Below are 134,333 nucleotides of genomic sequence, written 5' to 3' on the forward strand. Positions count from 1 at the left end.
GGGTTCCGGTGTCCCTGGAGACACCAGAGAATTCAAATGTGATGCTTCAGAAGCAAAGCAGTTATGGCAGTTGAGACGAAGCGGGTTCAGTTGAAGCAGCTTCAGCCAAAGCAGGTTCAGGAGAACGAGGATGATGGTAAGGTAAAGGGACCCCTGACCATTAGGTCCAGTCGTGGCCGACTCTGGGGTTGCGGCGCTCATCTCGCTTTACTGGCCAAGGGAGCCGGCGTACAGCTTCTCGGTCATGTGGCCAGCAGGACTAAGCCGCTTCTGGCGAACCAAAGCAGCGCACGGAAATGCCGTTTACCTTCCCGCCAGAGTGGTACCTATTTATCTACTTGCACTTTGATGTGCTTTCAAACTGCTAGGTGGGCAGGAGCAGGGACCGAGCAACGGGAGCTCACCCCGTCGCGGGGATTCGAACCGCCGACCTTCTGATCGGCAAGCCCTAGGCTCTATGGTTTAACCCACAGCGCCACCCACGTCCCTAGGACGATGGTATGCCTCATAAATACATCACCCCAGAAGTAGCATTTGAGGAAGGGCTAGCCCATCTCTCCCTGCCTTTATCTCTTTATCTCCTGATCCTTCTCCTCAGGTCCCTTCCGCTCCTTCATCTCCACGAACTCACAAACCTGGTAGCACGTAGCATCCTTAGGCAGCTACTAGGGTCCCCACTTGTGACATTATTTTGCCCCTCAGTCCTGGAGTGTTGGGGAGTTTGGAGCCATCGTTTTTAACTTTCCACACTCACTCTGGGGTGTGCTGAGAAATTGGTGCCGCCAGCAGGGCTAGGAAGCCCATAGTCCTTTTTGTCAGCGACATCCCAGCGGGTATATCATCTAGGGTCGCCATACTTCAAGAAGTAAAAATCAGGACACAAAAGTTGTTGTGCTTTTCTGGGGAAAGTTTAAAAAACCCCAGACATTTTTTTTATTTCCCCAAATTCCCCCATGGACGCTAATTCTGTCACTGGGATCCTGGACATGTCTGAGAGAGGCAGGTCCCTGCTCCAGAGATCATACAGTATTAATAATAAATTATTATTAGAGAAAAATAACTACCAAACTTTTAGAAGACACCTGATGGCAGCCCTGTTTAGGGAAGCTTTTAATGTTTACTAGGTTATTGTATTTTAGTGTTCTGTTGGAAGCCGCCCAGAGTGGCTGGGGAAACATAGCCAGATGGACGGGGTATAAATACTAAATTATTATTATTAATTTCAACATTGGGGAGATATGAAAAGAAAAGAGAGCCAAATGAATAATGATAGCTGAATGTGCGTTTCTCACCACTGACCCTGTCTCCCTCTCCCCCCCAATGCTAAGGAAGGACTTTTCTAGCATCCTTTGGCTCTAGATCCTGCCTTCCATGGCAAGTTTATCACTTTTTCTCCTGCTACCTACACCTTCCCTCTTTGTGGTCCTTTGCAGGCGATAATGTTTGGCCAGCGGGCACCGAAGACAACACTGCCCCCCCGTGGCTCCTCTGGTGAGAGAATAGCCTAATTGTACTTTCATTATTAAAAGGTAAAGGTACCCCTGCCCGTACGGGCCAGTCTTGCCAGACTCTAGGGTTGTGCGCTCATCTCACTCTAGAGGCTGGGAGCCAGCGCTGTCCGCAGACACTTCCGGGTCACGTGGCCAGCATGACAAGCTGCATCTGGCGAGCCAGCACAGCACACGGAAACGCCGTTTACCTTCCCGCTGGTAAGCAGTCCCTATTTATCTACTTGCACCCATGGGTGCTTTCGAACTGCTAGGTTGGCAGGCGCTGGGACCGAACGACGGGAGCGCACCCCGCTGCGGGGATTCGAACCGCCGACCATGCGATCGGCAAGTCCTAGGCGCTGAGGTTTTACCCACAGTGCCACCCGCGTCCCTTACTTTCATTATTAGCTGCTATTTATTTATTTAAAATGGTTTTAGACTGCTCTCTCATACAATAAAATAAAGGTGCTGTACAACAAAATATACAGTAAATCATAATACACCACACAAATATTAACAAGTTTAAACAACTGGACACAGCTGCTGCAGACCCCCCCACCAAGTGTCCCTATTTTCCAAGGACATCCCTGATTTAGAGAAGCCATCCCGGTTTTCTTATTTGATCTCTAAATGTCCCACTTTTCCCTAGGATGTCCCTGTATTCACTGGAGAAATGTTGAATGGTATGGTAGGATGTCCCTATTTTCATTGGAGATTTTTTTAAAATAATTTTTTTAAGTAGTTTTCATTTGCAGACCAATAATAGTCTCATGATAACAATACCAATATATAATACAATTATTAATACAAATCAGGGACGCGGGTGGCACTGTGGGTTAAACCACAGAGCCTAGGACTTGCTGATCTGAAGGTCGGCGGTTCAAATCCCTGTGACGGGGTGAGCTCCCGTCGCTCGGTCCCTGCTCCTGCCAACCTAGCAGTTCGAAAGCACGTCAAAGTGCAAGTAGATAAATAGGTACTGCTCCGGCAGGAAGGTAAACGGTGTTTCCGTGCGCTGCTCTGGTTTGCCAGAAGCGGCTTAGTCATGCTGGCCACATGACCCAGAAGCTGTCTGCGGACAAACGCCGGCTCCCTCGGCCAGTAAAGCGAGATGAGCGCCGCAACCCCAGAGTCAGTCACGACTGGACCTAATGGTCAAGGGTCCCTTTACCTTTACCTTTAATACCAATCATTCAAATATCCAATTATATAATTTAGATAAAGTGGGGCCCCATGTGCTAGATTTGATTTTTGATGGTTTTCTTTATTTCCATATTCCAAAATCTTATTCGTTTCAATTACATTCTGGTCATAATAATAATAATCCCTTATACAACAACTGCAATATTAATAAGGTCTATTTGTGTGTTGACACATTAAATGATTTATAATACTGCAAGTGAGGAACTCCAACTATATCCTTGTTCTTCCTTGGTGTAGCAATTATTCTGTCTGTTGTGTTTCTTCCTGTCCTTGTAAGATGTTATGTCTCCTCCCACACCCCGATTTTTGCTGTTATCAGTCGTACCTTGGGCGGAGCTTATATCCCATTGGGCGGAGCTTATATACCATTGGGCGGAGCTTATATCCCACTGCCACTTTATGCTGCTCCCCTTTCCGCAGCCACCACTGCTTCCATTTCTTTTCCAGTCATGCTAGTAACTAGTTCCATGCTTCTAAATGGAGCATAGCCACATTATGTATTACTGTTTTCTTTTGAGCCCTTGAATTTGTACAAAACCAGAAAACTGCACAAGCAGTTTTAAAAAAGATGCACAATTACTTTAATCTACGAAGCACCTGCTGAGAATTAGCCATTGTTTCCCTTTCTTTTCCACCTGTGCTCCTAACTATTTCTGGTGCTTTCTTTTCCTCCTTCAGATTAAAACTGTGTGCGGAAAAATGACATTTGTCGGTGTGCTTTAGTGCACTTCCTGGGTGAGGAAAATAAACGAAATAAATCGGAAAACTGCTGACTCTGACCTACCCTTGGGCTGCCCATTCCTCTGTGGCCACTATGGTGCCTCCAGGCCACCAGCTCCGACAGACACAGGTTTTTTTTAGCCAACCAACATCTCTTCTTTTGTCTTCTTCCAGTTTGAGACCATCCAGGGGGCAGAGCCCCCAAGAAAAGGAGTCGCCTTGTGGGGAGGCCTTGGGCTGCAGGTGAGTTGATCCTGAGTGGTACAGGGAGGGGAGAGAGGTTACTGGTTTCCATAGAAATACATCACCTGTCGTTTCCCTAGAAAAATGATGTTCCTAAGAGATTTGCCCTGTACAACAAACCAGGTGCTTGGGGTTTATTGACACCTGTGGCATTTGCCCGTTCACTTAGAAAATGTTTGAACAGGGGGGGAGAGATAGGGTTAAAAATATAGACCAGTAGGAAAGCCGGAGGCGGAGCCTACCTGTGTATAAAAGGGCTTAGCCCAAGGTTTGTTTGAGTTGATGGTGGGTAGTTGGTTGGGACGCAGGTGGCGCTGTGGGTTAAAGCCTCAGCGCCTAGGACTTGCCGATCGAAAGGTCGGCGGTTCGAATCCCTGCGGCGGGGTGCACTCCCGCTGCTTGGTCCCAGCGCCTGCCAACCTAGCAGTTCGAAAGCACCTCCAGGTGCAAGTAGATAAATAGGGACCGCTTACCAGCGGGAAGGTAAACGGCGTTTCCGTGTGCGGCTCTGGCTCTGGCCAGAGCAGCGATGTCACGCTGGCCACGTGACCCGGAAGTGTCTCTGGACAGCGCTGGCCCCTGGCCTCTTAAGTGAGATGGGCGCACAACCCCAGAGTCTGTCAAGACTGGCCCATACGGGCAGGGGTACCTTTACCTTTACCTAGTTGGTTGGTTTTAGTGGGTTTGCTGGTTGGGAAAGGCAGTTGGAGAAGCAGTTGGTAATTGAGAGACAGTTAGGGCAGTGGGTTCTTGAGTGAGGGGAGGTAGAAGAGATAGAGAGGGGAAAATAAGACTAAGAAAGTAAAGAGTAACAACGTTTGGAATGCCGGAAAAGTTTGTTTGTGTCAGAAATAAAATACACTCTTCTTTATTAATTGGGAACCTAACTGAGGCTGAAGTGATTTTACCGGGGAGGACCTGGTTGGTGGCAGCGGATTAGTGGCGTACGGGTCAATAGTCCGCAGGCCACCGAGAGGGATGTCTCAAGAAGTGGGGATCCTCTCTGGAGAGGCAGCAGGAGGTTCTGCTACTCTTCCTACCCCACCAGCAGCCAAGGCAGAAAGGAGGCTGGGGAATAATAATAATAATAATAATAATAATAATAATAATAATAATATATTATTTATACTCCGCCCATCTGGCTGAGTTTCCCCAGCCACTCTGGGCGGCTCCCAATCAAGTGTTAAAAACAATACACCACTAAATATTAAAAACTTCCCTAAACAGGGCTGCCTTCAGATCTCTTTTAAAGATAGGATAGCTGCTTATTTCCTTCACATCTGAAGGGAGGGTGTTCCACAGGGCGGGCGCCACTACCAAGAAGGCCCTCTGTCTGGTTCCCTGTAACCTCACTTCTTGCAATGAGAGAACTGCCAGAAGGCCCTCGGTGCTGGACCTCAGCGTCCGGGCAGAACGATGGGGGTGGAGACGCTCCTTCAGGTATACTGGACCGAGGCCGTTTAGGGCTTTAAAGGTCAGCACCAACACTTTGAATTGTGCTCGGAAACGTACTGGGACCCAATGTAGGTCTTTCAAGATCGGTGTTATATGGTCTCGGCGGCTGCCCCCAGTCACCAGTCTTGCTGCCGCATTCTGGATTAGTTGTAGTTTCCGAGTCACCTTCAAAGGTAGCCCCACGTAGAGCGCATTGCAGTAGTCCAAGCGGGAGATAACCAGAGCATGCACCACTCTGGCGAGACAGTCCGAGGGCAGGTAGGGTCTTAGCCTGCGTACCAGATGGAGCTGGCAGACAGCCGTCCAGGGAAACCCAGCCAGATGGGCAGAGTATAGATAACAAAAATAAAATGCCAGGAGAGTGTCAGGGGTGGATTTGGGAAGCAGGAAACAGACATAGGCAAGGTTAGGATCCAGGCATGCTTCGAGCTCCAGAGATTTTAGCCACAGAAATACTCAAAAGGTGTGTGTTTTTTTCTTTGTTCCTTCTGCTCTACACAGGAAATTGCACCAAGGAGCGAAGTGCATGGCCGGGACCTGCCAGCACCCTCTTTCTCCAGGCTCCGCTTATCCCTATCCCCCAAACCCAAAACATCCCTCCATGATCCCCCAAACCACCTGCCCGCCCCATCTCTCGGGTTCCTGTCCCCCACATCCCAAAAATATTCCTTCCCACCCGGCAAAAACCCATAATTCATACCCCACAAGTTTCCACCCTCCGCCCTTCTCAAGAACCCCACTGCTCCCCCCCTGACGACCGTCCCTTATAATTAAGCCCTCTCTCCCACTTAAACCCACCATTACCCTTTTGACCCCACCCTAAAACCTGCCTTCTTCCTCCTTGTCCCCCTCTCCCTCGATCCACACTGTTTCCGCCTCCCTTCTGCTCTCCCCCAAAAATATCCCCCTCCCCCATGAGTCCCCCTCATAAATTGTTCCATTCTTATGCTCCCTCTCCCTTCAGCCCACTCTGGAATATGCCCCTGTTATGTTAAGGAAAAATTTAGGTGTGAGGCTGCTCAGTCACCCAGCTCGTCGGGCAGAGCCCGTGGGTCCCTGCAGAATAAAGGAAGGAGTCCAGCTAACCAGAGCAAATAGCTGTAGACCAAAGTTTATTGCGCAATAGGTTCAAAGAGCAAATTTTGAACCCCGAGGATGGGGTGACAAAGACTTTTAAAACTTTCCCACCACATCCCAGAATATAGTTCGAAGGGGAGGGGTTAACCTTGGCAAACATGTCCAGACAAAACAAAATAAAAAAATTCCTTCCAGTAGCACCTTAAAGACCAACTAAGTTAGTTCTTGGTATGAGCTTTCGTGTGCATGCACACTTCTTCATGCATTCGTGCATGCACACGAAAGCTCATACCAAGAACTAACTGAGTTGGTCTTTAAGGTGCTACTGGAAGGAATTTTTTTATGGCAGACCAACATGGCTACCTATATGTCCAGACAGGTCCTTGGTACAAGATTAGCATAAGCAGACATGGCAGGGCAAGACTCAGGTATAAGATGAGCATAGACAAATATGTCTTAAGTACCCACCACCCAAAAGTACAATAGAAGTTCCTTTGCATGTCTGGAGCCTGAGGCGAGTCAGGTGATGAGATTTGGCTTCCTTTGGCTAACAGTGAGCCCAGCAATTGTCATCTCTGAGAACTTCCTGGAGTCCTTTTGCAAGGGGGAAATAGCTTTGGAATGGGGGGAACTGGGAAAGGAGATGATTTTATATTATTTTTAAAGCTAGGTGACTTCCCTGAGCTGTCAAGTTGGGATGATATATTCAGGCACAATATTTGTAATATTTAACTTTAAAGATGTGCTCCCCCTGTAATTTCCATAACAATTATGTACTGAGTAGTATATTTCAGCCTCCCTGCCCCCGAAACGCTCCCTAAATATGCACTTTCCCCCCTGAAACTTTCCCAAAATATGCCCCCTTGCCCCTGATACCCTCCCAGAATATGTCCCCTCCTCCCCTGAAACTCTCCCTAAATATAGCCCCCTTAATCCTTCCCTGAATATGCCCCTTCCCTCCCTGAAAGGTTCCCATTATATGCCCCCTTGGTCCCTGAGCCCTCCCTGTAAGATACCCTTTTTTGCCCCCATCCCAGCTCTGCCCTTGCCCTCTTTAACCTATACCCTGGAATACTGGGCTGAATATGATGATTAAAAACCCTTCCCCCCCCCCGAATATGCCCCCTTCCATTCTTTGTGCCCGCCCCCCATCATAAGAGAGCCAGGGTCAGAGAGGGGGGGAAAGGAAAATGGCCCTACCAATAAAATATCAAGTTATAGTATTCTGCCTTAGAATCCCACAAGAATGTAAATCGTGCCTTGGAGAATGCATCATTTGAGAATGTATTGTTTCGCAGTATCTAATGTGTCGTTTTGCTGTGCCTTTCTCTGTGACTTTAAAATTGTATTTCTGAATGTATCCTCACTGAAATATATTTTTCCATGAATGTATCTTTACTGAAATGTATTTTTCCATGAATGTATCTGTATTTCTGAATGTGTCCTTACTGAAATGTATCTTTCCATAAATGTATTTTTCCTCAAAATGCTGTACTATGCTGTACTTTTCTGAAGGGATCCAATTGTAGCTGCCAAAACACTCTCCACACTGCCATCTACTGGGCTGGGGACTTGTAGTTGAGAAACACTGTCCAAATGTTGGAACCCACGAAGTCTGGCATCTTCGTAGTACAGCTTTTGACGAATGCTGAAGGCGCACTCCTCTAACCTGGCCTTTGACACTTGGGTTGTACATTGTTAACGGAGAAATCTGAGGGCTCCCTTGGACAAAAAACAAGGACACCAGCCAGGAATACCAGAGCAAAAGAGCAGCCAGTAGGCTTGGACTTGATTGAAGACTGTCGCCACAGGACTCCCACCTGCCACCAGGTGGAACAAGATGGAAGCCCCAAACAAAAGAGAACCCAAACTTTTATTAGCTGCTCATCCCCATGTTACACCCCCCCCCAAACTACATCACAGTTACATCATGGTTGCATCATGAAAGGGGAGGTCTGGTGGCCGTAATCTGAGCATCCTGGACCCTGCCCCATGGTTCTCCTTGCCCTCCACCAAACACCCGTCAAGTGAAGCAAAAGAGATATTTACATTTTGCTGTTTCCCAGCCAAGTTAATCCCACCCTTTTGTCTTCATCTGGGTTTGTTCTTTCTGGAATGGCTACCTGTCTGGCACTCAGGTATCCGGACACCAGGGATTATCACTCAGGCAGAGGGGCTGCTGAGCAGCTGAGCTCACAGGTCTATATGAATTTCTGAAGTTTTCCCAGTGAGCCAGTACATAGATGCATTTATCAGTGAATTGTTACATTTGGTATCGTGCAGCAAAGGCCCTTGGAATAGATAGGAAGAAACTGTGATAGGGTGTTTTGTGGGGACAAATCACAAAAGTCCCAAAAGCGATTGTGCTGGTTTTGGTAGTGGGCTGCATGTGCATGATGATATCTGCTGGAGGGGCAACCCCCCAAAAAACCTATACATAAATTCCTGCAACAACATTTTTAGGACCTGCCTGGTTGTTGTTTCAGACTGTTTTTAACACTGTGCTTTAACTGTCTGGCCTTAGGGCAAAGGGATTATTATTAATTGTTGAGTCACTTTGAGTGAACGTCACCCTTGTTTCCAATCCAGGCTTCCCCAAACTTGGGCCTTCGGCTGTTTTTGGACTACAACTCCCATCATCCCTAGCTAGCAGGACCAGTGGTCAGGGATGATGGGAACTGTTGTCTAAAAAACAGCTGGGGACCTAAGTTTGAGAAACACTGCTTTAGTCAGAGCCCATTGGGACTGTTGCACCCAGGTCAGGGTAGTTTTGCTTGAGACATTCACTGATGGTTTTCCGGTAATTGCTTTTCTACATAAAAAGGCAACGATAATTTTAAGGGACAGACATTAGGCTAGAAGAAAAAGATTGAAACAAACTTCATCTCTATTAAGAGTGCATGCAGAGAATATAGCTCACATTTGTACCAATCAGGCTGCTTGGAATTATCAAAGGTTTTTGTTTCTGGCAATGATCTATTTGGCTAAGAAAAGTACTTTTAACCAGTGCTTTTCTTCCAGGAAACAAAAAAAGGTGCCAGTACTGAGTATCCCCCAAGAAAAAAAAACACTTTCTGGAGCTGCCCCTTTATAGTTTTGCTCTGTAAAATGTGTGTAAAATTGAATAGAAATAAATAGTTATCCATTAATATTTGACATTTTAAGATTCTTTGGGTTTCCGAAAGCAGTTTATGCACTTCTTCATCAAATGTAGACTTACCAAGCTAAATGTTGTCAAATCACAAAAAGGAGCAGTTTTGAATTCCTCACAGCCAATATTTTCAAGAACCCTCACTTAAGAAACTTGCAAAATTAAGTTTCGCCCCCTAAAATGACATGCCCTAATTATGCATTTAGAACCATGATAGAGTTTTTAAACGCTTCGAGAAAACCACGACCTTGGAGCCAAAGTGGGTTGCAAGGGATTCTGGGTAAAGTGGTACGCAGGATTATCAACCGTTCCTCATAAGGCTCGGTTTCCAGACCTATTATAATCTTGGGTACCACGCTACCCAGAATCCTTTGCAACCCACTTTGGTTCCAAAGTCAGTGGTTTTCTGGGTTAAGAACGGACAGTGTGGAAAATGTTCTTTGTTCTGCAGCAGGAAGGTTGGAAAACGCTGCAGGACTTTCATTTGCCTACTTGAAAGACAGGCTATAAAGGGAGAGGAAGGAAGCATTGAAACACTTAAAGGAGGGCAAGAAGGAACAGGTTCAAGACAGAGGAAATGTCAGGCCAAGAGCTGGGAGATGGAGGAGCCTGCCTAGGCAAACACTGGGAGAAGAATATCAAACCGCGCTTGGATAAGGAGCTATTTGTTGTTGTTGTTATTTAGTCGTTTAGTCGTGTCTGACTCTTTGTGACCCCCTGGACCAGAGCATGCCAGGCACTCCTGTCTTCCACTGCCTCCCGCAGTTTGGTCAAACTCATGCTGGTAGCTTCGAGAACACTGTCCAACCATCTTGTCCTCTGTCGTCCCCTTCTCCTTCTGCCCTCCATCAGGGTCTTTTCCAGGGAGTCTTCTCTTCTCATGAGGTGGCCAAAGTATTGGAGCCCCAGCTTCAGGATCTGTCCTTCCAGTGAGCACTCAGGGCTGATTTCCTTCAGAATGGATCGGTTTGATCTTCTTGCAGTCCATGGGATTCTCGAGAGTCTCCTACAGCACCAGAATTCAAAAGCATCAATTCTATTGGCTATGGCCAAAACCAGCAAAACTCTGCGAAGAGGGCCAGGGAGGGTTGGGCCCTACGGGCAAATGCCAGTGAAGTTGCAACCCTGCCCTTCCATAACAGGGGGCAGCTGCTTCCCTCTGCAATCCTGCAACCGTGGCAAGAAGGCGGGTTCGGATCGGTCCCTGTGTTCAAAAGGAATGTTTTTCCTTTTGGGGTGTTTGGGAGCAGGGTTCAGGGGCATAGCCAGGATTTTTGTTGGGGGGGGGGGCGCAGAGGTTTTTTTCTTTTTTAAAGGAAATTAAAGTTGTTGATCTTTCTTTAGGGTGGGGGCAAGTTCTGCTGTGGGGGCAGCACCTCAGATAATTGAATACTAAGTGGGGCTGCCCTTGAAGCTGACCCAGAAACTCCAGCTAGGTGCAGAATGCCGAGGTGAGACTCCTTACGGGGTCCTTGCCATGGGATCACATTCATCCAGTGCTTTACCAACTGCACTGGCTCCCGGTGGAGTACAGGGTCAGGTTTAAGGTGCTGGTTTTAACCTTTAAAACCCTATGCGGCCTAGGACCCTCGTACCTACGGGACCGCCTCTCCTGGTATGCCCCACGGAGGACCTTAAGGTCCACAAATGACAACACCTTTGAGGTCCCAAGTCGCAAGGTGGTTAGATTGGTCTCAACTAGGGCCAGGGCCTTTTCAGTACTGGCCCCGACTTGGTGGAACGCTCTGTCACAAGAGACCAGGGCCCTGCGGGACTTGACATCTTTCCACAGGGCCTGCAAGACAGAGCTGTTCTGCCTGGCCTTTGGTTTGGACTCAGTCTGACCCTTATGTTTCCCTCCCCTTATGGTTTTGATCTATCGACTACTTTTAAAATGAGGCTGAATTTTAAATGGCATTTTAACATGTATTTTAAATTGGTCCCCCCCCCCATTATGTTTTTACTGTAATTTTAATGGTGTTAGCTGCCCTGAGCCCGGCTCTGGCCGTGGAGGGCGGGGTATAAATAAAATTTATTACAGTGGTACCTCAGTTTAAGTACCTAATTCGTTCTGGAGGTCCGTTCTTAACCTGAAACTGTTCTTAACCCGAAGCACTGTAGCACCCTGCTTGTGGTTAACGGTTAGCTGGAATGAAATATTCAACGCAGCAATAGAGAAATTAAAATAATAATTTATTTGTCAGACAAATAAATGAGAGGCACAGTGGTATATGGTTACCAAGCTCTGGCCTGCCCTCCTGCCATTCTGGCCAGCACTTATATTTCCTTAACCCAGCCCCCTTGCTCCTCCTGTGGCTGCCTCTGTCCAATCAGCCTGGTTGAAATTCCTATTGGCTGTTTGCTAGAACCAATCACAAAAGATACACCCATTTCCTTTTGCCCTTTTATGGGAAACAAAAAGCTATATATTCTTCTATCTATAAATGACAAATAGGTAGTAATATATCTTACATGTGTCTCAACAAGGAACCTTAATTACCAGCTCACCTCTTGCCCTCCTTGCCCTATTGCCCTCCAAAACAAATGGTTAATCTTAAATTTTTATCTTAAACAGATGTCAAGGATCTTGAGTTCACATCATCATTGAAAGATCTCCTTTTGGAGGTCTTTAAACAAAGGCCTGACAACCATATGTGTGCTCTAATGATGTTTCCTGCTTGGCAGGGGGGCTGGGCTGATGGCCCCTGTGATCTCTTTCAACTATATGAAATAAGAATCTAGCATAAGGATTTAACATTTCTTAGTTTCTAAATCCTTTGCATAATTACATTTAAGCCAATATATTTAATACATAACATAAATAACCTTTTAAAAGGAAAAGAAATCTTAAAAGGATCTCAGTTTAAGAAAGAAACAACTTTAGAAAAAGACTTCCCAAAATACTCTCTTCCTTTCTGCCAGCCAGATGCTCTTGGCCTTTTAACCTTAGGAAAATATGGCTCAAGTTTAATGGGAGGCACATGGTTTTATTTTACTATTTACCAACTCTTAATTTAACCACTCTTACAGCTTAATTGTACTTTGCAACATGCAAGGTCAGTGTCCTCGCTCTCAGCCTGTAATTCCCTTTTTACGACTTTGAGAATTGTTTTCTGCTATAAATCAGGGGGCCCCCTTGTCCAGGAGAATAAACATTGCCAAGGTTCTTAGGCAGCTGGTCTTCTGCCTGGCATGAAACATTTGAAAATCTTTAAGCTTCGGCTGGGTGAGGACTGCAGGGCCTGCTCCCTTCCAGGGCCTTTTCCAACTGGCCCAGGGGGCGTGGCCCAGGCCCTCTCTCCCGGCTATAAAGGGACTCCTGCTGCAGTGAGGCCTCGGACCATCGGCTGGGTGAGGACTGCAGGGCCTGCTCCCTTCCAGGGCCTTTTCCAGCTGGCCCAGGGGGCGTGGCCCAGGCACTTATTTGGAACAAACTTTTTGGGAAGGGTGGGAAGTGTTCTGCCATTCTTCCCTGTTCCAGGTGGTTAACGTGCTTTAAAATGTCCTCAAGCAGTCGGTGGCAATTTAAATTTAAATTTAAATTTTTATTTTTTCCCCCTTTTTTCCATTGTTGGGGGTGGGTGGGATGGATATTTAGTTGGGGATTAATTTTAGTATAATTGTTTTGTTTCTTTTTGTTGTTGTTGTTTTATTGGTTCTGTATAGTTTGTGTTTTGTTTTTAAGGGGCGGGATCAGGGCTGCCTGGGTGTGGGGCCCCAGCCAACACGATGGCTGGGACAAGTTCCACAGGGGGGGAAGCACTGGGACATCCGATCTCGGTGATCATGGGCAGGAGGCGGAGTTACGCTAAGACCAGACCATGTCATTACCGAGGAGGCAGGCTTAGTCGTTGTTTGAAGACTATCCCTGCCTCCGGGTCTGGCCTTGACCGGATGGATACTGGAATCAACAGGGGAAACCTACATGACCTGAAGGTGTTGCTGTGTAATGCCAGGTCAATGATGAAAAAAACCACTGCCATCCACGACCTGATTGTGGATGGAGGATTTGACCTGGCATGTGTGACAGAGACCTGGTTGGAGGAAGCAGATGGGCCTGTCCTTGCCGCTGCTTGCCCACCAGGTTTCTCTTACGCACAGCAACCCAGGTCATGTGGGCGGGGAGGGGGGGTTGCAGTGATTTTTAGGAAGTCACTAGCTTGCACCAGGCGTCCTACTGGGAAGATCCAGCTTTCTGAGTGCATGTTCTGGAAGTTGGGCAATAGGGGCAGTACAGGATTCCTTTTGGTGTACCGACCTCCCCGCTGCACCAAGGACTCCCTGTCTGAGCTGCTTCAGGTCGTGGCGGATTTTCTCCTGGAGACACCTAGTTTGGTTGTCCTAGGAGATTTTAACATCCATGCTGACACGACCTTACAAGGGGCTGCTCGGGACTTCGTGGAAAGCATGGCCTCCATGGGGCTGTCCCTGAATAAGTTTGGCCCAACTCATAGTCATGGACATGCCTTAGACCTGGTGTTCACCTCTAGTGACGTGGGTGATCTGACACTAAGTAAAAGTGAAACAAAAGAAGTGCCATGGTCAGATCACTTCCTGGTGCAACTGGACTTCTCCGCGACCCTTCCCCTCTGCAGGGAGGTGGGACCAATTCGGATGGTCCGCCCCCGCCACTTAATGGATCCAAATGGTTTCCAGAGAGTGGTAGGGGATGCTTTATCCCATGTTGATGGCCTTTCAGCTGATTCCCTGGTGGCCCGCTGGAATGCGGAGTTAACCAGGGCTATCGACTGTCTGGCTCCGAAGCGCCCTCTCCGATTGCATGGAGCCCGGACAGCTCCGTGGTTTTCTTCGGAGCTGAGGGCGATGAAACAATCGCTGAGACGGCTAGAGCGTCGGTGGCAAAAAACTCACTCCGAATCTGACCGGACACAGGTTAGAGCTCAACGTCGAGCCTACCAAGTGGCGATAGCGACGGCGAAGAAGACTTTCTTCACCGCCTCTATTGCATCTGCAGAAAATAGTAGCAGGAGACTCTTTCAGGTGGTTCGTAATTTAACGGAACCACCTTTACCACCGGGGCCTTGTAAAGACCCCAAGATCTCCTGCAACGATTTTGCAAAGTTTTTTGCAGATAAAATCACTCATATTCGGAAGGAGCTAGACACCACCGTGGGAGCAGTGCCGGGGCGGGAGAGTGCTAGAGCTCTGTCTGGTCAAGTTGCATGGAATCAATTTCAATCCGTTACCCCCGAGGATGTGGACAGGCTGCTTGGACGCGTGAAACCAACCACCTGTCTCCTGGATCCTTGCCCATCCTGGCTAATAAAAGCAAGCCGGGAAGGGCTGGGCGATGGGCTCTGCGGGGTGGTGAATGCTTCCCTCTGTGAGGGAACATTCCCAGATCCGCTGAAAGAGGCGGTCATTAAACCGCTTCTTAAAAAACCATCTTTAGACCCGGCCAGTATGGCCAACTATCGCCCAGTCTCAAATCTTCCTTTCTTGGGCAAGGTGATTGAGCGTGTGGTTGCTGAACAACTCCAGGCACGCCTGGAGGATGCGGACCATTTGGATCCCTTCCAATCGGGATTCAGGCCTCATCATGGGACTGAAACTGCCTTGGTCGCGCTGGTTGATGATCTCCGGCGAGCTAGGGACAAAGGTGAGAGTTGTTTCCTAGTTCTGCTGGATCTCTCAGCGGCCTTTGATACAATCGACCATAACATCCTTCTGGACCGTCTAGAGGGGCTGGGAGCTGGGGGCACTGTTATACAGTGGTTTCGCTCCTTCCTCCTGGGCCGTGTTCAGAAAGTGGTGGTGGGGGATGAGTGTTCAGACCCCTGGGCCCTCACTTGTGGGGTGCCTCAAGGTTCCGTCCTCTCCCCCATGCTTTTTAACATCTATATGAAGCCGCTGGGAGAGATCATCAGGGGGTTTGGACTGGGTGTTCATCAATATGCAGATGATACCCAGCTCTACCTCTCTTTCAAATCAGAACCAGTGAAGGCGGTGAAGGTCCTGTGTGAGTGCCTGGAGGCGGTTGGAGGATGGATGGCGGCTAATGGATTGAGGTTGAATCCTGACAAGACAGAAGTACTGTTTTTGGGGGACAGGGGGCGGGCTGGTGTGGAGGACTCCCTGGTCCTGAATAGGGTAACTGTGCCCCTCAAGGACCAGGTGCGCAGCCTGGGAGTCATTTTGGACTCACAGCTGTCCATGGAGGCGCAGGTCAATTCTGTATCCAGGGCAGCTGTCTACCAACTCCACCTGGTACGCAGGCTGAGACCCTACCTGCCTGCGGACTGTCTCGCCAGAGTGGTGCATGCTCTAGTTATCTCCCGCTTGGACTACTGCAATGCGCTCTACGTGGGGCTACCTTTGAGGGTGACTCGGAAACTACAATTAATCCAGAATGCGGCAGCTAGACTGGTGACTGGGGGCGGCCGCCGAGACCACATAACACCGGTCTTGAAAGACCTACATTGGCTCCCAGTACGTTTCCGAGCACAATTCAAAGTGCTGGTGTTGACCTTTAAAGCCCTAAACGGCCTCGGCCCAGTATACCTGAAGGAGCGTCTCCACCTCCATCGTTCTGCCCGGACGCTGAGGTCCAGTGCCGAGGGCCTTCTGGCGGTTCCCTCATTGCGAGAAGCAAAGCTACAGGGAACCAGGCAGAGGGCCTTCTCGGTAGTGGCGCCTGCCCTGTGGAACGCCCTCCCATCAGATGTCAAAGCAATAAATAACTACCTGACATTCAGAAGACATCTTAAGGCAGCCCTGTTCAGGGAAGTTTTTAATCTGTGATATTTTAGTGTATTTTTGGTTTTTATGGAAGCCGCCCAGAGTGGCTGGGGAGACCCAGCCAGATGGGCGGGGTACAAATAATAAATTATTATTATTATTATCTTAATATACAGGCCTTAATCAAAAATATAAGCTTTGATAAAAATGCAGGCTTATGATTAGATGCCTCAGCACCACTTTAGCTAATGGGGCCTCCTGCTGCTGCCGCGCCGCCGGAGCACGATTTCTGTTCTCATCCTGAAGCAAAGTTCTTAACCTGATGCACTATTTCTGTAACCTGTAGCGTCTGTAACCTGAGGTACCACTGTAGTATTATTATTAGTATTATTATTGATAATAATATTAATATTATTACTTTCAATACTTTTCAGTAATATTTGTGGGGGACAACTGCTGTATTTGTAGATTCTAGGGGGAGACGAGTTCATCTTTCCTTCACTGCTGTCCTCTTACGACACATGCACCCTCTCCCTTAAGGTTCAGCTCTTTTTGAATTTCTTAAGAACAGAAGGGCCCTGCTGGATCAAGCCATGCCCCATCTAGCATCCTTTTGCCACAGTGGGAAACCCGCAAACAGAACCTGAGTTCAAGAGCTCTCTCCCTTCCTGTTGTTTGCAGCAACTGGGATTCAGAAGCAATTCTGCCTGGACCGTGGAGGGCAGAGCAAAGCGATTGTGACTGGTAGCTATGGACAGACTTTATCTTCCATGAATTTGCCCAATCTTCTTTCAAAGCCACCTGAGCTGGCAATCACTGCCTCTTGTGGGAGGGAGTTCCATAGGTTAATCTTGTATCTTCTTGGTTGTTTCATTTATATCCTGCCTTATATCCCCCAGAACCAGGACTTTGTGTTAGGACTCATCCCTGGGGTATGCTACAAGTTATTCTAATCTTTGAAATTGCCCCCCCCCCATGTAGTGATTGAAATAAAAAAAATAAGGTCTTATATATATATATAAAATAAATGTACCAAGCAAACACATACATAAATATATAAACTACATATTTGTAGCAGCACAGGAAAACAGCCCTGAAGCCATTTTGGCTCCCGAACTGACCAAATGTTTTCTCTGCAAACTCAAAGGAAAATGGAAAAGCCTCCCCACTGTCTTTTCCTTCACAAAGTCTGTCTTGAGGGTTTGCCTGTGTATGAATAGGGTGAGCCTGTGACCTGGCTCAAGAACTAAGTATTTGTCACTACAAAAGACTGGCCAGGCTCCCCTGGTAATCCAATCAAGTGACCATTAACAGGTAACCTGCCAGACAGGTGATAAACAACGCACTCAGATTTCTGCTGTAGACCACCATTTCTGTGATGTAGGTGTGATATGTCTGGGGGGTGGTTCTTGAGCTCCACCCCCTTCTGTGATGTATGTATGATGTTTCTGGGGGTGGTCTTGGACTCCAAGGCGGGCAATCTAAAATGTCTATATAAGGGCGGGCACACTTTTGTTCTGGATCCTCCTCCTTTCCTGCATATGAAGGGGGCACCCTGTTGCAACAGTTCAATAAAGATCAGGCTTACGAGCTGCTTTGCTTCTCAGTATTCTCTGGTTGGCCTCTCCTACCGATGGAGAACCTATAAAGGACTCTATAAGGGCTCTTGGGTCCCCCATAAGGGAATAAGGGCAGATTTTCGTTTATTGCATGGTATAAGAAATGAAATAAATCACCACCATCAACATCATCATCATCAGGGCTTTAGAAAATGAAGGAGGTGTTCGTGGTGAGTTCTGGCACCTCTTTTTTCAATAATAATAATAATAATAATAATAATAATAATAATAATAATATTTCCTCCCTCAGCTGTAAACCAGTGTGATAGGAATTTTGAGATCTTAGATATTAGTTAAATGTTCATAAGTGTACCAACCAAGCACATACATAGATCAGCACAGGAAGACCAACCTGGAACCATTTTGATTCCCAAACTATCCCAAACTGACCAAATGTTTCCTCTGCAAGGTCAAAGGAAAATGGAAAAGCCTCCCCATTGTCTTTTCCTTCACAAATCCTGTCTTAAGGATATGTCTGTGTTTGAATAGGGTGTAAGCCTGTGACCTGGCCCAGGAACTAAGTATTTATCATTACAAAAGACTGGCCAGGCTACCCAGGCAATCCAATCAAGTAACAGGAGAAAAACAACATTCAAAATTTCTGTTTTAGACCGGCTTTTCTGTGATGTAGATGTGATGTATCTGAGGGGTGGTCTTAGGTTACACCCCTTCTGTGATGTATGTATGATGTTTCTGGGGGTGGTCTTGATCTACAGGGTGGCAATTTCAAAAATCTTTATAAGGCCTTGCACACTATTCTTCTGGGTCTTTCCTCTCTCCTGCAAGTGAGGGGAGCACCCTGTTGCAACAGATCAATAAAAGCCAAGCCTACAGGCTGCTGTTTTGCTCCAAGTTATCCTGGTTGGTGGGACGCAGGTGGCGCTGTGGGTTAAAGCCTCAGCGCCTAGGGCTTGCCGATCGAAAGGTCGGCGGTTCGAATCCCTGCGGCGGGGTGCGCTCCCGCTGCTCGGTCCCAGCGCCTGCCAACCTAGCAGTTCGAAAGCACCCCCGGGTGCAAGTAGATAAATAGGGACCGCTTACCAGCGGGAAGGTAAACGGCGTTTCCGTGTGCGGCTCTGGCTCGCCAGAGCAGCGATGTCACGCTGGCCACGTGACCCGGAAGTGTCTCCGGACAGCGCTGGCCCCTGGCCTCTTAAGTGAGATGGGCGCACAACCCCAGAGTCTGTCAAGACTGGCCCGTACGGGCAGGGGTACCTTTACCTTTACCTTTATCCTGGATGGTGTCTTTGTTTTTGTCCAAGGGAGCCCTCGGATTTTTCCATTAACACCAGTTTCCCCAGGGCAGAGATCCTGCTAGAGAAGAGGTTGCCTTATGCCAGCTCAGGGGGCGATTCAGAGCAACTGCATCGCAGGGGGTTGGACTAGATGACCCCTGGGGGTCCCTCTCAATTCTAAAATTGTCTGCCGGATGCATTTCTCCCACCAATGCTTGCTTGTAATCACACACACACCCTGCAACACCCCCCAAAAAAACCCCCACCCCAAACACCCCTAGGCTTAGAGCACAAGAGTAATGGGGAGGTGTTATGTACTGAGTTGAATAGGATCCAAACTGCAGCAGTCTGATTGGTCCTAGAACAATAGGATCCAAATTGCAGCAGTCTGATTGGTCCTAGAACAATGCAGCAGTATGATTGGTTGGCAGGATCCACCCAATCATGCTCCAGATATAAGTGAATCCACAACCTGATTGGCTTACAGTAGAATTCCAGAATTAGCCAATCATGTGCAGCCCATTGTGTAAATAATGTATATAAAGCAGATACTTTGAGGGGTCATTCATTCATTCATTCCTCCTCACCACTATGAGCTGAATAAAGAGCATGAAATCACTTTGCGACTCTGAGTATATTTCAGGAGGGTTGTTTTCTGCATGGTATTCACTGTGCTGCTGTTTTAAGGCAATGCAAGCCCTGCTTGCTGGTGAACTGAGGGTTAATTCCTTTTTTTTTGGGGGGGGGGAGGCTTGAGAAAGGCCTGACCCTTGGCTGCAGCCAGTGGGGGCTTTTCTTTTTTCCCAGCGTTAAAGCCCATGGACTCCTTTCTGCCGGCTGCCCCCCTCCTTCTCCAAGAGAACAAAAGAGGTTTTGTGGGATTTCTGGAGAGATTTTCCAGTGAGTGGCTTCTGCTAATGCCTTAAACAAACAGAAAAGGGGGCAGAATGTCCATTTGGAGGGAGGGGGGAAAGCTGTGTAGTGTCGGGGCTTCTCTTCCCCTCTTGGCTCATTTGCTACCCCACTCTTTTTGGGGTGGGGGGAAGAGCAGAGTTTCATTCTCCTAGCCCAGCTCAAAGGACAAGGTTGGGGAAACAAAGGAAATGTGATAAATTCTTCCATCATTTCCTGAGGTGTCTGATGAGCCCCCGCCCCACAAGTGAAGCTCTCCTTCACTTCCCTAAGCAGGCGTACCTGTCAGAAGCGAAAGGCATTCTGTACGTGCCCAGAGACAATTTTCCCACAGTTTCTCTGAAGTTTTTATAATTATTTTTCCCTGGGGAGAAGGCTGCTCTGTATTGGCTTAAATATCCCTTTCCTCTAGCTTGTGTGTGTGTGTGTGTGTGTGTGAGAGAGAGAGAGAGAGAGGGATGTTGCTTTCCCTTGGGAGAAAGGCACTCTGTGCATGCCCAGGGGACATTAGGCATAGTTTTGGAATATTTAGATGCAGAAGCTGGGGCGCTGCGTTCAGCTTACGGGATCTGGACTTCAGCCCAGAAAAGATCCCTGCAGTGCCAACTGGCTGGGAACTGAGCACCCTGGCCTGATTTCCCACCCCCCTTTCATTCTTGGATCACATGAAGATTTAAGAAGCCCTTTCAGAGAGCTGGAGATGGTTTTTACCCTGGGAAACGAAGGCTGGAGGCTTTTCATCAACTCATTTTTCTCTATGAGTGATCCAAGACAGCGTGTTTCTACATGACACTAGAAGCACATTTTAAAGAACTTTTTATGTGCAGGGAAATTTTTTTTAAAAAAGCACCTTTGACCTCCTCCGAGCATCTGGCGTCCAAGAAACGTACCCCATCTTGCATCCAGGTTCTCATGAGCAGCTTCTTTAAACCTCCTCTTTTATATTTAAAATCCCAGAGGCCATGTTGGTGTAGCAACTTCTAAGACGTTATTTACCTCCCCTTCGCCGTAAGATCCCAGAACAGGTTACAACAACGTTAAAAAAATATCTAGATTAAGATCAGGTAAAACAATTTCCAAACAGAAAGATAGGGTGGGTCCTTTAATTTTTATTATTATGATTCCTCTAATAACTTTTGTGGTAGGAAATGCTCAAGCAGTGATGCTGATGTTGAATTGTGGTTGTTTAGTCGTTTAGTCGTGTCCGACTCTTCGTGACCCCCTGGACCAGAGCACACCAGGCACTTCTGTCTTTCACTGCCTCCCGCAGTTTGGTCAAACTCATGCTGGTAGCTTTGAGAACACTGTCCAACCATCTCGTCCTCTGTCGTCCCCTTCTCCTTGTACCCTCAATCTTTCCCAACATCAGGGTCATTTCCAGGGAGTCTTCTCTTCTCGTCAGGTGGCCAAAGTACTGGAGCCTCAGCTTCAGGATCTGTCCTTCCAGTGAGCACTCAGGGCTGATTTCCTTCAGAATGGAGAGGTTTGATCTTCTTGCAGTCCACGGGACTCTCAAGAGTCTCCTCCAGCACCAGAATTCAAAAGCATCAATTCTTTGGCGATCGGCCTTCTTTATGGTCCAGCTCTCACTTCCATATATCACTACTGGGAAAACCATGGCTTTAACTATACGGACATTTGTCAGCAGGGTGATGTCTCTACTTTTTAAGATGCTGTCTAGGTTTGTCATTGCTTTTCTATCGATGTCGAATAGAATGTCCCTATTTTTGGAGGAAAGTTGGAGGGTGTGCATATTTGGGGGAAGCCGATCTTACAGACCCTCTAAGTATCCCTGCTTTCCAGGGACATTCCCACCTTTACAGTAGCCATCCCAGTTTCAGATTTGATCCCGGAATGTTCCATTTTTTCCTTCAGAACGTCCTTATTTTCATCGGAGAAATGTTGGAGTAGAAGACATCTGAAGGCAGCCCTGTGTAGGGAATTTTTTTTTTTAAGGTTTAGTATTTTATTGTGTCTTTGAGGCTGAATCCTGACAAGACAGAAGTACTGTTTTGGGGGGACAGGAGGAAGGCGGGTGTAGAGCACTCCCTGGTCCTGAGTGGGGTAACTGAGCCCCTGAAGGACCAGGTGCGCAGCCTGGGAGTCATTTTGAACTCACAGCTGTCCATGGAGGCGCAGGTCAATTCTGTGTCCAGGGCAGCTCCATCTGGTACACAGGATGAGACCCTCCCTGCCTGCAGACTGTCTCGCCATAGTGGTGCATGCTCTGATTATCTCCCACTTGGACTACTGCAATGCGTTCTCTGTGGGGCTACCTTTGAAGGTGACCCGGAAACTGCAACTAATCCAGAATGCGGCAGCTAGACTGGTGACTGGGAGCGGCCGCCGAGACCATATAACACCGGTCCTGAAAGACCTACACTGGCTCCCTGTACGTTTCTGAGCACAATTCAAAGTGTTGGTGCTGACCTTGAAAGCCCTCAACGGCCTCAGCCCCAGTATACCTGAAAGAGCATCTCCACCCCCAGACACTGAGGTCCAGCTCTGAGGGTCTTCTGGCAGATCCCTCCCTTCAAGAAGTGAGGTTACAGGGAACCAGGCAGAGGGCCTTGTCGGTGGTGGCGCCTGCCCTGTGGAATGCCCTCCCGTCAGAAGTCAAGGAAATAAACAACTTTCTGACTTTTAGAAGACATCTGAAGGCAGCCCTGTTTAGGGACCCCTCTGCCCATCTTGAATGCCTGAGAGGGTCTGCAGGGAATGAGGCAGTCTTTTAGACATTTGGGACATAAGTCATTTGGGGGTTTCGACACCAATGCTTCTCTGCTGCAAAACAAACACCGATATCTTGTTGCACTAACTGATTTATTTGAGGCATACAAAATGCCGCAATGCACCTGTAAAAGGAAAACTGCATGCCTTCATATGCCCTTCCTGTAACGAAACATGTCTCTCCTGCATCGGTCTCTACAGCCACAACAGGCGCTGCGACTCTCCAACCGTTTGACTTCACAACCCGGTAGCACCGTCTTCCGTTGTCTCCCGAGGCAGACGGATGCCCACAAAAGTATTGATGGACTAAGGGAGCACTTCATGAGACGTACAAAAAGTTTCTGCCACAACCGATCTCTTAGCCTTTAAGGTGCTGCTGGATTCAGAGGGCAAGCACGGTGCAGGAACCGATATAAAGTTCTTGCTGTGCTGGAAACAATTCCTAGATTTCCCCTCAATAGGTGGGTGTCTTTACAGTAGCTAAGCAGAAGGGGGAGACTGCATCCTATTTCTGACTTAAATAGTCAGCTGAGGGAAATTTGCAGTGATCGGGCCGCCTTTACCCGGGGGGTGCAAGGGGTGCGGGACACCCAGGCACCGAATTCTGGGGGGCGCCAGGCACCCACTGCTGAAGCCACCTAAGCTCTTAACTATCTACCTGTTATGAAATAATAAATAATTTTGATCAAGCTAGAGAAACAGAATACATATACAGTGGTACCTCAGATTAAGTACTTAATTCGTTCTGGAGGTCCGTTCTTAACATGAAACTGTTCTTAACCTGAAGCACCACTTTAGCTAATGGGGCCTCCCACTGCCGCCGCACGATTTCTGTTCTCCTCCTGAAGCAAAGTTCTTAACCTGAGGTACTATTTCTGGGTTAGCGGAGTCTGTAACCTGAAGCATATGTAACCTGCAGCGTATGTAACCCGAGGTACCACTGTATACCTTTTGTTGTTGCTGCTGTTTAGTCGTTTAGTCGTGTCCGACTCTTCGTGACCCCCTGGACCAGAGCACGCCAGGCACTCCTGTCTTCCACTGCCTCCCGCAGTTTGGTCAGACTCATGCTGGCAGCTTTGAGAACACTGTCCAACCATCTCGTCCTCTGTCGTCCCCTTCTCCTTGTGCCCTCCATCTTTCCCAGCATCAGGGTCTTCTCCAGGGAGTCTTCTCTTCTCATGAGGTGGCCAAAGTATTGGAGTCTCAGCTTCAGGATCTGTCCTTCCAGTGAGCACTCAGGGCTGATTTCCTTCAGAATGGATCGGTTTGATTTTCTTGCAGTCCATGGGACTCTCAAGAGTCTCCTCCAGCACCAGAATTCAAAAGCATCAATTCTTTGGCAATCAGCCTTCTTTATGGTCCAGCTCTCTCTTCCATACATATATACATATATACCTGTATACATATATAAGTATATATACCTATATACATATACACTTCCCTACATATATACCTACGTATTACCAAAATGTATACCTACTGTTTCACTAAAGGACTTTTGACACTGTGCGCTCATTTACCAAAGATGCGCCGTGCCAGCAGTGGCGCTTGTCATTCACAATGGTGGCGCTTGTTAGACTCAATGATGGCACTTGTCATTCTTAACGGCGCCATGCATGTGAAATTTGGGGGCGCTGGGCCCTGGCGGCACATATGCTAAAGACGGCCGTGTGCGGTGATGCTCATGCGCATGGGATTGGGTACCTGTGGGCAGTATGTCAAAGATCAGTAAAGAATGTGCAGAGATACAGAAATGCACTTTACTGAGGTCACGGATCACTGCCAACAAAGTGTTCAAGGTTGTGAGAAGCACAGAGCTCTTCATCAAGAGGAATTAAATGGGTGGCACTGGGAGTTTCATTTTAAAGAAGCAGTGTGGTGCAGTGGTTAAAGTGTCAGACTAGGACCTGGGAGAAAACAGGGTTCAGATCCCCACTTGGCCATGAAACTCACTGGGTGTGACTTTGGATGGATGGCGGCCAACAGATTGAGGTTGAATCCTGACAAGACAGAAGTACTGTTTTGGGGGGACAGGAGGTGGGCAGGTGTGGGGGACTCCCTGGTCCTGAATGGGGTAACTGTGCCCCTGAAGGACCAGGTGCGCAGCCTGGGAGTCATTTTGGACTCACAGCTGTCCATGGAGGCACAGGTCAATTCTGTGTCCAGGGCAGCTGTTTATCAGCTCCATCTGGTGCGCAGGCTGAGACCCTACCTGACCACAGACTGTCTCGCCAGAGTGGTGCATGCTCTGGTTATCTCCCGCTTGGACTACTGCAATGCGCTCTACGTGGGGCTGCCTTTGAAGGTGACTCAGAAACTGCAGCTAATCCAGAATGCGGCAGCTATTGGAGTGGCCGCCAAGACCACATAACACCGGTCCTGAGAGATCTGCATTGGCTCCCAGTACGTTTCTGAGCACAATTCAAAGTGTTGGTGCTGACCTTTAAAGCCTTAAACAGCCTCGGTCCAGTATACCTGAAGGAGCGTCTCCACACCCATTGTTCAGCCCGGACACTGAGATCCAGCGCCAACGGCCTTCTGGCGGTTCCCTCATTGCGAGAAGTGAGGTTACAGGGAACCAGTCAGAGGGCCTTCTTGGTAGTGGCGCCCACCCTGTGGAACGCCCTCCCTTCAGATGTGAAGGAAATAAGTAGCTATCTTATCTTTAAAAGACATCTGAAGGCAGCCCTGTTTAGGGAAGTTTTTAATATTTAGTGGTGTATTGCTTTTAACACTTGATTGGGAGCCACCCAGAGTGGCTGGGGAAACTCAGCCAGATGGGTGGGGTATAAATAAATTATTATTATTATTATTATTAGCCAGTCACTGCCTCTCAGCTTAACCTGCCTTGAAGAATTGTGCTGGGCTTAAATGAAGAGTGGGGAGAAACTTGTACGTCACTTTGAGCTCTTTGGAGAAGAAGGTGAGCTATTAATGCAAATAAATGGGACAGTAGGTTCAAAAGTGGATTAAAAGAAAAGTGATAGCCCTGACTGGCGTGAATTAGGTGAGATGCAGAAATGGCGTTTCACAACCAGGATACGAAAAGCCGGCCTCTCCTTGCCCTTTGTGTTCTCCCACGCTTCCGACATTCAAAATTGCAAAGGTCTTTTGGCTTGTGTAGCTTTGTGAAGCAGCTGATGCATTCATGGCAATATATAAATAAGAAAGGCGCAGAGAAACAACCGTCATGCTCTCTCTGTGTGTGCAGATATCATAAGGAGATCAGTCAGCCCAAGATTTATTGCTTAATGAATTAGCCTATGCCAAGACTTTGTCATTCCCGCAAGCAGATAAAATCGGGAATTAAACTGCACCCAAAGTAAAACAAAAACAAAACACGCCAGCAAACAGGGTGCAGGTTGGCAGCCCATATATTTAAAGGTATATCTTAATGTGTGCTGTCTGACAGTTGATGGCATTTGCTGCCATGAATGATATTTTCAATGTCTGTGTGGCCAAAGCAAATTTCATAGCTCTCACTGATTTTTCTCCACTGGACAGAAGGCAAAGTCCTTGGAATTCTCCAAGCAATCCGGCAATGGCCAGATTAATTTCTTCCTGGATGTGCTGGAGGTATATCGGATAAACGGAGTCCAAGATGATCCTATACCCATATTCCTGTTACCAGGACCAATTAAACATAACAGTACTTCTTAGTAACATGCAAAATGCTGTGGGAGGGGGAGAGAAAGGGTTCAGTTTTTAAAAGGGTTGCCAATTTTCCTTTTTTATATATATATAAATTTTATTAGTTTTTTAACGTATCATTTTCAACAATAATTAAACATACTTTTATATGTTATACAACTTTTTTGACTTCCATCAATCACATCTGAAAATTTTCCAATCTATTCACTTAATTTACATTTCTTACTTCCACTATTACATTTAAGTCTCATAACTAATCTCTCTATTCTTTCTCTACTTTGTAATGTTTCATATATTTCTCCTTACAAAACTTATTGTAGTCCTACTAGCGTAATTTGTTGATTATAGTTGCTCTTCAAATAATTTGTATATTTCTTCCAATCTTCTGTGAATCTCTGGTCCCGCAGGTTTCGAATCCTTCCTGTCATTTTATCTAATTCTGCATAGTCCATTAATTTTGTCTGCCATTCTTCTTTCGTCGGAATTTCTTCTTGCTTCCATTTCTGGGCTAACAATACTCTTGCCGCTGTTGTTGCATATAAAAACAATTTAACATCTTGTCTATTGATGTCACCTATAATACCAAGTAAAAATGCTTCTGGTTTTTTAAAAAATGTATATTTCAACATCTTTTTCATCTCATTATATATCATTTCCCAGAAGTTTTTTTACTTTCTTACATTCCCAAGGGTTGCCAATTTTCCAACCAGCACAAGTGGCTGTGCCTTTTATGGCAGCAACTGCATCTGAATAAATAAGGGGTTGAGGCTTCTTTAGGCATGGACAGAAACAAACATTTGCTAATGCTTGTGATTTAAACTGCTGCTAACAAAGGAGTAAGGACAGCGGCCACTGTCAAAGCTGGCAACCGCATTTTAATTTTAATTTTTAATTTTTGTATTTTGGCATCTTGGCAGAGAGCTTCAGAAAAGGGCAACCAAAGTAATGAAGGGAGTGGAGAGACTCCCCTGTGCAGAAACTTTGCAGAATTCGGGATGTTCTAGTTTAGGTAATGTTCCCCAAACTTGGGTCTCCAGCTGTTTTTGGACTACAACTCCCATCATCCCTGGTCCTGCTAGCTAGGGATGGTGGGGGTTGTAGTCCAATAACAGCCAGAGGCCCAGGTTCAGGGAACCTTGTCTTTTTAAGAGAAAAGGCAAGTTAAGTGGCATCATGATTGAAGTTTATAATCTCATGCCTGGCACGGACAAATTGGATAGAGAAAAGTTTTTCTCCCTCACTCCTAACACTAGAAATGAAGCTGAATGCTAAAAGATTCAGGACAGCATATGGTTAGCCTACAGAACTCACTGCCACAGGAAGCAGGGATGGCCACCAAACGAGATGGCTTTAAAAGAGGATGAGGCAAATTCATGTCGGAGCAGACCGTCAGTGATCACTAGCCATGATATAATAATAATAATAATAATAATAATAATAATAATAATAATAATTTATTTATACCCCGCCCATCTGGCTGGGCTTCCCCAGCCACTCTGGGCGGCTTCCAACAAAACACTAAAATACAATAACCTATTAAACATTAAAAGCTTCCCTAAGCAGGGCTGCCTTCATATGTCTTCTAAAAGTCTGGTAGTTGTTTTTCTCTTTGACATCTGGTGGGAGGGCGTTCCACAGGGCGGGTGCCACTACCGAGAAGGCCCTCTGCCTGGTTCCCTGTAACTTGGCTTCTCGCAGCGAGGGAACTGCCAAGAAGGTCCTCGGCGCTGGACCTCAGTGTCCGGGCAGAACATGGGGGTGGAGACGCTTCTTTAGGTATACTGGGCCTTTGAGGCCGTTTAGGGCTTTAAAGGTCAGCACCAATACTTTGAATTGTGCTCGGAAACATACTGGGAGCCAATGCAGATCTCTCAGGACCGGTGTTATGTGGTTCCGGCGGCCACTCCCAGTCACCAGTCTAGCTGCCACATTCTGGATTAGTTGCAGTTTCCGGGTCACCTTCAAAGGTAGCCCCACAAAGAATGCATTGCAGTAGTCCAAGCGGGAGATAACCAGAGCATGCACCACTCTGGCGAGACAGTCTGTGGGCAGGGAGGGTCTCAGCCTGCGTACCAGATGGAGTTGGCAGACAGCAGCCTTGGACACAGAATTGACCTGTGCCTCCATGGACAGCTGCGAGTCCAGAACTGGTCCATCAGGGGTACAGTTACCCCATTCAGGACCAGGGAGTCCTCCACACCTGCCCGCCTCCTGTCCCCCCAAAACAATACTTCTGTCTTGTCAGGATTTAACCTCAATCTGTTAGCTGCCATCCATTCTCCAGCTGCCGCCAGATGGTTCTGTCTCTCCACTGGAAACCACAGAAGGGGAGTGGGTTCGAATCCTGCATGCAGGTTTCCCATTCAGGGCAGCCGGTTGGCCACTGTGAGAAGAGGATGCTGTTCTTATGTTCCTCAGAGCAAGTATGCCACACCTTGAGCCTTCTGAGCAGGCGGCTGCCTCACCAACTGCTTCAAGACCCCCAGCCAGGGAGACCACCGTGCAGCACCAGTTTCTAGGTTAAAAGCAAAGTGTTTCTCCCTTTAATCATACGCCATTTAAAAAAGAGGAGAGTGGCCAGTTTTGTGGCTCTGTCGTATTCATATATATATGTGTGTGTGTGTATATATATAGGTAAAGGTAAAGGGACCCTGACTATTAGGTCCAGTCATGGCTGACTCTGGGGTTGCGGCGCTCATCTCGCTTTATTGGCCAAGGGAGCTGGCGTACAGCTTCCGGGTCATGTGGCCAGCATGACTAAGCCGCTTCTGGCGAACCAGAGCAGCGCACGGAAATGCCGTTTACCTTCCCACCAGAGTGGTACCTGTTTATCTACTTACACTGGCATGCTTTCGAACTGCTAGGTAGGCAGGAGCAGGGACCAAGCAACGGGAGCTCACCCCGTCGCGGGGATTCGAACCACCGACCTTCTGATCGGCAAGTCCTAGGGTCTGTGGTTTAACCCACAGCACCACCCACGTCTATATATATATATCCACACACACACACACACACACACACACATATATATCCATATATAAAAATATATTTTAATTGAAATAGCTTTGTCTTCCTTCCAGGATCTCACAAAAGCCGCTGTCTTGAGGTTTTGGCAAACATGGCCCCTTATTCCACAGGGGACCTCTTTCCATGAGTCAAAATACGGCAAGTCCAGCCTTCCAGATGTTGGAGCAGCCACTCCCCTCATCCACCCTGGACCTTGGCCAGCTGCAGCCCCAGTTTCCCTGCTCCCTTCCACCCAGGTGGAGCCAACTGAGTCCCTTCGGACATTGTTGGACATTCACCAGCCCTGACTACTAGCCCTGTGGGCTGCCGCAGGGGCTGATGGGAGTGGGGGGTCTTGCAACAGCCAGTTGGTCTGGCCTAGCTGAAGAGTCTGTAACTGCAACGCTTCTTGGGTCCCCCCCCCAGCTGACTATTGCTGGACTACAATTCCCACCATCCCTCACCGCTGGTCCTGCTAGCTAGCGAGGATGGGAGTCGCAGTCCAGGGATCCACAGTCGAGCAGCACTGGAAGGGGCTGGGACCACCCAACAGAATGCGGCAGGAGGGCCCCTGGTGGATCCCACACACACCCTGCCACCGCAGGTGGGATGGCCCAGTGGGTAGAGCACCGGACTCTTAATCTCAGGGCCGTGGGTTCAAGCCTCCCGTTTGGCAAGAGTCTTGCATTGCGGGGGGTTGCGCTAGATGACGCTCGGGTCCCTTCCTACCATGGGCGTAGCCATGATTTATGTTGGCACAGAAGGGGGACAGGATCTATGTTGGGGAGGGCTGAACCGAGCTATTTTTATTTATTCGCTTGATGGGGGGGCAGCTGCCCTCCTTCGCCTTTGGAGCTTCCCAACTTACAAATTTATGATTCCATGACTTGGCAGAAGGCAGCCACCCACCTACTCAAACGAACTCTTTCTTCCTAACCACGAGGACTAGCGCCTTAGCTTCTCCTTTTGCAAGAAAGGGAAGCAGCTCTGTGGCAAGCGCGTCTGCCGGGCACTCGGAAAAACCCCAATCCCTGATCAGGCCATTTGCACGCAGGGCTGGGGACGTCCCTCGCCTGAAACCCCGGAGAGGAGCTGCTGCTGCCGGCCCGTGCAGGCATCACGGGGCTGGCTGGGTCGCCGGTCCATCCAGGAGGAGGAAGAAGAAGAGACGCAGCCGCCCCGGCCGCGTTTCCTGAAGGCAAACTGGCCCCGCGCGCGTTTCTTCTGAACCACGAGAACTAGCGCCTTAGATTTTCGTTTTGGAGAAAGGGCTGCAGCCGTGTGCGCGCAGGGCTGGGGCAGTTCCTCGCCGGAAACCCCGGAAAGGAGCTGCTGCTGCTGCTGCTGCCGGCCCGTGCAGGCACCCAGGGGCGCGCTGCCGGCCCGAGTCCCCTCGCCAGGAGGAGGAGATGCAGCGTTCCTCCGACTGGTGCGCCCGGGGCGCAATGAACCCCGCGCACCGCGAAGGAACCGGTTGCTCTTCTTGGCTGGTCCCGGTGCCGCCCCCTCCCTGCCCCGGAGGGTCGGGAAACGAGGCTGCTGCTGCCGCCGCGGCCGCCGCCCCCTTGGCTGGGCGGAGGGCCCGGGAAAGTGGCCGGGCGACGAGGCTCCACCCCGGCGCGCGTGATGTCAGGCGGCCCTGCCCAGCGCAGCCAGAGCGCAGCCGGGCGTCTTCGGCAGCAGCAGCAGCAGCGACGGCTCTGGCTCCGCTTCCCGATCCGAACCGGAGCTGCGCTCCCGGGAGGTTGGGCACCCGTCGGCGGCGTGGCCTGGGCAGCGAGTCCTGGATGCCCCGCGCTGGGCGACCGGCCAGGGGCTCCCATTGCCGGGGCGCCGCGGCCGAGGGGCAGGGGGCTGCCCGCCACCCACCGCCGCCAGCACAATGAGACGGCGGAGGACCCCTGGAGACGTGCTGTGCACCTTCGTCTTCCTCCTCTGCTACGCGAGGCCCCAGGTGAGACCCCCGCTTCTGGGACACCCACCCGAACCCTTTTGCTGGGTGCCCGGGAGGTGCCCGATTGGGGCACCCAGGCACGCCCTCTCCAACACTGGCGGTTGGGGTGGGCGCTTGAAATGGGTGCACCAACCCCACGCTGGGAGAGGCAGGTGCCAACTTTGCCCAGGCATGCCCAAGCCTCTGTTTACCCCAAGTTGAGAGCTGCAGGTTTTGGGTGCCTAGAATTCTCTCTGGGGTGGCATTTGGAGAGAGGCACCAGGGCACCCGGGCTCTTTGGCTGGGTGTGGGCACAGCTGAGCATCAGGCTCGTCGGGGGCTGCTTTGCCCCCCCGTCTCCCGGCTCTCAACCCCCTCCAGGTGCCACCTTGCCCATGCCAACCTCAGAGAACCCTTTGCGCTCTCGTCCCTGCGCATCACACCCTGTCCGGAGAGAGAACTGGACGGCGCAATCCCTTTGAGAGCTAGGCGTGGTGTCTTGCTGGCCAGCCACAAGGCAGGGAGCATCAATGCGCCATGTGGAGAGCATGTCTGCACCTCCACACTCGCTCCAGTGCCTGCTTGGTTGGATCCTGAGCTGCTTTTGTGTCTTTGCCCCAGAAGCTGCTGAAATGGGGTTGAGAGAGGTGGGCAGGGCATGTTTTTTCAGGGGGGTGGGGAACAGACTGGGGGAGAGATCTGTGATCATAGGGGGGGGGGTGCTCCCTTGCCTGAGTCAACATGCCACCATCTTTGGGGCATCTGGTGACACACCGACTGCTGGGAGTAAGCGCCAGCGAAGGCAACATGCGCCGGATCGTTCTCTCAGTTTGCTTGATATACCGGTTGAGCAACAACTTTCTGCCTCCCCCTCTAAAAAAAAGGCTGGGATTTGTAGTTTGACGAGGCAGCTAGACTGCTCTGTTATTAGAGATTTTCCCAAGCCCCCCTTCCCGTCACAGAACTACAGTTCCCCCAGTTCCCAGTCCCGGAAGGAGGAGGAAGGAACCTGGTTAAACTGGTTAGGTGTGGATGCATCTCTTTGCTGTTGAACCAGCCTAATCCCCCCCCCCCCCGGGGTAGCTCTGGCACTGGATCAGACCCTGTTGTACTGGGCTTCCGTTTGCAGCTGGGACATTTGTTTGCAGGATCTTAGAGGGTCCTGTCTGGCCCCCCCCCCCACTTCCAAGGAACCTGTAGGATGAAGCTCTTCCAACCTCCCCGTGTTTTCCCCGCCACCAACCGGGGTGAGAAGAGGGCATGCGATCTTGCTTTTCCTTTGACTGCTACTGTGCTGTGTGGCAGTTTGGCAGCTGCTCTGCTCCACCCCAGAGTCAGCTGCATCTCTGGGCTGGGAGGGAAGCAGTCACTGCATCCCAGAGGCAGCTTTGAGTCAAGCTCGGCCCACGACTGGCAGCATCTCAGAAGTCAGAGCGGGTTAGGGAGGCACAGCCGGCCGAGCCTTTTCAGGCTGTGAGGTTTGGGCGCCATTAAGAGGAAGATCTGAGGGCCCCGATCCTTTGATCGGGTCTTCTGTAGAAGCCGCATGGAAAGTGGACCGTGTGGGAGCCCCTAATATCATCTGCGGGGGAGCGCTATAGTTGGATCAGGGCAAAGGGCTGTCTATTCCAACATCCTATGGCCAACCAGATTTTGTTTCCTAGAACTGTAGAGTTGAAAGGGACCCCGGGGTCATCTAGTCCAACCCCCTGCAGTGCAGGAATATTTTGCCCAATGTGGGACTCGAACCCGCAACCCAGGGATTAAGAGCCTCTCCCAGCTGAGTTATCCCAGGCTGTTTGTTTTCTACCCTTCCTCTCCTCCAAGGAACTTAAGGTGGCATGCATAGTTCAGCCCCCTTCTCAGTTTATCTCTAGAATAACCCTGGCAGGTAGGTTCGGCTGAGAGGCAGTGACTCGGTATTTGAACCCAGGTCCCCCAGGTCCTAGTCCGACACGCTAACCCAGGGGTCAGCAACCTTTTCCAGCCGTGGGCCGGTCCACTGTCCCTCAGACCATGTGGGGGGCTGGACTATATATATATATTTTTTGGGGGCGGGGGGAATGAACAAATTCTTATGCCCCACAAATAACCCAGAGATGCAATTTAAATAAAAGCACACATTCTACTCATGTAAAAACACGCTGATTTCCGGACCGTCTGCAGGCCGGATTTAGAAGGTGAATGGGCCTCATCCAGCCCCCTGGCCTTAGGTTGCCTACCCCTGCTCTAACCACTGCACCCCACTGTCTCCTTGGGCCCACCTCCTGTTGTGCAAGAGCACTTGCGTGCCTCCTGTTTTGTTTCGGCGGAATGGGAACTTCCCGGTGGATCGGGTCCCATGGTGCTTGGCATGGAGGCGGGGCGCTCCGTGGATTTCGCACCTGGGGCGCCTGCTGCTGGCTCGGGTTCGATTTCCTTGTTCAGACATGAAACAAAAGGCTGGCAGGGTTGGAGCGTCCGTGTGTGTGTGTTTTTGAGAGAAAAGCTTCCTTTCTTGCCGCTGCAAATGTTCCGGGGGCCACAGAGTCCTGTGGGGAGCTGGCAAGGGCCGGGTGGGCTGGACCAGGTGGGCAGCAGCCCCCCTCCCGCTGGTGGCATTTGGCATCCCTGTGGCTCCACATCTGGCGGGCGCAAAGGGCAGAATGAGGAGCCTCCCTGCCCGTAGGGCCCTCTGCAGGAGAGGGGGGCAGAGGTTAAATCCTGCCTGCTGCGATTCCAGTAACTCCCAGTATCCCCCTAGGGAAGATGGATTTCCTCATTGGGGAGGGCAGGGAACGGATCCAGCCTCCCCAGCTACGAGCGGGGAAGGAGGTGGGGGACATTTCGACCCCCTGCCAACAGCGGGCAACACTCTCCATTCCAACCAAAATACATTAATTCTTAGCAGTTTCGTAAGTGGGGATCTCAGAGTTGGGCGTTAAATTCTGGGGGCTCTTGCCCCTCCCTGTGTAGAAATCATGCCCTGAGACCTGGGATCGGGGCCCAACCAACCTGAAGGACCTGCTTTGACCTCGCAGTGTGACATGTGCAATAATGGAAAGGGTGCCTCTGAACACGTGCAGAGTTTGTTTCCCTATCCACAGCCAAAGATGTGCACCTGGTGTTCCCAGTCTGAGACTGAGGTTCCTCTGCAAGCTCTTTCTTTTTAGTGGGTTCCTCTGAGCATGCGCAGATGTTCCTTTGCCAGGGAACAGGCCACAAGGGCAAGCTTGGAAATTTCTGCCGCATGTGAGGTTTGTGACACTGTGAATGGAACACCTGGGTGGGCTTCTCTCCAGCGAAGGAGCACCTCTCTGCACGTGCTCAGGGACCGCACAGCCCATAGCTGTTTGGGTGGCTGTGCATAAGGAAATGCACTCCACATATGCTCAGAGACACCATTTCTGTGATTATGCGTAGCTTAACAATCAAGCCCTGGCACTCGAGGCTGGATAGTTCAGTTGGTAGAGCATAAGGCTCTTAATCTCAGGGCTGTGGGTTAGAATCCCGTGCTGGGTGAAATATTGCAATGCAGGGAGTTGGATTAGGTGACCCTCATTGTTCCTTCCAACTATACATTTCTGTGAATCTATGGAACAGGTTCTGGGGCCCGGCTCTGATTCACAACCAGCCCTGATCCTGATAGCCAAATCTAGGGGCATAATTTCTGCTTTGTGTGTGTGTGTGTGTGTGTGCGCGCGCGCATGTAAAAATCCCCAAGAAGTCCATACAACTTGGGATGTGGGTGGGGCTGGGGGAGAATGCAGCACCTTTCAGAACATGAAAACGAAAAATATTTTGCCTGCCTGTGAACACCCAGAGGCATTTGGCCTTGCTGCTGTTGACAGCATCAGAACTCTGGATGCAGCCGATCTTTTGGGTCTGAAATCACTGAAATCCGAAATCACTGTCAGACCAGGAGGAGAGATTCGGATGCCAGTTTTTGGTTGGAGTTTAGCATTGGACAGTACAGGATGAAATTTGGTTTTAATGGCCTTGAGTACTTTCGCAGCCTCATATTAAGTCTCCCCCAGATGTGCTGATTTTTTGTACTTTCAATTTTTTATTTTATTGATTCATTTGATTACTTCAATAAAATCTTTTTTTTTTTAAATGACAAGTGGGCCTCTTTCCTAAGAACACAGGAAGAGTTTGCAGGATCAGGCCAATGGCCCTTTTACCCAGCATCCTGTTCTCACTGGGGCCAACCAGACACCTGTGGGAAACCAGCCGCCAGGATTCGAAAACAAGACCCCTCTCTCTCCCCTCCTGCTGCTTCCAGCAACAGGCCTTGAGAAGCATTGTTGCCTCCAGCCTTGAAGGCCAGGAGTCTCGATGGATTTGTCTACAACCCTCTTTCAAAGCTGCCCAAATTGGGGGCCGCCGCTGCCTCCTGTAGCAATGAGTTCCGTGGTTCAACCGTCCCAATCTCTCCTCTCTTTCTTCTCTGCCCCTTCCAGGTCTCCGAGGCGGCAGGAACCTTCGAGCTGCAGATCCGCTTTGCCCGCAACGAGAAAGGGGTGCTGGCTGACGGGCGGTGCTGCCGCGGGGGCCTGGATCCGCCGTGCCCCGTGGCGCAGCAATGCCACGCCTTCTTCCGGGTCTGCCTCAAGGAATACCAGCTGCGGGCTCTGCCCGGGGGGCCCTGCGTGCTGGGAGCCGCCACCACACCCGTCCTAGGGGGCAATGTCTTCTCCACCGCTCACCAGAAGAAGAGCGATCACGCCGGCAGGGTGATGATCCCGTTTGATTTTGCCTGGCCGGTAAGGTTGATTTGGGTTCCTTCTCTTGGTGGATGGGTGCCACTAAGAGGGGAGCTTGCGAATTCCTCAGGGGGCAGGGAGGGAAATAAGCGCCGGAGCTTAAGGAAGCTGGCAGCTACAGCCCTCTAACTTAGATGCCCTGGCTCAGTGGTGATGGGGGGGGGGAATGGCATTCTGCACATGCTCAGGGGCTCTCTTCACTTCGCTAGGGTGCCAGATCTTCAGGTCTGACCTGAAGTCTGCCCACTCCCCCTTCCAGGTGGGCGAGAGTGGCTTTAATTTAAATAGTGCTGCGCTGTTTTCAGTATTTGTCTTTTAAACAGAAATGTTTTAATGCTGATATAGTTCAATTGCTTTTCAACTATTGCCTTCTGCATGTAGTCAGCCCTCTGTGTTTTGTTGTTTTGATTTGTGTGAGCTGGCTTGAGGCTGGGGAAAAGGCGGGATATAAATAAATATAATAATAATTAATAATAATATATTATTTTTAATTAAGAAGACTGTGCATGCAGTTTACAAGCTGCAGCCTAGCAGGAGCTGGCTGCAAATTATCGCATAGATGCTCTGAGGAATGTTCCCCCCTCTGCTCCCTTCTCCCAATTAACTTCCGTCTCCAGGGTCTACCGTGTGACATCACTAGGGCCTCCCATTGTGACATCACCAGGGGCTGCCCTTAGGCAGTTTTGGGCCCTGAAATCTGAATCCCAGTTCCCTGTCATTCTCCTCACTAGGTAACATTCCCCTTCTGGAGCTGAGAATACAACCAGGCGTCTTGTCAGCCATTTTCCCTTGGCTGGGAAGGGGCACAAACTCATTCCAGGCACTGCTCTGACTTCACAACCTAAAGCACAGGAAGAGGTGCAGACAAAGAGATAAATGCCAGGATTAAGTGAACTGGTGTGCAAGCTTTAATGTTTCACAGAACGCTTTGGCACATTGCATCAGGGATGGCGCAGAGCTCTGTGAAACCCAGAAGCTTGCATACTCTCCCCTCCTCCTGCTGTCTTAAGTCTATCCAATTGCAAACCATTTCCTTTCACCCCACAAAAATCTCCTTTTGAAGGGTGGTAATATTTTGGAGGGGGGGTGTTAACCTCTGAAATCGGAGCCAGTTTCTTTTGCTAGTGTGGGACCCAGGTGCTCTTGGCGAGGGGCCGAGGGGGAGGGAACAGAAGAGAGCCAGGGGAGAGGAGAGCCAGATGGACTTTGCTTAGACTCTCTTTTCCCCTGGGGGAACTGAGGCAGATGCAATATCTCACTTGGCCAATCAACTGGGCAAGGCATCTCCTGTACAAACTGTCTGCCTAGTGATTTATTGATTTCCGGAGCTTTTATCTGGCTGCCTCCGATGCCAAAGATACAGAGATAGGTGTGTGTGTGTGTGTGTGTGTGTGTGTGTGTGTGTGTTCCATTTCCTCATTCTAATTAATTAGGTCTCCGATTGTATTAGCCCGGTGGGAAATGGGGGGAAGATTCTGAGCAGAGGGAACCCCGTCTCTTGCTCTTCACCCCCAAATGCCTGCAGGAGGTGGGAAAGTTTCAATTTTGAAAATTTCAATTTTGTTGTTTTGTATGGGGCGATGGCAATAAAGATTATCGTATCGTAAAGGATAGGGTTGGTCCTAGCGTCAAGACCCCCAGGACCTGAGTAGACTCCTGTTCCTTTTGTGATTATATGTTCAAAGGGGGAATTCTGCCACTTGCAGCTTCTCCCCTCACAGAAACACAGGGAGGGCAAAAGTTGCATCCTGGCTAAGTTGTCTCTCCAAGCTGTTCTTAACAGCAGAAGAACCTGCAAAGACCTGGATGTGGCAACCCTTGTTTTCAAAGTCGAGACCTGCAGACGGTTGCTAGGGGAGGGGGAAACGCCTTTTTGGCTCCCCACCCACCCGCTCTCCCTTTCAGATACTGTCTTGAAAGGGTGAAAATACAGGGCGTGGATCCACTCCTAACCTGAAGCGATCTTTGCTCTCTGCCTCTACCAGATCTAGATCTGGTGTCGGGTGTGGTCCTCCTTGTTTTCCAAAAAGAGGGTTGACGCTCATGCCTGGCCTGTCGGATAGGGAAGAGACGCTCTGCACGTGTTCAGAGGTACTCTTCTCTATATCAGTAGCCGTTTAAGTATTCCGTGGTGGGGAGCTGCTATTTGAAACAGGTCCCGGGGCTAAGGAACCCCCCCCCCGCTCCCCAGCATATTGTGGCTCAAGCGACGGGCTGGGTGGGTGCCAGGACAGATTTCCCAGGGTTTATGGGCGCAGCTGCTTCTGCTGACATGCCCTCTCTCACGAGAATCGAATGTAACCCATAACAACATGTTTTGGTGGGACAGGATCTGCTAGACCTGCTTTTTACTTGTATCAATGTGTTTGCTAGTTGAGGTTTCCATTGATTCTATTCATTGTACAGTGGTGCCTCTCAAGACGAAATTAATCCGTTCCGCGAGTCTCTTCGTCTTGCAGTTTTTTCGTCTTGCGAAGCACGGCTATTAGCGGCTTAGCGGCTATTAACGGCTTAGCGGCTATTAACGGCTTAGCGGCTTTAAGAAAAAGGAAACAAACTCCTAAGAACTCGCAAGACGTTTCGTCTTGCGAAGCAAGCCCATAGGGAAATTCGTCTTGCGGAACGACTCAAAAAACAGAAAACTCTTTTGTCTTGCGCGTTTTTCGTCTTGCGAGGCATTCGTCTTGCGAGGTACCACTGTAACTGATTTCTGCTGTGCTTGCAAGTTGCTTCGAGTCATTTTTATGAGCAATGCAGCTGATAATAATAATAATAATAATAATAATAATAATAATAATAATAATTTGATGTGGCAAATGGGTGCCCTCTCACTCCTCTTTTACCAAGAGGATTCCTTCGTTGCAGGGGGTTCGACTAGATGACTCTTGAGGTCCCAACTCTATGATTCTACAAAGAGGATGCTAGCCACCTGCAGCTCTTTAAAGCCCTGGTATTAAAAACAAGAAGGGATGTAGGTGGCGCTGTGGGTTAAACCACAGAGCCTAGGGCTTGCTGATCAGAAGGTTGGCGGTTCGAAGCTCCTGTTGCTCGGTCCCTGCTCCTACCAACCTAGCAGTTCGAAAGCACCTCAAAGTGCAAGTAGATAATTAGGTACCACTCTGGCGGGAAGGTGTGCTGCTCTGGTTCGCCAGAAGCGGCTTAGTCATGCTGGCCACATGACACGGAAGCTGTACGCCGGCTCCCTCGGCCAGTAAAGCGAGATGAGCGCCGCAACCCCAGAGTCATCCGCGACTGGCCCTAATGGTCAGGGGTACCTTTACCTTTACGTGGGCATAGCTTGCAGCCTTAAGCAAATGCCCTACCAGATCGGGCCAATGGCTCACCTGGGAAACCAGAAAGCAGGACTTGAACACAGGATCACTCTCTTCTCTCCTGCGATCTTCAGCAGAAGCGTTACTGCCTCCATCCATGAGAGCACAGCCACTGATACCCTTCCCCATCCATGAATTTGCCTAATGTTCTTTTAAAGCCATCCAACTTGGTGGCTATTGCTGACTAGTGGCAGTGAGTTCCAGAGTTTAATTCTGTGTGCTGTTCCTCATGCACCTTCCAGCTGCCCTGGTATGTTTTGAGCTGTTGATAACCTATTGGAGGACAACATCTTTCCCCCCCCTGCATATCTCCTTGAGCCAAGAACCATGACCATTTTTGCAGAAGGCAGTCCTCTCTTCCAAAGGTTGTCGCTGCAGTGGTCAGAGTTAGCAAGCTTCGAATCCCCCACTCAGACATGAAGCTCACTGGGTGACCTCGGGCCAATCTCCATCTCTCAGTCTAACCTACCTCACAGGGTTGTTGCGAGGATGAAATGAGGGAAGAGAACCACCACCTTGACATCCTTGGACAATAATAAAGGTGGAAGGTGGAAGGAGGAGGAGGAGGAGGAACCCTAATCTAGGACAGCAGGCCAAATGGGCACCCAGACTGCTTGCATTTCTGCTTATAAATTTGAGTATTTCTACATTTTCAGCTATGCATAAAAATTATGCAAATCTCTTTTAGCCTTTTTAAAAAAATACAAATCGTTTTTCGGCAATGCGTTAAGTGGCCACTCTGGTGGAAGACCAACATTTGCAGAGTAAATTAATACAAAGCACAGATGGCAGAATTTGGCTTTCGGCTTGAGCAGTGAAATCTACAAGACGCATGTCCTTCTTTTCGCAAGTGGCGCCGAAGAACTTGTCTGCATTTGTCCTCAGGACCGGCTCAAAGTTTAAGGGTGCTTTGTCTCAACTGAAGTAGAATCATACGAGTTGGAAGGGACCCCAACATTCGTCTAGTCCGACACCCTGCAATCCAGGAATCCTGCGCACAGTCATCCCTGGGTGGACTCGAACCACCAACCTTCTGGTTAACAACCGGACACAACTAACCCATTGTGCCAGAGGATTAGGGCTGCTCCTTGGTGCTTTTTGTCCGTGGGCCCTGGCACTCCTACCTGGCGGTGGTGGGTAGAGGGGCACCTACCCACCATTTAAATATCCCACAATGCCCGGAAACGTGGCTAAGTCCGGGGCATTCTGGGAAATTAAAATGGCGGCTAGAGGCTTGGGATTCCCAGCACTGCTTGCTGGTGGGGAGAACGGAAAGCTAAAGGGCACAAAGTGTGAGGTCTCCACCAACAAATGCCCAAGGAAGCCAGATTCTGGCGCCGGCCTTGCTTGTGCCAGCAAACCTTTGGCACAGCCCTGACCCCAGACAGGTATTTCCAAAGCGATTTCCGCCATCCGCTCGGAGGAGGGAAAATGAGAGGCAGATGGACAGAGCGGAATGTACAAGCCAGCGGAAGCTTTTAACCCAGAGCCAAAGCATCCCACCCACTTAGCCGCCGTGCCCTTGTGGCGGGGAAAGGCATCTGGGGCAGGCCCCATAGAGTCAAAGGTCATCAGAGCTCCGTGACCTTTCCCAGGGCCGGAGGAGAGGAACGGCTGGGCTTTCCTCGTTCTCGCTGCCTTTCCAAATCCAGGTGGACCTTTTAAAAGGAACAAAACAGAAAGGGCAGCCCAGCCTGTCCAAACAGAGATTGCGCCCCCAAAAAACATCGGTAGGGTGTGCTGGAGGCCGGCTGCAAAGTTTTGACCCAGGCATTTGAAAAGAACACTTTTCATCAGGTTAAAAGGAGCGAAAGAAAACGCTCTCTGCCCATTAACTCGGGAGGAGGTCTTTCCCCCGATTTGGATGACGTTAAGGGACATTTCGGTGTGGATAAAAGTAAGAGGCCTCAGAATTTTCAGAGAAAATCAACACACGCTTTGTTTTTAATAGGTAAAGGTAAAGGGACCCCTGACCATTAGGTCCAGTCGTGACCGACTCTGGGGTTGCGGCGCTCATCTCGCTTTATTGGCCAAGTGGTCATGTGGCCAGCATGACTAAGCCGCTTCTGGCGAACCAGAGCAGCACACGGAAACGCCGTTGACTTTCCTGCCGGAGCGGTACCTATTTATCTACTTGCACTTTAACATGCTTTTGAACCGCCGACCTTCTGATCAGCAAGCCCTAGGCTCTGTGGTTTAACCCACAGCGCCACCCGCGTCCCCTATGCCCACTTACCTGAGAATTAGTCCCATGGGACTTGAAGAGACCTACTTTTGAGTAAGCATGCGTAAGGTTGTGTCACTCATCATTAAAGCTTTTCTCCAGGTGAGGGATGGAGAGGCAGGTGAGCCATTCCTCACAATCACATATCCTCCAACCTTTATCTGAAGAAAATAGGGACATTCCGTACCTTCCGACATTTCTCCAGTGAATGTAGAGACATCTCCCTCCCAACATTTCTTTGATGGGAATAGGGACGTCCTAAGGAAAAAAAGGGACGCGGGTGGCGCTGTGGGTTAAACCACAGAGCCTAGGGCTTGCCGATCAGAAGGTCGGCGGTTCGAATCCCCGCGACAGGGTGAGCTCCCGTTGCTCGGTCCCTGCTCCTGCCAACCTAGCAGTTCGAAAGCACGTCCAAGTGCAAGTAGATAAATAGGTACCACTCCGGCGGGAAGGTAAACGGCGTTTCCGTGCGCTGCTCTGGTTCGCCAGAAGCGGCTTAGTCATGCTGGCCACATGACCCGGAAGCTGTACGCCGGCTCCCTCGGCCAATAAAGTGAGATGAGCGCTGCAACCCCAGTCAGCCACGACTGGACCTAATGGTCAGGGGTCCCTTTACCTTTAAGGAAAAACAGGACATTCCAGGATCAAATCAGAAACCGGGGCGGCTTCTGTAAATTCGGGACTGTCCCTGGAAAATAGGGACACTTGGAGGGTCTGTAATCACCCCCACAACAAGCCAGGGATCCTTATCACCCCCCTCAAAAAAAAACAACAGGATTCTTTGCAGGACTCTGCAATAGTTAAAGTGGTATCAAAACAATATTTGTTCAAGGTGCTGCGATGTGACTCTAACTCAGAGCCAGGCCTGTGAGCTCAGTGTGGTGAGGAGCTCTTAGGCATGTGCAGAGTGCTGCTTCCTTGGGCTTGAATAACCCCCCCACGCCTGCCCACAGTCTATGAAGGGTTGCATTTCAGAAGGTGGAAATGAGCTTGCTAAATGCGATCAAGATCTCATGTGCAGCGGAAAGGTGAGCCTATAATGTGGCGGTTTTGATATTCTCTCTCTTTCTCTCTCTCTCCCAGGGGATTTCCAGGGCTGGGAGGGCAAAGAAGGGCTGGGATTCCTCCTCCTCCTTCTCCCCCCAGCTCTTTGTGTTATTCTGCCCATCCCTCTGGGGTGGGGGGGAGGGCAGAGAAGAGGAGCGAGATCTGGAGATAAATAACTTAATTAAAGTCTCTCTCCTTAATTGATGCAAAGTCACTTTCCTCGCCTCCTCCCCAGATGACGGCTTAATTCTTCACAGTGCTGGGCTTAATTCTCCGCAGCAGCGCTCTGGGTCTGCCGTGCAAGGCTTTGCAGGTGGAGACCTGGGCAAATTTCGGAGCCTGGGTTTTCTGTGGGTCAAAACCACATCCTCCCGTGAATTTTTTAAAGGCAGAGCTGTGGGGACTGGTTTGGCCCTGCAAGTTGTATCCTCTAAGCCAGGAGATTCAGCTGAGGTTTCCTGAAGGCAGAGAGAAAGTATTGTGTTCCTCCCAGATGTCTTCCTAGTTTAAGGACTAGAAACTTAAAATATATAAATATTTATTGAATTTTCAAAACAAAACAAAACACCACTTTACAGACTTCCTGTCCCACCTGCCTTCCATGGTTTCCATATTTGCCCTTAAACGCTGCATATTTCATATATAATATTCAATACATCCATCCTAACCTATTTATCTTAATAATTAGAAGGACTAGAAACTTGATTTAGGAGATTTGAGAGCCAAGGCAAGCAGGGTGGTAAGTTTCAAGAGATTTCTGATACCACCTTCTGTAGCTTCCAAGGCTGCAGTAAAGCAGACCAGAGGAAGACCATGTTCATACTATAAATTTAAAGCGCTTTGATACCGCGCTAGACAGTTGTGACTTCCTGCAAAGACCCCTGGGAGTTGTCATTTGTTAGAGTGCTGAGTTATTAGAAGACCCCCCCCCCCCGTTCCCCTCCCAGAGCTACAGTTCCCAGAGTTCCCTGTGAAAGACGGGTTGATGGTTAAACCACTCTGAAATGTTAGTTCTGGGAGGGGAATTAGGGAGTCTCCATACAGCTCTCAGCATCCTTACAGTTCCCCCCCTAATATTTTGTTGGAAGCCTCCCACAGTGGCTGGGGGCAGCCTATTCGGATGGGTGGCAAGAAATAATAAAATTATCATCAACAACATCTGCCCGGACACTGAGGTCCAGCGCCGAGGGCCTTCTGGCAGTTCCGTCACTGTGAGAAGCCAAGTTACAGGGAACCAGGCAGAGGGCCTTCTCGGTGGTGGCACCCGCCCTGTGGAATGCCCTCCCATCAGATGTCAAAGAGAAAACAACCAACAGATTTTTAGAAGACATCTGAAGGAAGGGAAGCTTTTAATGTTTAATAGGTTATTGTATTTTAATATTTTGTTGGAAGCCGCCCAGAGTGGCCGTGGAAACAAAGCCAGATGGGCGGGGTATAAATAACAAATTATTATTATTATTATTATTATTATTATTATTATCATCCTCAGGGCTTTTTTTCAGCTGGAACTCAGTTCCAGCACCTCTCAGGTGGACTCCATTGCCGTTATAAGTGAAGTGTTTTGGCACCTATTTTTCTAGAAAAACAGCACCGATTATTATTATTATTAAACTACAGCTCCCAGAATCCTTTGGGGGAAGCCATGACTTTTTAGAGTGGGATCAGAGTGCTTTATATATTGCGAATGTGGCCTAACACTGAGTGTTTGGATTTAGCATGTGGGGGGTTTAAACTAGGTGGGGGGTGTCCAGATTCAATTTAAGATTAAAACCTTTATTTCATAACACGCCCACAGAACATTAGAAAATGACTCCCAGTGCCTGGCATGCAGGGAGCCCTTTACAGAGGAGGTAGGACAAGCCATGGATAGGCTTATCCTCTGTGAATTTCCCTGATCCTCTTTCAAAGCCATCCAAGGCCATCTCTGCCTCTAGTGGGAGGGAGTTCCGTAGTTTAACCACCCTCTTGGCTGCAGAAGCACTTTCTTTTGTCTGCCTTAAGTTCCAGGAAATCACACCATGTGGCTCGGAAAACCTCCCTGCTGATTTTTCTGCCAGCTCAGCGGTGAGGAGTTTGGCTCAGACCCTAGTACTCCCAAAGCGAAAAGGAAGCGGGAAGAGTTTAGAGAACAGGCGAGGGGGTGGAAGGTTTATAAAACCAGGCGGGACAGAGGAAAGCTTTTCTCCGTCTCTTGCAACGCTGGAACTGCTGGACGTCCAGCAAGCCGGAGATACAGGAAAGGACTTCTTCATCCAACGCATAGACTGTGGAACTCACTGCCACCAGAGGCTGCGATGCCACCGATTTGGGTGGCTTTAAAAGAGGGCTGGATGAGAAGCCTGTGATGGCTTCTAGGCACGATGGCTCTGCCGTGCTGCCACAGTCAGAGGCATCGATGCTTCTGAATACCCGTTGGCTGGTTCGAATCGTGAGTTCGAATCCTGATTGCTGGTTTCCAACAAGCTGGTGTGAGAACAGGATTCTGGATGAGATGGGCCATTGGCTCTTCTTATGTTCTAAGAGTCCAAGCCCCCCCAAATTTCCTCTGATTAAAAAAAAAGGAACATCCTATTCAATAATAATAATAATAATAATAATAATAATAATAATAACGAAAATTTTATTATTTATACCCCGCCCATCTGACTGGGTGGCCCCGCCATTCTGGACCGCTTCCAACATATATAAAGCATAATAAAACATTAAACAACTTCTCCATGCAGGGCTGATTTCAGATATCTTCTAAAGCAGGCACCCCCAACCTTCGGCCCTCCAGATGTTTTGGACTACAATTCCCATAATCCCTGACCACTGGTCCTGCTAGCTAGGGATCATGGGAGTTGTAGGCCAAAACATCTGGAGGGCTGAAGGTTGGGGGTGCCTGTTCTAAAGGTTGTAGATTTACTTATCTCCTTGGTTCGGGGGTCGCAAAACTCCATACTCTCCAACATTTCTCCGATGAAAATAGGTAAAGGGACCCCTGACCATTAAGTCCAGTCGTGGCCGACTCTGGGGTTGTGCGCTCATCTCACTTTATTGGCCGAGGGAGCCGGCGTACAGCTTCTGGGTCATGTGGCCAGCAGGACTAAGCCACTTCTGGCGAACCAGAGCAGCGCGCGGAAACGCCGTTTACCTTCCAGCCAGAGCGGTACCTATTTATCTACTTGCACTTTGACGTGCTTTGGAACTGCTAGGTTGGCAGGAGCAGGGACCGAGCAACGGGAGCTCATGCTGTCAGCGGGGATTCGAACCGCTGACCTTCTGATCGGCAAGTCCTAGGCTCTGTGGTTTAACCCACAGCGCCACCCGCGTTCCAGCAGCGCCACACATCCTAAGGAAAAGCGGGACATTTCGGGATCAAATCAGAAACTGGGATGGCTTCTGTAAATTCAGGACTGTCCCTGGGAAATAGGGACGCATGGAGAGCAGGGAGGTGGCCCTACGGATTTTATGGGACTGCACCTTTCAGCATCTCTGAGCATTGGCTTGGCTGGCGGGCAGGAGATGGAAACACAACAACGCCCGGGGTGGTTTTTGTTAGATGTTTCTCCCCATGCTGACCTGCTCTGTCAGGTCCCAGGCCAGCGAGCTGAAACCTAACCAACTGGCTCACAGCCTGAGGCCAACAGCTGGGTCTTGGGTTCGACTCGGCACACACAAACACACGCACACTCGCTCCCAAGGATTCCAGTAAGCTGGAGCCGAGACTGTGCTGAGCACTGAAAAGTTCTAATTGCATTTAATAAACAGGAATGCATTCATTTAAATGGATTGTACGAAGGCATGCATTTAAATATTCAAATGCTTCGGAGGGTCATAAATAAAGAGTAGCAGCTGAGCCGTCTGCAAATGTGGCGTTTTGAAAAGAACGAGAACGCAGGGACAAGGAACGACATAGAGAAAATGGGGTAAAATAGTGGAATAATAATAATTATTATTATTTATACCAGAGGTAGGCAACCTAAGGCTTTCTCAATCTGGTCTGTAGACGGTCCGGGAATCAGTGTGTTTTTACATGAGGTTGAATCCTGACAAGACAGAAGTACTGTTTTTGGGGCACAGGGGGTGGGCTGGTGTGGAGGACTCCCTGGTCCTGAATGGGGTAACTGTGCCCCTGAAGGACCAGGTGTGCAGCCTAGGAGTCATTTTGGACTCACAGCTGTCCATGGAGGCGCAGGTCAATTCTGTGTCCAGGGCAGCTGTTTACCAACTCCATCTAGTACGCAGGCTGAGACCCTACCTGTCCGCAGACTGTCTCGCCAGAGTGGTGCATGCTCTGGTTATCTCCCGCTTGGACTACTGCAATGCGCTCTATGTGGGGCTACCTTTGAAGGTGACCCGGAAACTGCAATTAATCCAAAATGCGGCAGCTAGACTGGTGACTGGGAGCGGCCACCGAGACCACATAACACCGGTTCTGAGAGACCTACATTGGCTCCCAGTATGTTTCCGAGCACAATTCAAAGTGTTGGTGCTGACCTTTCAAGCCCTAAACAGCCTCGGTCCAGTATACCTGAAGGAGCGTCTACACCCCCATCGTTCAGCCCAGACAATGAGGTCCAGTGCCGAGGGCCTTCTGGCAGTTCCCTCATTGCAAGAAGCAAAGCTACAGGGAACCAGGCAGAGGGCCTTCTTGGTAGTGGTGCTCGCACCATGGAATGCCCTCCTGTCAGATGTCAAGGAAATAAACCACTATCTGACTTTTAGAAGACATCTGAAGGCAGCCCTGTTTCAGGAAGTTTTAGATGTTTGATGTTTTATTGTGTTTTTAACATTCTGTTGGGAGCCGCCCAGAGTGGCTGGGGAAACTCAGCCAGATGGGCAGGGTAGAAATAATAAATTATTATTATTATTATTATTATTATTATTATTATTAGTAATAGTAGGAGTAGTAGGAGTAGTAGTAGTAGTAGTAGAATTTGTCCTTTCATTTAAAATGCATCTCTGGGTTATTTGTGGGGCATAGGAATTCATTCATTCCCCTCCCCCCCAAATATAGTCCGGCCCACCACATGGCCTGAGGGACGGTGGACCGGCCCACGGCTGAAAAAGGTTGCTGACCCCTGATTTATACCCTACCCATCTGACCGGGTTTCTCCAGCCACTCAGGGCAGCTTCCGTCATAATATAAATACACAACTAAACACCAAGCATTACAAACTTCTCAATACAAGGGAAGGGAAGTTTTTAATGTGTGACATTTTAATGTATTTTTAATTTTTGTTGGAAGCTGCCCAGAGTGGCTGGAGAAACCCAGCCAGATGGGCGGGGTACAAATATTATTATTATTATTATTATTATTATTATTATTACAGTAGTACCTCGGGTTACATACGCTTCAGGTTACAGACGCTTCAGGTTACAGACTCCGCTAACCCAGAAATAGTGCTTCAGGTTAAGAACTTTGCTTCAGGATGAGAACAGAAATCGTGCTCCGGTGGCGCAGCGGCATCAGGAGGCCCCATTAGCTAAAGTGGTGCTTCAGGTTAAGAACAGTTTCAGGTTAAGAACAGACCTCCAGAACGAATTAAGTACTTAACCCGAGGTACCACTGTATTCTTACAAGGCTGCCTTCAAATGTCTTTGGAAAGTCAGGTGTGGTTATTGCAGTTGCCTGCATTTAAACTTATGGTGCAATCCTACTCAGTACATCCCACTGACTTCAGTGGAGCTGCCACCTGAGCAGGTGGGGTTAGGGTTGCAGAGAATGAGGACTTATAGAATCTCAGAATTGTATTGGAAGGGACCCGAGGGTCATCTAGTCCAATCCCTGCAATGTAGGAATCTCAACTAAAACATCCATGACAGATGGCTGTCCGACCTCTGCTTAGAAACCTCCAAGGAGTGCATTGTGCGATGCTTCCAAGATCAGAGACAGGCTTCTTTGGATTACCAGTTTCTGGAGAACAAGCTCGGAGCTGGTTGCCCTCACAACAACCCTGTGAGGCAGGCTGCCAGTGTTCCCCTTTCACAGATGGCAAAACTGAGGCTCTGACTTTCCCAAGTTCGCAGGGGCTCTCTGGAGCAGAAAAGAGTACCATACTTTCCCATCAATAAGACGCCCCCGTGTATAAGACTACCCCTATTTTAGGGACTCCAATTTAAGAAAATGGGGGGGGGGAGAGATGACACAGAGCTGTTGAGCTTTTTTTAGGGGGGGGGCTGCCAAAAATCACTCACCCACATGCATTGCTAAATCCGTCTCCCATCGTCCCATCGCCGGCAGAGTCGTTGAGCTGTTTTTGGGGTGGAATTGCAGAAAATCGCTCACCCGCCGCTAACGATCCCAAACACCCACAGCCCCCAATCAACCGCGGTATTGCCACAGAGACAGCCATTCGCAAGCAGGCATTTACAGACCCACCAATCACTTGCCCCGTCGCCGCAGAAAATCTCTTGCTCACAGTTGCAACCAAATTCCCATGCGCTACCCATGTATAAGACGAGGGCAAATATGAAAACATTTTTTAAAAGAAAACACCCTAGTCTTATATGCGGGAAAATACGGTAGCTCGTTCCTGGCTGCTTAAAGGAATATGCAGGCCCTTCGCTCCCATTTGATGCAACGCATCTGAAGAATATTCTAAATTTCGGGGAGCAGGTCCTCAGGGTTCTGTCCAGCCAGAGTAGACCCCCCACTGAAATGAATGGACCTACATTAATTCCATGGGAATTAGTGGCGCTGTGGGTTAAACCACAGAGCCTAGGACTTGCCAATCAGAAGGTCGGCGGTTCGAATCCCCACGACGGGGTGAGCTCCTGTTGCTCGGTCCCTGCTCCTGCCAACCTAGCAGTTTGAAAGCACGTCAAAGTGCAAGTAGATAAATAGGTACCGCTCCGGCGGGAAGGTAAACGGCGTTTCCGTGCGCTGCTCTGGTTCGCCAGAAGCGGCTTAGTCATGCTGGCCACATGAAACGGAAGCTGTACGCCGGCTCCCTCGGCCAATAAAGCGAGATGAGCGCCGCAACCCCAGAGTCGGCCATGACTGGACCTAATGGTCAGAGGTCCCTTTACCGGAGGGTCTACTCTGAGTAGGACTCGTGTTGACCACAACCCTCATTGTTTCCTTGCATCTATCGGGTTTCTCAAGCGTGGGAAATCTCATGAGACTCGTTTCCAAGTCAGGGTTTGGGTTGGCTTTCTGTTTAGTGCCCCCCCCCACCTTGAGCTCTGTTTCGACAGATCCGATCCGATTTCAGATCCGAATTCCTGTGTGAACATTTTCCATCTGCCTTACCTGCGAGCAAAGCTGGGTTTCCCCGAAAGGGGAGCTGTGGGGGCGATCAGGGCTTGTGACTCTCCCTTTCCTCTCCTCTCTCTTCTGTGCCAAAACTAAATCTTTGTGTGGGCAGAAGGAATTTGCGAGGAACCTTGCCAATCTCTCTGAGCGCTCTTCCCAGCTTTGGAGTTCTGGTGGTGGTTGAGGGAGTGGTGTCCGAGGGCTACAGCTCAGAGCCAGGGAGACGGTTCTCTTGTTTGTCTCCAGATCTCCCCAAGTGCAGATGAAGCGTTGGGAGAATTTTGTAATGTGCGAAAGGGGTATGTCATAGAGTTGGAATGGACCATGTGTGTGTGCGCGCGGGTGCGTTGGGATTTTGGGAACCCAGACTCCTGGATTCTGTCCACCGATCCTTTGTTCTCTTTCGTGTGCCTCAGTTTCCACCTCCCTAAAATGGGTGCAGCCATCTGCCCCACCCAGATCCGAAATTTTATTTATAAAAATATTTATAAATATTATAAAATATTTGTTTATTTGCAAAAAGACTTCTGTAAAAAAACCCAGAGTGGTTTACAACAAATGTACATAGAAGCCGTTCAATAAAAGCAATATTTTTAAAAAGTTAAAATCGGGAATCAGCTAAGCATTGTGGGAAAATGTATCCTTTTTGGATGAAGTTATTATTGTTGTTATATTTGGACACAGCCCTTTATCGAAAGAGTCGTGGTAGTTGTATTTTGTTAAGGGCTTTTCTTTTTTTGGGGGGGGGGTAAAATTGTTGCTGTTGTTAATCTGTAGATCTCAGGGTGATTCACACGTAAAATCACAATACATTCCTAATGAACTGCATATGAACTGGAGGGGTTGCAGCAGTAAAGAATCATTTACTTCAAAGTGAAAGCGCGTTTACTGCTCAACCCTGCTTTAGTAATTACTATTTCATTTTATAACGATGGATGGAAATTAAAAGATGAAAAACGAAACTGTCAAATAGCCACGAGGAATGAGTACTTTGTGCGCGAGTTAAAATAATAACAAAGTCCAAGTAAAGACGATTGACGTTATCAGATCATCCAAGTCTAGTTCCAGATTCACCAGGCTTTGATGGGGGCTATTTTGAAAATGATGGTTCTGCTGTATATTAAATAAACGGATGAAAATGAATTCTGTGAATTGCCTGCATAGGCCTGGAAGAGTTTTCAGCTGGCGTTCAAAAGTTGAAAGAGAATTAAAACAAATCAATATAATACAATACAAAAACAAAAACACTACGTAAATTTTCTTTCTTTTTTTTTGTAATCTTTAAACTCTTAATAAATATTATTTTTTAAAAAAAAGTTGAAAGAGAAGAGGCTTGCTGAATCTCTAGTGGCAGAGAGTTCCATAGGACCGGGCTGGAGACACTAAAGGCTTGGGGTTTTTTGTCATTGTCAAATAAGCCTCACCAACTCAGGAAACAATGAACGATGTTCCTGCACTTAGTTGATCTCAGTGATCAAGCTGGGATTTGAGGGTGCAGAGCTTGGTAAATTAATACAAGGACATTGAACCTGGTATTTCCTTTATTTTAGGGTTGCCATATTTCAAAAAATGAAAATCGGAACACAAAAGTTGTTGAGCTTCCTTCTTGGCCAAAGCTCTTGAGTATATTTTTTGCAAAGAAGAAGAGGTTTTCAAGCTATTTTTTTAAGGAAAATTGCAAAAATAAATAAATCTACACCTCCAGTATGGGCAGGTTTCCCTGGACATTTAAAACGATTTACGAAATCGCGTATAGGGTGGTATATAAATTCAATGAATAATAATAATAATAATAATAATAATAATAATCTCCCGTAACCAAATGCCTCGTTCCTTCTAGCGCTCATACTCTCTGGTTCTGGAGGCCTGGGATGCCGTCAACGCTTCTGACGTCACCAGTCAAGGTAAGAAGTTGCTTTCTCACCTGCAGGAGCCAGCAGGGTGGGATTCCAGACAGGGACACAGTTAGGATTTTGAGACCCTCCATGTTCAGAGCCATAGCTGTCAAGCGTCCCTTATTTGGCGGGACAGTCCTTTATCCCAGCGCCATGTCCCGCCGCTGTCCCTTATTGATGATGTCCCTTAAATAAGCTACTGAAGGTAATGGGGCCCTTTCTGTGTCCAACTGTCCTTTGTCAATAACAAATTGTTGCTGTTTTTTGTGTTGAATACAGTGGTACCGCGCAAGACGAATGCCTCGTAAGACGAAAAACTCGCAAGACGAAAGAGTTTTTCGTTTTTTGAGTTGCTTCGCAAGATGGATTTCCCTATGGGCTTGCTTCGCAAGACGAAAATGTCTTGCAAGTTTGTTTCCTTTGTCTTGCAAGTTTATTTCCTTTTTCTTAAAACCGTGCATTCAGGGGGTGCAGTTGCAACTTGACTTCGAGGAGCAACTCATAGCACGCGGTGTGGTAGCCTTTTTTGAGGTTTTTGAAGACTTTGGTGATTTTTGAAGCTTTTCCAAAATCCGTGCTTCGCAAGACGAAAAAAATCGCAAGACGAAAAAACTCGCAGAACGAATTAATTTCGTCTTGCGAGGTACCACTGTATGTGCTATATGGTAACTTATGGACCTAATAGGTATCTAAAGCCATTTGCACGCAACAAAATATGTATTTTACCAAAGTAATTGTTGATCCCTTATTTTGGCTGCTGATCCCTTATTTTCGAGGCTGCTGGTCCCTTATTTTCAAATCTGTAAGTCGACAGCTATGTTCAGAGCAGTCTACCCCTGAATATCAGTTGCGGCAAAGGAGGTCTCTTAACTCAAACCCTGCTTGCTTCAGGGTTTCCCAGGGCTACCTCACTGCCCATGATGGAGGTCTAGGTGAACTGCCTTTCATCTGATCCAGCAGAGCTCCTTAGCTGTCATAATAATAATAATAATAATAATAATAATAATAATAATAATAATATTTTTTTATTTATACCCCGCCCTCAGTTCAGAAAACAGGGCTCAGGGCGGCTAACAACAAATTTAAAACACTGAATTGATGCAACAAAAAATAGCATAAAATACAGTATGAAACGTGAATAACAATAAATTCAGAATTCAAAAATCAATTTAGGGGGGAAATCCATCCAATAAACATTAGATGATCACCAGGGCTAGCTGGCTAAATTAGTCCTATTTGGGCCAGTGAGGAGACCAGGGGAGAATTAGCTGTGGGATCTCAGAGCGGGTAATCTTCATAAAAAGAGGAGGGGAGGGAAGGAAGGGGAATAAAAGATCAGGCTAAGTTCAGATTGAAAGCCAGGCGGAATAGCTCTGTCTTACAGGCTCTGCGGAAGAAAGTTAAAGCCTGCAGGGCCCTGGTCTCATGGGACAGAGCGTTCCACCAGGTCGGAGCCATCACTGAGAAGGCCCTGGCCCTGGTGGAGGATAATCCACCAATGTGGTGGAGGCACAGAGGCAAGGGAGCTTCTGCAAAACCAGATGAATATAGTTTCGGGTTCCTTTCATGCGTTCGCCACTCCACAAATGACTCACGGGCAGGCTGCCACAGGGACCTTATTGTGGACTGGTAACTTGTGCGGGCCCATTTGCAGCGCCATCCGGGTGCAGGATTGTAGCAGGGTGGTGAATCTCTTGTTTTGTGTGGAAAAGGTCCTGATTTTTATCCCCGGCAGCCACTCCAGGTAGGGATGCAAATGCCCCTGGCTTGGCAGCTTGGAGAGCCACTGCTGACCTGTGCAGAGCGTATTGCCCCACTCGCTCTAAGTGGGGCTGCCCTTGAGACTGACCCAGAAACTCCAGCGGGTGCAGAATGTCGCGGCGAGACTCCTTACGGGGTCCCTGCCATGGGATCACATTCATCCAGTGCTTTACCAGCTGCACTGACTCCCGGTGGAGTACAGGATCAGGTTCAAGGTGCTGGTTTTAACCTTTAAAGCCCTCTACGGCCTAGGACCCTCGTACCTATGGGACTGCCTCTCCCGGTATGCCCCACAGAGGAACTTACGGTCTTCAAATAAAAACATCCTGAAGGACCCAGGCCACAGGGAGGTTAGGCTGGCCTCAACTAGAGCCAGGGCTTTTTCGGCTGTGGCCCCGATCTGGTGGAATGCTCTGTCACAAGAGACTAGGGCCCAGGATTTGACATCTTTCCGCAGGGCCTGCAAGACAGAGCTGTTCCACCAGGCCTTCGGTCAGGGCGCAGCCTGACTCCCCCCTTTGGCAATCTTTACAGAACTTAAGCTTAATGGTTGCCATCAATTGGATTTTAATTACTGTATTTTTCGCTCTATAAGACGCACCAGACCGCAAGACGCACCTAGTTTTTGGAGGAGGAAAACAAGAAAAAAAATATTCTGAATCTCAGAAGCTAGAACAGCAAGAGGGATCGCTGCGCAGTGAAAGCAGCAATCCCTCTTGCTGTTCTGGCTTCTGGGATAGCTGCGCAGCCTGCATTCGCTTCATAAGATGACACACATTTCCCCTACTTTTTAGGAGGGAAAAAGTGAGTCTTATAGAGCAAAAAATACGGTAACCCAATGGCAAAATGTTGCTTATACAATTGCTTTAGGACACTGCTTCTCGCAAACGCTGGGATCTGGGTAAGCAGGTCTGTTGGTCTAAATGCGGCGGAAACTGGGCAGCAGAAAAGAATGCTAAAATCAGGAATGAACACATTTTGGAGATGTGGCCCCTCAGTGCAGCTCACATGACTCAGCGGCGCATCAGTGCCCCCCGATCTGCACATGGCACAAACCACATGCTTTAGTGCAAAAAACACGGTAATTTTTATAATGAAATGTTTTTAGAATGTTGCACTATTTTATTGTTGTTAGCCACCCTGAGCCCGGCTTCGGCTGGGGAGAGCGGGATATAAATAAAATTATTATTATTATTATTATTATTATTATTATTATTATTATTGAGCTTGGTGGACCAGCTGCCCGACTGGCTGCAAGTTAGCTTCCTCTCTTCTGATTCACCCAGGCAGTTTTGGCTCCTCCACCTCTGCCTCTGTCTTCGGAAATTTGCTGGAAATTTGCTTCTCCTTCCAGGCGGAGGGCAGCTAATGGAGCGGGTGACCCGTTCGGGAATGCTGAACCCTGGCGAAGGCTGGCAGGACCTGTGGCATCACGGGCGCAGCACCTCGCTGGAATACCGGGTGCGGGTGCGCTGCCAAGAGCATTACTACGGCCCGGCCTGCAACTTCCTGTGCCGTCCCCGCGACGATTTCTTCGGGCACCACAGCTGCGACGCTGCGGGCAACAAGGTCTGTCTGGACGGCTGGACGGGAGACGAATGTAAACGGGGTATGTCCCGGGACGTCCGGCTGGCGCGGTGCGGAGGAGAGGAAGAAGGGGCTGCATTGGACCGGGGGAGGGAGGGGAGAGAACCCAGGAGTCCTGCACTGGGTGCTATTTTCCATCCTGGCCTCCTGCCAGTAATGAAGCTTTGTTAAAGGTAAAGGGTAAATGGACCCCTGACCACTAGGTCCATTCGTGGCCGACTCTGGGGTTGCGGCGCTCATCTCGCTTTATTGGCCGAGGGAGCCAGCGTACAGCTTCTGGGTCATGTGGCCAGCATGACGAAGCCGCTTCTGGCGAACCAGAGCAGCGCACGGAAATGCCGTTTACCTTCCTGCAGGAGTGGTACCTATTTATCTACTTGCACTTTGGCGTGCTTTCAAACTGCTAGGTTACGCATCCACAAATTTGGGAAGGAGAACCTGAGACTCTGCTTCGACCCTACCCAGCCCCTTCATTCATTGATTCATTGATTCATTCAATAATAATAATAATAATAATTTATTATTTATACCCCGCCCATCTGGCTGGGTTCCCCAGTCACTCTGGGCGGCTTCCAACAAAACACTAAAATACAATAATTTATAAAACATTAAAAGCTTCCCTAAACAGGGCTGCCTTCAGATGTCTTCTCAAAGTTTGGTAGTTATTTTTCTCTTTGACATCTGGTGGGAGGGCGTTCCACAGGGCAGGTGCCACCACCGAGAAGGCCCGCTGTCTGGTTCCCTGCAACCTCACTTCTTGCAGCGAGGGAACCGCCAGAAGGCCCTCGGCGCTGGACCTCAGTGTCCAGGCTGAACGATGGGGGTGGAGACGCTCCTTCAGGTATACAGGACTGAGGCCATTTAGAGCTTTAAAGGTCAGCACCAACACTTTGAATTGTGCTCGGAAATGTACTGGGAGCCAATGTAGGTCTTTAAAGACCGGTGTTATGTCGTCTCGGCGTCCACTCCCAGTCACCAGTCTAGCTGCTGCATTCTGGATTAGTTACAGTTTCTGGGTCACCTTCAAAGGTAGCCCACATAGAGTGCATTGCAGTAGTCCAAGCGAGAGATAACCAGAGCATGCACCACTCTGGCAAGACAGTCCGCGGGCAGGTACGGTTTCAGCCTGCATACCAGATGGAGCTGGGAGACAGCTGCCCTGGACGCAGAATTGACCTGCGCCTCCATGGACAGCTGTGAGTCCAGAATGACTCCCAGGCTGCGCACCTGGTCCTTCAGGGGCACAGTTACCCCATTCAGGACCAGAGAGTCCTCCACACCTGCCCGCCTCCTGTCCCCCCAAAACACTACTTCTGTCTTGTCAGGATTCAACCTCAATCTGGTAGCCACCATCCATCCTCCAACTTCCTCCAGACACTCACACAGGACCTTCACCGCCTTCACTGGTTCTGATTTAAAAGAGAGGTAGAGCTGGGTATCATCTGCATACTGATGAACACCCAGTCCAAACCCCCTGATGATCTCTCCCAGAGGCTGCATGTAGATGTTGAAAAGCATGGGGGAGAGGACAGAACCCTGAGGCACCCCACAAGTGAGAGCCCAGGGGTCTGAACACTCATCCCCCACCACCACTTTCTCAACATGGCCCAGGAGGAAGGAGCGGAACCACTGTATGACAGTGCCCCCAGCTCCCAGCCCCTCTAGACGGTCCAGAAGGATGTTATGGTCGATAGTGTCAAAAGCTGCTGAGAGATCCAGCAGAACTAGGACATTAATGCGTCCACTTGTGTAGTGGCAAATTAATTACATTAATGCGTCCACTTGTGTAGAGTCCCATGGCCCCTCACAGCCATGTCCCTTCTAAGATTAGACAGCTTTTTCAGACTGTACAATAAACTTACAGTTATGCAATAATAATAATCAGCAACACCTTGCAACCAGCGTTCAAAACTCCCATTGTTCTAGGCGCATTTTGTGACAGGGAATTTAATGAGCGCAAGCAGTTTCTGAGCTCTGGGCTCAGCAGTGTGCCTAAGATTTCAAATTAAAACTGCAGAGCGGAAGGAAAGGAGGACCTTTTTCTGCCTCCCCACTTCCAGCTACTCTCTGAAGACTGGAGAGGAGACCCTCATAAGCATATTTTGGGGGGCGGCCAGGGGAAGGACTACTAGACCATGTGAAAAATGAACATAATCTTTTAGCTGCAGTTCATTCATTTTCAGCACTGTATTCCTGTTATTAAAAAAAAGCCCATCTAAACATTCCGTTGTGCCCATAACCTAGGTTTAAGGTACCATTTAGCTCCTAGCTTTTGGGTGGCATTGTGGGTTAAACCACAAAGCCTAGGGCTTGCCGATCAGAAGGTTGGCGGTTCGAATCCCTGCGACGGGGTGAGCTCCCGTTGCTCGGTCCCTGCTCCTGCCAACCTAGCAGTTTGAAAGCATGTCAAAGTGCAAGTAGATAAATAGGTACCATTCCGGTGGGAAGGTAAACGGCGTTTCCGTGCGCTGCTCTGGTTCGCCAGAAGCGGCTTAGTCATGCTGGCCACATGATCCGGAAGCTGTATACCGGCTCCCTTGGCCAATAAAGCGAGATGAGCGCCGCAACCCCAGAGTCGGTCACGACTGGACCTAATGGTCAGGGGCCCCTTTACCTTTACCTTCATATCTCAGTTTCAAACACTGCTAGCAATGATCAGTTTCAGCTAGTTCTACTATTTTCTTTGTACAGTGGTGCCTCGCAAGACGAAATTAATCCGTTCTGCGAGTCTCTTCGTCTAGCGGTTTTTTCGTCTTGCGAAGCACCCCTATTAGCGGATTAGCGGATTAGCGCTATTACCGGCTTAGCGGCTATTAGCGGCTTAGCGGTTATTAGCGGCTTAGCGGCTAAGCGGCTTAGAAAAAGGGGGGGGGAGGGGAAAGACTCGCAAGACGTTTTCATCTTGCGAAGCAAGCCCATAGGGAAATTCGTCTTGCGTAGCACCTCAAAAGACGGAAAACTCTTTCGTCTAGCAAGTTTTTCGTCTTGCGAGGCATTCGTCTTGCGGGGCACCACTGTATGTACTTGGGCAGGTGATTTGGAGTGCTCAGATATCTTCTTTCCAAGTGACCTAAGCTGTGTTTGCTGTGAAGTTTCATTGTTATCTAATAGAACCTGTCTCTTGAAACAGAAGCACCTTGCGTTTTCAGTGCTCCTAAATGCTTACCTTTGGAGCAGACCTCTGGGAAATTTGACTTCTTGTTTTGACCCATAAATCCTTGTGCAGCTCAGGACCCCAATACCTCAAGGACCCCAATGCTTCTCCCCCTAGGAACTGTCCCAGACCCTGCAATTATCATCTGAGGCCCTTCTTCATGAGAAGTCCGGAGGGTGGCACCACCGGAAAGGGCCAATTCTGTGGTGGCTCCCTGCTCTCTCTCTCACAGAGACTCACATGGCGTCATCAGCGCGCCAGGCAAAATCACTTCTTTTCTGCCAGGCCTGTGGCTTTTAATTATCTGGATTGTCTTTTAGATTTATAAATTTATTAGATCGTAATGGTGATGATTATCATCGCTCTGCCCTGGGCTGAATTTGCAGCGCTCACAGAAACTCCCCTCGTATTTCTTGCAGCCATTTGCCGGCCGGGTTGTCACGAAACTCATGGAACCTGTGAGGAGCCTGGAGAATGCAAGTATGTACAGCTGAGTGTGGATGAATGGCGCAGCTTACCGGAAAAATAAGAAATCGAGATAACAAACTTTTTATTAAAAAAAAGAATGGAAATGGTTTATTGAATATTTGCAGACAAATTGTAAAACAGATAAGAACATTGGCAGGATTATTGTACTAACCTGCAGTTTCGCAAGAGTATATATTTAAAGCAGATGAATAAATGAACAAATTGAGTTAGTTTGGATATGCAGAAGATATTAAAAATAAATTTAAGGATCCGCAGAAAGAGGGGGAAGGAACTCAAGTTTTGAAATGTTAAAATGGCTGAAAAATTACTGAAATGTATAAACCTGAAAATCGTAAAAAAAGAAGAAGTGATCTACAGATGAAGGGCGGTATAGAAATTTAATAAAAAATAATAATACAAATCCTGCGTTGTAGATCGTATTGGCCACAAACCAAAAACAACAATTCAGCTGGGGGAGGAGTGATTAAAAAGAGAGGCTTTCAAAAGCACAGGTGCCTGTCTCACAGGGACAGAGGTCTCTAATGTGGGTGACACCACAATGAAGGCCCTGCTCCCACTGGCTACGTGGCACTGCCAGGCTGGCCCCCTCAGCTGAGCTCAGGCACCAGGTGGGGCTATTGAGGCGAGGGCAAGGTGGTCTCTTAAAATAACCTGGTCCTGAGTTGTTTAGTGCTTTATAGACGTACGAGAAGACTTTAGACTTGGCCCATTAGGACAGGGGCAGCCCATGCCATTCCTTTCAAAAACGGCTACCTATGAATTTAAGTTGTCAGTCCCTTCAGGATTTCCCACATGTTTCTGGACACAACACTACGACCCCACTTTAAACAGTCACGCCTTCCTTCCCCCAAATAATTTTGGGAGCGGTAGTTTGATAAGGGTGCTGAAAATTGCCGGGAGACCCCTATTCCCTTCACGGAGCTATGGTTCCCAGTGTGGCTCAACACACCCTGGGAACAGTAGTAGCGATGGCTTCCCCCTTCCAAAGAATTATGGGACTTGTAGTTTGTCAAGGGCGCTGAGAGTTGCCAGGAGGCCCCAGTTCCCCTCACGGACCCACGGCTCCCAGAGTGGTTTAACCACCAACCAATAATAACCCCTCTTTCCCACAGTACTCTGGGAATTGCGGCACTGTGAGAGGAATAGAGGGGGTCTGCTAACATCTCTCAGCACCCTTAACCAACTACACTTCCCAGCATTCTTTGGGAGAAGCCATGTGTGTTTAAAGTGGTATTATAGTGCTTTAAATAAGGGATGCGGGTGGAGCTGTGGGTTAAACCACAGAGCCTAGGACTTGCCGATCAGAAGGTTGGCGGTTCAAATCCCCACGATGGGGTGAGCTCCCATTGCTCGGTCCCTGCTCCTGCCAACCTAGCAGTTCGAAAGCACACCAGTGCAAGTAGATAAATAGGTACCGCTCCAGCGGGAAGGTAAACGGCGTTTCCATGCGCTGCTCTGGTTCGGCAGAAGCGGCTTAGTCATGCTGGCCACATGACCCGGAAGCTGTACGCCGGCTCCCTCGGCCAATAAAGCGAGATGAGCGCCACAACCCCAGAGTCGGTCACGACGGGACCTAATGGTCAGGGGTCCCTTTAACTTTACCTTAGTGCTTTAAATGTGCCGTGTGGATGTAGCCTGTTGAAATCAGGGGCCATTAATTTCAGTGGGTTTTCTCTGCATAAAATTGGATTGCACAGCCCTGCAAGGTCCATAATGTTTGGGAACTGGGTTACCTCTCCCCTTTTCCTGCTTCCCAAATTCTCCCCTCGCCACCAAGCAGCCAATTTCCTGGCCGGCCCCGGCAAGTGGAAGCCCGGCAGCTCCCCTCCAACGCCGGGGCAATGGCCTAGGGCAGGAAACAGCCAGCCAAGCCCCGCTGGGAGGAGAAGGAAGTTCTGGGTCCCGGCCAGGAAAAATGATGTCACCCTTGGATCCCAGGGCCGATAAGGATGGGGTGCAGCACGGATTGCGGTTACGAGGAGGCCCAGCCCCTGATTGAGAAGGCTGGGCAGGGGCCAGGATCTTGACCGGCTGCCCAGTGCGATGGCCCCGGTGGGGCAAGAAGGCTTTTTTGGCAAGCTGGGGGGGGAGCCAAGCCGAGCAACGGCTGCGTCGAAGATAGCTAAATGGGGTTTCCGTGGAACGCAGAAAGTTCCCGATGCCACATTTACACATAGCTGTCAACGTTTCCCTTTTTTAAGGGAAATTCCCTTATTCCGAATAGGTTTCCTCGCAAGAAAAGGGAAAAGTTGACAGCTATGCATTTACACCATCCGTTTCCAAGCGCTGTGACCCTCCTCTAGACAGCCACGCCTTCCCCCAGGGGATCCTGGGAGTTGTAGTTTGTTCAGGGTGCTGAGAGTGGTTAGGAGATCCAGGTTCCCACACACACAGAGAGCTACAATTCCCAGAGTTCCCTGGGAAGAAGGATTGGTAATAATAATAATAATAATAATAATAATAATAATAATAATAATAATTTATTATTTATACCCCGCCCATCTGGCTGAGTTGTCAAACCGCTCTGGGAATTGTAGCTTTGTGAGGGGAATGGGGTGTGTATGTGTCTCCTAACACCTCTCAGCGCCCTGGACAGGCGATGGCCCTCACAATTCCTTAGGGTGTTGTCGCTGTTCTGCACTGGCGTAGGAGGTAGAAGTCCCGCCATGTTGCTTGGAAAGAGCCTGATTTTTCCTATCACCCTTTTGAAGTCGTCTTAGCTAGTGCCCATCACCACGTTGTGGCGGTGAGCCCCAGAGGTTAACACCACGCCTGTTCATTGTGTAACTCCAGTGTCATTGTCAGTGTCATTGTGTAACTCCAATGACTTCTAGAGTTAGGAAAAGGGGAGGAAGAAACGTCTCTGTCTCTCCTCCTCTCCGTGCAATTCCTTAATACGATAAGTATCTGCCATTTCTTCCCCTGTTCCACATGGCATGTGTTGTTGTTGTTGTTGTTAATTATACAGTGGTACCTCTGGTTGCGAACGGGATCTGTTCCGGAGGCCCATTCACAACATGAAAAGAGTACAACCCACAGCGGCACGTCTGCGCATGCGCAGGTTGTGATTTGCCGCTTCTGCGCATGCGCATGACGTCATTTTGTGTGTCTGCGCATGCGCGAGCGGCGAAACCCGTAAATAAACCTTTCCGGTATTTCCGGGTCGCCATGGGGCGTAACCTGAAAGAACGTAACATGAAGTGGACATGTTCGCAACATGAAAAGAGTGCAACCCGCAGCAGTGCATCTGTGCATGCGCGTGACGTCATTTTGCGCGTCTGCACATGCGCGAGCGGCGAAACCCAGAAGTAACCCTTTCCGGTACTTCTGGGTCGCCACGGGGTTTAACCTGAAAGAACGTAACTAGAAGCAAACATAACATGGGGTATGACTGTATAGGAATTTGCTGACATGCTCTGTAATTTGTATATTTGTTTCCCCCACAGTGCTCTGTATTTTTATGTTTTGAATGTTTGTTGTAAGCTGCTTTGGGCACAGCTGCCCAAAAGCAGTAAACTCCACCCATCTTCTATTATTAATTAATGCCATCACTGCATGATGAGGACAAAAGAGCAGTCCCTTGCCCTGAGGCACTTACAGTCTAAAATTTGACACGGGGAAGACCGCAGATGGAAGGGGTGTGAAATTGATGTAAACGAGGAATAATAATAAGAATTTATTATTTATACTCTGCCCATCTGGCTGGGTTTCCCCAGCCACTCTGGGCGGCTTCCAACAAAATATTAAAATACAACGGTCTGTTAAACATTAAAATCTTCCCTAAGCAGGGCTGCCTTCAGATGTCTTCGGAAAGTCTGGTAGTTGTTTTTCTAGAACATAGCTGTCTATTCGGTTGCCCGTGCCAGGGGGTTGTGCCAGAGGACTTAACTCAAAACAGTAGATTCTGAGGGACTTGGAGGGAGAGAGAGAGAGAGGGAGAAATGGCACCAGCCAGTCCATTCTGGGAGGCAGTTCCTAGGGTTTGCCGATCAGAAGGTCGGTGGTTCGAATCCCCGCGACGGGGTGAGCTCCCGTTGCTCGGTCCCTGCTCCTGCCAACCTAGCAGTTCGAAAGCACGTCAAAGTGCAAGTAGATAAATAGGTACCGCTCTGGCGGGAAGGTGAACAGTGTTTCTGTGCTCTGCTCTGGTTCTCCAGAAGCGGCTTAGTCATGCTGGCCACATGACCCGGAAGCTGTACGCCGGCTCCCTCGGCCAGTAAAGCGAGATGAGCGCCGCAGCCCCAGAGTCGGTCACAACTGGACCTAACGGTCAGGGGTCCCTTTACCTTTACACTGGTATCCCAGAAATAGTGCTTCAGGTTAAGAACTTTGCTTCAGGATGAGAACAGAAATAGTGCTCTGGCAGCGCGGTGGCAGCGGGAGGCCCCATTAGCTAAAGTGGTGCTTCTTGTTAAGAACAGTTTCAGGTTAAGTACGGACCTCCGGAACGAATTAAGTACTTAACCCGAGGTACCACTGTATTTTAAAAAAAGATGCTCTCAGGTGAGACTAGCATTATACATTTAAAACGATGAAGCCAGTAACTGCGTGACGAGGCCATCTCAAGCTGGCTGGCTGGCTCACATCTCCCGCTCATAACCACTGTGCTGCACCAGCTCTGAGCTTTCCCCTTCTTCCTCGCAGGTGCCACTACGGGTGGACCGGTCAACTCTGCGACGAGTGCATTCTTTTCCCAGGCTGTGTTCATGGCAGCTGCACCGAGCCTTGGAAGTGTGACTGCGAGACCAACTGGGGGGGCATCCTCTGCGACAAAGGTGAGCCCCCCCCCCCACTTGGAGCATCCTCAGTAGAGGCTTGGCTTCTGCTGGAAATTGGCCAGTCTGGAATTTTCTCCAGGCTACTCTATGACTCAAGTTGAACCCAACCTCTGGGGTTCTTCGTCATTGCTTTTCATGTTCTACTGACAGGGTCCTTTGTCTTAAATTGTTTTGTGTTGCGCCTGGAAATTGGTCACTAAATTTGTCTCCAGTAAGCCAGGTGATGGTAAGCCAGAGAAGGGAACAGAGTCAGGCCCAAACAGGTAGATACATCAATACATACATACATACATACATACATACATACATAATTTTATTTGAATGCCGCCTTTGCACAGTTCAAACCATGCTCAAGGCAGCTTACAATATCAAAAAATACGTAAAAACAACATTACAAAATTGGTCATAAACAATACATAAAATATTAAACAAATACTCAACCAAACTGAACAATTTCCACATAAACCACAATAAGATCTATATACTAAAGATACAAAAAAACCCCAACAATAAATACTTCTAAGACCCAGAGAGGTCAAGATCCTGCAGCTTCTGCGGCAACACATTGCGAAGTTTTTATTCCCACGGATAAGAGAGTTGCCATTTTCTCTGCTGGATGGGCCTCTTCCATTTTTCTTTGTACCTCTGATGAGCCAGGAAGCAGAGATCCATTTGCAGAGCGGCAAGGTTAAATGGAAGTTTCTTCTCTTTAGTTTTTGCTAAACTAATTATGCAACACAGCAGCCAAACCATGACAATCCCTAGTGTGATGTACACCCAGATATGTGTGTGTCCTGAACCTGAAACAGGTATATTAAGGAAGAATTGAAGCACGCAGAAGAATTGCTGATAAACAAGCTGGTACTCTCCATCAAATCCTTCATAAATGTTATTGATAGCAAGGCCGCTGTCAGATATATAGAAGTGCCCTTCATACGTGCCAATAGACTGGGGATACTTAGTACATCAAAGCACAATATGGGACACAGGTGCGCTGAGGGTTAAACCACAGAGCCTAGGACTTGCCAGTCAGAAGGTCGGCAGTTCGAATCCCCGCAACGGGGTGAGCTCCCGTTGCTCGGTCCCTGCTCCTGCCAACCTAGCAGTTCGAAAGCACGTCAAAGTGCAAGTAGATAAATAGGTACCGCTCCAGCGGGAAGGTAAACGGCGTTTCTGTGCGCTGCTCTGGTTCGCCAGAAGCGGCTTAGTCATGCTGGCCACATGACCCGGAAGCTGTACGCCGGCTCCCTTGGCCAGTAAAGCGAGATGAGCGCCACAACCCCAGAGTCAGCCACGACTGGACCTAATGGTCAGGGGTCCCTTTACCTTTACAGCGATGATGATGATAATAATAATAATAATAATAATAATAATAATAATAATAATAATTTATTATTTGTACCCCGCCCATCTGGCTGGGTTTCCTCAGCTACTCTGGGCGGCTTCCAACAAAGATAAAAATACATTAAAATGTCACATATTAAAAACGTCCCTGAACAGGACTGCCTTCAGATGTTTTCTAAATGTCAGGTAGTTGTTTATCTCTTTGACATCTGATAGGAGGGCGTTCCACAGGGCGGGAGCCACTACCGAGAAGGCCCTCTGCCTGGTTCCCTGTAGCTTTGCTTCCTGCAATGAGGGAACCGCCAGAAGGCCCTCGGCGCTGGACCTCATGATGGAAAGATGCAAACTCACTGGAACCAAGGAATCACCTGAGCTTTCCTCCCTGCCCAGATCTGAACTACTGCGGGTCTCACCGTCCGTGCAAAAACGGCGGCACTTGTGCAAACAACGAGCCGAACGAGTACGAGTGCCTTTGTCCTGATGGATTCCACGGCCGGAACTGCGAGGAAGGTGAGTGGCGACTCGAAATGTCGGGCGAGAAAAGGCCCTCCAGGACAGTTGCCTCCCAGGGTCTCTCCCATAATCCTTTGCAATGCTGTACAGTGTTCAGGGCAGGGACAACTATTTTGGTGTGCTACAGGTATAGTCCTCCCAATGCTTTGGAGTGCAACTCCCATCGGCCGCAGCCGGTCAGGGATGATGTAGTCCATCTTCAGGGCACCTCATTGGCCACTTCCTCCCCCCCCCCCCCCACTTATATATTGTTATTAATTGAAGTCCATGATATCATACACAATCTTAAATACACGTACAAAGAAAAGGTAATAGTGATGATGATGATGATAATAATAATAATAATAACAACCTTAAATAATTATACAGTCATATCTAGGGATGCGGGTGGCGCTATGGGTTAAACCACAGAGCCTAGGACTTGCCGATCAGAAGGTTGGTGGTTCGAATCCCCGCAACGGGGTGAGCTCCTGTTGCTCGGTCCCTGCTCCTGCCAACCTAGCAGTTCGAAAGCACACCAGTGCAAGTAGATAAATAGGTAGCGCTCCGGCGGGAAGGTAAATGGCGTTTCCATGCGCTGCTCTGGCTCGCCAGAAGCGGCTTAGTCATGCTGGCCACATGACCCGGAAGCTGTACGCCGGCTCCCTCGGCCAATAAAGCGAGATGAGTGCCGCAACCCCAGAGTTAGTCATGACTGGACCTAATTGTCAGGGGACCCTTTACCTTTATCTTGGGTTACAGGCACTTAAGGTTGCGTTTTTTCAGGTTACGGATTGCCGAAACCCAGAAGTACCGGAATGGGTTACTTCCGGGTTTCAGCGATTGCGCATGCGCAGAAGTGCTAAATCAGGCTTTGCGCATGCGCAGAAGAGCCGAATCGCAACCCGCGTGTGTGCACATGCGCAACTGTGGCTTGCGAATGCTGTGGCTTGCGAATGTGCATCCTGCACGGATCACGTTCGGAACCCAAGCGTCCACTGTACCGTTAAATATTGATTTAAATTTGTACTTTTACGTGCTCTTTTCTAACTAAACAAAAATAAACCAAAGTAGAATCAAATAAACTAAACTAGCAAAGTGGTTGGGTGTCAGAGTTGAATATGGGTAGCAGAGGTCCTTTTCCCACTCAGCCAGCGAGCTAACTGAATGAGGTGTCCCCATTTGTTATAAAGCACATTTCTAATCTCCCCATCATCATAAAAGCCTCAGGGCAGGGATGTGATACAAATCGCACTTCCCAAAATATATGAACCACAAAACAATCAAAGGAACAAACAAAAGAGGATCAGTACAGCAGGCATCTTAAAATTACCAAAAAACAAACAAACCTCCTTGTAGAATACACAGCTTACTTTCTGACTGAAATACTGGTTCCTTGTTAGCACCCAAGGAAACAAAGTGCTCTAACTGGGAGCTATATATAAACTTATTTCCAAATATACTAATGTCGTTTATTTATTTTTTATATCTTTCGTAAAACTCATATACCACTTGATTCTGTGAAAAAACCTCCAACCTAGGAGTCACCTGACTTATAAGTAGGCCTAGAATGTTTATTTGACTAATCAGGTAATCAGTTTAAATTTTCACCTTCTAAGAAATAAATATTAACCGCAAAAAGAGGTGCCCCCACTTCCTATCTATGCCATCTTCAGCTCTGTGGAGAAAGTTTGAGCTAGAAACATGGTACATAAAATATAATCTTGCAATGCATTCTACTTGGTGGGGTCGCTTGTATATCTGGGTTGTCCTTGGCTCCCAAAAAAGATGATTAATTTTTAGCTGCAGCCAGGAAGTGCCTTTGCTTTTTGGGATGGGACAAAATCCCCTCCTTTTCCCCCTCCTTGCTTCAGAAATGTTTTCTCAGCTGTGCGATGCGAGGGACTGGAAATCAGAAGCCGGTCTGTTAGCAGAGAACTGGGCGGAATGATAGCCTGGGCATGGAAAATGACTCCACTCTTTGCTCCAGGAGGAGAGGCAGAGGTCATAAAGGGAGGAGGGTTCTTTTTCCAATCCAGGCTGGGAGAAGAGACCTGTGTCTCCCTCGTCCATTTTGCGCCAGCTCTGAAAATTGGGTGGGATACAGAGGTCAAGGTGGGGGCTTGGAGAAGCTGGGAGGGTTCGCTTCCTGAGCCACCTGCCTGCACTGGCAGAGGAAGAGGAGGGCGGGGGGAGCACACCGCCCCCGGTGGCGCGATCCCGGTGGGGTGCCATCGCGGCTGCCGTCCCTGCCCGCGTTGGGTGCCTCGCCCCCACAGGCGTCGTGCCACGCCCCCAGGACACGTGCCACACCCCTGAGACACGTGCCAGCCCCGCCCCTCCCTGCTCTCTGCCCCCCCCCCAATGCTGGAGCATGAAGCTCTGCCACTGCCTGCCTGAACGCCTTTGGCAGAGTGAAGATACGATACGATACAATAATCTTTATTGTCATTGTCCTATACAGAACAATCTACATCAGACACTCAGAAACCAACAAGCCTGCTATCCCATCTATCCCAGCCTGGTTAGCCCCCTAATACCCCATAATTGAATACAATATACTCCCATAGAGACTACCTTAAAGGCAAAGGGACCCCTGACCATTAGGTCCAGTCGTGGCTGACTCTGGGGTTGCGGCGCTCATCTTGCTTTACTGGCTAAGGGAGCCGGCGTACAGCTTCCGGGTCATGTGGCCAGCATGACTAAGCCGCTTCTGGTGAACCAGAGCAGCGCACGGAAACGCCGTTTACCTTCCCGCCGGAGCGGTACCTATTTATCTACTTGCACTTTGACGTGCTTTCAAACTGCTAGGTTGGCAGGAGCAGGGACCGAGCAACCGTTGCGGGGATTCGAACCGCCGACCTCCTGATTGGCAAGTCCTAGGCTCTGTGGTTTAACCTACAGCGCCACCCGCGTCCCAGAGACTACCTTACACTGTATTTAAAACCAAAATCGCACTTGAATAGAAACTGTTTCTCTGGATAATTTCCAGGCGAATAGAGGAACTGCATGAGAGTGGGGTCTTTTTTTTTTTTTAATGCCCAACCCATGGCGGCCGTAAGCATGAAGGGGAGGACCAGCTAGTAGACCTTACTGTGGACTAGCAGCTATGGGGCAGGCCTGTTTGCAAAGCAGCCTTGTGCCTTCTCTTTCCCGTGTTTCCCCGATTCCAGCTACCCTTCCGTTACCCGTTGCCGAATTAACTTGCACTCCCAAGCTCTGTGCTAACGGTGGAACGTGCCTCAACACCTCACCTGGTTTCCGCTGCGTGTGCCCCCCAGGATGGAGCGGGGAGTTGTGTCAGCACGGTAAGTGGCTTCTTGTTTTTGTTGTTGTTTATTCGTTTAGTCGTGTCCGACTCTTTGTGACCCCCTGGACCAGAGCACGCCAGGCACTCCTGTCTTCCACTGCCTCCCGCAGTTTGGTCAGACTCATGTTTGTAGCTTCTAGAACACTGTCCAACCATCTCGTCCTCTGTCGTCCCCTTCTCCTTGTGCCCTCCATCTTTCCCAACATCAGGGTCTTTTCCAGGGAGTCTTCTCTTCTCATGAGGGGGCCAAAGTATTGGAGCCTCAGCCTCAGGATCTGTCCTTCCAGTGAGCACTCAGGGCTGATTTCCTTCAGAATGGATCAGTTTGATCTTTTTGCAGTCCATGGGACTCTCAAGAGTCTCCTCCAGCACCATAATTCAAAAGCATCAATTCTTTGGCGATCAGCCTTCTTTATGGTCCAGCTCTCACTTCCATACATCACTACTGGGAAAACCATAGCTTTTGCTATACGGACCTTTGTTGGCAAGGTGATGTCTCTGTCTAGGTTTGTCATTGCTTTTCTCCCAAGAAGCAGGCGTCTTTTAATTTTGTGGCTGCTGTCACCATCTACAGTGATCATGGAGCCCAAGAAAGGAAAAAGTGGCTTCTAGCTTGGAGGAAATTGGGAAGGTGTGGGGGAGAAAGAGAAGTCAGTGATAATGTTTGGTCCCACACAATGGCTGTTCTCTGCCTCCACGGCTGGACGCAGCAATCCTTTTGAGTACCAATTCCTGGAAACCCCAGGAAGGGAGAGGGTCTTGTGTTCGAATCCTGAGTGTGGGATCCTCACAGGCATCTGGTTGGCCGCTGTGAGAACAGAATGCTGGATTAGATGAGCCATCGGCCGGATCCAGCAAACACTTCTTAGGTTCTTTTTTTAAAAAATTCAGTTTTTTAAAAATAATATTGTTTATACTTAAACATAATCATTTTTACACAATTATGGGGGTGCAGACTCCCCCCATGCTTCCCAAAATACTGTATTGTTCCGTGTATGAGACTTGGTTCCCTCCCAAAAAATAATGTCAAAAATTAGGGGGTGTCTTATACTCTGGGCCATCTCCTCCCATTTTCTTAAATCTTAGTCCCCCCAAATAGGGGGCATCTTATACATGGGGGCTTCTTATAGATGGAAAAATACAGTACATCTCTCCCCCCCCTTTACTGCATCTAATTTCATTTATCCAACTTTGTTTACATCCATTTTTAACCTTTACCAAATTACATTACAAGTGCTATAATAATCCTGCTAACGTTTTTAGTAGTTACTCCTTAACGTAATCTATAAAATTATGCCATTCTTTATTAAATTTATTATCACCTTGGTGTCTGATCTTCCCGGTCATTTCTGCCATTTCTGCGTAGTCCATCATCTTTATTATCCATTCTTCTTTAGTTGGAGTTCTCTCTTCCTTCCATCATTTTCTTAGGTTCTTATGACTCTTCAGAGCTCTCCCTCTCCCTCTCCCTCTCCCTCTCCCTCTCCCTCTCCCTCTCCCTCTCCCTCTCCCTCTCCCTCTGCCCCTTACCTCTGTTCTGCCAGGCAAAGTGTGTCCTCTTAGAGCTGTGGGGAACCTCATGCGATTTCCATAGCTCTGTTGTGGTTTAGTCGTGTCCGACTCTTTGTGACCCCCTGGACCAGAGCAGCCAGGCACTCCTGTCTTCCACTGCCTCCTGCAGTTTGGTCAAACTCATGCTGGTCTCTTCGAGAACATTGTCCCACCATCTCGTCCTCTGTCGTCCCCTTCTCTGTGTGCCCTCCATCTTTCCCAACATCAGGGTCTTTTCCAGGGAATCTTCTCTTCTCATGAGGTGGCCAAAGTCTTGGATCCTCAGCTTCAGGATCTGTCCTTCCAGTGAGCACTCAGGGCTGATTTCCTTCAGAATGGAGAGGTTTGATCTTCTTGCAGTCCATGGGACTCTCAAGAGTCTCCTCCAGCACCAGAATTCAAAAGCATCAATTCTTCGGCGATCAGCCTTCTTTATGGTCCAGCTCTCACTTCCATACATCACTACTGGGAATACAATAGCTTTTACTATACGGACCTTTGTTGGCAAGGTGATGTCTCTGCTTTTTAAGATGCTGTCTAGGTTTGTCATTGCTTTTCTCCCAAGAAAAGCAAGTGTCTTTTAATTTCGTGGCTGCTGTCACCAATGCGATGTTTGCTTTTACCAATCTTAACAGTCTTAAGATCTTAAGGGCATTTAAAAAAATAAACAAATGACAGTGTTTACTTACGAGGAAGGAAATAGAGTGTTAGCACTCTCACTTGCATACTTTGGCAACAGATGTAAAGATTTTCAAAGGTGGAAATGCACAAATTTCTGCTTTGGTAGAAGTTGTCGAGGAGGGATGCGTATGATGTGTGTGAGCACTCAGCTTTGCAAATTTTAAATCTGAATGGAAAATGCTTATTAAACGTCAATCTTTTACTGGGTTCAGACCGTTTAATAGATGGGCATGAATTTTAGAAGACCGAGCTTACTTAATCATTTATTCCGCATGCCTAATTTTTATGTGAGTTCAATTTTTTCACCAAGTAGAAAGGGAACCTCAAATGGATGAATAAGTGTTTCCTATTTTCCCTCGCTTTTTCCTTCTTTGGTGTTTTTCTTACTTTTATTTTCTCCCCTATTGAGGTTCTGACCCAAGTTATGCAAAATTCGACTTTGCATCGAGTTAATTTTGCTGATAGACTATATGCATTAAAACTCTGTATATGCCAACTGGATGTTTACGAAATAAATAAAATAAAAATAAAATGTTGATGTTTCAAACATCAGTACCTGCAGCTAATGGGATGACCTCCTCCCCCTTTTTATGGGGGGGAAGGACTGATGAGTTTTGGGGACACACATGGATGCTTAAAAATGAGACACAGTCCAAAGATAGGCCCCAGAAATTCTAAACTTCATCAAAAATATAGGCTACTTTTTAAAGTGCAAAGGTGTCAGAGGTTTTTTGGATTTCAGATTCGGGGAATTGGGCTGCCCAAGGTGTTTCCAAAGGAGACAAAGAAAGACAGCTGAAGTTTGGGAACTTCAAAGCTGCAGTAAATGCTAAACTGGTATTAATTCATTCCAGTGGAATAGCCATGTTTGGGCTATTGCAGCAAAACCAACAAAAAACAAGCCAACTGAGACCTCCCCCCAGCTGTTTTGGACTACAGCGCCCATCAGCCCCAGTGCAGGATGGGAGTTGTAGTTCAGAGCAGCCGGAGGACACCCGATTGGTGATGGCTGAGCTGGACTGACAAGTCTTTTGCGAAAATACATTGCATGGTTATCTACCGCAGATGCTTCAGTTGAGATTCCTGCATTGCAGGGGTTTGGCTAGATCAGGGGTAGGCAAACTAAGGCCCGGGGGCCGGATCCGGCCCAATCGCCTTCTCAATCTGGCCCACGGATGGTCCGGGAATCAGCATGGTTTTTACATGAGTAGAATGTGCCCTTTTATTTAAAGTGCATCTCTAGGTTATTTGGGGGCCCGCCTGTTGTTTTCACATGAGTAGAATGTGTGCTTTTATTTAAAATGCATCTCTGGGTTATTTGTGGGGCATAGGAATCCGTTCTCGCCCCCCCCCCAATATAGTCCAGCCCCCCACAAGGTCTGAGGGACAGTGGACCGGCCCCCTGCTGAAAAAGGTTGCTGACCCCTAGCCTAGATGAGCCTTGGAGTCCCTTCCAATTCTTCTATGATTTATGCATTGAATTCCACACGCTTTCTGTGTGGTTTCAGTTTCCCCAACGCTGTAGCCGTAAGAGCCAGAAACCTTAAAAAGCGACATCTCTGTTCTCTTTCTGAGACAAATTAGGTTCAGCTTGCCGTAACTGCTAGCAGAAGTGCAGTTTTGCAAACCGCCGGGCGCTATGTTAATTCCACTGTCGTTAGATGGCTGTAAAGTTAAGGAATTATTAAGGCGCTGGGATTTCCCACTGCCTCTGTTGCCGGATCCTCCTAACCACAGCGCATTGTTTTGCTGCCCCCTAGAGGTGACCGACTGCCTCTCACAGCCCTGCAGCCATGGTGGGACTTGCAAGGACCTCCCTGACGGCTTCAAGTGCCTCTGCCCTCCACAATGGACAGGGAAGACCTGCCAGATCGGTGAGGATTTTTGCCCTTTGTTGCGTGACATTCTGTGGTCCAGAGTTGCTCCTTCCTCCTTGGGTTACATCACCCCCTCCTACCCTTTCCCCCAGGGTCGTCTTTAGCAGATGCGGTGCCGGGGTGCAAATATCCGCCCAGTGCCCCCAAATTACCACGGATGGGGGGGGGGGGGAGCTGCGCACTGCCAGCCACATACCGTATTTTTCGCTCCATAAGACGCACCTAGTTTTTAGAGGAGGAAAACAAGAAAAAAAATATTCCGAATGAAACAGTGGATGTATGATTTTTGTGGTTCATGATGTGGCCACAGACATGATATGTGATTTGACGGTGAGTTTGGGGTAACCCAATGCAAAAATCCTGAGAATCCATGTGGATCTGTGCTTTGTAACCACATTTTTGCGCCATTGCGGCCCCACGAAACAGTGGATGCATGATTTTTTGGGGTGCAGGCTGTAGCCATGGATATGCTATGTGATCTGATGGTGAATTTGGGGTTACCCAATGCAAAATTCCTGAGGAGCCATGTGCTTTTACCTCCTCCCTCCCAGGCAGCCTCCTTTATCACTAGAGTCCCTTATCTCCCTCCTGATCACTTGCTGATCAGCTGATAAGCGGCTTCCTTTCAACACCCCCTTCCCTCTTTCTTTATAAAAAAAGCACGATTTGCTTTTTGCCCCTGGGCAATTCGGCTCCAGGGACCACACATTCACTGTATACACACAGACATTTCCCCTTACTTTTTAGGAGGGGAAAAGTGTGTCTTATGGAGCGAAAAATATGGTAGTTAGCGGGGCGCAGTTTCCATCCTAAGCCTCTGTAGGAATCGCTCTCCTCCCGTGGAGGCTTGGGAGGCAAGCTGCACGCCCGCCAGCCATATAGTTGACGGGGCGAAGCTGGTGGGCGTGCAGGGAAAGGGGAGGCCGCCGGCAAAGCCGCGGAGCTCCCCCACTCGCTGAGGTGCCCCTGAGAGGCCGGCGCCCTGGCGCCATGCACCACTAAGGCCTTTGGGAAAGACGGCTCTGCTCTTCCCAAGGTTCCACCTCCTTGCCCTTCCAATTGGTCCTGTGTGATTTTCCTTTTCTTTCCTGTCCCCAAATCAACACCTGTCTCTCCCTCGCCTGCCCTGTTTTCAGCATTCTGGAAGGCTGAGACTTCCTCCTCCTCGGATGTTAGAATGTTTGTGCTCATTCCGCTGCTCCACAGTAGAACAGCCACTTAGGGGAGGTGAAAAACCCGGAGCTTTCAGCCTTTTAACAGGGGCGGGCTTTGGGTAATCTTTTGTAAAGTGGCGCCCTGTGCAAGCCAAAATTGGGTGCCCACAAATGGATCTTTTCCCATTATGGATCTTTTCAATTTTGCACCCCCTCGACTCGGCCACCCGCACTGCCCTAAATCCTGCGCTGATATCAGGCGCTTTCTGTGTTGGTTTCAGGTTTTTCTCTGTAACCATGAGGCCAGGTACTTGCAAAGTGGTGTAATCTCTCTGGTTTTTCTCCTGAGTCAGCTAGTTTGGAGTCCCTGGGCATGACTTCTGTCCAAGTATTATGGAGGTTCTGAACCCTGTTAATTAACTGGTGTGATTTACAGTTGCCACAAAATACACTCTTCTTAGATGGCTTTACAAATCAGACTGGGCATATTGCTGGAGGAAGGGTGCGTTTGGGTTTTAGTCACATACTTAGGCTGAACCTCCATTTACAAGAGTAGTATACCTCTAGTGGCTGGGTACAACCAGCGAGAGGCAACCCTTAGGCCACTACGCCCCTGCTTCCTAGAGAAATCTGGCTGATCACTGTTGGAAGCTGTGGGTGCTGACCGTGGTGGACCTTTGCTCTGATTTGGCTTGGCGTTTCCCATGTTCTTGTTTCCAGATGTGAATGAATGCCAGAAGAACCCATGTCTCCATGCGCGTGGGTGCAAAAACCTCATCGGGGGCTATTTCTGTGACTGTCTGGATGGCTGGACTGGAACAAACTGCAATATCAGTAAGGACGGGGGAGCCCAGTGGGGTGCGACATACATTCAGGAGTCGGGGCAAAGTAAGCCTTAATTTGGCTGACGCACTGCAATTTGTACCCGTAGCAAGGAGAAGGGCTGTTACCCAGTGATAAGAACACATCCACACCTTAGCAAGGCTAGGGGAAAACCTGGGCCTGAGACCTTAGAGAGACCTTTGTCCAATCAGATGAGATAATTGAGCCCTGGATGGATGACTGGTGAGACTCTGAACCAGGCAGCTATCTTCCTATAGACATAGAACTGTAAGGCTGTCGTCACGCAGCCGCCTTTGGAGGACTGGGGATGCCACATCACAGTTCTGGATTTGCATCACGTCAGGGTGCAGGAGGGGAGCAAAGGAGAAGGCAGGTATTAAAATGGTGGTTTTAAGCAACAGTAGAGGTTTGGATAAAGTGGGGATGGAGGTGTTATAAGGTGGATTTGGAGACCAGAAGTTGCCCCCTGCTGCTTTCGAGCCAGGTAGCTCAGCTGAAAACCGTCCTGGCCTTTTGCAATCTGGTTGGCTTCCTTGCTGAACATCAGGTGCATGACTGAGGGCAGATCCACACCACTGATTTAAAGCACACCCCACGCACATTTAAACCCCATGACCCCCCCCAAAGACTCAGGGAACTGTAGTTTGTTAAGGGTGCCAGGAATTGTGGCCCTGCGAGGGGAAAACTACAGTTCCCAGAATTATTTGAGGAAAGCCACTGGATGCACTTTCAATGCATGGTGCGGATATGATGTAAGCCTTTCTTGTTCTGGCAGACATTTTAAGGTAGTGTTTGATTTTACGGATAAAATGTTTACTGTTTTATTGGCCTGTTTTCCATAGGTAGTTTTTTATGTACACCGCTGAGAAAGGGGAATAATCAAGGGGTATAGAAATGTCTTAAACCAGTGGCCCCCAATTTAGTGAAGTACTGCGGACCAGCTGTTTTTCGAAAGCCAAGCCATGGACCCCTTTACTTTTGAAATTTTTGATATCTCTATGATAGTTTTTGTTATGTGAATTGTGCCACAGAACCCCTAAATGGATTATGTGGAAGCACCCATTGGGAACCACTGTCTTAAATAAATAGTGTATTTCTTTCGCGGGAACTGGTTAGAACTTCAGTGATCACACACCCATTCTCTACTTTACCTCCTTATTCCCAAATAGGAGAAAACTCTTGCCGGAGACGATGTCGCAATGGAGGGACCTGCCAGGTAAGTGTGTGGGTGCTCAGGTCGGATTGAAAGAGAAAATTTTCAAAATCAAGAATTGGGGGCTGCCATTTTAGGGATGCTACCCTGAGAATCCACCCAACTCTGTGCTGGCAGAGACTTCTCGCCAGGTTATTTTCATCCTCTCAGCCTTGCCGGCTTTCTTGGACCACTGCCCTACTGCCGCAGAAGCCCACCAACCAGTAATCACAAAGTTCAAATACGGATTTAGCTCTTTGCTAGCAAACACACCATCCCCACAGACTGGGCTGAGTGTCAGGCCCAATTTGGCCCGCCATCTTGATTCAACATGGCGTCCAAACAGAGACAAAGATTGCCTCCCTGCCAACTCCCCAAGAACTCTTGTGCCGACTTTGGCAACGAGATATCAAGAGACGGCCGAACCTATAGAGAACAGACAGGATGGGCAACTTTCCAAAATATATAGTAGATGGGTTGCCTCAGTATAAAGTAGCTTAGGTATTCTAGATCTGTGATATCTGCCAGCCCATGATCTTTCTGTGGGCCTTACGTCTGCCTGGGGGAAGACTTCCACTTGGTAATCCTCACAGAACTCTAGCCCAATGGTTGCCATTAATTTGACTTTGAATTGATTTTAGAATGAATTGATTTTAGAATGCTGTGTTACTTTTATTGTTGTTAGCCGCTCTGAGCTCGGCTTTGGCTGGGGAGGGAGGGATATAAATAAATTATTATTATTATTATTATTATTATTATTATTATTATTATTATTTGTTCTGGCATGGGGAACCTCTTTGACTGCAGATCCCACAAGCTCAACCCAGCGTGGCCAATGAGCTGGATGACAAGGGTTGGGGTTTAGCAATACTTGGGGGGCCAGTTTCCCTTTGTGCAAGTTCATCTGTGAGTTGTCCGCAATTTCATTTAATGGGATCCTCTTTAGCCCATTTGCGTTATTCCTGCATTGCGGGGAGTTGGTCTAGATGACCCTTGGGTACTTTCCAACTGAACAACTCAATAATAATAATTTATTATTTATACCCCGCCCATCTGGCTGGACTTCCCCAGCCACCCTGGGCAACTTCCAATAAAGTACAGTGGTGCCTCGCAAGACGAAATTAATCCGTTCCGTGAGGCTCTTCGTATAGCGGTTTTTTCGTCTTGCGAAGCAAGCCCATTGACAGCGGATTAGCGCTATTAGCGGTTTAGCGGCTTTTAGCGATCAGCTGTTAAGCGGCTTATCAGCAGATCAGCTGATAAGCGGCTTAGCGCCTTAGGAAAAGGGGGGGGGGAAAGGGGGAAAAACCCGCAGGAACTCGCAAGACATTTTCGTCTTGTGAAGCAAGCCCATAGGGAAATTCGTTTTGCGAAGCGCCTCCAAAACGGAAAACCCTTTCGTCTAGCGGGCTTTCCGTCTTGCGAGGCGTTCGTCTTGCGGGGCACCACTGTATTAAAATACAGTGGTCTGTTAAACATTAAAAGCTTCCCTAAAGAGGGCTGCCGCCAGATGTCTTCTAAAAGTCTGGTAGTTGTTGTTCCCTTCACATCTGAAGGGAGGGCGTTCCACAGGGCGGGGGCCACTACCGTGAAGTCCCTCTGTCTGGTTCCCTGTAACTTGGCTTCTCGCAGCGAGGGAACTGCCAGAAGGCCCTCGGAGCTGGACCTCAGCGTCCAGGCAGAATGATGGGGGTGGAGACGCTCCTTCAGGTATACTGGACCGAGGCCGTTTAGGGCTTTAAAGGTCAGCACCAACACTTTGAATTGTGCTCAGAAACGTACTGGGAGCCAATGTAGGTCTTTCAAGACCGGTGTTATGTGGTCTCGGCGGCCACTCCCAGTCACCAGTCTAGCTGCCACATTCTGGATCAGTTGTAGTTTCTGGGTCACCTTCAAAGGTAGCCCCACGTAGAGTGCATTGCAGTAGTCCAAGCAAGAGATAACCAGAGCATGCACCACTCTGGCGAGACAGTCCGCGGGCAGGTACGGTTTCAGCCTGCGTACCAGTTGGAGCTGGTAGACAGCTGCCCTGGACACAGAATTGACCTGCGCCTCCATGGACAGCTGTGAGTCCAAAATGACTCCCAGGCTGCGCACCTGGTCCTTCAGGGGCACAGTTACCTCATTCAGGACCAGGGAGTCCTCCACACTTGCCTGCCTCCTGTCCCCCAAAAACAGTACTTCTGTCTTGTCAGGATTCACCCTCAATCTGTTAGCTGCCACGATTCCTATGTCCCTTCCTGTGCTCCACAATTCCCCTCCCTATGCAACTCGAAGACTCGCTAATGCCAGTTCCTCTCTCTCTCCTCCTCTCTGTTCCCAACAGGTGAAAGGCGGAAGGCACCTCTGCACCTGCCGGGAGGGCTACACAGGCGCAGAGTGCGAGACGGAGCTGAGCGCCTGTGGTGGCGCCCCCTGCCTGCACGGAGGGCAATGCCAGGAGATGGAAAACAAGACCTTTCTTTGCAACTGCCCTCCCGGGCTTAGTGGCAGTCGCTGCGAGGTACTGAATGAATTTTATTATTAGGGTCACAGACCAGTTCCGGCTCACTTACAATATCTGGAAAATCATAAAACACAACAGGAATACATTGAATTGCAACTGGGTATAACAGAGACAGTACAGTTATAGCGGCAGTTAAAAATATATGTTAAATCTTGATCACTAAAATATAATCTAAAATTGACATTTAAAACCTTTAATGCTGTATTGTTTTTAACTCGATCGGAAGCTGCCCAGAGTGGCTGGGGAAACTCAGCCAGATGGGCGGGGTATAAATAAATTATTATTATTATTATTATCACCATTTTGGTAGTACAGCTTGTTCCCTAAGTTTTAAGGCAGTCGCACAGAATTTGGCCACCCTTAGCGTGATCTCTGACGCAGGTGGCGCTGTGGGTTAAAGCCTCAGCGCCTAGGACTTGCCGATCGAAAGGTCGGCGGTTCGAATCCCTGCGGCGGGGTGCGCTCCCGCTGCTCGGTCCCAGCGCCTGCCAACCTAGCAGTTCGAAAGCACCTCCGGGTGCAAGTAGATAAATAGGGACCGCTTACCAGCGGGAAGGTAAACGGCGTTTCCGTGTGCGGCTCTGGCTCGCCAGAGCAGCAATGTCACGCTGGCCACGTGACCCGGAAGTGTCTCCGGACAGCGCTGGCCCCTGGCCTCTTAAGTGAGATGGGCGCACAACCCCAGAGTCTGTCAAGACTGGCCTGTACGGGCAGGGGTACCTTTACCTTTACCTTTACCTAGCGTGATCTCTAGATCCTTGTCCTCTACCAGGAGTTTTAGACATTGAAGTTCGGACCCGTTTGGAGATTTTTGTATAACAGGAGTGATAAATACCGAGCGTATATCCGTGTAGAAATGGCAGTATAACAAGGCATGAGAGACAGTTTCTACCTCCATCAAGCCGCAGAGGCAGACTCGTTCCACGTATGGTTTACCCTTGAATCTGCCCTGCAGTAAGGCAGGTGGCAGCACGTTGGTCGCTGCGAGGTAATTGTCCCCTGGTCCTGGGGTGTCTCAGGCTTCTGTGAGGCAAGGTCAAAGCACCAAGCTAAAACTCTTCAGTTCCTAAAAGGATCACGGGGCAAGGGTGTCGAGACAGTGCTGCGTGGATCTCTTTTTTTATATATATATATATAATATTTTTTATTAAGTTTTATCAAAGAAAAAGGTTACATAAAGAAAAACACAGTGCACATAAACATACAAAAGACCTCAGAATACAAAAAAAGCAAACAATTAACATATTAGAAAAAAAAGAAAAACCAAAAAAGAGAGAAAAAGTTAAAACACTAAAAAAGATTCAAAAAGTTAAGAATAAAAATCCCTCTCTTTAATTTCTTACCATTCATAAACCTATTTTCTTGACTTCCTCACACACACCCCTTTCTTGTATTCCAATTTAAAATTGATTAGCAAATTCCTTCTTATTAATTTTATCCTTAATTATCTTTCTTCACATATTGTTTGTTCCTGATTTTCATCTAATATCTATCCCTTCTTTCATATTCTTATTTCACCTTTTTTACTAGAACCCAATCATTTCATTTCAATGTCATCAACATTCAAAAATTTTACAATGTTTTTCTGCGCGGATCTCTTTCATCAATCTGGGTGTTGTTTCTCGTGGAGCCTCGAAAGCTGAGCGTGATCCCCTGTGCCTTCATAGAATAGATGGAAGGGACCCTGAGGGTCATCTAGTCCAACCCCGCCCTGTAATGCAGGAATCTCGGCTATACTGTCCATGGCAGATGGCCACCCAACCTCTGCTTAAAAGCTCCAAGGAAAGAGAATCCATCACCTCCCAAGGGAGCCTGTTGTCTAACAGCTCCTGCTGTCAGAAAGTTCTTCCTGGTGTTTACTCCTTTCTTGTCGTTGGAATCCATTGCTTCAGGTCCTACCTGCCAGAGCAGTGGAAAACACATCTTCCATGTGAAAGCCCTTTGGATTGAAATGGCCGTAATTAATAATAATAATAATAATAATAATAATACAGTCATACCTCGAGTCACAGGCACTTCAGGTTGTGTGTTTTCGGGTTGTGCACCGCGCCGAGCCCGGAAGTACCGGAACGGTTTACTTCCGGGTTTCGGCGCTCGCGCATGCGCATGCGCAGAAGCACTAAATCGCAATTTGCGCATGCGCAGAAGCGCCAAATCACAACCCGCACGTGCACAGATGGGTTGCGAACGTACCTCCCACACGGATCATGTTGGCAACCCGAGCATTCACTGTAATAATAATATTAATAATAATAATAATAATACTACAGTGGTACCTCAGGTTAAGTACTTAATTCGTTCCGGAGGTCCGTATTTAACCTGAAACTGTTCTTAACCTGAAGCACCACTTTAGCTAATGGGGCCTCCTGCTGCTGCCCCGCCGCTGGAGCCCAATTTCTGTTCATATCCTGAAGCAAAGTTCTTAACCTGAAGCACTATTTCTGGGTTAGCGGAGTCTGTAACCTGAAGTGTATGTAACCTGAAGTGTATGTAACCTGAGGTACCACTGTAATAATATTTTTACTGTTTGTACCCCGCCCACCTGACTGGGTTTCCCCAGCCACTCTGGGCGGCTTCCAACATATATAAAAGCGTAATAAAACATCAAAGATTAAACAACTTCCCTGTATATCATATCACCTCTCCGTCTTCTCCAGGCTAAACAGTCCCAGCTTCCTCATAAGGCTTGCTTTCCAGAACCTATGCTTTCGTGCAGTGCATTCACAAAGTTAAATATGTTATGCAAAATGCACGCAGATGCGCTCACTTTGAGTGACGTATGCATCGCAGAATGTTGCCTGTGCAAATTGTGCCTTTTCGGGTGGGGGGGAGAGAAGAGTGGAGTCCAGGCTTTCTGCAAATGGCCGTCTTTGCAACCACCTCTGGCAATCTGGAACATTTCTGCCCCACCCGGTTGCAGCCCCCTCTCCACCCCTCCGCAACCAATTTGTGTCCTTGTTCTTTGGATCCGGCAGGTCTTTGTGGATCCCTGCTCCTCGAACCCATGTCCCGACAACGCTTCCTGCGTGGGCAGCGAGGGCAGCTACGTCTGCTCCTGCCCCGAAGGTGCTGCTTGCCGGCAACTGCGAGAGGCCTGCCTGGACGGCGTGTGCCAAGGTAGGTGCCAGGAGCCGCTGGCGGGGCCCAGGGTAACACTGCCAGAGTGCTATAGGAGAGGTCAACAACGGCTGCCACTTGTATACACACCCCTCTCTCTGTCCTCTGAACAAACACTGTCTGGGTTCAAGGGCACATTACAGCCCGGTTGCAAAGTGAGGCCGGTGAGGGGCAGGTCTGGGGAAAGCCCTGAGCAGCCGCATAGAGAAGCCTGGAGGGCCACGTTGAACCCACAAACCCAAGTGTCGAAGTGTGAGCCAGCAGTAAATCGCACTGTTCGAAGTTGGAGTTAACTGTTTATTAGCCAAAAAAACCAACGATCTGCACAGCCTTGGTTGAGTGTCAGGCCTAAGGAGCACAGCAACTCATCCTGGTAGGTTTGGGCCCATGAATCAGCTGAAAGTCCCTGCCTTCCCACAGCAGCCTATGTCCCCTCCTCTCCAAGCAAAAGGAGACGGCGTATTTCATGCCTCTTCTGCTCCTGGGAGTGCAGGCAGGAGGGAAGCTTGTTGAAGCAGGAGTGTAGCCTTATTGGAGTTCACCGATTGGGTCTGCGTTGCTCCGGGACAGGAGGAAGGAAGTCAAATGACACTGAGGTTGGTTCAAAGAAAGAGTTTATTCTGCTTTCCGGATAGCAGAAGGCACTTGCGTGGTGAGTCCACAGCAAGTCCAAAGAAATCAGAGATTACATGCAGTATATATATCCTCCAGGCACCCTCTTCTTCCTTCCCCAGGACTCCAACCACGTCAGCCTATGTACGCAGGTTGACATCACATATGTTCTTGCTCTGGTATTCTTAACCATAAAAGGGTATTCCTTCCTGTACTTCTGACCATAAAAGGATCTTCCTCTTCCTACTCTTATCTTGGAGGAAGAGGTCGTCATCTCCGAGAACACGCTCTGGCGTTGTTCCCGGACTTAGGTCTGTGCGTCTTTTGTGGTCAGGACATAAGATAAGGCACAGACGTGTCTTCTCTGTTCTACTGGTACAGTCAGGGTCATTCCTTGCCGTGACTGATAAAGGAGAGAGTTTGTTTATACAGCTGTGTCCTTGTTATGCATTTGCTCAACAGCTCAAGTTTTATGCATTTTAGAGTGCTCTCTTGGAGAAACAAGAAAAGGGGGGGGGGGTTTGAGTCAGTTTTAAACTGACTGCACAGAAACCCATTCCTTCAGGAAGGGGTGGGACTTTCTGGTTTCCTCACCAGCCTGCCCGATCTCTGCCTCTTGGCCTTGCTCCTCTTCAGCCTCTGCTTCTGCCTCTGCTTCTGGACTGCTGTCCGCCAGACTCTTCCAGCTCACTAAGCCCCGTTTCCTCTTCAGGGGATTATGGGTGTTGTAGTCCAACAAAACATCTTTCCCATCCCTGGAGAGACCTAGGACTGAACCTGGAGCCTCCTGCTCTGCTTACAGAGCCCTGGGGGTAATTTGGGACCACCTTCCTTAACCCGGAGCTCTCCAGACTACAACTCCCATCAGCCACGCTGCCTGACCGAGGATGATGGGAGTGGTAGTCTGAAAGACCAGGTTGGGAATGCCTGTTTTTTTTGTTTCCCAGCAGGCAAGGCCTCATTCATCCTCCTCTCCCTTCCAGGTGCCGCCAACCCAACGATCCTCTATGTGCTGCTGCCGCTGGCTGCCCTGCTCGTCCTGGCGGTCCCCACCTTGGTCCTCCTGGCGCTGTGGATCCACCGCAAATCCCAGGGGACTCCTCCAGCCGCACCGGAACCCGCCACCAACAACAGCCTGCAGCCCGACGCCGTCCACCTGATCCGCAACTTCACCCACGGCGACGCCGAGGGTGGGACCGGGGAGGAGGAGGCCACGGCCAAGGCGGGGCGACCCCCAGGAACGCGCCCGCCCTGCGGGCTCCCAAAGACAGACATCTCCAACGAGGAGAGGGCCAAACTGAACCGGCTGAACGCCGCCCCGGCCTTGCCAAGGCCTCTGCTCTGACCCAGCGGGAGAGGGGACGGTGTTTCAGCTGTGTGCAAAAAAATTAAAAAGGCGGAGAGGGGAATTGGACCCGCAGAGGAGGACTCCGTCAGCACTGCGATCAGGGGCTAAAGAGCCCAGTGGCACTGCCCCCCGGAAAAAAGGGGGGTGTGCGATCCCCAAAGCACTTTCCTGACCAATCAAGCCTTTTGTAGTAGCAGTCCGTCCATACTTGCCCAGCGCTGCTGTATTTCTGACTTGGAAAGGATGTCAGGGTTCCTGTCTGCCTTTCACTTTAGGGCAGCGAGGAGCAGCTTCTGTGAAACACGTGTGCTGGCAGGCGGAAGCCCAACAGGTTGGGTCACCGGATGACGACCCCACTCCTTAAAGGGGGATCGGTTGGGGAGATTAGTTCTCTGGATGCGAGGAAAGCCGTCCCTCCAAACTTTAGTCTGGCAAAGGCAATATGGAAGCCGGGAGGATTTTGGCTCCGCTGCCGGACTTTTCTCAGAGAGTCCAGGTTGGCCAGAGGACAATGAAAAGTCACCTTGCCTTGCTTCTGCTTCCGAAGGGGTTAAAGGGGTGTGTGTGTCTAATTTGAATGGAGAGAAGGGATTGGAGGAGCTGGGCCGCGCCCATCTGGACCTAGCCACCGATTGGCTACATGGTCCGGAAAGCAACATTATGGAGTGCAGGGGGGCCAGGGCAGAAGATTGCCTTGTGGCCAAGTGACAACTGCCAGCCGTTTTGCTACGAGGAAAAACAATGCCAGCCCTTGCTTCCTCCTCTGCCTGAGGGGACTGGAGGAGGACCAGGGAAGGCAGCAGGGGAGAAGAATGGAGACCCCCAAAAAGCAGGCAGAGGGGGCTGGTGTTGACAAAAAGCGCAGGAAGCAGCGAGTGCCACACTCCTTGGAGGGCTGGATCTGCCGCCCATCACAGCCTGCCGCCTGAGGCAACTGCCTCATCGAGCGTCATGATGGGCCAGCCCTGCTGGGAGGGGTGGCAAATGGGCCAAGGAGAAGCCCGTCGAAGGCCCTACATCCCCACCAATTGTATCAGCCATCTCTTGTCACAAGGCATCAAAGCTAAGATCTCCCTTCCTGGATCAGACCAGAGGTCATCTTTTCTGCCTACAAGAGCCTGTCAGGTGACTCAGAGAATGGTCCTGTGGGGGTGGGCACGCTGTCCCCCCACCCTAAATCTAGTGCCTCTGTGCTCCTGGATGTTTCAAGCCAGGGATGGGGGAACCTGTAGTCCTCTGGGTGTTACTGGACTACAACTCCCATCCGCTCCAGCCAGTGTGGCCGTTGGTCAGGGATGATGGGAGCTGTAGTCTAGTGAACGTCTGGAAGGCCCAGATTTAGTCCATCATGGTTAAGAGTCATTTGGTGCAAGACTTTCCGTCCTTGAGAGTTTTCCTAGCCTCCGGAAGCAGCAGCTGGTTAGTTCTGGGTATAGATATCTAGCGCCTGGACACCTGCTTTTGCTCCCTGGGCAGCTCCACAGCCATGAAGGGGAAGGTCCGGTGGTCTAAACCAGGGGTCAGCAACCTTTTTCAGCCATGGGCCGGTCCACTGTCCCTCAGACCATGTGGTAGGCTGGACTATATATTTTTTTTTGGGGGGGGGGAAAGAATGAATTCCTATTCCCCACAAATAACCCGGAGATGCATTTTTACTAAAAGCACACATTCTACTCATGTAAAAACACCAGGCAGGCCCCCAAATAACCCAGAGATGCATTTTAAATAAAAGGACACATTCTACTCATGTAAAAACCACGCTGATTCCTGGACCATCCGCGGGCCGGATTGAGAAGTTTGCCTACCCTGGTCTAAACTGAGACTAAAAATGTAATCTCCAAATGAGCTGGGGTGTTGGTCCTAATGCATGATGGGGTGTAGAAGCCACTCTACATTAGGAGATGCCCGCTGTGGTTTCTGTTGCAGAAGATGATGTAAGTTTGCACAGTGAGCAGTTGTGGAGGGTAAAGCTAGCGCCAGCCCTATCATTAGTCCAAGCAAGCAGCTGCCTCAGGCGGCAGTTAGCAGGGGGTGGCAGCAGTTTCTCCACACAAACACACCCCAATACTCAACTCCCCTAAACTAGCTGACTCGTCACCTCCTAAGCTAGCTTGATGACCTTCAGATGTGGTGGAAGATGCCAACCTAGTGTTGAAATCAGAGTCGCCCGTCGGTCTGGCTGGATTCTGTACGCAGAACAAGGCAACGCCATCTTGCCATTTGCCTCCGGCTGTGCTGGTCCCAAGGGCTAACCGTGCAGCGAGGTCCGAGTCCAGTCCAAGGTCAAGGGTGCGGTATGGAGGCTGTCCATCAAAGCTGAAGCGGGGTCCAGGGCGGGGAGTCGGGTGGGGTCAGGAACTCTGGCAGAAGAGCAGGACAGAGTGCAGGCAGGAACAGGCTACCAACAATGTTGCTCCTGCAACTTGGGACTGGGGCTGGCTGGCTTTTATCTGTCCCGAGGCATAGGGCAGCCCCGATCCTCTGGTGACTCGCCTCTCCTGGCCTGGAGGTGAGCACTCCTCCTGCGGGAACTTAGTTCCATCCGCCTCTCTGCCCTGAGCCTCTGCAGCTCAGGAGAGGCTGGAGGGTTACCGGACCCAGAGACAACCTCAGCTTCCCCTGACGGGGCTGAGAGTGGAGCACCTGCAGGCAATGGGTCCTCCATCACCTCAGGAGCCAGAGCAGACTCAGCTGACGCCTGCACCTGAGGATCCAGCACAGGTGAGGACCCTTCAGGATCAAGCCCCAGCCCCGGCTCAGCTGGTTCTGGAGGCGGGGAATCCTGTGCAGGCTGGGATCCCTCAGGTTCAGCCTCCGAGTCCGAATCCCAGGCCACCACACCGGCAGCATAGTGTCACGGGCAGGCCCCGGGGAAAGGCATTGTCTTTTCCCTCCACCCTGGGGTATCTTATTGTTCCCAGTTGCGACTTTCTGGCAAATGGCCTGTTTGAATCTGATTCAGAAAAACTGGACCCCTTTGTGTCTCCTTATCTGCCTCCGAGGCGGCTCAGTTGCTAACCACTCCTTTGTGAAACCATCCCGGTTTCCGTAGTCCTGCGAATTGCATACCCCAAGTTGCGCTTGGTGCTTCCAAGGTGACGTTGAGTCGTTGGTTACAGCAGGCTTCACCAACCTGGTGCCCTCTGGATATTTTGGACTACAACTCCCATCAGCCATTGCATGCTCTTTCAAACAAGATGAGGAAAGACTCTGGATTTTCTTTCTCTTTTGAATTCGGGGAAATGCTTAAGATCAGTTTATTGAAGAACAAACAAGTTTTAAATATACAGTGGTATCTCGGGTTAAGTACTTAATTCGTTCCGGAGGTCTGTTCTTAACCTGAAACTGTTCTTAACCTGAAGCACCACTTTAGCTAATGGGGCCTCCTGCTGCTGCTGTCCTGCCGCTGCACGATTTCTGTTCTTATCCTGAAGCAAAGTTCTTAACCCGGGGTAGTATTTCTGGGTTAGCGGAGTCTGTAACCTGAAGCGTATGTAACCGGAAGCGTCTGTAACCCGAGGTACCACTGTATTCAGAACGGTTTCTCAAATTCGCACCCTTAACTAGATGTGGCACAGAAATGAGGAGACTGGAACTGGCAGCTAATAATAATAATAATAAATTTTATTTATACCACATCTTCTCCGGCCAGAGCTGGGCTCAGGGCAGCTAACACCAGTAAAATTACAGTAAAAACATAATAGGGGGGAAAAACACCAATTTAAAATGCAGTTTAAAATGCAGTTTAAAATGCAGCCTCATTTTAAAAGTAGCCTATAGATCAAAACCATAAGGGGAGGAAAACATAAGGGCCAGACTGAGTCCAAACCAAAGGCCAGGCGGAACAGCTCCGTCTTGCAGGCCCTGCGGAAAGATGTCAAGCCCCGCAGGGCTCTAGTCTCTTGTGACAGTGCGTTCCACCAAGTTGGGGCCAGTACTGAAAAGGCCCTGGCCCTAGCTGGGGAAAACCAAAATAATACGTTATACATGCTCAATGTATCCTTGTCAAACCATCACCTATTGCACATTTAACTTCCAGCATAAATAGGGAACTGAAGTATCTGGTGAAAGAGCGACGTCCCAAAAACTATACAGGAGGCAGCAACGTTAGCTGACCAAATTAATGAAATTAGAGACAGGGGCTGATGGGAGTCGTAGTCCAATACACAGGGTGACGAAGATCGCGAATGCTCATTGCCACAGATCCGCCTGCCTCCATATACTATGCTTACCGCATTGCCACAGTCCCCTTCCTTAAAATCATATAAAGTTGGAAGGGAGACCCCAAGAGTCCAACTCCCTGCAGAGCAGGAAATATTTTGCCCAACGTGGGGCTCGAACCCACAAAAATGCGATTTAAGAGTCCCGCGCCATATCGACTGAGTTATCCAGAGTTTCTTGGGCATATCTGGACCAAAGTCTGCCAGCTGCCGACCCAAATCGGGGACCGACTCTCCCTCCTTCCCTACTGGCCAGAGTATGCATTATTGCTATTGTCATTAATAAGAATAATCCATTACTCTGAATCAGATAGAACTTGTACAGATTTGAAAATGGGGAAGAACAATGGGTGGGAGGGTAACAGTATCCCCAACCCAACTGGGAGTGGGCTGAATGTATTTAAATTGTAATATACTGTAAAGATGACTTTATAGCTTTTTGTTGATGATCTTCTGGATACTTTTAAGATGATAATTGATGATTATTTTGTACTGGGGCACAGTTGAAGAAACCCGAGTAAATACTTTATTTGCCTCATTTATTGACTTGGGAGAAATTTCATTTCCTGGCTCAGGGTGGTCTGTCCCAGAATGGTTCCGATTGTCATCGCGGATATTACGGCATCCAAACCACTTGACCAGTGGACAGCTTTAAACAGGGGACCCTACTGGCTCCCTGTGTCACTAGAGTGTGCCATTTTAGGGGGTGAAACTTAATTTTTTGCAAATTTCTTCAGTGAGGTCTCTTTAAAATATTTTTGGGTGTGAGTAATTCAGATCTGCTGGGGTTTTTGTTTTGCAATTGGATAACATTTAGATTGGTAAGTCTGCATTTGATGAGAGGTGCCAGTAAGTTCCGGCTGAAGAAAAGCCCTGAATTGAACCAAAATTCCTTTTGAATTCCCAAGTCATACTGCAGCTTCTTGGCACCCCTCATTTTTGGAATTTGAAAGTTGGAAAATTTGACGTGCCCTCCTTTCCCCTGACCCCTGATGAGGCACGGCTACTGTACCACCCTCTGGCCCTCAGCAAAGAACCTCGTACCTACCGGGCCGCCTCTCCCGGTATGCCCTGCGGAGGACCTTAAGGTCCATAAATAGAAACACCCTAGAGGTCCAGGGCCCTAAGGAAGTTAGATTAGCCTCAACCAGAGCCAGGGCCTTTTCAACACTGGCCCCGGCCTGGTGGAACGCTCTGCCTCATGAGACCAGGGCCCTGCAGGATCTGATTTCTTTCCGCGGGGCCTGTAAGACAAAAGTTGTTCCGCCTGGCCTTTGGCTTGGAATCAACTTGATCCCCTTCCCCTCTATCCTTTCTCCTTCTGTGGGCAAAAATAGGTGTCTCTCTGCCCACCCCCCGGTTGTTTTGGGGTTTTTGAGTGACAGCAATGCCAGCCTCTGACAAATCCAGGCTGACGGTATCTCCTCTCTCGCTTTTCCCAGCGAGCGAAACCCCCTCCGGGCTGCTCCTGTCTTGGGCGCGAGGAGTATCAGTTTCCTTGGCACCCGATCCCCATCTCTGACCTGTTCTGCCTGGCTCTCTCTCTCTCTCTCTGCACTATGCCACCTTTCTCGCAGTAGCCGCAGGAAGAACGGGTAGCCAGGCACTGCGTGCAGATGGCAGTGATTTGGGGGCAGGCTGTGGCCTGCCCCTTGCCTTGCCCTCGGCTCGCGGCTCCTGAGAACAGAGCGAGGCTGTGTTTCTGGGTTCCTCGGCTCCCAACCTGTATGGGCAGGGCAAACTGTTTCCAAAACACACATACACACACACAACAGCATCAGGGCTCACTGGGCGCACCACACGCAAACATATACACACCAGCTGCCAGCCCCAGTGGCTATAGGAGGGCGTGGGACCGGGATGAAGAAATTCTGGTGCAGTTGGGAATTTCCGACTCTTGAGCATTTCAAAATAACCAGCCACCCGCAGCGCGGAAACAGGGGCAGCGCCAACCGTCGCTTTGGAGTGAGTTTCTAGACCTCATGGGTCCACGCTGGAGTTGGCAGCTGAGGTCTCATGCATTTACACGTTACATTATAAGTTACAGGGAACCAGGTAGAGGGCCTTCTCGGTAGTGGCACCCACCCTGTGGAACGCCCTCCCACAAGATGTCAAAGAGAACAACAACTACCAGACTTTTAGAAGACATCTGTTTAGGGAAGCTTTTAATGTTAGTCGTTAGTGATGTCACCTTCCTTCCCCCCCCCCCCCCGCCTCATTCATGATTTATTCATTTATTGCATTTCTAACTTGTTGTTGTTTAGTTGTTTAGTCATGTCCAACTCTTCGTGACCCCCTGGACCAGAGCATGCCAGGCACTCCTGTCTTCCACTGCCTCCTGCAATTTGGTCAAACTCATGCTGGTAGCTTCGAGAACACTGTCCCACCATCTCGTCCTCTGTCGTCCCCTTCTCCTTGTGCCCTCCATCTTTCCCAACATCAATGTCTTTTCCAGGGAGTCTTCTCTTCTCATGAGGTGGCCAAAGTATTGGAGCCTCAGCTTCAGGATCTGTCCTTCCAGTGAGCACTCAGGGCTGATTTCCTTCAGAATGGAGAGGTTTGATCTTCTTGCAGTCCATGGGACTCTCAAGAGTCTCCTCCAACACCATAATTCAAAAGTTTGATGCATTACTGTATTTTAATCTTTTGTTGGAAGCCGCCCAGAGTGGCTGGGGAAGCCATATGGGTGGGGTAATAATAATAATAATAATAATAATAATAGTAATAATTTATTCATGCATTTATTCGACAATATTTCTGTGCTACTGCTCGTAAAATATACCTGAGCGGTTTGCAATGATTATACATATGGCAGAAAGCTAAAAGCAGAAGACTGTAATTGTGGAAAGATGTGCACTTAACTGTCAGCACGAGGTTTCTAGGCATTTTGAGCAGACCTTTCCTCAAAAGCCTGGCCTGGCCTGACATACGAGTAATATTCACCATTGTAGAATAGGGGAGAGTTCCTCTGAGCATGTGCAGTTCTGCTGAGCGACATCTGAGAGGAGGACCGCTTTGGAGAGAGAGGGGAGCCCAGGCAGCAAGCATCCCTTCAATGTCAGAGAATCCTATTTCCTGTTACTGATAAACTGTTCTTAAAATGCTGTTGAGGGAGAACCGGGACATAGATCTTTGGAATAGGGAAGAGTGGTGGGGGAAATTAACCTTTATGTCTATTTGTACCACGTGAGGCTGATTAACAGCCATCGCGACAACATAGCGGCATCCGCTGGCAAGGGGGCCACCCCCCAAAAAACCGATGCAATATGTGGGGCATTCTGGGAAAACAAAATGGCAGCCCTCAAGAGCGGCTGCGGAAATTATTACAGCCACCACCAAACTAAAAAGGAATGTGAAATGCAGCAAAGCAAATGGGGAACTCAACGGTTTCATTTGTGAGAACGAAAACGGACAGAGTAACAAAAAGCCCTTTATAAACTTCTCTGTTTGTGCGCCATTCCTGATAAGACCTGAAGCCGCATCGATTCTGGGTGGAATTAGAACCACCAAGGTCACTTTTTTTTGGCTGTAAAAGCGGCAACAGCGAAAAGCAAGTTCGTCTCGCAGGCCGGACACTCTCTGCCCTGCTTAGAAGGCTCCAGGGTAACATTATCTTCCCTGTTAAAGCTCACCGAAAGTCCATTACAGTCCATGAAAGGCAGGCGAGTCAGCGGGCAAGAGGAGGTCTCTGTTACAGGATCCATGGCCCAGAGCCATTTGCTCAATCGTTAATAAACTCCGCGCCGAGAGATCAGGATACGGACAGGCGCCAGGCCAGGTGTGTGTGTTTCTGGATAAGCATTTAGCATTTAGGGGTTGGAGGAGAATGAGAAACGAACCATCTCAAAAACGGAAAATTGTGCAGCTGGAAAAGGGTTCAGGAAAGGGCAAGCAAAATGACCGAGGCGATGGAGAAACGGGACAGGTTGCAACATTTGGGGCTTTTTTTAATTTAGAGGGAAGGTGAGCAAGCAGGAGGTGTGTAAGATTATGTATGGCGTTCAGGAATTGGACAAGGAGATGTTTCCTCTTCTTCTTCCATGGTACTAGAACTGAGAGCCACCCAGCGAAGCTGAGGGTTGGAAGACTGAACACAGAGAAAAGGAAGTGCTTCTGTATTCAGCGCATAGTTAAACTGTGGAACTCCCTCCTGCCGGCCATGGACTTGGATGCCTTTAAAAGAGGGGTGATAATAATATATTATTTATACCCCGCCCATCTGGCTGGGCTTCCCCAGCCATTCTGGGCGGCTTCCAAAAAAATATTAAAATACTATAATACATCAAACATTAAAAGCTTCCCTAAACAGGGCTGCCTTCAGATGTCTTCTAAAAGTCTGGTAATTGTTGTTCTCTTTGACATCTGGTGGGAGGGCATTCCACAGGGCAGGTGCCACCACCGAGAAGGCCCTCTGCCTGATTCCCTGTAACTTGGCTTCTCGTAGTGAGGGAACCGCCAGAAGGCCCTCAGTGCTGGACCTCAGTGTCCAGGCAGAACGATGGGGGTGGAGACGCTCCTTCAGGTATACTGGACTAAAGCCGTTTAGGGCTTTCAAGGTCAGCACCAACACTTTGAATTGTGCTCGGAAATGTACTGGGAGCCAATGTAGGTCTTTCAAGAGCGGTGTTATGTGGTCTCTGTGGCCGCTCCCAGTCACCAGTCTAGCTACCGTGTTCTGGATTAGTTGTAGTTTCCGGGTCACCTTCAAAGGCAGCCCCACCTAGAGCTCATTGCAGTAGTCCAAGCGGGAGATAACCAGAGCATGCACCACTCTGGCGAGACAGTCCACAGGCAGATAGGGTCTCAGCCTGCGTACCAGATGGAGCTGGTAAACAGCTGCCCTGGACACAGATTTCACCTGTGCCTCCATGGACATCTGTGAGTCCAAAATGACTCCCAGGCTGCGCACCTGGTCCTTCAGGGGCACAGTTACCCCATTCAGGACCAGGGAGTCCCCCACACCTGCCTGCCTCCTGTCCCCCAAATTTGTAGACAAGTTTGTGGAGGGTTAAGACTATGTTCTGCCTCCCCTGTTGGAGACAGTATGCCGCTGAATACTACAGTTGCTGAGACTTTAAAATCCTCAGATTAATATAGTGGAAGTGTTTGGCTTGGCTCCCGGCTCATACCCCATCTCAGCCACTAACCCTTTCCGTGCTTCGTCTGTAAAATAGGGACAAACGTGACCTGCTATCAAGGCAACAATGACTGAAGGCTGTCAAATACTTTGCCTGAAGTTTAACCCCTTGAAAAAGTAGCACTTTGCTGATTTAAAGGTTAGGCATCACTCAGGGACAAAGCGCAGCGCCAGAGCGTCTGCATGCAGAAGGTAACGGGTTCAAATCTGGGAGCATCTCCAGGGAGGCCAGGAGAAAGCCTTCTTGCATGAAACCATGGAGAGCGCTCGCCAATCTCTGTAGAACAAGGTTTCCCAAGCTTACAATAATTGCATCCCACTTTGGAGAGCTGAGTCTTACCAACATCCCGCTTCTTGGGCAAAGATAATTTGGGGGAAGTTTTCCCAGTAGTGATATATGGAAGTGAGAGCTGGACCATAAGGAAGGCTGATCGCCGAAGAATTGATGCTTTTGAATTCTGGTGCTGGAGGAGACTCTTGAGAGTCCCATGGACTGCAAGAAGATCAAACCTCTCCATTCTGAAGGAAATCATGTTCCTTGCCACTTGCTGGATTTCTCCGGCACACAAAAGGTCCCAAACCCCAAATTTGAAATGAATTGAGAGTCCCATGGACTGCAAGAAGATCAAACCTCTCCATTCTGAAGGAAATCAGCCCTGAGTGCTCACTGGAAGGACAGATCGTGAAGCTGAGGCTCCAATACTTTGGCCACCTCATGAGAAGAGAAGACTCCCTGGGAAAGACCCTGATGTTGGGAAAGATGGAGGGCACAAGGAGAAGGAGACGACAGAGGACGAGATGGTGGGACAGTGTTCTCGAAGCTACCAGCATGAGTTTGACCAAACTGCGGGAGGCAGTGGAAGACAGGAGTGCCTGGCGTGCTCTGGTCCATGGGGTCACAAAGAGTCGGACACGACTAAACGACTAAACAACAACAACAAATATTTGAATTGTTTTCTGGAGGTAAAAGAAAAGCCCTATGATAAAGTAAAATAAAACATTCTGCTGTGTATTCTTTGAAATTCTTTAACGTACCCTTATGGGTACATATGCGTACCACACTTTGGGTGGCCCGTGGCCTGGTTCAGTAGAAGGCAGCTTCCTAGGTCCTTACCTCAGCAATGTCTGGAAGGCCTTTTGTATGTTCTCAGAGGCACTCTTGTCCCTAGGAGCACTTCATTTCATGGAGGCATAACCGGAAACAAAATGTTAGATGCTTTCCATATGACCCCCACCTTTCTCGCATGATCCTGTTCCTTATGCTTTTCCCCCTCCAAGCAAAACTCCACTTAAAAAAAATTAATAATGAAAGGAAGGAGGATCAAATTCAGTGATTTCATAGGGAGATATTCTAGAGTTCCTGTCTACTGTACTTCCCTATAGCTCCTTGTGAACATTTTGCTGACCACATTATTCCTCACCTGCTGAAAGATGGTATCGGTGGTTGGAAGGGGTGTGAACTGATCTACATTTCATGCATTCAAACCGTTTTTAACAGGTAGAGAGAGCTGGAAGGGCCTGTTGTCTCAAACCCTGACTGGAGAATCGCTGGCAGTCTGTGCAGGGAATACTGAGCTTAAGGTAAAGGGACCCCTGACCATTGGGTCCCGTCGTGGCCGACTCTGGGGTTACGGCGCTCATCTCGCTTTATTGGCCGAGGGAGCCGGCATACAGCTTCCGGGTCATGTGGCCAGCATGACTAAGCCGCTTCTGGCAAACCAGAGCAGCGCACAGAAACGCCGTTTACCTTCCCGCTGGAGCGGTACCTATTTATCTACTTGCACTTTAACGTGCTTTCGAACTGCTAGGTTGGCAGGAGCTGGGACCGAGCAACAGGAGCTTCGAACCGCCAACCTTCTGATCAGCAAGTCCTAGGCTCTGTGATTTAACCCACAGCGCCACCTGCGTCCCAAATACTGAGGTTGTTGTTGTTTAGTCGTTTGGTCAGACTCATGTTTGTAGCTTCGAGAACACTGTCCAGACATCTCGTTCTCTGTCATCCCCTTATCCTTGTTTCCACTGCCTTGCCGTGGCGAAGGGGCTTGAATAACTCAGAGAAGCTATGAGCTATGCCGTTCAGGGCCACCCAAGATGGACAGGTCATAGTGGAGAGTTTTGACCAAACGTGATTCACCTGGAGCAGGAACCGGCAAGCCACTCCGGTATCCCTGCCAAGAAAACTCCATGGACAAAGACAATAGGCATATAAATACTGAGGTTTGTTGTTGTTGTTGTTTAGTCGTTTAGTCGTGTCCGACTCTTCGTGACCCCATGGACCAGAGAACGCCAGGCACTCCTGTCCTCCACTGCCCCCCGCAGCTTGGTCAGACTCATGCTGGTAACCTCGAAAACACTGTCCAACCATCTCGTCCTCTGTCGTCCCCTTCTCCTTGTGCCCTCCATCTTTCCCAACATCAGGGTGTTCTTCAGGGAGTCTTCTCTTCTCATGAGGTGGCCAAAGTATTGGAGCCTCAGCTTCAGGATCTGTCCTTCCAGTGAGCACTCAGGGCTGATTTCCTTCAGAATGGAGAGGTTTGATCTTCTTGCAGTCCATGGGACTCTCAAGAGTCTCCTCCAGCACCATGTGGCCAGATCAACAGACAGGTGAGAAGCCAGGGAGAGCAGCTGCAACTTCTTCATTGACAGGCTGCAGTTCAACAGGTAAAGCGCCCCATCACTGCATTGCCCTGCGTGGGGAAAACTGCGGTTGTTAACACCCAGTCTCTTCCACGTAGCAAAAGGAAACGCACCAGGCTAGGAAAAAAATTGCAGGTAAAAAGTTTGGGAGCGGAAAGGGGCGGGGAAACAGGGGTGGGGCGTGGCCAAGGACAGGGGTGTGGCCTATCTGATTGCGATGAGCGCGTGGCTGCATGAAGGAGGCGGGGCTATTCCCTGCCTGGTGGTTATTGTGGCTCCGCCCCCTATGCCAGATTGATCTATTTGTGCTGGGAGTGGGGGGGGGATAGTTGGCTTGTACCATTCGAAAGAACGCGAGCGGCTGCCTTCCTCCCTGAAACCCACGAAACAAGCAGCCGGCTGCCCCGCTGGCTACCCTGCCTTTCCGCCCATTCCTCCCGACTTGGTTCCTCCCTCCACCCCCCCTCTTTCCCGCTCCGACATGGCCCGCTCCGATTTTGACGCATTGCAGGTGAGAGGCGACCAATGGCCGCGGCAGTCTCAGCCTGCGCCTCGCTCCCCAGCCAATGGGGGCGCGCGTTTCAAGCGCGCCGTCACAATACTGTGTCCTTCCGCTGGAAGGCAGTTCGAGGGAGGGGCGGGCGGAGAGAAAAAGCGGCGGCGGGCGGAGAAAAAAAAAAAAGAGAGAGAGAGAGAAGAAAAATAGTCCCCCTCTGCTTCCCCCACCCCACCCCACCACGCAAAGAGGAGGGGAAGTGGGCGGGGCTTGCGCGGCGGCCGAGAGCGCGGGGAGAAGGAAGGGGGCGGGGCGCTTCCCTGGCGGCGGTTGGCGGAGGGATCCCTCTCGCGCCGTGTGTGTGCGTGAGGCGGCCCGCAGCGGGTTCCGGCTAGTGCTGCTCCCACCTCCCTTCCCCACATCGCCGCCGCCGCCGCTGCCGCTGCTCCGCGAAGCCTCTCGACGCTCCAGCTGCTGTCGCCACCCGGACCCGGCCATGGTGAGGGGCGCGGGCGCCTGAGGGGTGAATTGAGGAAGGGGGGCTGGGGGCGAGGGGGGAAGGGGCTAATGGAGCGGGGGGGGGGAGGGGGCCGAGGGTCTCTGAGGAGGGGGCCAGGTAAGTGCCCCATTGATTTTATTGTGTGTGGGGGGGGGTATTAATGGGGGGGCAGGGGAGAAATGGCGCCAGTGAAATGCTTGTGTGGGGGGGTGCAGAGTCAAATGGGGGGTATTTGGGGTGCGTGAAACGGGGGGGGGGGTTCACCGCACTGCAGGGCACATGGGGGGGGTCGGCGCGTGCAAGTCCTGGGTTGCAGATGGGGGAGCACTGGTTGGGGGAGTGTTTTTTTTGGGGGGGGGTGAATGAATGGAGCTGGAGAGGAAACAGATGTGGGGGGCAGTTTGAGCGCAGGGTTTTGGGGTGCCAGCTTGACTGCAGGGGAGGTATTTTTTTTGGGGGGGAGGCTTAGGACGCCCTTCCTACGGAGTGAAGGGGGGGTGCGATGAGCATTTGGGGGCTGGGACGAGTGGGGCAGCGAGAGAGGCGAGGCGTGGGGGGAGGCTGATCTCATTCCCCCCCTCTCTCTCCTGAGCCTGAAGCACGAAGGGGAGAGGCGAAATGTGATAAGATGAGGTGTGTGTGTGTGTTGGGGGGGGGGTTGTTGATGCTGGATTGTGTGCTTGGGGGGGGGGTCCAGGGGGTAAGGCTGGGAAGAAAGCGCTGGCGTAAATTCTCAAGAAAGCTGGTTGGAAGTGCCCTGGATGCTGGGTTTTCCAGAATGGCTGGCTACCTGGCCGGTTAGGTTCTTGGGCAATTGGGGCAAGGAGCAGGTGGCAGGGTTCATGGGAGTGGAGCCGAAACGCAGGGCTCGGCTCAGGTGTGGATGTGGTTTCAGGGAGCTTGGCTTTTGGGGTGGGAGGTGATGTGGGGGTGGGAGCACCACAGGTACTGAACAGAGGAGGTGATCGCAGCAGGGGCACTGGGCAGAAGGCCCACCTGGCTGGGGGGTGTCATGGGGCAGGAGGGGAGGCTGGAGAAGTGTGTCAGCTGATCATCACAAGGCCTTTGGCCAAGAAGCCGTTGAGGGTGTTTGGATCTGCCCTTCAGGAGTACTTTGGGGAGGGGTCTTGTTTCTGGAGATGTTCTCTTGGGTAGCAGCGCTGTAAGGAGACATGATGGCTGCTGGATGATGTCGCTGAGAGTGGGACACTCGAGGGCCATGGGAAAAGGGCTGGAGGTGATTCGTTGAAGGGGATGTGTGGGAGATGGCATTTTGTAGCCCATTGTTCAGAAGCCAACAGACAATGAGCCTTTGTGGGAGGTGGCCATGTAGAGTATCTGGTGTGAGATGAGTGAATGGTGTAGAATTGGAGGAAGTGAACTGACAGGACCCTCAAAGGTCAGGCTGGTGTTTCTAGGAGTGGAAGATCTAATAGGCAGAAAAGATTGGGGGGGGCATATTGAGAGGGTTATGATTTGAAGAGAGAATGCATGGAGTTGGTAGTCTTTTGAATGGTCTCCTCATAAGCTGTGTTGGGGCTGGAAATGGCGTGGCTGGGTTGCTGATGAGAATTCACTTTCCATCATTTAGAAGAGCAGAGAGGCTTGTCGTGGGGATGTAGGAGAACATGGGTGTGGATCCTGACAAATATATTTGAGCTGTCTTCTTAATGAAGGTTTTATCGCATGCATGTCCTTCTGTTCCATGAGGCTCCTGGTGGTCTGCTTTCCAGGTTACTGTTTAGCTGCAGCATCCGATGTTCTCATGCACTGGGCCTCAGAAGCCACTTTGATTTGCCTCAACAAGGAAATTGACAAACTCCTGACTCAAACAAAAGCATGGAAGTAACCAATCCATCCTGTGTCTCACCTCTGAGTGGCTTTGGGGGGAAGTGGGGAAGCCATCCAACACAATAATTTGAAATGTAGTGGAGTAGTTCTGGTCTAATTGCAGCGTGACAAACTATTTGGCAAGAGATAATAGTGTGAAGACTACTTTGTAGTCTGGTGATGAGGAGAGGGAATCCTGGGGACCTTAGGGATGCTTGGAGAGGAGCCATAGTTCAGTAATAGAGCCACATGCCTTGCATACAAAAGGACCCATGTTTTAGTCCCTGGCATCTCCCAATAAGGCTGCAAGAGACTCCTGTCTGAAATTCTGGAGAGCCGCTGCTTGTCAGTGTAGACAGTACAGTAGCCCAGATGTAAAGCCCAAGGTTTGGTGTCTCAGTATTACAGGGTCACTTGTCTGTGGGTGGGAAGAGTGCTCACAATGGAGAAAGAATGCCTTTAAAGAGCCACCCTCCTGTAATGAAGCCAGGGGTCCTTCTAGTTTTGATCTTCCTCTCCCTACTGCAGCTTCCGGCGCGTGGATGACGCACTAATTCCTTCAGTCCCTTGCTGGAGCCTCCCTCACCCCGTTGCAATATAGAAGAGTGGCTTCCTGTTTGAGTCTGCATTTCCCTCTGGCGGCTTGGCTTATCTACCAGAAGCTATTAGATTATTATTTTCATGCTGGCTGCTCTTGCCATGCTAACCTACTTTCCAGAGCATCTAGATTGGCTACCCTGAAGGGCCACCATCTCTCTCTCTCTCTCTCTCTCTCTCTCTCTCCAGCAATTATTGAGATGTAGGCCATCTTAAGCAATGCTGAAAAGGCCAGTGAGATTTTTTGGGGGGGGGATAGCATGATTTGATTGGGGAGGGGGATGAAGGCCAGGACTGCCCTTCCTTGATCTTACCACGGCCCTTGGTCTTCTGTCCTGTAGGGGTGCCATTATAAATGCCAAGCCACTTCTGAAGGCTGATTCTGAAGAGCAATGCAGTTCTTCTTGCTCTTTGCGTTTCCCTCTCGTCTAGCAGACCCTGTGTAGCTTATGCGATCTGACAAGTTTAGACAGGGATGTCAGAGTTCAAGCTTTTGCCCTGAAGAAATCTTTGGCCAAGATGAAAGTCAGGTGGCTGTTCTGACCCCCTCCTGCCCTGTTGCCCTTAACAGTTCTGTGCCTGAGCTCAAAATGAGGATTTTTTCCTCTCTTGGCTGGGGTGCCGGTGGTCCCACCCACCCTTTCCTGCATTGATGTGACCCTTTGTGGTGCAGTGTATTAAAACCTTCCCCAGATCCTCACTCTCTGTCGCTGCATTGGAAGTGCTTTATCATCCTTGTTTCCTTTTCTGACAGTAGAGGGCTCCTAAGTCCACTGCAGTCTGTTTAACTGAGCCCCTGTTAATCCGGGGTAGCATTAGTTTCTCTGCAAAGATACCTCTAGCCCTAAAGCCTAAATGGGTCCGTCCCCCCCAGAATGTGGGGCGTGGGGAGGACTTCATATGGCTGCATCTGGACTTTCATTGGGGGCTTTCCTTCTTCTCCCCCTCCCCCAGCGGACTTCGCCCTTCTGCATGTTGCACCCTTGGCAGTCCTTGGAGATATCTGCATTTTGCAAGGAGCGACTCTCAGGCGGTATCAGGTTTGCCTTGTATCTTCTGCTCTGGCTCTCGCTGTGCTGCAGTGTTGGACTGGCTGGGACTGCAGTGAAGGCTAGAGTCCAAGCAATCCTCCTGTTTTGCAGCTCTCTTACTTCCAAAAGCACTGAAGTAGAATGCTAAAACTCCTTTTTTTAAACAAGTGCACCGTAATGGGTGTGAGCTGCAGGCTGCTTCTTAGCCAACGCAGAAGCACGACGGAATGGTGCAGCCAACTTCAGCAAGGCCAGACAAGGGGGAATGCGGCAGAGATGCTCTTGTCCAGGATGTCAGAAGTCTCATGATGTGGTAATACAAAGGTGGAAATGTGCCTCACTTCCCCTTGGAATCCACTTTACTCAGAACCTGTACACTGCTGATAAACACCCTCACTTCTCCTTAGGCCAAGATAATTTGCATTTCTCTTCCCACCATTCTTCTGAGATATTAATCATTCTCACCACAATGCTGTGACATAAGGTAGGCTCAGTTATTAACTTGCCTACGGTCACCCATTAAGTGCCATGGCTGATTAAGGATTTGAACCAGTGTCTTCCTGATTCAGTTCTAAAGCTTTGCCCTAGTCATCCCAGAGCCCTACATTTCTGCAATAACATTCAGCCAGAAAACTGCCTTCTGAATGTTGCCTTATTTTAAGAAAGAAGAATACTGGTTGGGTTCAGCCATTGAATGCTCAGGTCGAGTCGTGGATCCCAACAGAAATGAGTCTGCAGTGTTGCACTGTCTGTCCTTTTTTATCCTGCCTTTCCTCCATTCTGGGGCAGCTTAGCATAAACCCAAAGGCAAAGCATTAATACGGTGCAAATAAAACATCAATAAAATCACAAATTTGCAATATAAATGCAATGAAACAGCAGAAATAGATTATCTGTCTAAAGGCATGCCATTTTGGGTTTCATTTCTGAAAGCATTGTAAATGGGAAACAGGAAGAAATCATTGCTTTGAGATCCTTTTCCAGTTCTGTTACTTCTGGCTGTGTAAATGGCCACCACCATATCTTGTGGCAGTGAATTCTATACTTGATGGTCAAACTAGCTAATGACCCCACCCCTGTGGCTTTTTTTCAGTCCTTCCTGCATGAAGCAGCTGGCACTGTTGGTCTCTGTCTGCACCTTTTGCTGTGCATCTGCTCTCTGGTCATGATACACTGTGGCTTAGATTGCAGAACCTGACTTGTGAGAGGCCAACGGGTGGGTGGGTGCTGCCACCGCTCCTGAAACTGGCATGGCTTCAAGGGCCTTTTGGTGCCTCCTGTAAACATAGGCATGATGCAGAAGGGGGCTGGGTGTGTCTAGCTCAGAGCAGAGGTTGGGGGAAGTGGGCTTGAGAGTGTTAGGCTTAACTTCTGTGGTATTTCAGCAGATGCTGTAAGTTACTTGATGAAGAATCCAGCCACCTTTAAAAAAAAATCCTTCTGACTTGCTCTTAATTATTTATTTGCTCCTTCCTGAGAATTTTTGAAAGCCAGCAGAAAGAGGAAGGAGAATATTATTTCACCAGGGTCATCCCTTTAAAGAGGACACAATCCTCTGGGTCAGTGCTCAGCAAAGCAGGCATAGATTGGCTGTTGAGGGGTTTAATGAAGCGGGCTAACCGGTGAGGTTCAGGACCCACCTATCCTGCTCTGAAACATTTAGGTTTCTCCATGTGACTTAAAATCGTAGCACTGTAGAGTTGGAAGGGACCATGAGGGTCATTTAGGAGAACCCCCTGCAATGCAGGAATATTTTGCCCTGCTTGTTCCAATGATGCAGCTGTCGCCGTCCACCTGCAGTTCTTCTGCATTGTGCCATATTATGGGGGATGTGCATAGCTCCAGGTTTAAGACTTCTTGGTGAGAGCCAGGGTGAAGGAAGGCAGCAGTGACAACCGTAGGGAGGAAGCAATAGAATGATGGACAGGCTTAGAGGCCATGGCCCATCCTGGTATGAGGAGTGGTGTGCTTGGAAGCCCCTTCTCACCGTCTGTGGTTTGGGCTGCTGCTACAATCTCAGCTCTGTAGCCCTGAATTGCAGAACTGAGGCTGGGGGTTAAGCCAAATGCAGCCACATATAGCAGGTTGGCAGCAGGAGACCCTTTGGAAACTGCAGGTGGACTGCATCCAGCTTGGTAGGTCACAAGGTGTGCGAACCTGAGCTGGGGGCTTACAGGTAATGTGGAGAATGGCATGGGCTCTGCTGCTTCCCCACCAGGGAGGCTGATAAAAGATGTAGAGAGGTTTGACTTGGGATGACTCTTCATTTTATGTGTGTTTTTCTCTCTCACTTCTTTCAGGCTGACCAACTTACTGAAGAGCAGATTGCAGGTGAGTCCTCAGCATATGGTGGCAGTAAATATTAACTTGGCTGGCACTGAATTGATCTGCACGTTGAGGGAAGACGAGCAGTACATGCCCTTGTCTACTGGCTTTGAAGCTGGGTTAACTACTGCTCCAACTGAGCCAGAATGCACATGGTGAGGGGCAGCTTGTGAGCTTCTTTGCAGAGAAGGAGGATTTTTTTTCTTCTGGTAGTCCTTAAAGTGCAGAATCCTTACTACAGTTCCTTTAGGAGAGATAATTTCCCCATCTGCTGGGTTTGGGTGGTGGTGTGAGGGGAAGGCCACAAAAGATCAAAACAAATCCCTGGGAAAATGTGAACAGGCTTGTGCAGCCACCAGCATTTTAGGCACTTGGGATTTCAAATACATCACCAGACTCACTTGGTTCCCCCTCTCCCAAATCTTTGGAAAGGGGCCGGCTAGACTTCCAGGATAATCACTGGTTGCAAGTACATGATCTCTATGTAGCTTACATCAACCCTGCTCCCCCCTGCAGAATTCAAGGAAGCCTTCTCCCTCTTCGACAAGGACGGGGATGGCACCATCACCACCAAGGAGCTTGGCACTGTGATGAGGTCTCTGGGTCAGAACCCCACCGAGGCAGAACTGCAAGACATGATCAATGAAGTTGATGCTGATGGTAAGTGGCCCCAGCACTAAGGGGGCGTGGGCAGAGTAAGTGATCCAAAACCCATGGCTTCTGCCAGTACTTTATGTAGAAATTCAGCGGGAGTTGCTTAGATTGGGGAGCAAGCTTTATTCTTGGCAGGCGAGAGGAACAGTTTACCACTTGCTCACTGAGCTTCTCTGACTCCTGTGCTCAGACACCCACCCATCCCTCCTGCTTCCCTGCCTTTTGTGACTGAGAGGCAAGTTAAGAGGTAGAAGCGAGAGGAATATTGATTTATTTGATCTTGCCAGACTAACATAGACTGGCCTATGTATTAAGTTGCCAGTGAATGCAATGGTGGGGACTGGTTCTGATGGGGTACTAGCTAACAGTGGAGTGGGGGATGGGTCAAGGCTTGTGAAGGAACCAGAAAGCCAATAGTTGTTGTAGTAGTAATAGCAATAATTGGAAATAGCACCCTATTTCCTTCCAGTGATAACAGAAGGGTGCAACATGAAAGTCTTGAAAATACCACTCACTTTCTTCAGTGTATATATTGCCTTCCAATTTGCACTGTCCAAGATGCTTAAAATAAAAACAAAATACCAGCAGTTGGGTAACGCCTGCAGTATCTTGAGATATTCTTTGTGATTGCTTCACAGGCAGACCATTTAGCAGGCACTAGTTTCAGTGCTGGGGTGTGGAACTCCTTTTGTGCCATAATGTGTCCCAACTCCAACACATTCCACCAGCTAGTTTGGTTCCCTTCAAGTGGGGCTTCAGTCTTCTGAGGCTGACTTTGTCCTAGGGTGGCTATTTGAGATTGGTCTCGGCATCCCAGTCTTCAGCTGCTTTGGTTTCTGCTGGCTTCATCTTACTGGTGCTCATTTCTGATTTCAGGGAACGGCACAATTGACTTCCCAGAGTTCTTGACCATGATGGCAAGGAAGATGAAGGACACAGACAGCGAGGAGGAGATCCGAGAGGCTTTCAGAGTGTTTGATAAGGTGAGGAAGTTGAGAAGGACCACCCACCTTCTGGAGGGGAGTGGACAGAACACTGCCATGCATCCCTATATACTCTCAGGGAGAATGGCAAGGAAACAGCAGTGTCCCCTTCCCTTAATCTGGAGCATACAGAATGGAGAAGGAAACACCATCTGCCAGGATAAAAGTGGAAGGTGCTGCCTTGCTGTGCTGCTCCCTGCTAAACTGATTCCTTTGCTTCCAGGATGGGAATGGCTACATTAGCGCAGCAGAGTTACGCCACGTGATGACAAACCTAGGGGAGAAGCTCACTGACGAGGAGGTGGACGAAATGATAAGGGAGGCAGATATTGATGGGGACGGGCAAGTCAACTATGAAGGTGAGTCGGGGATGGGATCAGCATCTTGCCTGCTGCCGTTTTGGCAGCCAGGACCTTGCATGAAAGAATTGAGGTTCTGCTTCGGCAGAGGGTCTCTAAAGAACTGTATGGGCCCTCTTCTGGTTTTTGGAGGGCCGTAATTGTGTCACAGACTTCAGCCATCTGGGGGGCGTGGAAGCGCCGTAACCATTTTTACATATCTTGTTGAGGGGGAGATGCCTTGGATTATCCATGTATCACACTTCACTTTTGAGCTGTGTGGAAATAACCTCAAATTTAATACTCCTGAGTCCGCCAGTGAGGTCCACATATATGCAAAACGTATTCAAAGGCTTTGAAGTTTGCTTTTTTTATAGGCCTTGGCTGGATAGAACCAGGGCTTTCTTAGCCCTTCCCCTCAAATCTTGATGGTACTATTCTGGGACTTTTCTTTGCTTCTTGAAGCCTACGGTACTCTTCACACATTGTTCAATATAGCAGGGTACACATTAAGGTCGTGTTTAGTGATGGGGGTACTGTTGACTTATCCTCTGGTAGTTTTCTCTGGATGAAGGCATTATGAGAGTGGAGCAGATACAGTTCATAGCATTATCACAGCTCTGTTTGCTTTTATCTTTTGAAAACTACATCGAGTGTAAAAGTCGAATTATGTCAAGCCAAAATAACTGTGACCGCTGACTGGGCTGATGTCTAGGGAGCTTTTCGACTAGGTGATCTCAAGTCTTCCAGCTTCAAAGGGTGTGGGCACCGCCGTACTGACTTTACTTCCTTACACTGTGTCTCTTGCAGAGTTTGTGCAGATGATGACTGCAAAGTGAAGCCCGCAGAGTGGGTGGCTGGCAATGCCCATTCTCCTTCGATACTTTTCTCCAACACACTCTCTCTACTTAAGTAACCTGGTTCTCTAAGCAAAACAATCGGCTGTGGAATAAATCTGACCAAGCAATTAAAAAGAAAAAAAAAGAAACTCCCCAAGCTGCATGATTGCACTCATCTCTCCCTCCTTCTTCTTGCTCTCCCTCCTTCCCCCTCCCCGCCTTTCCTTCCTTCCACCTCTTCTGGTGCATCCCCTCCAAAAAACCTCCCCGAGAACCTCCAACCTTGTGGATGTCTTTTGTTTCCATCGGGTTTTCTGTTCTGCAGCCAGAGCTGGCCTGTCTCCCAGGGCGCAGATTCTTTCTCTTTCTTTCAAGAATCCACACGATGGGGGTGGAGAGAGCGCAAAAACCTTCTTAATCGTGTTGCATGTGTCTGGCACTGTGGTTGTGCGCATTGACATGGCGGTTGCCACCGAAGGTCTTGCCCCAGGGAACACCGAGGAGGGGTACAAGGAGGAAACTGGGTTGTTGTTTTTTCCCCCCTTCGTTTTCGTGGGAGGGGGGGCGCTATCCCACCGCCGGGGTGCCTGTGGCTGAAGGCGGGTTCCAGAGAGCTCCGTCAGCATGATGTGGGGAGAAGAGGCTGTTAAAAAGAGGGGGAGGGGGGAGCGTCCGACAACTGTCCGATTGGCTCTTTAAAGAAAAAAGAAAAGAAAAAAAACACGCAAAACCGAACCAACCGCCCATAATTTTAACTTCTGTCTTTGTTCTTAACCTTCTTGTATAAATTGTAAATGTCCTTACAGTTTCCTAAGCATTGTGTCCAGACATTGGAGCTGCTATGTAAATACCTGATGCTACAGGCCCCTTTTGCGGGGAGGGGGGGTCGCCCCGCGTATGGCGATGGCGAATGCTTTTGATTGGCAGCTTGAGGGGTTTGGGGGGGGGAGGCGTCGGAACGGAACCGCAATAAAACAGTGAAGCTGCTGCTGAGTGAATGCCAACTGCGCCAGAACGCCCTCTTCTCCCTCCCTCCCCCCCCCCCCCGCCTTCCTCATGCGACGCTTCATTTTTTCCGTAGTGGCTCTCTCGGTTTTAACGCTTGTGCCGCACCTTTGGCTTCAGTGTCTGTGCTCTTTCAATGTTGCTTCCTTAACTCCGCCCGTCCCCACCCGCCCCCCCTTCCCTCACGGCAAAACAGCATGGGCCGCAAACTTGCTTCTCTTTACTTTTTTTCACTTTTATTTTTTAATCCAAAAAAAAAAAAAATTAAATAAATAAAGAAGAAGAGAAAAAAAAAAAACCAGTTTTGGAGGGGGAATCGAAACAGAGCTGCAGAATTTCCCTGAAACCGGGTGAAAGAAGAGTGCTTTGCGCAGTCCGTGGCGGATTTGACCACGCCCCCTCTTATTATTGTTTCCTGTCTTCTGCACTCCTGCGTAGAGCAGAGGTGGAGGGATCTCACCTGAGAACTTAGGCAGGGGGCGTGGGGAAGGTTGGAGCAAGAATGTCTTTGAAAGCAGGTGGTGTTGTGTTCAGTTCAAGCTGTGAAAATAAAATTATATCAATGTTTTCCAATAAAATGCAGTGACTACCTGAAATGGCTGTGGTTGCTTTGGTATTCCCTGTCCCTTTCACTGGACCGCCTCGTTGGGTTGTTTTGTTTCACAGTTGCTGGAACAGCTTAAGATGTGAGCGTCTCTTTTCCCCATGGGCGAATGCAGCAAATTCCCCTTGGGGAAACATTTTTTGAAAACAAATTAAATTGGTAAGAGCTTTCCTCTGAAGGTTGTAATCGCTGAGCCACTTCCATGGGCTTCTGGTATAAGCCTGGAGCTACTTGCGTTGGAAAGCATCATTTAATTGCTTTGAGCAGAAGCAGCCGCGTTCTGTCTTTATGTTGCTCCCATTGATCCTGGGTGGGCAATGGAAGGAAATGGAGGACAAGGGAGCCAAAAAATCGCAAAAGGAGGGTAAGGAGATTGCAAAGGAAGCTGAATGAATTCTTTGCCTCTCTCTTCACAACCAAAGATACAGGCAGATCCCAGTACCTAAACCTAACCTTTGCAGGAGGCGGGTTTAAGGAACTGGGGCAGATAGTTGTGATGAGAAATGATTCTCTAAGCCTAGTAGGCAACATGGAAATTGACAAATAGAAATAGACATACTTTATTGTCACTGTACCACTTGTTTGGATGGTTGGATAGTGCTGTCGAAGCTACCAGCATGAGTTTAACCAAGCTGCGTGAGGTGGTGGAAGACAGGAGTGCCTGGTGTGCTCTGGTCCATGGGGTCACAAAGAGTCGGACACGACTAAACGACTAAACAACAACAACAACCACTTGTTTACAGTAAGATTAATCCCTGTGTCCAGATAGCATCCACCCGAGAGTTATGAAAGAACTCAAATGTGAAATTGCTGATCTTCTGTCTAAAGTATATAACTTGTCTCCTCCATTCTTACCAATGTAACACTAGTAACTAATGTAACACTAGTTGTTGTTTTTAAAGGATGCAGGGGGAATGCTGTTAGCATACTGTCTGCCCCAAGAAAACTGGTGGAAAGTGTTAAAGATAAAATAGCCAAACATAGAGAACAAGCCTCGCTCAAGCAGAGCCAGCATGCTTCTGCAAGGGAAAATCTTGTCTCGCAAATCTATTGGAGTTCATTGACAGTGTCAACAAATATATGGGTATAGATTGGTTAACACAGTGTACTTGGACATTCAAAAGCATTTTGGCAAAGTACCTTATCAAAGACCCCTGAGTAAGCTTAGCGGTCAAGGAATAAGAGGAGAGGTCCTTTTATGGATCAGGAATTGGCTAAGTTGCAGGAAGTAGAGTAGGAACAAATAGACAATGGGGAGAAGTAGAAAGGATCAGTATTGGTACTTGTGCTATTTAACTTCTTCATAAATGATCTAAAGGAGTGAGCAGTTAGGTGGCCAAGTTTGCAAATGATATTAAATGGTTCTGGGTCATTAAAGCAAAAGAGATTGTAAAGAGCTTCAGGAGGACTTCCCAAAGCTGAGTGAATGGGCGGTAAAATGGCAAGTGCAATCCAAGGTAAACAAGTGTAAAGTGATAAAATACCGGAGCACAAAATATTAATTTCATATGCTCATGGGGTCTGAATTGGCAGTGACCACAAATAAAAATTTGGGGTTCAAGTAGGTAGCTTGATGAAGGCACTGACCAGTGCGTGGCAGCTGAGGCAATTTCCATGCTATGCGTCATTAAGAAAATGAATTGAAAATAAAATGGTTGATAGAATGTCGTTACAAACTTCCATGGTGCAACTGCGTTTGGAATACTGTGTGTGTTTCTGGTCACCTCACCTCAAGCAGGATATTGAAGAGTTGGAAATGGTTCAGAAAACGGCAAGAGAGAGGTTGCCGCGTTCAGGGCTTTTTAGTTAAGACAAAAGGTGTGTTAGAGTGGACAGGATAGAAGTTTATTACATAATACATAGCATAGATAAAAGTATTTCCCATTCATAACACTGCAGCTGATTGACCTCCAATGAGACTGAACGTTGGAAAATTCAGAACAGATAAAACAATTTCTTCTCTCTACGCATAGTAGGAACTATGGAACTCATTCCCTTAGGAGACAACGATGGCCACCAACTTGGATGGCTTCAAAAGAGGATTCAACAAATTTGTGGAGGAGAGGGCTATAACTTGTCTGGTAGCTTTGATAGCTTTGCTGTGCCTCCACAGCTGGATGTTAATAATGATTCCAAATAAGACTTGCTGGAAGCCACAAGAGGGGAGAGTTGCTCTTATTCTCAGATCCTGCCTTTGAGGGTTTTCTACAGGCAACTGGTTGGCCATACTGGGAACAGGATGCTGGACTAGATGGCCATTGGCCTGATCCTGCAGTCATTTGTGTGTGCCTGTGTGTGTCTGCGTACGCTTAGCTGCAGATGAGCCAGTCCAATTTGCATTTCAGTGCAACATTGTCTGCAAGACCTAGCTAGAGCTGTGCTGGCTGCGGACGATGGGAGCTGGAAGTCTCTTAAACATCTGGAGCACACCATGTTGGGGGCAGCTGCCCAAGAGAGTTGATCTGCGGCCTGCGCTCTTACATTCTACACTAGCTGCCAAAACCCTGCCCCACTGGCCACCCAGTTCCTATTGCATGCAATATTTATTTACAGTATTTATAGGCTGCCCTAGAACACAAGTCCTCTTGGTGGTTGTCAACAAGAAGAGAAATTAAAATCCGGGAACAGTCAGAGCAGCCCAGAAACACAGGATAGAAACACTTAAATCTGCAGCTGTTAAAAGTATAGCGTGCACTTGGGGGGTTTTCTAATGCTTGTGGTTTTTGCAAGTTGCAAGAGCGGAAGATGATACCCTCTGCCGTGGAACATGGCAAAGACCTCTCTTAAAGTTGAGGAGTTCTCAGAAATATGGGTATTTGGTTACAGCTGCTCGACTGACGCCAAGTTTTTTGCTCATAGGGGGTCAGCCATGAGCTGCTTCGAGGCAGAATTCCAGCCACCCTGGATTAATAATAATAATAATAATAATAATAATAATAATAATATAATTAATTATTTATTTATACCCCACCCATCTGGCTGGGCTTCCCCAGTCACTCTGGGCGGCTTCCAGCAATATATTAAAATACTGTAATACATCAAACATTAAAGCTTCCCTAAACAGGGCAGCCTTCAGATGTCTTCTAAAAGTCTGGTAGTTGTTCTCTTTGACATCTGGTGGTAGGGTGTTCCACAGGGCGGGTGCCACTCCTGAGAAGGCCCTCTGTCTGGTTCCCTGTAACTTGGCTTCTTGCAGTGAGGGAACTGCCAAAAGGCCCTTGGTGCTGGACCTCAGTATCCAGGCAGAACGATGGGGGTGGAGACGCTCCTTCAGATATAGGGCCTTAAAGGTCAGCACCAACACTGGGAGCCTGTGTTCAAGACCGGTGTTATGTGGTCTCTGCGGCCGCTCCCGGTCACCAGTCTGGCTGCCACATTCTGGATTAGTTGCAGTTTCCGGGTCACCTTCAAAGGTAGCCCCACGTAGAGCGCATTGCAGTAGTCCAAGTGGGAGATAACCAGAGCATGCACCACTCTGGTAAGGCAGTCTGCGGGCAGATAGGGTCTTAGCCTGAGTACCAGATGGAGCTGGTAAACAGCTACCCTGGCCACAGAATTTACCTGTGCCTCCATGGACATCTGTGAGTCCAAAATGACTCCCAGGCTGCGCACCTGGTCCTTCAAGGGCACAGTTACCCCATTCAGAACCAGGGAGTCCCCCACCCCCACCCCGCCCACCTCCTGTCCCCCCAAAACAGTACTTCTGTCTTGTCAGGATTCAACCTCAATCTGTTAGCCGCCATCCATCCTCCAACCACCTCCAGACACTCACACAGGACCTTCACCACCTTCACTGGTTCTGATTTGAAAGAGAGGTGCATCCATTCATTGCACTTAAACCCCACTTATGTGCTGGTCCGGGGAGGGGGGTTTACCATGCGGCGTGGTCCAAGGCTGAAGTGGGGTCCAAGGCAGGGAGTCGGGTGAGGTCAGGAACTCTGGCAGAAAGCAGGACAGGGTGCCGGCAGGAATAGGTAACCAACGATGCTGCTCCCGCAACCTGGGACTGGGCGGGCAGACCTTTATCTCCTCTGAGGCATAGGGCAGCCCTGGTCCACAGGTGACTCGCCTCTCCTTGCCTGGAAGCGAGCTCTCCGCCTTTCTGCCCTGAACCTCTGCAGCTCAGGAGAGGCTGGAGGGTTACTGGACCCAGAGGCAACCCCACCTTCCCCTGACAGGGCTGGGAGAGGAGCACCTGCAGGCAATGGGTCCTCCATCACCTCTGGAGCCAGAGCGGATTCAGCTGGTGTCTGCTCATGAGGATCTGGCACAGGTGAAGGCCCTTCAGGTTCAAGCCCCTGCCCTGGCTAAGCTGGCCCTGGAGGCGGGGACTCCTGTGCAGACTGGTTCAGCTTCTGAATCAGATTCCCAGGCCATCACAACTTAGCTGGAGGTGTCCGAAAGCTGCTCGAACCACTTCACCATCCAGGTTCTCTTGGGATCAAGTTTAAGCGTTCCTATAAAGGTAAAGGTAAAGGTACCCCTGCCCGTACGGGCCAGTCTTGACAGACTCTGGGGTTGTGCGCCCATCTCACTTAAGAGGCCAGGGGCCAGCGCTGTCCGGAGACACTTCCGGGTCACGTGGCCAGCGTGACATCGCTGCTCTGGCGAGCCAGAGCCGCACACGGAAACGCCGTTTACCTTCCCGCTGGTAAGCGGTCCCTATTTATCTACTTGCACCCGGAGGTGCTTTCGAACTGCTAGGTTGGCAGGCGCTGGGACCGAGCAGCGGGAGCGCACCCCGCCGCAGGGATTCGAACCGCCGACCTTTCGATCGGCAAGTCCTAGGCGCTGAGGCTTTAACCCACAGCGCCACCTGCGTCCCAACTAAGCGTTCCTATACTTTGCTTTTATTCACATACACACCCACCCTAGCTGGAGCCCTGTGTTCTCTTGCTAAGGTGGAGTCGTCTCCCAACTGGAATGGGTGCTGAGACGCAATGGGAAGCTGTCTCTTGAGAGAAGTTAAGATGATGTCTCTGATCAGCACTTCCACTGTTCAAAGATGCAGCGGGTTGCCTTGCCTTGGAAGATGCTCTTTGGAAGGAGGTGGGGTCAGACCAGTGACTCTCAAAGCCTCCTTTGATGGTACCCTCTTGTGAGAGCCCCTGAGGTTCTTTCAGCACACTTCTCAGTTGAATCCTTGGCAAGCCTAAGTCAGGGCGATGTCTCTGCTGCTCCCCCTTTTTAGTGGTTTGGTGTTTTCAAACATGGGGCCCTCTAGATCAGCGTTCCTCAAACTTGGGTTTCCAAATGTTGTTGGACTACAGTTCCCATCATCCCTGGCCATTGGCTAAGCTGGCTGGGGATGATGGGAGTTGTAGTCCAGCCACAGCTGGGGACCCAAGGTTGAAGGGCTTTGCTCTGGATTCTGATTCCCATCAGCCCCAAGCTATATGGCCAATAGTCAGGGATGATGGGGTCTGTCTTGCACTCAAAACACCTGTTGTGAAAATGAGTATTACAGTATTTAGAGATGGTTTCATTATGCAAACATCAAACTGGTGTAGGATAGAGCACAAGCAAACATTGGTAAGAATAGGATATGATAAATATAAATTCAACAGCGTCTAATAAATGATAACCCGTGGCTAGGTTCCTAGCCCTGAATTGTTTGGATCTAAAAATAAAAATAAAAAGTTGGGTTCATCTCTCTCCTTCCTAAAGGTGATGGTTGCCTCTTACACTTTTTCCTCCTACAGGACCAAGCATTTGCCAGCTCCGATCGTCCTCCTGATATTCTAAATAGGTTATAGAGGTTGATGGGGAAAGCTGACTTTTTTCTTCTTCTTCAAAATAGCCATGGGCATCTCTGAAATCTCTGGCGTTTGCAGTTTGAAACAATGGGAGGGCAGATTTGGGAGCTCACTTGAAGACAAGCGGAACTGACTGCTGGCTGTGAAGTTGACGGGAGGCAAAGCGTATCTGAATCTGCAACGTCTCCTTGAGCACAGCAGAGGGAGCCAGCCGCCATGGGGAGATGGCTTCTTGAACAGGCTTTCCTACTTGGGAACTGTCTAAGCCCTGTCCTCCTTCCAGCTAGGTCTCGCCTGCCTAATCTCATTTGTTAGGTACCTGCTAGGTGCAGGCTATGTTCATTACATGGCTGCAGCTTCCATGTTTTCACATGCAATCCTTTGCTTCTCCTGCCTTCTTATGAGTAAGCCAAAGAATCATAGAATCATAGAGTTGGAAGAGACCACAAGGGCCATCGAGTCCAACCCCCTGCCAAGCAGGAAACACCATCAGAGCACTCCTGACATATGGTTGTCAAGCCTCTGCTTAAAGACCTCCAAAGAAGGAGACTCCACCACACTCCTTGGCATCAAATTCCACTGTCAAGCAGTGTTTGGTCGGAATCTCCTTTCTTGTAACTTGAAGCCATGGGTTCGAGTCCTACCCACCGGAGCAAGAGAAAAGCTTGCTCCCTCATCCATGTGCCAGCCATCTCCTCTCTCTCTCTCTCTCTCTCTCTCTCTCTCTCTCTCTCCATTTAAAAAATATATTAGCAATTTCAACATAACAAATTATCAAACCATATAATCGCATACATTATTTCCCCCTTCCCCCTTCCTTCCATCCCCCCTCCACCAGAGACTTCAATAGCAAAGGATGATGGGAATTGTAGTCCCACAACCCCAGATGGCTACAGGTCAGCCAGCCCAGATTGTGGCTGGTGTTTGCTTTAGTAACCACCTTCTAAACCACCGTCTCAAGGTGAATCTCTGGAGAGAATGGAGTGTGCCTCTGGGGGTGAAGTCAAACTACAGTGGTGCAAGACGAATGCCTCGCAAGACGGAAAACCCGCTAGACGAAAGGGTTTTCCGTTTTGGAGGCGCTTCGCAAAACGAATTTCCCTATGGGCTTGCTTCGCAAGACGAAAATGTCTTGCGAGTTCCTGCGGGGTTCCCCCCCCCCTTTTCTAAGCCGCTAAACCGCTTATCCGCTAAGCCGCTAAACTGCTAATAGCGCTAATCCGCTAAGCCGTCAATGGGCTTGCTTCGCAAGACGAAAAAACCGCTAGACGTAGAGAATCGCGGAACGGATTCTTTTTGTCTTGCGAGGCACCACTGTACTGGAGAATCACAGCAATCGCTAGCTGCAGAGACGAGTAACTGCATTGATTTTGCTGCATTAGCATCACCAAAGTGACCTCCCCGGGGCGCAAGCCTGAGCACTGTGTATGGGGTCCTGGGTTGCCCAGATAACAAGACCTGCCCCTGTCTCGGCCTCACTGTTGTGGCCAAATGAAAGAACAAGACATTTGGCACCAGCTGGGTTGCAGGAGTTGGCAGAAGGAAGCATTCAAGGTGCCATCCAACTGCCTTAGGGACTCCATTCCAGACTTGTGTCGGGTTTACTCCTGAACCTTTTCTTCTAGCAAAGATAGCCCGCAAGGCAGCGGGTACAGTTTTTCCTTGAGTGTTAGGTACTGAGTTGAATATGATCCAAAATGCAGCAGTCTGATTGGTCCTAGAACAATAGGATCCAAAATGCAGCAGTCTGATTGGTCCTAGAACAATAGGATCCAAAATGCAGCAGTCTGATTGGTCCTAGAACAATAGGATCCAAAATGCAGCAGTCTGATTGGTCCTAGAACAATAGGATCCAAAATGCAGCAGTCTGATTGGTCCTAGAACAATAGTATTCAGAATGCAGCAGTCTGATTGGTCCTAGAACAATGCAGCAGTATGATTGGTCTGCAGGAGCCACCCAATCCAGCTCCAGATGGAAGTGAATCCACAACCTGATTGGCCTACAGGAGAATTCCAGAATTAGCCAATCACGTGCAGCCCATTGTGTAAATAATGTATATAAAGCAGATACTTTGGGGAAACATTCATTCCTCCTCACCACTATGAGCTGAATAAAGAGCATGAAATCCACTCTCGACTCTGAGTATATTTCACTGAGGTTAACTCCTGAAGCCTTCTCATGAATGAGTATAGTTGCAAGGCAGCAGAACACACAAAATATGTTTTTTTTCCCAAGCACAAAAACCATACATTTAGAACAAAACAGAAAATCTACCAGGTGGACACTTGTGGTGGAGACCCATTTATTCAGCTAAGAAAGCCTGAAATGGCTTCAACTGTTTCTGGAAAGTGCAGAAAGTGGGTCCCTGTCTTATTTTGACAGGGATGCTGTTCCACAGAACAGGAGCAACCACATTACAAGCCCTGCTCTGAGTGACTGCGAAGGAGCATTCTGAGATCTTTCCAGGGGAGACCACAGCAATCTACTGGGTGTTAGAGTGTTGAACTAAGACGCACCCAGCCATGAGGTGCACTGGGGGTCCTTGGGCCGGTCACTGCCTCTCAGCCTAACCTTCCTCACAGGGTTGTTGTGGGGATTAAATGAGGAGGGGGAGAACCACATGTGCCACTTTGAACTTCTTGGATGAGAAGGTGTGGTATGTTTTTGTTGTTTAGTCGTGTACGACTCTTCGTGACCCCATGGACCCGAGCACGCCAGGCACGCCTGTCTTCCACTGCCTCCCGCAGTTTGGTCAAACTCATGCTGGTAGATTCGAGAACACTGTCCAACCATCTCGTCCTCCGTCGTCCCCTTCTCCTTGTGCCCTCCATCTTTCCCAACATCAGGGTCTTTTCCAGGGAGTCTTCTCTTCTCATGAGGCGGCCAAAGTATTGGAGCCTCAGCTTCAGGATCTGTCCTTCCAGTGAGCACTCAGGGCTGATTTCCTTCAGAATGGAGAGGTTTGATCTTCTTGCAGTCCATGGGACTCTCAAGAGTCTCCTTCACCATAATTCAAAAGCATCAATTCTTCGGCGATCGGCCTTCTTTATGGTCCAGCTCTCACTTCCATATATCACTACTGGGAAAACCATGGCTTTAACTATACGGACATTTGTCAGCAAGGTGATGTCTCTACTTTTTTAAGATGCTGTCTAGGTTTGTCATTGCTTTTCTCCCAAGAAAGGTGTGGTATAAATGCAGCCAATCAATAGAAGATAAGGCGGCCTTTCAAGTAACCTGGTCCTGAGCAGTATTGTGTCTTCTGTGTTAGCTCCAGCACCTTGAACTTTGTTCCATAGCTTCTGGTTGACATCAGACGTCCCCAGCTTGATGTCCCCCAGATTTTTAAGACCACAGCTCCAACCTGTCCTGTGGCAGATGGGAGTTGTATTCCAGCTGCAGAGGAGGACGACCAAGATGATCAAAGGTCTGGAAACCAAGCCATATGAGGAACAGTTGAAGGAGCCATGTTTAACTTGGAAAAGAGGAGACTAAGAGGAGATCATCTTCAATTATCTCAAGGGCTGTCACATGGAAGATGGAGAGAGCTTGTTTTCTCCTGCTCCGGAGGCTAGGACTCGAACCAATGGATTTGAGTTACAGAAAAGGAGATTCTGATTCAACTTCAGGAAGAACTGTCTAATGGTAATGTGATAGGAATTTTGAGGTCTTAGATATATGGTAATGTTCATAACCACACGTACATAGATCAGCACAGGAAGACCGACCTGAAGCCATTTTGATTCCTAAACTGAGCAAATGTTTTCTCTGCAAGGTCCAAGTGGAAAAGCCTCCCCATTGTCTTTTCCTTCACAAATCCTGTCTTAAGGATATGTCTGTGTTTGAATAGGGTGTGAGCCTGTGATCTGGCCCAGGAACTACGTATTTATCATTACAAAAGACTGGCCAGGCTCCCCAGGCAATCCAATCAAGTAACCTGCCAGACAGGAGATAAACAAGGACAGGAGAAAAAAAACATTCAAATTTTTGTTTAGACCACCTCTGTGATGTAGGTATGATTTATCTGAGGGGTGGTCTTAGGTTACACCCCTTCTATGATGTATGTATGATGTTTCTGGGGGTGGTCTTGATCTACAGGGTGGCAATTTCAAAAGTCTTTATAAGGCCTTGCACACCATTTTTCTGGGTCCCTCCTCTCTCCTGCAACAGTGTGACGCGGCAGCTAAAAAAGCCAATGCAATTCTGGGCTGCATCAATAGGAGTATAGCATCTAGATCAAGAGAAGTAATAGTGCCACTGTATTCTGCTCTGGTCAGACCTCACCTGGAGTACTGTGTCCAGTTCTGGGCACCACAGTTCAAGAAGGACACGGACAAACTGGAACGTGTCCAGAGGAGGGCAACCAAAATGGTCAAAGGCCTGGAAACGATGCCTTATGAGGAACGGCTAAGGGAGCTGGGCCTGTTTAGCCTGGAGAAGAGGAGGTTAAGGGGTGATATGATAGCCATGTTCAAATATATAAAAGGATGTCACATAGAGGAGGGAGAAAGGTTGTTTTCTGCTGCTCCAGAGAAGCGGACACGGAGCAATGGTTCCAAACTACAAGAAAAAAGATTCCACCTAAACATTAGGAAGAACTTCCTGACAGTAAGAGCTGTTTGACAGTGGAATTTGCTGCCAAGGAGTGTGGTGGAGTCTCCTTCTTTGGAGGTCTTTAAGCAGAGGCTTGACAACCATATGTCAGGAGTGCTCTGATGGTGTTTCCTGCTTGGCAGGGGGTTGGACTCGATGGCCCTTGTGGTCTCTTCCAACTCTATGATTCTATGATTCTAAGTGAGGGGAGCACCCTGTTGCAACAGATCAATAAAGGCCAAGCCTACAGGCTGCTGTTTTGCTCCAAGTTATCCTGGCTGGTGTCTTTGTTTTTGTCCAAGGGAGCCCTCGGATTTTCCCGTTAACAGTAAAAGCTGTTCCAGAGTGGAATGGACTCCCTCGGGAGGTTGTGGATGGAGGCTCCTAGCTTGGAGGTTTTTAAGCAGATGTTGGATGGCCATCTGTCATGGATGCTTTAGCTGAGATTCCTATATTGCAGGGGGTTGGACGGGACGACTGTTGGGGTCCCTTCCAGGTCTAAGATTCTATTGTTATATGGAGGGTGTAAGGCTGGGGAAGCCTGATGTCGATAATTTGCTTCCGTCGGCTCCCTGGGAAGGAGGGAGGGATAAGTGTTGAGTGCGTGACATGCTGCTCTGCCTGGGTGCTGTGGTCTGTCTTTTGCTATCTATGCGGGCTGTTCTGGAGGAAGTGGAAGAGCTGCTCCAAAAAGGGACAGCTGCAAAAACAAAGCAGAAATGGCTAAAGAAAAGTACGCATCTGACCTTAAGCAACTGCGGCCACCATCCTCTCCCTTACCCCCCCTGCATTGTAGCATGCTTGGATTTGTATATGCTAAGTGACTGTTTATATGTAGCTGTTTGTCCAGGCGGCAGCAAATTTAAGGCTTGCGGTCTTAGCCTGGGAACAGCTGTATTCAGCACTCTCTCAAGAGTCCTCCCTCTTCAAATGGCTGTTGTGCGGTTCTCTGTTTAATCAGAATGGTACAGCATGGAAACATCTGCGCTGACTCTGGTTGAGGGTGAATGCAGGAACTGAGCACTTCTCAGGTAGAGCTGCTGCAGAACTGGGTGCTAGGACACAGTGTAGCAGGAACCCCCCACCCCAATCATTCAGTTTGTACAAACCTCACACATACTCACACACACTACATATGCTACGCTTCTGTTATAAATTCATAGAAAATCAACCATACATCGGTTTTGCACTGTTCCACTTTTATTTTACTCCATGAAGGAAGGACTACAAAATGGGGAAGGTTTGATACAGGCCAGCCATAATCCCTTGAACATCCCAGCACATCCACAGGAGCCCTGCCCAGTTGCTATGCCAACCCTGATGGTCCTAGACAGAAGACAATCAAGATCACAAAGAACTTGCATATGGGAGTGAATTCAGCATGGACTGAAACAAAGGACACTGATCAGATCTTCCCTCTGGGGGCAGGAAACTGCAAACTCCCCTTTGTCTCCTGGAAGTGACTCATGGGGAGGGGGAGAGAAGGGAACCAGCCAGGTGACAGGACACTCAGGTTACCACCGCAACTCCTCCCTCAACCCCTCCTTTCTGTAATGTATGCATGATGTTTCTGGGGGTGGGCTTGACCTAGAGGAGGGGAATTTCAAAAGTTTTTATAAGGTCTTGCACACCATTTTTCTGGGTCTTTCCTCTCACCTGCAAGTGAGGGGAGCACCCTGTTGCAACAGTCAATAAAGGCCAAGCCTACAGGCTGCTGATTTGCTCCAATTTACTCTGGTTGGTGTCTTTACTTTTTGTCCAAGGGAGCCCTCGGATTTTTCCGGTAACAACAGCCAACTGTCAAAATGTGTGCTTTTCCTGATTTTGCAGTGCAGTCCTCCAGCCAAGCAATGCATACAATGGAGAAAATCACTCAGAAAAATGTGTATTAATGAAAATAATGCACTATTTTAGGAGAAATTGCTTTGCAAAAAATGCATGCGCGTGATGAGAAATTAGCATTAAAAGGCGGAGAAGTTTTCAGTAAAGAAACAAAACTGATGTGAAAAAGTAGAGGACTGCACTTAAGATTTTGAAAACGAGAAACAGGGTGGGGGAAGCTGAAATTGAGAGATTCGTTCATTTTTACTCAGGACATGCCCTTCAATCTTGGAAACACGAGGGCTGGTCTAACTTAAGGGTAGGTAAGTGGTGACTCTGCTTCTCCCCCCACTACTCTAAAATGGGTTGAAAGCTTGTGGTCTCCCAGACATTTTACCTTGAAAGTGGGCTGAAAGCATATTGGCAGCAAGTTCTTCTGGTATTGTATGGATCTTATATGATACTCTTTTTTTAAAAAAAACTTTTTATTTTGCTTTTGCAATATTAGCCACGGCAAACAATGACATCAAAGGTTTGGCACGAGGAATGCATGATGAGTGAAAATAGCATTTAGCTGTGATTCCTGCATTGCAAGGAGTTGAACTAGTTTACCCTTGGGGTCCCTTCCAGCTCCACAGTTCTGTGATTCTCTAAATCCCATCATGCCTAACCATCCCAGTACGTTTCCGAGCACAATTCAAAGTGTTGGTGCTGACCTTGAAAGCCCTAAACGGCCTCAGTCCAGTATACCTGAAGGAGCATCTCCACCCCCCATCGTTCTGCCTGGACACTGAGGTTCAGCGTCGAGGGCCTACTGGCGGTTCCCTCGCTGCGAGAAGCAAAGCTACAGGGAACCAGGCAGAGGGCCTTCTCGGTAGTGGCACCCGCCCTGTGGAACGCCCTCCCACCAGACGTCAAAGAGAACAATAACTACCAGACTTTTTGACGACATCTGAAGGCAGCCCTGTTTAGGGAAGCTTTTAATGTTTGATGTATTTTGGTATTTTAATATTTTGTTGGAAGCCGCCCAGAGTGGCTGGGGAAACCCAGCCAAATGGGCGGGGTATAAATAATAAATAATAATAATAATAATAATAATTGGCTAGGATTGCTGAGGCTGATGGGAACTGGAGTCCAACAACATATAGAGGGCCACAGGCTCCCCAACTCTTCTCTAAAAGGATTTGGGGGCGGGAGAGTGCTGAAATTTGTGGCCATCGCGAGCAGAAGTAACACTTTGGCTACCAGAAGTGTGGGGGCCCTTGGAGAGAAAGGTTTGCCTGCCCCGCCCTACTGCTTGAAATAACATTGGAAAAGTCATTTCTCACCCATATGAGCACCTAACAAGTCTGTATCTGGCTGCTCAGGCTTCTAAGTAGCCAGATCAGATCCGTCAATAATGTTTCTCCTCTTCCGCTTTTATGAATTCAGTGTGATTGATAGGTTGGGTGTGGGGTCTGTCTACCCCCTCCTTCCTCCTATCTGCATGCAAGGACAGTTGAGATCCATGGGGTGCTGATGCATTGACATTCCACCTTGGGATTGATGAGATGCAGGCGCTGCTGTTTATTCAAAGGCAGCCAGGTCAATGCCTTGTTTGGCATTTTTTCCATTGCACCAGGTGCTTTGACTGAAGCATGTAGACGCACGCGCACACACACACACACATCGCCACTTGACTTTTCGGAGGAGATGGCATGCAGTAGCAGGCACGGTACAAATGGACTCATTCTTCCTCCCTGAGCCATACAAGTGCCATTTCTGCACACTCCTTAGAACTTCACCTAAAAGGTAAGGGTAAAGGGACCCCTGACCATTAGGTCCAGTCGTGACCGACTCTGGGGTTGCGGCGCTCATCTCGCTTTACTGGCCGAGGGAGCCGGCGTACAGCTTCCGGGTCATGTGGCCAGCATGACTAAGCCGCCTCTGGTGAACCAGAGCAGCACACAGAAACGCTGTTTACCTTCCCGCCAGAGTGGTACCTATTTATCTACTTGCACTGGTGTGCTTTCGAACTGCTAGGTTGGCAGGAGCAGGGACCGAGTAATGGGAACTCACCCCGTCGCGGGGATTCAAACCGCCGACCTTCTGATCAGCAAGTCCTAGGCTCTGTGGTTTAACCCACAGTGCCACCCGCGTCCCTAGAACTTTACCGACTTGTTCATTAATTTTAATTGGTTGACTCTGAGCAAGGGCTCCTATGCACAGCCTATGGTCCCGTTTGAGCAAGTGGCAATTCAGGTTTACCCTGCATTGCCATTTCCCTATCTCTCACTAAAGAGTGAGTTTTCCCTTGGAAAGGAGCAGCTGGGGAAGAAACTGTTTGAACCCATGCCCGGAAGGTGTGTTCAAGCAAAAAACCACCCATCCCTGTGCTTTCTAGGCACAAGCAGAAATGTGAATGAGCCCTAAAACTTAACTGAATACCACCCTTTCTCTCTCTGTCCATCTGCTACCTCTACTTGCAGTTTGCAAAGGGTAAAATTAAATTAGGGTGATGACTGCCACACGCCCACTGTTATGTACTGAGTCAAATAGGATCCAAACTGCAGCAGTCTGATTGGTCCTAGAACAATAGGATCCAAAAGGCAGCAGTCTGATTGGTCCTAGAACAATAGGATTCAGAATGCAGCAGTCTGATTGGTCCTAGAACAATGCAGCAGTATGATTGGTTGGCAGGAACCACCCAGTCATGCTCCAGATTGAAGTGAATCCACAACCTGATTGGCTTACAGTAGAATTCCGGAATTAGCCAATCATGTGCAGCCCATTGTGTAAATAATGTATATAAAGCAGATACTTTGAGGGGACATTCATTCCTCCTCACCACTATGAGCTGAATAAAGAGCATGAAATCACTTTGCGACTCTGAGTATATTTCACTGGCGACGAAGGTGGGATCCCGCTGAGCTGACTGCCACACACAGCACCGCAGCACCGCCACCTGCCGCACCGCTGCCTCGCACCGTGTATCCAGGCTTCAGCTCCGGGACACAAGGAACTCAGAATGGCAACCGACAGCAGCTTCTCGCCGTTCAACCCAGCATCCGGAGACTGGGAAGCGTACGCCTCCCGTTTCACCTTCCTCCTAGAAGCCAAAGGGGTCACCGATGAAGAAGACGCCAAGAAGAGGGCAATATTCTTCAGCGTTTGCGGAGAGGAGACATTTGAAATCGCCCGGGCTCTCCTTGCGCCTGAAGACGTTGCTACTGTTCCATACAAAACAATAATGGAACAGCTGAAGGGGCACTTTTCGCCACAGCCCTCAGTGGTAGCTCGTCGAAATGCCTTCTATGCAAAGCGGCAAGCCCCTGGGGAAACCATAACTGGGTTTGTGACCTCTCTCCGCCAAGCCGCCCGGTTCTGCAACTTCTCAGAGCTGGAGAACATGCTTCGTGACCGCCTCGTCGGTGGCCTGAGGGATGAGAAGCTGCAACGACGCCTCTACGCTAAGAAGAACCTAACGTTCCAGGTCGCTCTGGAGGAGGCCCTGGCAACGGAAGCTGCCGAGAGGTCGACGCAAGAGGCACGGCCGAGCCAGCCATCCCAACCGAGGGTCCACCACGAAGACCTCACCGACGACTCAGGATCTGACAGGGAGGAGGTGCACCGAGTACAGCAGCGCACTCAAGCAGCCCACATACCACAGCTGCCTCGACGAGAAGGAGGGAACTGCGCAAGCTGTGGAGAAAGTCACGAGAGGAGGACCTGCCGTTTCCGCAACGCAGAGTGCAGGCAGTGCAGAAAAGTGGGACACATCGCCCGGGTGTGTCGGGCTCGGCCCACCCGATGCCAGGCATCAGATGACCAATCCAAGAACCCCAGGTCCCGGGGCCCAACGCACCAAGGCAACTCGACGGAGCTCACGGACTTCCAGGTATACCAGTTGCCCCACCCCAACGTAGAAAAAATTTATGTAGAGGTACAGATAGAGGGGGCCCCATGCCGCATGGAGCTTGACACGGGTTCAACTCTATCCATAATCTCGGCAAGGACCTTAAGGAAACTGTGTCCTACTGGGGGTCCCAAACTCAGGCCGGCCCCATTCACCCTCCGGGACTTCCAGAAACGTAAGGTCCCCACAATGGGGGTGGGGACCTTCAGGGTGCAATACCGAGGGCGGACGCGGCAACTGGACTTACTTGTGGTCAAGGGCCCCTACATTAGCCTACTGGGATTGTCATGGTTTGGACCACTGGGGCTAGCTGTCACCGGGGTGAACCACACTAGCTTACAAGTGGACGTGGACGCCATATGCAAGGAATTTCCGGGGGTTTTCGATGGGAAATTGGGACAGTATACGGGCCCCCCCATTGCTCTACAGCTTGACCCCGCAGTACGACCGGTCAGGCTCAAGGCCCGCCGGGTCCCGTTCGCCCTGAAACCCCGTATAGATGAGGAATTGGACCGGCTCATGGAGCAAGGAGTGCTGGAACCGGTGCCTAATGCCCCCTGGGAAACCCCAATCGTCACACCTGTCAAGCCTAATGGTTCAGTCCGCATCTGCGCAGACTACAAATGTACTATAAACAAGGCCCTCACGGCCCATGCATACCCAGTGCCAGGGGTCAGCCATGTCCTTGCCACCCTGGCTGGGTCGAAAATTTTTGGCAAGCTGGACTTGGCCCAAGCATATCAACAGCTGCCAGTAGATGAGGCCACAGCAGAGGCACAGACGATTGTGACGCACAGAGGAGCATTCAGGGTAAAGCGGCTGCAATTCGGTGTCAGCGTGGCACCAGGCATATTCCAGAATCTAATGGACTCTCTCCTTAAAGGGATTCCTGGCGTCACCCCCTTCTTCGATGATGTGTTGATTGCCGGGCCCACACCAGAGGAGTTTAAGGACCGCCTCCGCACCGTTCTGCACCGTTTCCAGACAGCAGGTCTCAAGGTGAAGCGGGAAAAATGTCTACTAGGAGTGCCCCAGGTGGACTTTCTGGGATTTATGGTGGACGCAGAAGGGGTCCACCCGACTGGGGACAAGGTACGGGCCATTTGTGATGCCCCAGCGCCCAAGAACAAGACTGAACTTCAGGCCTTCTTGGGACTATTGAACTTTTACCATTCCTTCCTTCCCCACAAGGCGGCGGTAGCGGAGCCCCTACACAGACTCCTGGACAAGCGGGCCCCTTGGGTGTGGGGCCAGCGCCAGGAGGCCGCATTCCAGGCAGTCAAGGACTTGCTTGTCTCAAACTCGGTCTTGGCACACTTCGACGAGAGGCTGCCGGTGGTGCTAGCATGCGACGCCTCACCCTATGGCATTGGCGCTGTCCTGGGACACCAACTCCCAGATGGAAGAGAGGTACCGGTGGCATACTTTTCCCAGACACTCAACGCAACTGAGCGGAACTACTCACAAATTGACAAGGAGGGTCTGGCAATCGTGAAGGGAGTTAAAAAATTCCATGATTTCTTGTACGGGCGGCCCTTCACCGTGGTGACTGACCACAAACCGTTGCTTGGCTTGTTTGCCCCCGAAAAGCAGACCCCCCAAGTGCTGTCTCCTCGCGTCCTCAGGTGGTCAATTTTCCTTACCAGCTACCAGTATGCACTGATTCACCGCCCTGGGAAGGCGATGGGCCATGCGGACGCCCTCAGCAGGCTGCCACTACCGGAAACAGGCCCTGACCCAGCACCTGCACAAGAGGTTATGAGCCTGGAGCTGCTTCCTGACCGCCCCATTCAGGCACAAGAAGTTGCACACCATTCCAAGAAAGATAGGGTCATCTCCCGGGTCCTGGACTGGGTGTGGAGGGGATGGCCCAGCAGCAGCCCCGGGCCAGAATTCGCCGGCTACACAACCCGCAAACATGAACTGTCGGCCCACAAGGGGTGCCTGTTATGGGGAAGCAGGGTCGTTGTTCCCCAGCCCCTCCGAAAAAGGGTCCTCACAGCCCTACACGAGACACACCCTGGGGTAGTAAGAATGAAGGCCCTTGCCAGGAGTTATGTGTGGTGGCCGGGGATTGACGGAGAGATAGAGGCCTGGGTCAAACACTGCCAGGCCTGCCAAGAATCCCGCCCAGATCCCCCAAGGGCCCCAGTCCAGTCCTGGGAGTCCACCCGAGCACCATGGTCACGACTGCATGTGGACTTCGCTGGCCCCTTTCAGGGGAAAACATTCTTCATAGTGGTGGACTCCTACACCAAATGGCTGGAAGTCGCACTGGTACCGTCCACTTCTACGTCCGCAGCCATCCGGGTACTACGCAGGCTGTTTGCTACCCACGGGCTCCCTGACACTCTCGTCTCAGACAACGGGACTGCATTTACGTCAGGAGAATTCCAAACCTTCACAGCGCAGAACGCCATCCGCCACATCCGTTCGGCGCCATTCCACCCTGCCACCAATGGCCAAGCAGAACGCATGGTGCGGACCACCAAGGAAACCCTTCGCCGCATGACGCAAGGGGATTGGGAGTACCGCCTTGCCACATTCCTTCTAGCACAGCACAGCACCCCCAGCTCAACAACTGGCAGGAGCCCCGCTGAACTACTAATGGGTCGGCGCCTTGCAATCAGATTGGACCGCCTTCACCCCGATAGAGCTCAGGATGAGGTAGTGGTGGGGGAAGGCAGGAACCCCCGGACCTTCGAGGCCCAGGACCCAGTGTACGCAAAGAATTTTGGGGCAGGCCCTGCATGGGTACCCGCCACAGTCACCAGGGTCACTGGCCCCGTGTCGTACGAGGTGCTAACAGATGGGGGGCAATGCTGGCGCCGCCACTGCGACCAGATACGCCGACGATTCCCGGGAGAAAACCAGGAGGAGGAGGACAGGTCAGAGGAGTCCCAAGGGAACAGTGGGGCAGTGAGGCCCATAGAGCAGCAGGGGCCAGCAGGAGAGGCAGAATCAGTAAATACAGAGAGGACCCGTGAGGCTGAAAGGACACCGGAACCAGAACCACGACTGAGCGAGCCGGTTGCGCCAGACCAAACAGCCCCATCACAGCCAGCATCCTTGGAACACGAGCCAGAACCTGAACCCCGGACCAGGGAACACCCCAGGCCGCAACGCACACGTAGGCCGCCAGCGTACCTTGAGGACTATGAATGCGACCTCCCGGGCAGGACTGGAACTTAGAGGGGAGGGGTGTTATGTACTGAGTCAAATAGGATCCAAACTGCAGCAGTCTGATTGGTCCTAGAACAATAGGATCCAAAAGGCAGCAGTCTGATTGGTCCTAGAACAATAGGATTCAGAATGCAGCAGTCTGATTGGTCCTAGAACAATGCAGCAGTATGATTGGTTGGCAGGAACCACCCAGTCATGCTCCAGATTGAAGTGAATCCACAACCTGATTGGCTTACAGTAGAATTCCGGAATTAGCCAATCATGTGCAGCCCATTGTGTAAATAATGTATATAAAGCAGATACTTTGAGGGGACATTCATTCCTCCTCACCACTATGAGCTGAATAAAGAGCATGAAATCACTTTGCGACTCTGAGTATATTTCACCCACCTAAGCCCAGTTGTAAACGGAGAGAGCCAGTGTGGTGTAGTGGTTAAGAGTGGTAGTCTCGTAATCTGATGAACCAGGTTCTCGTCTCCGCTCCTCCACATGCAGCTGCTGGGTGACCTTGGGCCAGTCACACTTCTCTGAAGTCTCTCAGCCCCACTCACCTCACAGAGTGTTTGTTGTGGGGGAGGAAGGGAAAGGAGAATGTTAGCCGCTTTGAGACTCCTTTGGGTAGTGATAAAGCGGGATATCAAATCCAAACTCTGCTTCTAAAGCCACCTCTTTTACACATACAAAATCCTTGGTCCATCTTTGGTGGAAGGATCTCAAGGCCTGGGAAATATCTTAGAGAAGCACCCCCAGCCAGACGAGACCAAATGGGTATGATGGACCAACAAGTCTGTACAACATGGATGGGGGACCTTTGTCCCTTCCGATGATGCTGGGTTTCATCTCCACCATCCCTTAAAAAAAATAAAGCAAGCTGGACCACAGTCTGCCTGAAGGAAAGGCCGGGGGGGGGGCTTTCCTAGGTGACTGACTGCCCACCCCCAACCTTCTCAAGCTCCCACAAGTGACCAGGACATCCTCTGGCCTGCTTTAACCAATTCCCATGTTACATTCCCTTTGTTCATCCTCCTAAACTCTTAGAAAAGGAAAGTCGGAAATAAGTCAGTCTCTCCGTTGCCGTTAAGATACATGTATATTTTAGTGCACGCTAATAAAAGCACATGCTTTAAAACTGTACCATCATTCTCCTTCCACAAATAGTCTTCCGGTGGGTTTCTCTGCCAGCATAAAGAATGAAACAGTGCAGCTTTGCAGAAGCCACATTTGAGCCTTTATGGCTGTCAATCTGACTTCAGTAACGTGATGTAATAATTAAGAGGTCCAGGGTTGGGGGGGTGGACCTAAACACTCTTTCGCGCCTTGAACTGCTCCTACAGGAATGAAGTGTGCAAACTTCTGCAGTCATCTGGGCATTGTCTTTGCTTGTGAAAAATATCCATTTTTTGTCTTGGACTTCTTTTTCCTCTGCTCTCTCTCTGGCAGCAAAGAGATCGGGGGTTGAGCACAGTGGAGTTAACATAACAGGGAGTCAGAACATGTGGAGGTCCCGTGACCGATGAAGACGCCTCTTGCTGTAGCCTTCGTTAAGCTCACTTGCACTACCAGCCAGCAGGGATGCAGAAATTGGCTAAAAGTGAGAGAGCTGTGAATCACTAGAACTAGGGCCCATCTGGCCCAGGGCACTGTTCCCAACAGTGGTCAGCTGAAAACTCCAAAGCTGAACATGGAAGACAAAAACTCCCCCCGTTATTTGTCCCAGCATCTGGTGTACACACCATACATTTAAAACACACCCCCTCCAAAAAAGTATCCGGGAAACTGTAGTTTCTTGTGGGTGCTGGTAATTGTAGTTCTATGGGCCTTGGGGTGTGTGTGCTTTAAATATATACGGCAGAATTCAACTAATAAGTCCCACCAGCAGAAAACCTGCACAAATGATTCCACAATGGGGCTCCCCCCATCTTCTCCACCTGTGCACTCCCTGAAATTGCCTTGGCTGGGGGTGTCGAGGGAAAAACAACTGGCCATTTTGCAGAAGCACCTCCCTAAGTTTCCAGGGCTTTCTGGAACAACATTTTCTCCAGCAGCTAGAACCAGGGGCGGTATGTGCAGGCCACCTCCTGTGTGTTTTCCTGGGGGCGAAGCGCTCTATAAGATGCACCAGACCATAAGACACACCTAGTTTTTGGAAGAGGAAAACAAGGGGGAAAAAATATTCTGATTCCCATAAGCCAGGACAGGAAGAGGAATCTCTGCGCAGCAATCCCGCTTGCTGTCCTGGCTTCATCCCCTGCCCAGGAGAGGCTGCGCACGGCTAAGGCTCCCCCCAAGGGCCACACTCCCTTTAAAGAGTGTGCGGAGTGTATGTGTGTGCGGCTCTTGGGGGCTTTTCCCCGAGGAGGGAGGAGGGCTCCACGCGGCTCTTTAAAGGGAGCACTGAGCAGAGCCTCCCGCCTGCATTCGCTCCTTAAGACGCACACACATTTCCCCTTACTTTTTAGGAGGGGGAAAGTGTGTCTCATAGAGCGAAAAATACGGTACTCTGGGGTAACTCTGGCTTCTCCCCACCCACTGGCGTCGTTTCCTCCAGCCTAAGTCAGGGGTTGTTGCAAAGAAGCACAATTGCTCAAACCGTTGGCCCGAACCACCCCTAGGACAGCAGCAGGAGGAAATGCCTTTGCATCCTGCGAACTCATCTGCCCTGCGGATGGCAATGACCAGGCACTTGCGCAAGGCAGGTCATGTGCGCAGAAAGAGGTGGAGGGTCAGGAAAGTGGTGGGAACTTCTTGAACGTGTTGCACCAGACAGAGGAGGTCACCCGCTCCAGCATTCAGCTTCACTGGAAGTCTTCGGGTTCGAGAGTTAAGAGAAAGGGAGACAGACTTTTCTCAGCCCAGTCTCTCAAAGTCGAGCATAATTCTGCAAACTTCTATTGTGTTGCCCTCTTCCTTGCTTTTTCTCTAAACTAAAAAGTCTCTCCTGCTCCAGCCTTACAGAGGGGCTGCCCCATCCCCTTAATCATTTCAGTCTCTTTTCCAAACCTTTTCCAACTCTGCAATCTCATAGCTGTCAACCGTCCCTTATTTGGCGGGAAACTCCCTTATCCCAGCACCATGTCCCGCTGCTGTCCCTTATTGATGATGTCCCTTAAATTTCCCGGGTCTCCGTCTCTTCCTTTTCCCCCTCGGGTGCGTCGTGAGGAAACATGTGGTGGTGGGCGGGCAGGCAGCCCCTCTCTTGCGAGACTTCCACTGCGCTGCCAGGGGAAGCCGGAGGCGGCGGCGGTTGAGGAGGCGGCCTGAGGGAGGAGGAAGAGGAGGGGATGGGGAGGGACGCAGAAGGGCGGCGCTTCAGCGGCTACTGCGGCGCCACAACCACCTCATGCCAGGCTCGCAGGCGGCGTGGGTGAGAGTCTCTCTCCCTCCCCCCCCCCTTGGGTGGGGAAGGGCCGATGGAACTCCTTGCACCAGGACGACGGCAGCCCCGACGTGCTGCTTAGCATCCCCTCCAACCAGTGCAGCATCTTAATGTAGTGATTTCCCCCTCTGCATCCCTTTCATAACTCTATTTTTATAAATCATTTGTCCATCCATAGTTCAATTTTTTCCTACAAGTTTTCTCTCAATCCCACCAATGTAATTAACTCTTTACAATAGCTTTTCAACTGAATTATAAACTTTCCCCATTCTTCATTAAAGAGGTCCTCTTCCTGGTTTCTAATTCTGCCTGTAAGCTTTGCCATCTGGACGTCGTTCATCAGTTTTGTCTGCCACTCTTCTTTGGTGGGAGTTGTAGACCCTTAGGATCATCTAGTCCAACCCCCTGCAAAACACAGTCAGTGGCAGCCAAAGCAGCATGGCTCCATCAGTGGCGGATTTCTGTATAAGCTAAGCAAAATCCCTTATTTTGGCTGCTGATCCCTTATTTTTGAGGCTGCCGGTCCCTTATTTTCAAATCTGTAAGTTGACAGCTATGTGCAATCTCTTTTCTGAGGTGGGCCAACCAGATATCTCTTTCCTCGCATTTCCATCCCGGCAGCTCCCTTTGCCGGTCTGCTGGAGGTTGCTAAACCTGTTACATCTTGCTTTGGTGAGGTACGGCGAACTGGTATCTCCTAGCAGAGGCATTAAGAAGTTCACACTTGGCAGCAAAGAGCTTTTTGAAGCGAGACTTAATGGTGCGGCCTTTCTCTTGGGCATGGTCGGCCAATTGGTGCGAAAGGAGGATAGAACTTTTTTTATGTACGCCACAACAGCAGCAAGAATACTCATCAGTATGCAGATGATACCCAGCTCTACCTCTCTTTTAAATCAGAACCAGGGAAGGCGGTAAAGGTCCTGTGTGAGTGTCTGGAAGCGGTTGGAGGATGGATGGCGGCTAACAGATTGAGGTTGAATCCTGACAAGACAGAAGTACTGTTTTTGGGGGACAGGAGGCGGGCAGGTGTGGAGGATTCCCTGGTCCTGAATGGGGTAACTGTGCCCCTGAAGGACCAGGTGCGCAGCCTGGGAGTCATTTTGGACTCACAGCTGTCCATGGAGGCACAGGTCAAATCTGTATCCAGGGCAGCTGTTTACCAGCTCCATCTGGTACGTAGGCTGAGACCCTATCTGCCTGCAGACTGTCTCGCCAGAGTGGTACATGCTCTGGTTATCTCCCGCTTGGACTACTGCAATGCGCTCTACGTGGGGCTACCTTTGAAGGTGACCCGGAAACTACAACTAATCCAGAATGCGGCAGCTAGACTGGTGACTGGGAGCGGCCGCCGAGACCATATAACACCGGTCTTGAAAGACCTACATTGGCTCCCAGTACGTTTCCGAGCACAATTCAAAGTGTTGGTGCTGACCTTTAAAGCCCTAAATGGCCTCGGTCCAGTATATCTGAAGGAGCGTCTCCTCCCCCATCGGTCTGCCCGGACACTGAGGTCCAGCTCCGAGGGCCTTCTGGCGGTTCCCTCACTGCGAGAGGCCAAGTTGCAGGGAACCAGGCAGAGGGCCTTCTCGGTGGTGGCGCCCGCCCTGTGGAATGCCCTCCCATCGGATGTCAAGGCGATGGACAACTACCTGACATTCAGAAAACATCTGAAGGCAGCCCTGTTCAGGGAAGTTTTTAATATGTGACATTTTAGTGTATTTTTCATCTCGGTTGGAAGCCGCCCAGAGTGGCTGGGGAAACCCAGCCAGATGGGCGGGGTACAAATAATAAATTATTATTATTATTATTATCGCAAAGCATTGGAAAACACAAGATCTACCCACCCGGGAAGAATGGCAGATGAAGGTGATGGAATACATGGAACTGGCTGAGATGACTGGCAGAATCCGGGACCAAGGAGAAGAGTCGGTGGAAGAAGATTGGAAAAAATGTAAAGTTTATCTTCAAAAAATTTGTAAAATTAAGGATTGCTAGAAAAATGTTGGGAAAAGAAAATTATGTGGTTTTAGTGGAAATGACATAAAGGATTAAGTAAAAATGAGTTGGCGAAAGAGAGAATGTAAAATTATAGTATATTAAGTTAAATCATTAAGATAAAAATAGGGTTGGAAGGATTTGCTGAAATAACAAATCGAACTAGAATACAAAAATGGAAGGTGTGAGGAGGTCAAGGAAATAAGTGATTGTAAGCAAGTGATGTTTGATTTGTTTTTTTATTATCTTTTTCTGTCTTCTGGTTTTTGATGATTTTTTTTTATATATGTATTGTTTTTTATTGTTTTTTTCTTTGATTGTTATTATTTTTTTTACCTTTTTTCTGTAATCTTTAAAATCTCAATAAAAATTTATTTTTTTAAAAAAAGAGACTTAATGGTGCGTGGCCCCCACTGATTGAGCTAGAGATGCTGAATCCCCCCCCCCCCCCCCCCGCAAATGAGCTGGCTCTTGACTGTGCAGGGATAATGGAAGGGCTGGAACCATCCTTTTGTGCTGTCAAAGGATGCTGGTCTCTGCACCGGTCCTTGGGGATCCAGTGCTTTGATTCTCTTCCAGGAAAACTGGATGGGGTGTTACACCTCCCTGCTCCTGGGCAGTACCAGGACAAACTTGCTGCTAACTGGCCATGGAAGGTGGGGAGGGGGATAGGTTGTCTGTGTGGGTTCTACCTTAATGTCGGAGATAGTATGCCTTTGAATACTAGTTGCCGGAAACCACAGCGGAGTTGCATTCAAGTCCTGCCCATAGGCTTCCCACGGGCATTTGGTTGGCCACTGTGGCTTGATCCACAGATCGAAAGCACCTCAAAGTGCAAGTAGATAAATAGGTACCACTCCGGCGGGAAGGTAAACGGTGTTTCTCCTTCTGCGGACCCTCCATGCGTCCCTGTTTTCCAGGGACAGTCCCGGATTTACAGAAGCCGTCCTGGTTCCTGAATTGATCCCAAAATGTCCCACTTTTCCTTAAAAGGTAAATGGACCCCTGACCATTAGGTCCAGTCGTGGCCGACTCTGGGGTTGTGGCGCTCATCTCACTTTATTGGCTGAGGGAGCTGGCGTACAGCCTCCGGGTCATGTGGCCAGCATGATTAAGCCGCTTCTGGCGAACCAGAGCAGCGCATGCAAATGCCGTTTACCTTCCCTCCGGAGCAGTACCTATTTATCTACTTGCACTTTGACATGCTTTTGAACTGCTAGGTTGGCAGGAGCAGGGATCCACTTTTCCTTAGGACATCCCTATTTCCACCAGAGAAATGTTGGAGGGTATGGTAGGACGTCCCTATTTTAATCAGAGAAATGTTGGAGGGTATGGAGTTATGCGACCCCCGAGCCAAGGAGATAAGTAACTATACAACCTCTATAAAAATGTTTTGTTATGTCTTTATGAATGTTGGAAGCTGCCCAGAGCGGCTGGGGCAACCCAGTCAGATGGGCAGGGTATTATTATTATTATTATTATTATTATTATTATTATTATTATTATGAATTAATAATAATAATTACTACTGCTACTACTACGATTACCATATTGGCCCGAATATAAGCCTCACTTTTTTCCACGTTATGACCGTGAATAGTTAAAGTGCAGCTTAAATTCGCAACCTTGCAAAAATGGGCTTTTTTTGCAAGGTTGCAAGTGTGCAAGGCTGTCATCACACTGTAGTTGGCGTGGGTGCTGACAGATGGGGCTGTCCCTGCAAACTGCAGACTGGGGGCAAATGGGAAGAGGGGAAAGCAGCACGACAGGGCAAAATTCTGCAGTTCAGTTCTCCCAACAGAGTTTTATGCATCTACAATGGGCAAAGTGTGTGTTAAAATGCGTGCGCTTGTGAAACCAGCATATCAAATGCATGATATGCATGAAGTCTTGGGAAATATGCTTTGCAAAAATGTGTATGTTAGAGGAGAAATTTGCACCAAAATGCTGGTGAGTTTTCATGAGGACCTAAAAATTACAATTGCAGACTTGACCCGGGCTAATGGCAGTCATCTCCAGAACACCCAGGGGCTAAGGCCCTATCTCAAGTGCCATCTCATTCAAAGGAAACTCAGAACCCAGTAGAGTGCCTGTGGAACTTCCCACCACTTGAGGAAACAGTGAGGAATTCCATATTAAGTCTGGGTGCAGGAAATTCTGGGCTATTAAGCAACCTCCTCACTGCCCCCTCATCAGGAGGTTTGGGCTGGGTGTTCATCAATACATGGATGATATTCAGCTCTACCTCTCTTTCAAATCACAACCAGTGAAGGCGGTGAAGGTCCTGTGTGAATGTCTGGAGGCGGTTGGAGGTTGGATGGCGGCTAACAGATTGAGGTTGAATCCTGACAAGACAGAAGTACTGTTTTGGGGGGACAGGGGGCGGGCTGGTGTGGAGGACTCCCTGGTCCTGTATGGGGTAACTGTGCCCCTGAAGGACCAGATGCGCAGCATGGGAGTCATTTTGGACTCACAGTTGTCCATGGAGGCGCAGGTCAATTCTGTGTCCAGGGCAGCTGTCTACCAGCTCCATCTGGTACGCAGGCTGAGACCCTCCCTGCCCGCAGACTGACTTGCCAGAGTGGTGCATGCTCTGGTTATCTCCCGCTTGGACTACTGCCATGCACTCTACATGGGGCTGCCTTTGAAGGTGACCCGGAAACTACATTTAATCCAGAATGCGGCAGCTAGACTGGCGACTGGGAGTGGCCGCCGAGACCAAACCACACCAGTCCTGAAATACCTACTTTGGCTCCCAGTACGTTTCCGAGCACAAATCAAAGTGTTGGTGCTGACTTTTAAAGCCCTAAACGGCCTCAGCCCAGTATACCTGAAGGAGTGTCTCCAACCCCATCGTCCAGCCCAGAAACTGAGGTCCAGCTCCGAGGGCCTTCTTGCGGTTTCCTCCCTGTGAGAAGTGAGGTTACAGGAAACCTGCTCAGTAGTGGCACCCGCACCATGGAACGCCCTCCCACCAGATGTCAAGGAAATAAACAAATATCTGACTTTTAGAAGACATCTGAAGGCAGCGCTGTTTCAGGAAGTTTTTAATGTCTGATATTTTATCGTGTTTTTAATATTCTGTTAGGAGCCGCCCAGAGTGGCTGGGGATACC

General features: G+C 49.3%; 2 protein-coding genes and 1 long non-coding RNA gene across 3 annotated transcripts; 2 read left to right on the top strand and 1 right to left on the bottom strand.

The window, feature by feature from the left end:
* Positions 1-29,679: 29,679 nt before the first annotated feature.
* LOC307223371 (uncharacterized protein) lies at positions 29,680-88,161 on the top strand (the record flags this gene model as incomplete). Its single annotated transcript, XM_079989339.1, has 16 exons — positions 29,680-29,808; positions 30,165-30,389; positions 30,825-31,145; positions 35,567-35,869; positions 51,553-51,616; positions 54,723-54,977; positions 58,529-58,589; positions 63,243-63,373; positions 65,111-65,230; positions 68,386-68,520; positions 72,515-72,628; positions 74,506-74,619; positions 75,798-75,844; positions 78,147-78,323; positions 81,302-81,443; positions 83,039-88,161. The coding sequence occupies 16 exons, from the start codon at positions 29,680-29,682 to the stop codon at positions 83,398-83,400; spliced, it is 2,700 nt and encodes an 899-aa protein (XP_079845465.1). The 3' UTR covers positions 83,401-88,161.
* Positions 88,162-96,331: 8,170 nt separating this feature from the next.
* On the top strand, positions 96,332-106,590 carry CALM3 (calmodulin 3). The gene is made up of 6 exons (XM_079985825.1): positions 96,332-96,392; positions 102,151-102,181; positions 102,692-102,835; positions 103,706-103,812; positions 104,036-104,171; positions 104,961-106,590. Exons 1-6 carry the CDS (start codon positions 96,390-96,392, stop codon positions 104,987-104,989), a joined length of 450 nt encoding a protein of 149 aa, XP_079841951.1. The 5' UTR covers positions 96,332-96,389; the 3' UTR covers positions 104,990-106,590.
* LOC307221434 lies at positions 105,693-107,415 on the bottom strand. The gene is made up of 2 exons (XR_013841408.1): positions 107,323-107,415; positions 105,693-107,167 (listed from the first exon to the last, which is right to left on the bottom strand). It is a non-coding gene; the product is annotated as an uncharacterized lncRNA (long non-coding RNA).
* Between the last annotated feature and the right edge of the window lie 26,918 nt (positions 107,416-134,333).

This window comes from Podarcis cretensis (genome assembly GCF_951804945.1).
Source record: "Podarcis cretensis genome assembly, chromosome: 8".
NCBI lineage: Eukaryota > Metazoa > Chordata > Lepidosauria > Squamata > Lacertidae > Podarcis > Podarcis cretensis.

Excerpts from the sequence above, each read along its gene's own strand:
- CALM3 (XM_079985825.1), top strand. Across the intron at positions 102,182-102,691 it reads TACTGAAGAGCAGATTGCAG|AATTCAAGGAAGCCTTCTCC; the intron begins GTGAGTCCTCAG and ends TCCCCCCTGCAG. Across the intron at positions 102,836-103,705 it reads CAATGAAGTTGATGCTGATG|GGAACGGCACAATTGACTTC; the intron begins GTAAGTGGCCCC and ends TTCTGATTTCAG.